At 35.6% G+C, this 144,179-nt stretch overlaps 3 long non-coding RNA genes and 1 pseudogene across 4 annotated transcripts; 3 read left to right on the forward strand and 1 right to left on the reverse strand.

Moving 5' to 3' along the window:
- Window positions 1–58,316: 58,316 nt before the first annotated feature.
- Window positions 58,317–61,395, forward strand: LOC103657378. The gene is made up of 3 exons (XR_566814.1): window positions 58,317–58,407; window positions 59,017–59,147; window positions 61,263–61,395. It is a non-coding gene; the product is annotated as an uncharacterized LOC103657378 (long non-coding RNA).
- Window positions 60,939–79,722, reverse strand: LOC103657376. Its single transcript, XR_566813.2, has 4 exons — window positions 78,352–79,722; window positions 77,796–77,873; window positions 67,213–67,405; window positions 60,939–61,154 (listed from the first exon to the last, which is right to left on the reverse strand). It is a non-coding gene; the product is annotated as an uncharacterized LOC103657376 (long non-coding RNA).
- Window positions 75,258–97,501, forward strand: LOC103657375. Of its 2 annotated transcripts, XR_566811.1 has the most exons (6): window positions 75,258–75,297; window positions 79,729–79,824; window positions 92,555–92,667; window positions 93,298–93,519; window positions 95,019–95,102; window positions 96,801–97,501. It is a non-coding gene; the product is annotated as an uncharacterized LOC103657375 (long non-coding RNA). The 2 variants fall into 2 exon arrangements; XR_566812.1 differs by lacking the exon at window positions 95,019–95,102.
- Window positions 97,502–101,901: 4,400 nt separating this feature from the next.
- Window positions 101,902–111,737, forward strand: LOC103657461 (annotated as a pseudogene).
- Window positions 111,738–144,179: the final 32,442 nt, after the last annotated feature.

The raw sequence follows: 144,179 nt of genomic DNA on the forward strand, positions 1-144,179 counted from the left end.
ATGTGATGTAATGAGCACTGGGTGTTATATAAGACTGATGAATCACTGAATTCTACCTCTGAAACTAATAATACACTATATGTTAATTGAATTTAAATTTTAAAAAAATTTTTAAAAAAAGATGTGGGGTGTGTTTGTGTGTGCATGTAGTATCATTCAGCCATATAAAAGAATGAAATCTTTTTATTTGCAACAACATGGACGTAGCTAGAGAATATAATACTAAGTGAAATTAGAGAAAGACAAATAACATATGATTTCACTCATATGTGGAATTTACGAAACAAAATAAACAAAGAAAAAGAAAAGAGACAAACCAAGAAACGGACTCTTAACTATAGAGAACAAACTGATGGTTACCAGAGAAGCAGTGGCGGGGGGGGCGGGGGGGGATGATGGGTAAAATAAGTGATGAGGTTTAAAGAGTACACTTATCACGATGGGCACTGAATATACAATGTATAGAATTGTTGAAAGACTATATTGTACACCTGAAACTAATATAACACTGTATGTTATATATACTGGAATTAAAATAAAATTTTAAAAAATAGGTTTTGTTTCATTAAAATATTATAAAAGCTTCAGAAATATTAAGGAAATATGTCTTTTGTCAAGTATTTGTTTTTGGAAATATTTTCTCTTATTCTGTGGCTTTCTGCCTTTTTAAAGGATTCCTTCTTCAGGTCTTTTGAGAGCAGTTTTTAACTCTGACAAAGTTCAGGTTATCATGTTCTTTCCTTTTGTGGTTATTGATTTTGCATTTGATCTAGGAAACCCTTGCCCAGCCAAATATTACAAAGATATTTTCTTGTTTTATCCTAGGAGCTTCATATTTTTAGCTATTACATTTAGGCCTGTAACCGATCTCAAGCTATCATCTTTATATGGTTTGCTGTGTCAAGTTTCCTTACTTTTCTAAATGGTCATCTAGTTTTCAATACCATTTGTTGAAAATACATTCCTTTCCTTTATTGAATTGAATTGCCACACTTCAAATAATCATTTGTTTGGGAAGAAGGTCTATTTCTGGATTCTCCTGTGTTCCACTGAATTTTATTTTCAAAAGTGTATTTTCTAAATTATTTGAGGTCTGTAGTAATTCTTAAAATCATATAATGAAAGACCTCCAAGTTTGATTTTTTAAAATTATTTTGGCTATTCTAGGTACTTTATGTTTCTATATAAATTTTAGCATCAGCCAATTTCTAAAAAAAAAAAAGAAAAAGAAAAAAAGAAAATCTTCTGGGATTTCATTGAAATTACACTGAATCTATAGAACAATGTAAGGAAATTGACATTTTACTAAGTTGAGTCTTCCTCCATGAGCATATGACATATTATATCATTTACTTGTAAGAGACATCACCATATCTTTTATTTGAATTTTCTCAGCAATATTTTATTGTTTTCAGTGCAGAGGTCTGTATACCTTTTGCTAAACTGCCCCTTTTGAATTATATGCTATTGTAAATGACGTTAGTATTTTCATTTTATTTTCCAATGTTTTATTGTAATAAGTACATCTGCTTCATGTGCCTTGATCCTTACTACTGAACACTCACTGAATTTTTGTATTATATCAAATAGTTTTATTGCATATTACTTAGGATTTTCTAAGTATATAATTGTTTCATTTACAAATGGTGACACCTTTTTTTTTCCTTAGTATTTGTATTTTTAATTCCCCTTTTGGTATTTTTTATTTTCTAGTATATCCAGTGATCGTGAACATTCATGTATTTTCCTCTAATATTGAGGGGAAAGCATTATGTCTTCCACCATTACGTATGATACTAGCTACAGGTTATTGTAGATGACTTCTGACTAAGGAAGTTTTTCTCCAGCTTTATTTGCTGACAGGTTTTGTTTTGTTTTGTTTACCATGAACAGGTATTGAATTTTGTTAAATGCTTTTTCTACCTCCATTAAGATTTATGATTTTCTCAGATTATCTTCTGTAAGTGTAGTACATAAATTATGTGTTTCAATTTTGAACTAAACTGATATTCATTGTGTGAATCCTCATTTGGCTTGAGGTGCTATCCTTTTAATGTACTCTTTACTTTGATTTGCTAATTTATCTTGGTAAGAATTTTTATATGTCTATACTTTTCTTGAAACACCTTTGTCAGGTTAATAGGACTAGGATTATGAAGACAATATAAAACAAAATAAAAAATATATCCTCTTCTATTGCTCTGAAAGATCCTATGCAGTGTTTTGTTTGTCTGTGTGTTTGTTTTCTTAGACATTTGATACTTAAATGCAACGTTTCTTTCCTCAACAGCGTTGATAGCTTAGGTGACCTCTTCTTAACCCAGGAAAATACCTGAATTTTGGCAAGTCCTTTTGCTTCATTCGTCCATTTCCAGACCCATCATTTTCCTAGAGAAGCTCCACATCTTTTAAGGATTCTTCTGTTACGAATCAGTTTATGGAATTTTCTTGCGTTTATCCCATTGGATAGACCCATAAATACGTATAATTTGAAAGTAAAAAGATAAGATATCTGTATTCATGAACCTCTTTCAGGTTTTAAGGGAGAAACTCCTCCACGTGATTTGAAAAATATAGGTATCTCATAAAGATGAAGCAATAGTTCCAATCATCTGAAAAAGCAGCACATCACTGCCACTACTTTAATATCCAGCTTTTCTATGTTTTTTCAAATTTTTTTCTATGTTTTGATACTCCAAATTCCATAAGAATAAAGAGTTTCATTTTTTATTAAAATATTTAAAAACACCATTTGTGCTTATTTAATTTACCAAATTCAAAATAAAAATATTTAAATGATAATAATGTTTGCTAGCATTTAGTAAATGGTCATTACTTTCAGCATCTACATCTCTTCTTATTTAAAAGCTATTAAATAGCATAGTTACAATTTAAAGTTGGGTGAAATAAAGTTCTGAATGAAGATACATCGTAAGACTCATTAAGTACAATACAGAGGCTGATTTAGCTGAATGAAACTCTGCCAACGCTCTCATGAAAGAGATGTGGGGTGAAGGTTTTAGGGAAGATTATGTCAATAAAGTGGCTTTAACAGACATGTTCCCCTTTGCACATAGACTAAATTGGAAAAATAAACATATTTGGATAAATAGTCGATCTGAAGAATGGATGAAAACACATACACTAAAATGAGAAAATCAATGTACAAATCTCTATCTTGAGAATATAGAAAAGTGACAGCAGATATTCTGTATTAAGTTCCATGTGTAGACAGAAATTTTTTCCCATTTAATCTCCAAATAACTTACAAATATTTTTATTTCATTTATACCAATGTGGAAACTAAGATTCAAAGAGATATAATGAACAACTCCAGTCTTCTTGCCTGCTACCTGGTTAACAAAAGAGATTGGAACATGCAAATAAACTTTTCAGATTCCACTTAAAATGGTCATGATTTCTTTTATACCATCAAATAAATTTTCCTGAAAGTAAGCTATTAAGTAATTTGGAAATTAAGTGCTTACCAGAATAACAATTTTCATAAATGTTGTTAATCAATATTCTTTCCTTCAGGTTTACTTACCCCTTCTGTAAATACTAATCTCTAAATTGAACTACAAACATGACTCATTTAAAATTTATTTAATTTGCAAATTATGTAAGACTTTACTGATTTCTAAATTATTCACTACACTGAAATTCAAAGACATATGCATGTGTAAGATTATAGAATCGCGAGCTATAACAAAACTTAAAAATGACATAGTTCAACACCTTTATTTTACTAATGAAGAAAAAAATACTATTTAAAAATTTATTTTTCTTAAATCAAAGATCCAGTGTGCATATCTGAGTATACACACACGCACACACACTTATTTTTATTCTAATCTCAGATGATGATGTGATCACCCTCAATATCTCAAGAGAAAAAAATATATAAATAAGAAAGCTGAACTTATTGTTTAGGGAGAACCAGAACGATCAGGTACAGTCTCTCCAAGTAGAGAAGACTGCTGGTATTATATGGGGATTTTGAGAAGCATAAGAGTAAGCAGACTTTCAGAGATTAATGACTTAAGATCATCTACAAACATACGGTTACTTCTGTAAGACTGCTGCTGACTGACTAACGCTCAGAAGTATGGGAACTGGAATGGGTGTGTTTCTGACTGGTAGAGGTTTAGAAATGAGAGGCTGATATGGATTGTTTGCTTACAAAGCATTTTTACTGAGACAAGTTTTTCGTCATTATTTCTAGGAATTTAAAAGCAGTATGATGATACTTGTTAAAATAGCTACAAAATAACACATTTTTTCTTTGAGTATTAGATTTATTATTTTTGTTATTATTATTAGTTCCTTTCTGTTGCTGTTTTTTACTCAACAAATGCTGCAGGAGATATCAATAAAGCTTCTCCAGATCTTCACCAATGTTGTTGATTCTCCTTAACATGAGATTTTATTTGCAAGGATTCATTTTTTGGTTTGAGAATCTATCAGAATTATTCCATTGTATTTTTGTCTCATAATATTCTCTTACTGTCAGGATGTGACTATGTAGAAGCCATTAAAATTTGTGGGGCACCTGGGTGGCTCAGTTAGTTAGGCATCTGCCTTCAGCTCAGGTCATGATTCCAGGATGCTGGGATCAAGCCCCACATCAGGATGTCTGCTCAGCAATGAGTCTTCTCCTCCCTCTCCCTCTGTGATCTCTCTCACTTTCACTCTCTCTCAAATAAATAATTTCTTTTAATTTGATTCACAGACATTGAACAACTGTGAAACCAACAAGTATTCCTAGAAATAAAATTAAATTAAACAAAAATGAAACCATGACCTGGATTGTGTAGGCCTGAATAAATAAAGAGATCCCAAAGGTACCCTGAGCCCATCTAAATAGACAGGTAACTTATTCTTTGAGCTTGGACATACTTACACATACTTACAGTGTTGATACAGGTATAACATGAAGTATTAACAGTGATGCAAAGCCCCACCTCTTCAGTTGGCCAAAAGAAGATTTGAGGCCAATTATCTATAGCCACTTGAGCAAAGGCATTTATTGTGGATCCAAGTCTCATGTATATAATGTATCATGTCAATGTGAGAGATAGATTTTTGATGCCAACCAAATTTTTCCAACTCCAACTCATATGGTTGGTATCAATATCCCTAGAAACCAACTCCATCAGTTAGTATGTATACCCCTCAGAAGTGTTATACCTTCATAAACTTTGTAAGGAGGAATTAACTACTATATGTATTCTATATGCTTGGGATAGTCTAATATCCTTACAGAACAATTAGCCCTGAGTAGATATAAAAGAATCTGATTCTTGTATAGGAAAACAAAACAAAACCATAGGAAATGTGATCAAGCTAACTTAGAAGAGCTGTGTATTATCTCTGGGAGTTGTAATAACAAATGTACACCAGTACATCCTAAATATATATATTTTTAGTTATAGAAATAGCTCATTTAAAATGTCTAGTCTTTTTTAATTTTTGGAATTAGATTTATATTATTACTAAAAAGAGACTACATGTACAGATGATTAATGGGAAATATGGTTGCAGATGGACTAACGCCTCTGATCACAGCAACTGTTACATGGGTATAGTTGTGCCGATCCTGTCCTAAATGTACAGTAATAAGTACCATTCTGATATCACATAAGGCAATTTACTAATTCATTAGAATATCCACAATCAAAATTCATTTTAGCAGCATTAATTTCAGATATTGCTATTATGTGCATTTACCAAGGATTTGGGAAGATATCAATAGATTTTCAAACTGACTGCACCATTACTAACTGGGAGAACTGATTAAATAGGTAGGAAGATGGCTGTCTCTAGGAAATCTTGAATTAATAAATACTTTATGACTGATAAATAAACATAACAGATTCAGTCAAACATAAGTGAACTAAAACCAGTAAATATAAAATGCCCAATCAAAAAAGTAAGAAGAGTTACATAAAGGAGTTAATAACATATAAAATATCTATATTCTAGGCTTCTTGAGTGGAAGCTATTTCATATGTTTGTCTGCTTGTTTCAAGGATCCAGGTAAGCAGTGAAAATCCATGGGCCACCTGGAGAATATTTGTGGAACCTAAATTAAAGATCTTTAGCTTTCCAATTCTTTCCAAGTCCTATTGGAAAGGTGACGTCATTTTAATTGTGAAAAAGGAACCAAAGTATTAATTTCTAACCTAAGTGTTGTAACGGTAGTTAACAACCTTCTAGCAAGATTTATAAGCAGCTTTTTTTCCTTCTTCTTCCGATGCCTTTTCTAGTATACCAGATCCCTAGGTCATTCAATTTTAGGTCATGGTGTGAGCCAACTTCTTAAAATCAATCTCTGTCTCTGTATCTGTCTCTGTTTCTCCATCTCTCTGCCTCTCTCTCTATAGACAGACAGCCAGACAGATAGATAAATAAATAGGTAGATACATAGAGACAGATATCATCTATATACTTATATCTCCTATTGGTTCTATGGAGACCCCTAACTAATATAGATTTTAGTGCAAGAGTGATTCTGGAGGAGCAGAATCTTAAGGATGAGTTTTCTGAATTGATTCTGGACTTTTTGAAATTGGTTCTATCTAGTCTTATCAGATTCAAAGCAATTAGTGACCATATTTCTAGCAGTTCAAGAAGCACTCATAGTTTGTGACATTATATAGCAAGAGATATGCCAAATACCACTGCTGGATACTCCTAATCGAATACTTATGAGTCAAGGTTCTCCAAGAGACTGCATATGCTCTGAGTCAGCATGCAATATATGGCGCTATAATTTCCACTGGCAGGATTCATAGGTCCAGGAATCAAGAGGTGGAAATGGGAGTGGCATCACTCATTATTATCCCTGGTGATCCACCAGTAATTTTTTTCCCAGTCTATCCTCATGACTTTATTCTCTGTTAGCCTAGAGGTATAAATTCAAAAGTGCGAAATATTTCCATAAGAGACACAACGATTCCATTAAATTACAAAATTAATTAAATAACAAAATAAATTTAAGATTGCTGCCCAGACACCTTGTGCTCCTTATTCCCCCTGAATCAACAGAGAAAAAAGGAAGTTAGTGTGCTGGCTCGGGTGACTAATACTGATTGGCAAAGGGAAATTGTACCTCTACTACCCAGTGGAAGTGAGGAAGAGTTGTTTAGAATAGAAGAGAACCTTTAGGGTATCTCTTAGTACTACCATGCCTTATGAAGAAAATCAGTGGAGACCTACAACAGTCCAATTCAGGCAAGACTACTAATGGACTAGACCCTTCAGGTATGAAGGACTAGGTCATCCCAACAGGGGTGAGAACCAAGAACCATGACCAGCTGAGGGGACTGCTGAACAGGGGTGAGAACCAAGAACCATGACCAGCTGAGGGGACTGCTGAAGGAAAGGGAATTTGGAATGGTTATAAATGCTAGCTATGACCACATACAGAAAGGAGTACTGTTACTGCTATAAGTATTTGTTATGAATATGTTTATCAAAAATCTATTTTCTTCTCTCTCTTATCTCCTTATATAACATAAAATGAACTGACTTCACATCATAGTATTTACGTATTGTTAACTCTGTATCATAATATTTACATTACAAGATATCATGGAGAAGAATAAACATCATACAAAGACTTGCATCCTCTTCTAGGAAGAGGGTCAGTTTGTTTTCAGTTTAACGCAGACACTTTTACCATGTTGGGACAAATTATGACCTTGTTATTGTCTTTATTTGAAATATGGTTTAAGGAGATGTGTATAGGTGCTAAATTGACAAGGAGTGGATATGTAGGGGTTAATTTTACGTGTCAGCTTGACTAAGGTATGGTGCCTAGATTTCATCAAACACCAGTCAAGATATTGCTGTGAAAGTATATTGTTAGATATGATTGGAATTTAAATCAGCAGACTTTGAATAAAGATATTATCCTTCATAACATAGGAGTGCTTCATCCAATCAAGGTTGAATGCCTTATAAGAAAAAGACTGATAATCCCCTCGGAAAAAGGAATCCTGTCTCCAGATAACCTTTGGACTACATCAACTCCATCCCTGGGTCTCCAGTCTACCCGCTTGCCCTGTAAATTTCAGATTTGCCAACCCTCAAAATCACATAATCATGTGAGTCAATCTTCAAAATTAATCTCTCTCTGTCTCTATACACACACACACACACACACAGCTTACCAGTTCTCTCCAAACATCTATGAAATAAAATATGTAGATTCTTTTTTTTTCTCATAAATTGATTAGAAGTGGGTGACATTACTTTTATTTATATATGTATGTATGTATTTATTTTAGAAATCTAATGTAGTAATTGAGTTATGGGATCCCAGCTATTGTATTTATTTTCACTTAAGCTATATATAATTTATTGTTAATTAATGATACATTTTGCACAATTTACAACTAAATAAAATGTTTAAAGTAAAATTTGCCATAAAGGATCTTTGCCTATACAATGTGATTTTACTTTAGATTATACAATTTACTCAATTTTGTTTTTTTCCTAAAAATTTAAATTATAAGACAGAAATGACAGTAGTGAATTAGATAAAAGAAAAAAGAAGAGTGAATGTTGAGAAGATACAAGCTACAAACGAAAAGAAGATGAGAAACTAAGAAGAAGATAGGAGATGAGTAAGGTCAAATAATTATAGTTAAAAAACTTAACATAGTAAAAGAGACAATATGCAATGAAGGAAACATACTCCACAACATTTGTACCTGTTCTCAGGTTCCACATTTCCTCATCCCCTACCTTTGGATTTAGGCTACCCTGGTTTGATGGCCCAGACTTGTTTCCCAACTCTCTATTAATCAGTGTTCCTTCTCACAATACCTGACTTTGAGATAGACTGGAAACAGGCAACATTCACTTCAAGGCTGCCATGATATTTTATCCAATGGTAAATTTACAATATTTAGAAATCTACAATATTTAAAATAATACTGCCTGGATAACTTTCCCATTCCCCCCCCCCCACACACACACATACACACCACTTATGTAAACCTCAGCCCTCTTAAATTCAACAGCTAAGAATACCCTAAACCTTTTAAGACCAGAGTATATAGTCAGTTGATCTGGTTGTGTCCTCTGCCACGTGCATCACTGTTCCTAAGAATGTTTTCTATTGTGTTATGATGAATGAAAGACACTAGCACCTCAGTCCCCTTCTTTCTTCCTTATATTCCCAGATATATTCTTCCCAAATGGAAAGTGTCAAGGATGTTGTAGAAAATAGTGCTGAAAAGGTAAATAAAGACAATGATAATGAAATGCATGTGACAGACAGATGCTATTCTTTGTATCATAGTTTTAAACGTAACTTTTTTTTTTTTTTTTTGCTTATAATAATCGCAACGGTTTGAAAAGGGGAAAAGATGGGGCACCTGGATGGTTCAGTTGGTTAAGCATCCCACTCTTGATTTAAGCTTAGGTCATGATCTCAGGTTTGTGAGGTGAGCCCTGTGTCAAGCTCTGCACTCGGCATGGAGCCTGATTAAGATTCTCTCTTTTCCTCTCCCCACTTCCACTTCCTCTCTCTCTCTCAATCTCTCTCAAAAAAAAAAAAAAGGGGGGGGGGGGAGGAGGAGAAATAGGAGATTAAAAAATGTAATGTTTAATGAGTGCTTACTATAGCTTAAACAGGATGCTAACTGCTTTATATATCATCTCATTTAATACTTGCATAAGGAAAATAAACTATTATCTGTAATTTACAATGAAGAAGCTAAAAATTTGAGTAATAACTTAAATACTACATAAAATCTGTGATCTAAATCACCTATTATTCATTAATCCAAATATTACACTTTCACATATCTATGTGAATGTGGAAGCTAAACTGTCAGAAAATTACCCCTATAATCTACTTCATTCCATGTTTCTGCATCTTTGAAGAGATTGATTGAAGCTCCTCTGACTGTGATGTAAAAGGGAAAGTTTGCTCAAACAGTGTTTAAGGGTGTAGTGAATACGAACAAAACTGAGCTGGGAGAATTTAATTTTACACTAGTAAAATAATCAATGATATGAAACATACTTCAGAAAGAGAGCCAAACAAAAATCACTGACAAAGTACAGGGCTTTTTTTTTTTTAGTGAAAGACAGTATTTGAGGTACTTAGGAGCTCAAATGATGTTTACAATACTAGGTCTTGGTAGATACCAGATAGGCTTGCCTTGTCTATTACTGGCAATATGGTCACAACAAAACCCAAACTCAAATTCTATGTTTCACAACCTCAGTATAAAAAGACCATCTTTCTTGGAAGTTCAACAGCAAAGTTATATGGAAAATACTGATGGCTTGACCATCTCTGAGTCAATTACTTTAGCCAGAAAGATAAAGTAAACGGATTGGCCTGTCTTTGTCTGTTTATTCACTACTCTGATAAGACACCATGTTTATAATGGCACAATTTCAAGCCTCTCCTTATTCAATTAGAAAAAGTAGTTCTATTATGAGAAGAAGAGAAAAGGACAGCTATTGCATAGACAAAAATCAACAGATATCCATAATGCTAGGTTTGCAAAGTCTGGTTCTCCTCTAGGCTCTACATGAAACAGCGTAGGATTTTGTACTTCAGGACTTCTTTTACTTTGAGTTTACTCCTCTACTCCCATCATCTTTTTCCTGGCCTGACCGGGTGTCGCTTGGCCATGTCATGGTGCATACAGCTAGAAGTTAATGATGCCATTCATTGACACAGAAACAGATTTTGGTTTGTGAGTGGTGGGCAGAGGGTGAGGGTGGTGGTGGCAGGCTACCTATGAGCTTAATTTACTATCTGTATGGTGTATTACAATTTACAAGGCAAGACTAGTCACTAAATCTAGTGGGAAGTTATGTTAGCATTCATATTTGTCTGGAAATGAGATATAGTGAGTTATTTTGTTTTTAATTAAAATTAAATTTTTTTTAATATAGTGCTTCACTTAGACACTAAATGTCATAGTATGCCAGTTCCTATTACCTGTTCAAATTTTTCTTCCCCCTTCCTCTATGCAGGATATGTGGAAAGGTCAAAGATACCAGATGATCAGCATTACTCAGAGCCAATTTAATTCCTCTCTCAGTCAAATGAAGTTAGAAGGAGATGGTATTTAAATTCTATCTCCATGTATAATTCTTCTACTATCTAAGAGGCTAACAGATGTATATCCACTAAACAATACATTCAGCCACAGCTTTTAAAATGCACTATTTGTTAATAATAGTTGCATTGGCAAAAACATCAAATAAGAATATAGGCATCCCTCTCTATATTAAAACTCATTTTTAGTGCATACTGGAAATAGAGGAGATAAATAATTTGTTAGTGAATCACAGAATGCTAATTTTAAATAATCAAAAAATACTATTTATCTACTTTTACCAATGTCTTCAGAAAGAAATCCTTTACAACTAAATCATCTCAACTTGAAACTTTTATCCTATAAGGCAAGTATTTCTAGAATATTTTACAACCTATTTTTCTTTTCAAAGAGCATACCGATTATGTTTAATTTAAATATAAGACAAATAATATATAATATATTCTCTTAGCCAAACATATTGTGTTAGCATGCACATTCCATAAGGGAATAGAAGTGGATTTGTTGCTTATGCAGGACTGACCAGATCAGATTACTGTCCACACATCAATTGACAAAGAGCAAAGTTACTCTGGAGAAAAACAGTAACCTCCACTACTATCTCTTGCATACTTTTTTCCCTAGTTCCAAAAGTAGGAAAAGACTGACCTCTTGTTGTTGTCCCAAGGCATAGTTTTAGAAAGAGTTCAATCCAATGTAGCTCAGGACTTTTCCCAAATGGGGTTTTAGGACATGACAGAAAGCTCCAATTAACCCAAGACCCTACAGGCTACTGGTTCAAGGGAAACAATTTGTTTCCCAACTAGGGCATAAATCTAGACCAAGAATAGGACATGATGAGTATCCCAAGGCATTCACATGCATTCATTATGCTCATGCTTTCCCTAAGAGATTCAGACCAAAGAGGATACTCCCTTGAAAAAAGACTGAAAAGTAAAGCCCTGCTCTAATAAAAAGTCAGAAATTGACAAGAAATCACTTCTGATAATAGGAAAAGACACATTACCTGCTACAATATCTTTTAATCTAGATTTTGAACACTGATACAATATGGTATGGCACTGATGAGAACTTTAAATTATTTGGATTATCAATAAGTAATAAACACTTTTAGGTAATCACTAGATTTTCTGAAATAATTTTATATGAAAACACTTCAGTAGCTTGTTGCATGGAAATATGTCACCAAAGTTCTGTCTTTATTAGGAATATATTTTAAAATAAATGTCATCATTTAATGTTCATACATATTCTATATTAAAAGTCTAAAACTTTATCTTATAGTAATGAGGTTGGTCGCTTAGTTACTGTCACCTTACTCTGTCTAAGCCCCTTCTTGACTTTAGCAGATTCCGTAGTAGATAACAGCACTCTTGAAAGGACCACCTTCCAGTTTATTCAATTCCAGTTTTCATCCTCATTATTCTGCTCAAATGTTTCATTTTTTCTCAAGGAATCCAAGTTCAATAGTACTGTCAATCTTCAATATCCCTATAAAGCTCCCAGAACTACTCTGTAATGATCTTAAAACCTTTAGATAATTCAAACAGGGGCCAGGAGTAGAGAGTTCCTCTATAAAAGGGACTGAGACCTTGCTTGACAGAATCATAATGACTTTAAAATTGAAGCAGAAGATTTGTGGCTTGGGCTACAGAAGTTTTAGAGTATTTTTAATTTGGGTCCTCAAACTGCATACCTTATATTACTGGTATACACTAAAGTTTGTAAACTGGTATAGAAGTTAGGCTGGTATTTATTTAGGACACCTATCAATACTTCAAATCTAGAATGGCACAACCAAATCTAAGTCAATCCCAGTTATGTTCCCAAGGAATGGATGAAGAGATTAGATAGACGAATACATAGATGACAGATAAAGAAACAAGTTCAATGAAACAAGCTGCTTTATGAACCCAGATTCCAGAACTTCCATGCAGAAGTTCTGGGCTACATGGATTACATGGCATATGTCTTAACTAAATTAGGGACAATCTTACTCCCAGAGCTGAACCAAGCAAGTATCTGCTATTTTTCGTAAACCTATTCCCAAATCTGAAAGCACATTTACTTCAATTATATGAAAAGTCAAGTCCACTAGCCCCAATGAAATGGAGACATAATTAATGGCAGTGTTCCCTGTAATTTTTATGATTGAGCTGACCCTGACCTATCTTACAAGCTCTATTTCAGTTAGGACACCTTCTTTATGATACCTTACAAAGAGTGTCATATTCTAGACAGTCATATTATTTCTTACAGGAACTCTTAAAAAAATTCAATTGCAGAGTTGGGGCAATGGTTTAATTATATCATCAGAGACCAAAGGTCTTCCCTCTTCTTTAATGTTTTGGTCATATCTACACTAATGGTACCTACAGTGTGAAGAAGCACATCTTCATAGAATAGCTTCCTAAGCAGCAAGAAAGGTGATGGATGAAAAAAGAAAAAAAGAAAAAAAAAAAAAAAAACCTTCTCTGTCTTTCTGTACTACTTCTTATTAGGACAGAAATAATCTCCACACCTGCCTCCCTTAGCAGAATTTTACATTTCATTGGTTGACCCTGGCCCACGTCTATTATAGACCAGTATAAAGGAACAGGATTTACCTAGTAGGGTTAAAATAATCATGATTCATCTTCCAGGCTCGGCATCTTTATGTCCCACCCCTGCCTCTTTGTCAGTCACAGATTTGCTATTAGGGGAAAAAAACTTAGGCAGGCAGTCCATCACAGTATTGTCATGAAGTAGCAGGTATAAAAAGGAAACTGAGTAACTGAAGAATGATGAAGCTTATGGCCTTCTGAATTTCCCATCCACACAGAAAAGCAAAGGGAGCAGGAAAAGTAAATGTGTAAGAACTGGGGTAATTAAACTTTAAAATGGGTATACATAGAAAGAATGGTCACAGTACTTTTTTTAACTTTGATAAGGGTTTTATTTGCTCAAAATTCCAATTCATTCTTAGTTCTACACCAGGAAAAAAGAAAAAAATATCTTGGAATCCTCTTAGAATTTGACAAATGGCACAATACAAAGGTGCAGCAAAAATATATTTTAAAGCACCTGTGCTTCAGTTTATAATGAGACACAGAAAGAAACTATGGAATAAAAGACTTTTAAGAAATGCAAACTAGTTTGTCCTTCAAAGCCCCATCTTTTGCAATGCTGCAATATAGAAAAGTAAACAGACTTGCAGTTATTAATAAGCAGCTGTAGCATATATATCCACAGAATTAGTAAACTGTTTAGCTTTATTAAACAATTTGTTATAAAAAGAAAAAACCGAACTAAAACAATATTCTCTCAAAACATATGATCTTCCCCAAAATGATGAGTCATATCTATCTCAGCTACAATTATTCTACAGAATAATAGAGAAAAAAAATCTTTGGAATTGAAAAGATGTAAAATGATCAAACAGGCTCAAGATGCATTTGAATAGAAGGTACACACACACATACACACACACACACACGGAACACCATTCTGGCTTTCCTCTTTCCTGCTCCTTGCCGGTCATGACTTCTCGGATATCTTAGATGTCCAAAATGTATGTTTCTCTTTATCATAACATTTTATTCTACTTCAGTTAGAATAGATGATGCCCTGGATCTGAATTGTAAACTCAGAATTCACCTGTTTGACTGGTCCCTAATATTCAGCCACTGAATGTAACGAAGTCAGGGAAGCTAGAGAATCTCTTCTGTTTCCAGAGATAGGAGCATAGCATTAAAGAGAATCTGCCCCTGACATGTATGGACAATACTGTAGACTTATATCTAATGTTACCAAATATATCTCTTCTTTTGGGAGCATTTGTGTAATTCAAATTTTAGAGAAAATGTAATAATAAAATGATTATGGATTAGGCTTTATTTCAATGAATTTGGAAAATGAACCATGAGGTTATAACATCTGAGTCTTGTTGGGAGAAGATACCCTTGCAGGTCAGGGAGGGATGTGGGGTGGTACTGCTGTTAGGTAAATGGCTGTTTCCCTATTTCCATTATTTTAGGTCATAAAACGAGATTGCCCTTGAATTAGGGTAGGGATCAAACCCCAACCTTCACTCTCTGTGGAGCAGGGATTCAATAGGGCAAGAAATCTAAAGTATAAATAAATCAGCAATATTTCCAGTGATTGTGATCCACTAATCAACTTTGAGAACAACATGACTACTAGGAAATGAAGGAACAATCCATATTTTGAGGCAACAGTATAAATAAATCAGCAATATTTCCAGTGATTGTGATCCACTAATCAACTTTGAGAACAACATGACTACTAGGAAATGAAGGAACAATCCATATTTTGAGGCAACAGCAGATTTCCATTGGCAGCTTTGATCAATACACCATAGGAATAAAACAAGTATCTCTGGTCTAAGAGATTCTCTTTAGGACAACCACTGAGTCTTTAGGAAAACTGAAATAAACCAAACCAAACAAAAATAATAACATGGAGTACCTTTAAAAAGCCTTTTTAAAGTACCTTTAAAAAGATTCAAGGTGATGTAGTGATAACTTAATTACTAAATACAATAAACAAAACTCTTCAGAGGAAGATACAAAATGCAAATAAACAATAAAATGTGACCCACAGTTAAGAGAAAAATAAGTGGACAAATAAAGATCCATGGTTAAACTAGATATTAGAGGGGCACCTGGGTGGCACAGCAGTTAAGCGTCTGCCTTCGGCTCAGGGCGTGATCCCGGCGTTATGGGATCGAGCCCCACGTCAGGCTCCTCCACTATGAGCCTGCTTCTTCCTCTCCCACTCCCCCTGCTTGTGTTCCCTCTCTCGCTGGCTGTCTCTATCTCTGTCAAATAAATAAATAAAATCTTTAAAAAAAAAAAAAAACTAGATATTAGAATTAGCAGACAGGAATTTCAAAATAACTAGAGAAAATTTGTTAAAGTTCATACTGATAAGATAAAATGGGAGAAGAAATTGAGAAATTTTAGGGAGATTTTAAAGCTATATAAAAGAATCCATGCAATATATGAAATAAAAAATATATGGTATTAATGGCAAATTTTACCAAAAGAATAAAGGATTAGTGACATTGAAGAGTAGTACATAAAAAGACCTAACATGAATCCCAGAGAAGAAAGAATGACCTGCAGCATTGTTTCAAGCAGTATAACATGCATTCACTAGATCTACTCCAAAAGAAAAGAGTTCTCTATTTGGACAGGAAAAATATTTAAAGAAAATCTGTACTAAGATTTTCAAATTTGATCAAAATCAGGTTCAGTAAACTCCAAAAAAAATAAATAAATAAATAAATAAAAACACAACATCTAGACGCATCCTTGCCAAGTTGTTGAAAACAGATGATTTTTTTAAAAAACTTTGAGAACAAAGATAAAATTAAGAATGGCATCTCATCAGAACCAAAACGAATTCAAAAGACAATGAATAACATTGCTAGCGTGTTAAAAGAAAAAAAGTCAATCTGGATTTTATAGCTGACAAAAAATATGTCTCAAAAATGAAAGATAAAGACATTTTTAAATAAGTGAAAGCCAAGAGAATTTGGCGCTAACAGAACCTCAAAGGAAGAATGCTTAGAGTTCTTCGAGCTGAAGGGAAATGAAAGAAGCTGAAATTTCAGATTGATAGGAAGAAAGAACTGGAAATGGTAAATATAGGAGTTAATATAAACTACTGTATCTTTTCTTTTCTTAAATCCATTAAAAGTCAACTTCTGGTCAAAGTAAAAGTAATACATACACACTTAGGGTTTATAAGAAACAAAATATATGACAACAATAGCACAACAGATGAGAGATGTATAAATGGAATTATACCATTTAAATATTTTTATATTGTGTATAAAATAGTGTAATGTTAATTCAAAACACCAATAAAACAAAATGATATCGCTAATAATCCAATAAAAACCAACAATGGAACATTTTAATATTTATAATTAATTATAATTATAAATACTAATTAATCACTAATAATGGATATTTATAATATACATTAACCCATAACAAGACTGGCCATGAAGAAATTTAGGAAAAAAAAACAAAGGAGAGGGGCACCTGGGTGGCTCAGTGGGTTGAACATCTGACGTTGGCTCAGGTCATGATCCCAGGGTCCTGGGATCTAGCCCAGCATGGGGCTCCCTGCTCAAGGGGGAGCCTGCTTCTTCCTCTCCCTCTGCTCCTCTCTGCCCTGCTCATGTGCACGCGCTCTCTCTCTCTCTCTCAAATAAATACATAAAAATCTTTAAAAAAAAAACAACAAAGGAGACAAGCGGAAAACAAACAGCATGTCAAACCTTATGTGAAATTAAAATGGACTACACACTTCAATTAAAAAGCAAAGGTTGTCAGATGAATACAAAAATAAGATCCAATCTGACACATTTTAGGAGAAATAGATTTTAAATATAAAGACATGGACAAGTTGAAAGTAAAAAGATGGAAAAAAAAATCACAGACTACACAAAACCTACACATAAAAAAGCTGAAATATCCATGTCAATATCACAGTAGACTTAAAAAATAAAAAGTATTACCAGGATAAAGAGTATAATTTCTTAATGACAAAAGTGTTGATTCAACATGAATTAAGTATGTGTGTACTTCATAACTGACTCAAAATACAGGAAGCAAATATTGGCATAACTAGCAGACAAAATAGGCAGATCCACAATCATATTTGGAAATTTTAGCACCCTTGTCTTCGTGATCGAAACACCAGTCAAATATTAGTAAGGCTATCATATAAATGAACGACAATATCAACCAACTTGATCTATTTTTGTTTTGTTTTGTTTTATGGAACACTATACCCAATAACTACAAAATGCACACTCATTTCAAGGGCACATGAACATTCACCAAGACAGACCATATACTATGTTATAAATAGGTCTCGAAAATTCCAAAACATTAAAATCACACAAAGCATTTTATCTGACCCCAACAGTATTAAACTGGAAATTAATTTTTAAAATACCTAGGAAATCCCCAAACATTTGAAAATTAAGCAACACTCCTCTAAATAACCCATGAACAAAGAAGAAATCACAAGGGAAATTAGAAAATATTTCAAACTGAATGATAATGAAAACACAGCATATTAACATTTGTGGAATGCTGCCAAAGTAGTCTTACAGGGAAATTTATGGCTTAAAATGGTTATATTAGAAAAGAAGAAAATTGTAAAATAAATGACTTGGACTTAGATCTTAAGAAACCAGTATTATAGTAAATTCAGCTGACAGACCCTCTTCTCGACCAAATTTTGGCCTGGCTTCCTTAAGGCCTCTTTTGAACTAGGCTTTAACTTGGGCTTCAGTGTCCATTCTCATTGGGCCTGCATCACCCAGTTTTAGCAAGAATCTTAGCAAGATTCTTAGTAAGAAGAAATCATATCTCTAGAAAGAAGATTTAGCAAGAAGAAATCATTCCAGGGGCACCTGGTTAGTTCAGTCCCTTAAGCATCTACCTTCAGCTCAGGTCATGATCCCATGGTCCTGGGATGGAGCATAGTGCTCCCTGCTCAGTGGGGTGTCTCCTCCCTCCCCCTATTCCTGTGTGCACTCTCTCTCTCTCTCTGTCCCTCATAAATAAATAAATAAATAAATAAAATCTTTAGCAAAAAAGAAAGAGGAGGAGGAGGAGGAGGAGGAGGAGGAGGAGAAGGAGAAGGAGAAGAAAGAAGGAGGAGAAGGAGAAGGAGAAGGAGAAGGAGAAGGAGAAGAAGAAGAAGAAGAAGAAGAAATCATTCTGGGGAGAATCTTCCACCCTCACCTTAATACCTGATCAGTTCATCTTCCTCCACCATCTTCCAGGTGATGTCTGATCACTCCGGCCCGCCTTCAGCAAGAATCCTGACAGGATGATTTAGCCACAATCCCCCCTTATCCCCAATATTACTTCTTAGTTACTTTCCATTTACTGACCAACATCCAACTCCTTAACTATAAGTCTCTACTTGTCCATGTTATATTTGGAATTGAGCCCAGTCCATTACTGAGGTCTCTTTTCCTCTATGGAAGTAGTTCCTGAACAAAATCAGTTTTTACCATTTTAACTACTATTCAGCTCTGGTTTTTCCTTAACACAATCCAAAATAAATAGAAGAAGATAAGAAATGAATGATAAAGAGAGGAAATCAGTGCAAGAGGACATGAACAAAGAGTAAGGGAAAAAAATCATTAAGCCAATAGTTAAATGCTTTTTGATAGAAACTTTGAGAGAAAGAGAGTAATGGAAAGGAATATACTACTGATATACTAAATGACATGGATGGATCTTTAAAAAATTAAGCAAAAGAAGCCAAATACAATAGTACACGGGGTATATTTGTGTTGGGTTTTGTTTTTGTTTTTTTTTTTTTATTGTATTTATTTATTTACTTGTCAGAGAGAGAGAGAAGAGAAGCAGGCAGAGGGAGATGCAGAATCCCCAATGAGCAACGACCCCAATAAGGGACTCAATCCCAGTACCCTGGGATCATGACCTGAGCAGAAGGCAAACGCTTAACCAACTGAGTCACCCAGACGTCCCTACACAGGTGTATGTGTATTCTATTTGTATGAAATTCTAGAACAAGCTAAAACGATCTATGGTAATAGAACCCAGAATAGAAGCTGCCTGACAGGAGAGGGGTTTATGTGGCTAAGTCATAAAGTTACTTACTGCAATACTAGAAATACACTAATTTGTGTGTGGGTTTACATAGATGATATTTTTCCAAAAACTCATCAAACTGTACCTTATAGATGCGTGCCTTTTATATTATTAAGTGATACCTGTTAAAAATAAAACAGATGTGACCAGCAAAATCACTGAACTTACTCAGTTCTAGTCCCTTAAGGGTATGACTTCTACAGTCTGCTACCCATGCCTCCAGATATAAAGGCACTTGACTCTAAATGGGCCCTGTCCATGGAAATGAGCATCCCTGAACTGACTTCTGTAGATCTGCTAGACTCTGCTTGTGAAAGCTGACCCCTCTGATACTGGTCACTGCCCAAACCAAGCCTGAGTTTACCACACTCCTTTGGACACAGAGACTGGACTTTCCGGAAATCATGTAGAGTATGGTCTGGTCAGTTCTGGCAACATTCATCTTCGTTGGTTTCAATTTCATTTCCTTCTCCAAATTTAAATTGTTTACACAATTTAAATTCCACTGAGGGAAAGGGGACGGGCTGGGTCTTGGGCCCGTGGAAAATTGGAAGGTACATAGCTACATAAATGAACAGTCACTACTCAGCTCAATCAATTACTACTATATAAAACAGTGAGCATCACCAGAATAGTTTATTAGAGAGGTATGAAATCGAGATTTTTCGGCGGTACTCAAGTTGTCTAAATATCTCTCATCTCTAAGTCTATTCACTTATTTAATAGCACTGCTATGTGATTAAGATATTTTCTAAAAATTCAGTTTAGTTACAAGTCATAATAAAGAGGACCAGTAGGGTATTAGTCGTATCAAAAATACCCTCATTCTCAGGGGACTCGCAGCCCTTTAGAGTTCTAGAGCCTAAATAACACTTGCTAAATGAACACATCAACCTACTTCCTATTGAGTCTGGCCAAGTGATAAATTGTGCTATCCTGGTGATATTTCACACACTTTAAAGTGATAATAGCTTCTTATGAAGATAGTAAAACAAACAATTCTCCAGGATGAAAACTGAATTGACAACACAGGAACAATATATTATTTGTTGATCAGTAATAGATCTTTGTCATGATTCATAAATCATTCTTGTAAATAATAAAAGTATTTCTCAATAACATTTTGAACCTTTCAGATTTCATTCAACATTATCTCATTTGGCCTGCGTAACAGCCCTAAGATAGAAGATGTCAGATATCACCTCCATTGTTCTGTTGAGTAAATGGAAGCAAAAAGCCTTGAAGTTATTGCAAAATACTACACAGCAAGCCAGAGGCAGCCGGGGAAAGTTCTGAGCTTTCCAATTCCCAATCCCGTAAAAGCTCTTTCCGTCAGACCAGAGAGCACAAACCAGGCGCCTTTAGGCTGTATCTGGCCTGCAGGCATTTTTCTGGCTGACTCGGCTTTAGTATACACTTTTAAATTACGTGACACAATTACAAATGCATAGATTTCACCTAAAAGTCGAAATATCATACCTTCTGTCGGTTTACAAATTCCGGAGTTCCTGGTGTGAAAACTGAAATTGGCTCCCAAACGTGGACATGGTGGAGAGACCGAAGAAAGAGGCCGATCATTCCGAACTGAAAGGTGACGGGTTTAATAAGCAATAGGCTTGTCTTCAGCAGCTGGGAGACAAGTAGGGCTCCACATTCGTCCGGTCCGATGGCGTCAAAAAACGCGCCGCTCCCTCAAGGCTGCGTCTCTGAAAATCGCGGGCCCCCAAAGACCGCCGAAAGGAAGGACGGGCAAGGGGGAGGAGCCTACGATTGCGCAGATCAACCGCCAGTCACGTCCTCTTCACGACCTCTTCCAACACTCTTGAATAATTAAACATCTGACAGTACTCACGCCTTGTTTCTTCTTTTTTCTTTTTTCTTTTCTTTTTTTTTTTTTTTAACAGAGCAAGAATTAGTTGAACTGAGTAGTGATTGTTTACTTAGGCAGTTTACCTGCTTTTTGATTTGCCAAGGGCCCCATTAACTAGCACATTCCCCTTCCCTCAGATACAATTGCACCTACCTAGACGCTCTGGCCGCGTGCAGTCTTGGATCCTGCATTCTACTATATAACCGTGTAGACACCTGACCTCATAGCTCAGCTTTGTCTCTTCCCTTGTACACTAGAAATAGGCACGGAGAATCACCCTCAAAAGCTACAGGTCATTTGGCTCTACGTCTTCTATTCATTATGATTACTCAGAATCATGTTTCCCATGCAGCCTATATGACCACACTTCTTCTGAAGCTGAAGACATTCACTTCACAATTTGCCTATGTTTAAATCATTTCTAATTTATACGATTTGGGCTGCTTTGATATATAAACGTCACTGCTGTGAAAGCTTTATGACAGCAAAAGAACTGTATCTTATTTACCTTCTGATCCCAGTTCCTCAAGCAGCCCCTACACACCATAGACACTCAACAGAAAATGTTGATGGAACAAAAACTTTTTTCATTACTAGGGCCTTGTTATTCTCCATACTTTGTTTTTTATCAACTTGGATTCAGAAATTTTCTCAGGAGGATGGCATATTTCCGTAGAAGAATGCATAGGGTATAGAACAGCAATCTGGTCTCCACAATTTAGCACCTTTGTGACTTGACAATTTAGCACCTCTGTGTCTTTTAAGGTGTCATATAAACAAACAATTTTCTGTGCTTTAAAATGAGAATGACACTACTTACCTCACAGGATTTAGTTAGGATTTACAGATAACTTAGAAAGCACTTTTTGAGTAAAGCACTGTGGAAATATGTGTTATGATAGTTTGTGTATTGTAATCCCCCACTGAACTTTTCCTAGTGTTTTGAGCAGAGTTTGATTCATATATACGAAAATGCGCTTTGCAGAGCCACCTGCGTGGCTCAGTTGGTTATACGTCTGACTCTTGATTTCGACTCAGATCTTGATCTCAGGGTCGTGAGATAGAACCCCATGTCCCCATGTCGGGCTTCTAGCTGGGCATGGAGCCTGCCTAAGATTCTCTCTTTCCCTCTCCCTCTGCTCCTCCCCCTGCCTCTCATAAAATAAATAAAGTCTTTAAAGGAAAAAAAGATGCACTTTGCAGTCAGTGTATTTCATAGATGATTTTTTTTAAATAGCTGAAGTGAAAACTCTGAACTATTTACATTCATAATAGCATTTTATTTTGAAACTGTAATTTGTAAAATAACAAATTACCTCAGCCTACAGGAAACTGGCTGGGAAGAAATGCCTCTATCCTGTTTTCTTCTTTTCTTTGGGCAATACTGATGCTCGTGAGAGAAACCTGACAGGTAAATCAGTACTAAAGATGAGAAGATTCTCTTCAGTTATTAAAAATCACACATTTTCACTCCTGAATCACAACCTGATAGGGAATCTGCTAGAAGTTTTCACCGAGAAAATCTCTGTATCATAACCAGAATATGGCTTTGGGCAGCAAATTTAACTTTATTTAAGGCAATGAGTTAATCAGCCAATTGGGAGCAGGCCCACTTTCCTTGCACTGTAAGATAGACCCAGATAGTTAGAATTTCGAATAGAAATGGCAAAGAGGTTGTAAATTAGATTCCCCAGAAAACAAAACATAAGGACTTATTTTTATTCACTCTGGTCCTTTCTCCCTCACTCTTGCTTGCTCTCCCTGACTATTCTATCTCTTATGTTCTATTCTTAGTTAATCTTGATAAAGCAAATTTTCTAGGTAATTTTTTTTCCTATCAAATTCCATATCTCTGTCTGGTGAGTAGTAAGTAGGTCACTTCCACCAATTCCATTTCTGATTCAATTGAAAGCCCCGAGGCTCACTTTCAGCCTCCGAAGATGATAAAGCCCAGCTCTCTAAGAGAGCACACTGCGGTACCTCTAAAATTTTAAAGACCAAATATACTACCCTTTGCCTGCAGCATCCTCTCCCTCCAGAGCTCTTAGAAACATGTTTCTTTGACTTCTCAGGACACCTGTGCTTTGACCCACCTCTTTTCCCCAGTCCATCAGTCCCCTTCTTCTGGGTTCTCTTTCTTTTCTGCTCAGAATGCACCCCCGAGTCAGTAGCCTTGATTCCATCGCCACAAGCAGTGTTAGTCTCTCATCATTCCGACACACTGACCTTCAAACTCCCACCTTGGTCTCAGTCTAGCTGTAGACCTTCTCATCTCCTGGGCTACTGAGCACATTGGGAGGAAAAAAGCCATGTAACTTTTCTGGAGTGAGGCTAATACGAATTTATGGTTTTAGCTCAAGATGGATTGTCTTTGCCACTCTGCAAAAAAATCCCCCCCCCCGTTATTCTCTTCAAATTCCCCTCAGCGATTATTGTAAACATGTATCATTTTCCTCAAACTTATTCTCTATGCTCTGTACTCCCTGTCTCCCTGAACAATATAAACCAATCATCTCTTGGTCCTAGAGCTAAATAGAGGATCTGGCTAATTCCCCTCAACTCCAACGCTCCTTAACACATCTAAATCCACTTGTTTGCTCCCTGTCTTATTTACTTTATAAATGTGTGTGTGTGTGTGTGTGTGTGTGTGTGTCATAATACATTTTTCAGGATTTATCAGAATATTGGAAAATATATACAAAGGATCTGTCGCTCATTATGTTATGCTCACAATCTTTAGAACTAACCCCGGAATCATCTTTATTTTGACACAGGTCTACACAAGCAATGAACAACAACAAAAAATATTTTGTACATTTTGATTCTGTGTGACGTATTAATGCCTCTCACTCTCTTTGAGAGCAAATATTAACTTACTGTGAAACTTCAAAATTTATTTCAGTTTGTTTATTACTGTACTTTCCCAGATTTGGATTCAAAGATATTTAGGAGGTATGTTGAAGAAGTTCATGGCATCTGTGAGGCCAAATGTGCCATTTGAGGTAGATGAGTTTTTAACTTAAAATTTTTCGAGGTTTAATTTGTATACATTAAAGTGAGGTTTGACAAAAAAAAAAACCCAAAAAATAACACCTGTCTAATTACCACCACAACTGATATATAGAACACTTTCATCCCTCCAGAAACTTTCCTTTACTTCTTTGCAGTCATCTCAAGGCTTGGCCCCAGGTAACCGCTGATCTATTTTCTGCCATTATAGCTTAGTGTTGCCTGTTGCATATTTATGGAATCATATATTATGTATTCTTCTATATCTAGTTTCTTTCATTCACCATAATGTTTTTAAGATTTGTTTGTGTTGTATCAATAATCTTCTCCTTTTTATTATAGAGTAGCAATTTTTTTGTATGGATATATGTATTTGTGAAAATTGGAGAGAATGTGTTTTGGCTTTTTCATCAGACCTTTAGAACAGAGGTATAAGAATCACTGCTCTAGATAAAGCTCACAGGTTCCCTTCTTTGTTCCATCCCTAGGGGAAGACCTCTGCTATGGACCGGCCACAAAATGATGTCCTCTGTGAAATGCGGTTAGTCTCCTGTCCTAGGCACTGTCATTTTAATTGGCAAAACAGTTTGTAAAAACAACTGGACAGGGTAGAGTCTATGTCTCATTTTGCTTTTTTTTTTTTTTTTTCCTTGTCTGCTTCTACCTTCTAAAGCTTACTTAGGATGCAAACTCTCATTTAAGAGGCAGTTCCATCCTCCAAACTTGGGAAGGTCAGCTATAATCACGATAAGGCTAAGTTCCAGGTTCATGAAGTAGAGAAAAACTCTTAGGACAGTCTTTATTAAGCTTTCGGAATAAATGCTGATAATCATTCCTAGAAACTCATATTGTCCAGTTTAGCACATTAACAAGGGATATATAAAAGGAATTTAAGATTCACAGCTTAATTTGCAATTAAGAATATATCAGACTAGAGTATCTTCTGAAATAAACATATCCCTTGACGAGTTAAAGTAATGAGAATAAAGATACCTATCAAATGTCAGGAAATTGGCAGTTTAAGAGGATTTAGTGACAACGAATAAGGCCAGGATTTTTTTTTTTTTTAAGTGAGCTCTACAACCAACGTGGGGTTAAACTCATGACCCCAAAATCAAGGGTTGCATGCTCTACTGATTGAGTTAGCCAGGTCCCCTGAGTAAGGCCAGATATCGATACAACTTACAATATAAAGACTGGAAATATTCAGAGGTCATCAAGTCAAATGTCTTCCTTCTAAACCATAAAAGCTGGCATAGTCTTACAAACATAAAAGATATGTAAAAAGAAACGATCAGTTGAGATTAGTCCTTCAGAAATGTCCAAGACACTAAAAATATGTTTTAAACGTTTTTCTTCCTTTTCCTCTCCCAACCTTGGAAATTAAGCAAAAAGGAAACACCCTGGGATTCTATAAGTTAACCTGGAAATTTTTCATTTGCCCTTTGTAAATGATAAATGATTCCATCAAAATTAGTTAATCTCATCTATGGCTGCAAAAAATAAAATTAAAAAAAAATAGTCATGAACTGTTTCAGCCTTGCCTATTATCCTTAATATTGAAAATGCTTCTCTTTGGGAATACTTATATTTTTGATGATATCCTTCCACGTAACTTTATTTTCTCTTTCAGCTTATATTTGATAACATTTTAAGGAACAAACTTGTATAATATATTTAAATGGAGTTTGGGCTTTTCTCTGTAATCATATTTCTCTTTCCTTCTAAGTCTGCAGTATTATTATTAAGCTGCATTTGATCTGCACTAGTTCAGTTATCCCCATAATTTCTTCTCATTTCACTTCTGAAATTGACATATTTGTTGATTAAAATTTCTATTTTCTACTCTAAATTAGGTAATCTTGATTTAGGTGAAATGTAGCTCTCATTACCTATGCCAGTAGCTACCAAAGATGCAGCTGTACAAAGCATAAAACATGAAGTGTTTAGATCTTTCCTAAATAGTTTTTGCAGGATGATGAACCGATGTTGTGCAACTTCTAAAACATCAAGCTGTGAATGTTATTGAATAGCAGAAATACAGTATCTTTTTTTAAAAACATTTTATTTATTCATTTGACAGAGATAAAGATGGCCAGAGAGAGAGAGAACACAAGCAGGGGGAGTGGGAGAGGAAGAAGCAGGCTCCCAGCAGAGGAGCCTGATATGGGGCTCAATGCCAGAACTCCAGGATCACACCCTGAGCTGAAGGCAGACGCTCAACAACTGAGCCACCCAGGTGCCCCAGAAATACAGTATCTTATACAGTTTTCCTGGTTGTAAAATGCCAAAGTTCTCCTGTCTTTGAAAGAGCACATTACTTTCCAACATTCAAAAAATATTCTAATTGTAATCACCGTTTCACAGAGTTTTAAGGATATTATATTTCTTAAACACCACTAGGAAGGATAATTAAAATATATGAATGATGTTTATACCCATTTCTTTTAATGACAGTATTTGGTAAGGAGCTATATTAATATTAAATATTAAGCACAAATATTGAAAGTAAAGTAGCCGTTGAAATTCACAAATCTTTTCCCTATATGTTTTTTTTAAATTTAGTTCATAAAGCATTTTTCTCCAAACTAAAATCAAATATGCCCTGAATATTCGGGTGATTCATCAATAATTAAATCAGTTAATTTTACCTTGAAAAATATGCTTTCCATCTGATTCGCCTCTATGCCACTCTTGTTTTTTTAAATAACAAGCATCTATATATTATGCTTTTTTTAATAACTCATACTTTACCACCATTACCATTTCCTCATTTACATGTTTAAGAAATGATTCTTAGATATTTAAAGGGATATTAAATAAACTTTTCCTAGAGTCTCAGTTTGGATGAGAATCTGAACCTGGGAATAATAGAAGACTAGGTTCCCCAAAATTTCAAATAGAGTCTTGCTAAAAGAATGGAAATGTAGCTGATTCCCATCCCAGGTTACATATAGGGGAAAAAAGAGACCAATTTGAGGAAAGGATTGTTAGAGAATTATTTGAAGGGAGTTGTCTATCTTCTGTGCTTCCTCTACCCATCTTGCCCACTACCATTTCAAGTCAACTGATTTCAAGAGACCTGGTACGTCCTTATATGTGTCCTTTGATCTTCCAACAGCATAGGGACTGGTGTGAGCAGATATTGATCTGCCTCTGATGTTAGAGCTCTGACCATCTTGCACTTCTAAATACTGGCTGTGTTATATGTGTACATGATAAGGAGCTGAGTTGGAGAGTCATCTTGAATGGAATCTGCCCTAAAGTTTTGCAACCATGAATGAAATGACTCTGAATGAAAACAGTCTTCGCAGGATGTCCCGTTACATGCAGGATCTGAAGAGGGAGCCTAAACCATGAGCCTCACCCATTTGAAGAACAGTGCAATGCTGGAAGTCACTCATCTACTAAGTGCCAACCAAAGTACCTTGTGTGTTTTGAGGCAGTATATAAAGCTCTGCCAGAAAGAGTTTCCAGAAGCTACAGTAAGATATTATCAGCTAAAATGTTGCTATTTTTCTTTAATCTCCACCCCACTCCCCAGGCTGTCATCTGCCAAGTATGAGTCAGGCCTGAGTTTGTGTGGGAAGGAAAAAGGTATTAAATTGAATGAGAGGTCTAATAGTTTAAATTATATAAAAATGAAATTGTTTCTTAATACCTAAAAGTGAACCAGAAAAGCTCTGAGATTTGCATGAAATAATGCTCAAGTGTAGACAGAGTGATCTGATTGAGTACCTTTGAAAGCCACTGATAAAAAGAAATGAAACTGTTTTCTGCATTACATCCTGTTGAGTCCAATCCATTCAATATTTGATAATGAATGGAAGACAAGTCAAAAAGTTCTGCTGAGGCTACTTTAAATAATAAACCACCCAAACCCCAAGGATGCCCCACCCATTATAAAACATGCTATAGTTCAAATTACTCAAGTTTTATGACTTGGAAAAGAAATTTAAACAAAGCAGGTTTAAAGTACACATATCCAGATGTGTATGGAAGCATACATTGAAAAGCTGATGGGCCCCACAGAGGCTAAGTGTAAAAATACAAATCTGTTAATACTGTGGAGTCAAATTTTAAAGTGGGTGGTGACGGCTTCAGAAGTGAGGGTAGGAATATTTGCTCACCCTCACTGCCTTTCACTCCTTCCCGCACTGAGCAGAGTGGTATAAAGAGGCATTACTTCTAAGGGTGCGACTAGAGAGCCGCATGAAAAAGAGTAGAAAATCCCATCTGCTCATAATCACACAGAGTTTATGCTAGTTTTTGTTCTAAAACCCGAGGTCAATAAAACTGGACCAGAATTTCAGTAGCTAAGAGTTGTACAGTTGATTTTGAAAGATCTGATTCTAAATCTGATTCATAAGGCTCAGATACAGAATCATCTTTCGCTGTACTTTTAGTTATTTCTACTGTCCAAAAAGTACATTAGCAGTGCTTTTTAAAAATGTTTTTCCATGTATTGTCTTTTTCTGCATGTTCTTGTTTTAGCAGAAAGTAAAAAGTATCCCAGTGTACCCTCCTTCGGTTCCCTCCACTGTCCCTTCATCTCATCATTTCTCACAGCTGCTCTCTTCACACTACCAGCTCCATTTCCTTAGTACTGGCTCCTGGCTTCTCAGCAGCATCACATGTCTCAGGATTGTTGCACCAACTTTCGAGTAGTTACTGATGGCTTCTCCATATTCCTTCCAAATTCCATGTGTCATTGTCAACCAAAGCACAGATGCCATTTTTCTCTGGCATATCTTTTGTGTTTTTTATATGTATATAATCCTTTGTAAAAGTACTCCTCTGCCCTTTCTCAAAGGCACACAAAAGCAGCATATCTACACGGTGTCCCTAACACACTGCCCAGGAGTCATTTATTTATTATCTTGTCAGGAGAGATTAGAAGAGAAAGAAATCTACAGTAATATGCCTATGAAACATGTATAAAAACACATACATGCACACATGCATACCCACACATGGAATAAGCATGTATATTTAAATTTCTAAATATATCAGCGTAGATGTATTTTATGAACATGCAAATATATCGGTGCTATTTTTCAATGTTGTTTTAATTTTACTTTATTATAAGTATGCTCGTAGAGGTATAAGAATGGTGGATGATAATAAAATGAGAATGTTTGAATTGTGGGTTTTCCACTTTCTTTGGCTACTATAATTTATTTTCCTGTTTTCCGTAAACACTCCGGCCACATCTTCTCTGTTTCCTTTTCAACATCACGATTATAAAAAGGTGAAATTCTTCCAGCTCAGTCCTAGCCCCTGTCTTTTCACTTTATGTTCTCTCCATTTATAATCTCATTCACAAACAGGCCTTCAGTAACCAACCATGCTCAGATAATTAGCATTTATATCTTAGCACAGATGTCTCCTCTGAACTCCAGACCCATATGTCTAACCACTTGTCTCAAAGGAATTTCAAACTCAATTTAATATTTTCTGCTACAACATGTGGTTCTTTAGTGAGAATTGACTCATACAAAAATGTCATATAGGGAGGTGATGTAAGTTTAATGTGAAAGTCACGTTGGTTCATATGTGATGTTTCCCAGCATGATATGCATTATAGTAATCGGTAATATGCTACTCCACAATTGAAAAGGAAGCTTTAATAACACATGAAGATCTTTTTCAAAAAGCTGAAAATTCTACAAAAGTGCAATTAATGCCTTGCTTGATGGTTTTAAGAATCTCTAAGCTTTGCATAGCATTATGCTAACAGAGCTGTGTGTTCAGATTAAGGTTCAAAAGCATTTCCCCTGTATTAAAAAAATGTGGGCAAAAAAATGTCCAGACTTTTAATTTTAAAAATTGTCTTCAATAATCCCTTGAAGTAAGAAATACAAACCTCCATATTAAAGATTACTAGAGACCTAGTGACGGAGAGCTGAGTAAAATGTCGGTGGATCAGTGGAACTTTAACCATCTAGGTAATTGTTTTAGAATTGTTTCTGAGGTTTTGGTTTTTTGTGTTTTGCTTACATAGTTCATAGATGATGAGTGGTCTCATGTAATCATGATTTTATTTGTGGAATCAAATTTTGTTTTTGCATGAGTTTGCAAAATACAAGATATTTTAGTAATACATTTGTGCATTATCATAGAAGCATCTCTTATGTCAAAATAAAAAAAATATATGATCTGAGCTACCCCTTCCTAATCTGGTTCTCTCTCAGTGTTCTCTATTTCAGTGAATAGCACCTAAATAACTTCTGTACAGCCTTTAGAATGGCCACTAATATCTATTTAAGAAGTAATCTTTAGCTTCCTCTCTCTGCCAACTCCCAGATGTGTATATTCCTAGATACATAATTGATTCACTGTACACATCTCTCAACACTTGACCTGGATAAATATTGTCTGTGCTCCTGTATGTGTGTGTGTGTGTGTGTGTGTGTGTGTGTGTGTCAGGGGAGGGGTTTGAGTGTATTTACTTGACTAAAGTCCATTTTGAAAGACGGCAAATTTTATTAGGGTGAAAGCAGTGGTTTCTTTGATTGCTTGGCTTGTTTTTCTACCGTTTATCTCCAGAGTGCTTCAGGCAGTATAGGTGCTCAATGGATATTTGTTGACAATACGTTGAGTGAACAGATACCGTGGAGAGGAGGCGGTGAGGGGAGATGATTACATAGTTTTACAATTTTGACTTACTGCATTCTGGGTCAAAAATAATAAGACCACATAAATGATATCATGAGTTTGAAAGGAAAGGTGTTTGGAGGTCAATTAATTGATTAACCTTAACATATTAATTTGTTCAATAGTATTTGCTCTGCACTTTTCTAGTCACTGGGAATGAGGTGAAAAATTAAATAGTTATGAAATATTCAGTTATAAGAGACAACACTAAAAACACATGTAATAGAAAAATTATTCTATTTTGGAGGTTTAGGGAACTTTTTTTTTTAATGTAGATTGTGATCTAACAAGAAAAAATTATCAGAATTAGAAGACCCAGATGTTAGAACCAGTGTTAGCACAAGCTAACCAATAACTAATCACTCTCAAGTTCAGTTCCATCTACTGTAAAATTAGTAGCTCAGATACATGATTGTTGAGTCTTTGTAACTTTGAAATCAGTAAGTGTCAAACAGCTCCTGGGAAATGGTAAAGGAAACAGCGGACCTTTTTCCTAAGTACTTTAGAACAAACCAAAAAGCAGTATTGGACAAGACAAGACAAGACAGTAAATAATTTTGCTAAATCAGCGAATACAAAATTAATTGCTGAAATACTTCAAAACAGAATGGCATCAAAATGTCTTGGGCTGTAGTTAGGAGATGAGTTGGAATATTAAAGATACTTACTGTTTAGAGAGAAGGAGGCCCAGAAGAAAAGCAAAAGGAAGATTCTATAGAAAACACTGTGTGGTAGTTAATAAAAAACAAATTGCATAGGTAAAAATACAAGCTGATTTTAAAGGTGTCTTGAGCTAGTCACAGACATTTGTAATTGGTATTACAAGCAAGGTGAAGAAATTGCAACACTGAAATTTAAGTGAAACTGCAGCATTTATCATACGATGCTCTTAGACCAGAGGCTTGCTTTGACAAACTTATTTAGTTTTGTCCAATTTTCCTTAGGCTTCAGACAACCAATTTCAATTTGAATAAACAATTTTAGCTAAAAATATGTATATTACTAAGGAGCCCTTAATACTCTGCCAGGTGCTTTATCAAAGAAATTGATGGATCTTTTCCCTCTAGTGTCCTTGAGTCTGTCACACAAGTGAATTTATCAAGGTGATTGGTATTTGGGAGATAAGTAGAAAGTGTTTTTGATAGATGAATGAGTGAATGCTTTAGAAAACCACAGAAATAGTGAGTAAAAGACAATTAACTCCTAATTCAGGAATATATATTTTGTCCATTTGTTTCTAGTAAAAAAAGTTCAGCTTCGGTATGGATGTTTTACAACTCTGAGGAACACAGAAAACATGGTGCTAGCAAGACCTTTAACTTTTTCTAAAGAACTAATTTAGGAATACTGCGTATTTATTGGCACAGGTAGGTTTGTAACATTGTGGTGCGATGCATAAAAAGAAAAATGGAGATCTCAGGCCTTGGCTCTTAAATACTTTTGTTTCCACCACACTGTCGATGTGTTATTTATTTTCCTCCTCATCTCTTGACACAGCATCCAGGATCTGTCAGGATAAATCTATCCCTTTGCCTGTTACACCCCTTTGGTCATTAGATTGCATTTTATAACAGTAGTCATCATTATAATGTCAGGATATAATTCCATTTCTGTGGTAGAGACATTTCTATGGTGGAATAGAATTGAGACTTCCGGCCTAAATGTTAAAGGCAGTGGATTAAGGATAGTCTGTTCTGGCACTAAAGATACCAGAAGCACTCAAAGCTCTTAAATTTATTGGTGAAAGAGTAAAAACTTTAGAGAAAAAGCATATATCACAGCATAGAAGTTATTGGGTGGCACAATTAACTTCTTTCTTCTTATGTGAATAATCTAATTCTCTAATTCTCTTAATATATTCATGACAAGTGCTCATTTTTACCACTCTAAAACATATATAAGAAAGTTAACTGTTTTTGTCTGAAGCAAGAAGTAAAGTAACACTTAATATATTTTATTTTTACATCTCAACATGCATTATGTTTGTTATCTCTTAAAAATGATTACAATAAAAGTTGCCTAGGAATAATTTTGAAGGGAAATGTGGGTGCACTATATTTAGAAAACTTCAAATCATCACTGAGTGTTCTAAAAGGAAGACTCAAAAAATGTACAAAAATATTATACAATGTAGGAAAAGTGAAATTTGAATCCATTCTGAATATTATAAAAATATGATACAAATTAATATATACTTTCCTTACAGGCATCTAAAAATGATGCTGAAGTATATCAGAAAAAAATTACTGGACAAGAAATGGTAAATATAAATTTTTGAGAAAACAATGAGAAAGAGTTTGTATAAATTGTGTATTTCCATCACTGAAGCATATGGCCGAGAATGAATGGATGAATGAATGAATGGATGGATGGATAGATAGATGGATGAGTAAATGAATGAGTGATTAAAAGCATAAATATGTTACCTAATTATAGAATGGCTTTTCTGAAAGCAAGCTTTGCTTATCACTTATAAGAAAATCATCTGGGTTGCTTGCCAATATTGCTAAATGCAGGGGTCCCCTTCAGAGTGACTAAACAAAAGTACTGGAAGACCAAATAGAGAACCTAGAAGGGTATGAGTCATAACAGAAATCTTTCCAACCCCTCCTTTAGTGGCATAGGCTTTTCTGTTTCTACTATCTCTGTGGCTATATATTTTTTTACCAAGCAGTAGAATATAAATCAAATTAGATAGTAGTGTATAAAGATAATAATAATTAATCATAATAATAATGAAAAATTAGAGTTACTGAATTTATGGAAAGAGTAAAAATGCTTAAGCAATATGAGAAGATTTCAAAATAAGGGAATAAATCATAAATAAATGAGGTAAAATAATAGTATAGGAGCTGACAAAATGCTAACCAAAAAAAAAGGTAAAAAGATTAAAACTGTATTGGCCTAAGTTAGGTGCCTTTTCCAACCCTCTCAGTTACACCTGTGCTTCAGATTCTCACAGCTGTCTCTGTGGTGAACTGACACCTTGCACACCAGCATGGTTCCAACACCTCAGGCCCCAAAACTGTGCTCCTCGTGTTTGTGGTTCCTCATCTCAATCCAAAGATGAAAATCTGCAAGAAAATATAAATGCTTAATAAAATCTGAAGAGATCTGGAATCCTTAAAATTGAGGTCCCAAATTTAGGTGCTTTTGTGATGAGGAATGGTAGCTGCAAAATATAAAATATAAGGCCTATAATGATAGCCAATATTTAGAGTACTACTAAGTCAATTTTCTAAGCATTTTACTTGTATTAATCCATCTAAAGCTTATAACAGCCTTAAAACCGCTATTATTGTTAACCTCATTTTAAAGATGAGGAAAGCAAGGCTCAGAGAAGTCAGGCTCTTTGTCCAAGTTTGATCAGAAACAGATAAGAAAATAAAAGCATTAATCCTGCACTAGCTATCCCTAACCTAACCACACTGGTTTAATTTTTGGTGTTACTAAACTGCCTGGTAAGATGCATACAGTGATTGAGTCAATACTTATCAGGCATCCAATTTTAAAAGTTATATACACAAGTAATCCAATGTAATAATCTTTCTGACTTACCATCTAGGAAAGATGAACCACATTAAATGAACAGACCCTTGATGTTGATGAGATGGTGATTTAGGGGCAGGAAACCACAAAACTACTGATCCCTAGATAGGGGAGAAAGGCATGGCTCATCTCATTTACCTTGTCTTATGGGTAGGCAATGGAAAATGAGGATATAGTAAATTATAGCGCGGTCCAAGGGGAGTTGCTAACGTGGCATTCAATGACAACCTGTCCCAGACTAAGAGAAGTGATGTGGTCTTTTGGAGAGACCTGCCCAGAAACAAGAGTTAGAGTGCTGTCAAAGATTGAGTGTTGCTACTACTTCACTCTCTGCCCTTTGAATCAAAGTAAGCAAGTCTCTTTCCACCTTTCTTCCCTCCTTCCCTTTTACCTGCTGGCAAACGCACTTAGATAAACCAACATACATGTGCAGATTAATGAAGACTGGCATAAACTATTTAGCTTACTCATGAACAATTGGCTAAATTATCCAGAAATATAAAATGTTTACATGGAATTGACCCAAATTAACAAATATAATTTTAATTCTTGATTTTCAAGACTGACATTGGGGGACACAAGCATATTTATCACTGGTTATTGAGACTAGAAAACAGAAGCAAATACTAGGGTATTCTCTGTCTCACTCTTTAAAAATCTGTTTGTTGCATTGTTTTCTCTATTACGTGGCACAAAGTCCTTTTATGGAAAATGTTAATATATTTGCTGTCCTGGGTTCTTAGAGAAAATTGTCACTTAGAGATGTCTCTTACTAAATGCTTGAACATTTTCATTGATTTCTTCTGGAAAGCCCTAGCTTCTTTTTATGCATGTTTCCAAGCCTTATATTAAGACCTTCAATTTGCCATAGTAATTTGCCATCCAGGGTCACCAGCTAGGGAGCTGCACAAATTTTAAAATTCGGATTATGTTTTTTTACTTTCAAGTTTGCCTTCATCATATTGCCTAACACCCAAATATGTTCTTAATGTAGCTATATTCGTTTTATATTTGCCAGTCTCTTTTTTCTAGACCATCAAATATAACTTCAACCACATTCTTTTATTCCATATTGCTTTCAACTTTGCATTTGTTTTCTTGAAATCCATGAATAAAACATCAAATAATTCTCCATTTTTTGGTACTTTAACTGATAAAATGCTGGTGGGTGATGAGAAATAAATGAACAACATATAAAATGTAGTCTTAGAGTTGATAAACCTTTTATCAACCTTGGCAAGATTTTTCTTAAGATAGAAACCAGGCATAGTATCCTCTATAGTGACAGGTATATTTCTTAACACAGCACAGAAACTTAACAAATAAATCTGATTCTTAAGAAGCTTTTCTTCTTCAATTTTTATTTGATTATTTTCATGGTTATTTTTCTCCCTTCAAGTTATGTTAAAAATTAATAAAAGAATGAAACAATATGTTGAGGAATTAAAAGGACGAAACTATAAAAAATAAAGAAGGACTAAAAGGGGAAGGAGAAAAGTGTTTAATCAAAATCACTCAGACAAGATGGATAACAAATCCACCATTGACCTAGTTTCCCCACTTCTATTTTTTTCCTCAGTTGAAGCTATCATCATCTTGCCTCCCAAAGAACAAGCTTAGTGTCTTAATTAGCTTGTTCTTAGTTATCATCTTAAAAATCTCAACAGCTTTTCCTATGTGTTCTTCTAGCCATATTTTTATTTCTCATTGCTATTTAAACTGTTTCTATATATTACATTGACAAATATGGTAGCCTACATTTAACTGTAGCTCTTGAATAATATTAAGCACCTCATAAACAAAATGCTGAACAGGTACTAAACAAACAATTGAGATGCTTGCCTTCCAGGGATATGTGTTTTTCTGACCCAAACAAACAAACCAAGACAAATTCTGTATTAAGTTCTGTCCTTCCTAACCTTCATGGCAAAGTACTGGATTGCTTCCAAATCATGTGAATAATTTATTCACAGGAATCTTGTAATCAACACATAAAGTTAAATGTAATGAAAATGATATATCTGTATTCTCCTTACTATTGCTTTTAAGACTAAATCACTTTAGCAAATTTCCAGTACACAATACAGTATTATTAATTATAGTCTCCCTACAGAGTAGATTTCAGGTGCTCTCACCACCCCCTACCAAAGGCAACTATGTGAGGAGATAGATCTGTTACTTTGTTTGACTATCATAGTTATTTCATTATGTATATGGATATTAAAACATCATGCTATGTGCCTTAGATTTATACAATTTTAATTTAAAAATTACATTGTCTTTTCATTATGTAATTATGAAAAATATTAACATATTAAGAAAAATAAAATACCAAGCATTATGGAAGAAATTGAATGTTGAATTTAAGGAATTTTTTTAAAAAACCAAATAATTTTGGGGCGCCTGGGTGGCACAGCGGTTAAGCGTCTGCCTTCGGCTCAGGGCTTGATCCCGGCGTTGTGGGATCGAGCCCCACGTCAGGCTCCTCTGCTATGAGCCTGCTTCTTCCTCTCCCACTCCCCCTGCTTGTGTTCCCTCTCTCACTGGCTGTCTCTATCTCTGTCGAATAAATAAATAAATAAATAAAATCTAAAAAAAAAAAAAAACAAATAATTTTGACTTGTTATTTTGTTCATAATTTTTGTAGCATAATGTTTTAAATATATTCTAGAATCTGTAGGATAGTTCTATACCTTTGTATTTTAAATATTACTGTTTATGAACATTAATGTTTCTAATTGTTTATGTACACACATATGTTATATCTTGATTACCTTTAATTTGGCTACTTCTTTTTTGTTTAATTAAGATATTTTAAGGTGACTGTTAAAATGGCAAATGAAATTAAACAAAGATGAAAAGAACAAATAAGGAAAAATTTCAAAGAGGATGTTTCTGTGAAAATATGATGATCTGGAAATCTTAGTAAATCAATTGCTCAATATACACTATGTAATATTGCTAAATATTAAATTATGAAAATAAAGATAAAATGATTTTTTAATTCATCTATAAAATAAGCACTTTGTTTAGTAATCAGTAATAGCCTTTTCAAATTCTTTTTTTGTATCGGTTATCTAATACTGGGTAATAAGCCATCCCCCAAATTAAAACAATAACAAAGTATTTAGCTCATGATTCTGAATGTTGGCAACTTGACCACAGCTTTACCTGGATACTAGTTCTAGTCTCAACTGAGCTCATTCATGAATCTGCAGTCAGTTGCCAGGTTGTTTAAGGAATGATGTTTTGTCAACTAAAGGTTCTCATCTAGGCCACAGAACACAGAACTATTTGTGTGACTTTTAAATTATCCCCAAAATGGTATGCAACTAATACCATTTTAGATTATTATGAAAAAAGTAACTCATTACATACACTGGATGCCCTAGAGCATCAGTACATAGTTCTTTGCGGGGAAAGCTTGAAAAGGCTATAGAGCCCTGAGCTGGGGTAGTCCGTCTCTGCTCCATCTGATATCTCATCCTCTATCAGGCTACTTGGTCAAATTGCTGGAGGGGCCTTAAACAGAAAAGAACACGGCAAACTCAATGAACAAATACTATCTCAAGCCTCTGCTTGTACCATATTAGCTACTGTCCCATAGACAAACCCTGGATAGTACAGGAGGGTACTATTAAAGAGCATAGGTACAGAGAAGGGTGTCAGATTGGCCATTGAAAGAAAGAAAGAAAGAAAGAAAGAAAGAAAGAAAGAAAGAAAGAAAGAAAGAAAGAAAGAAAAGGGGAAGGAAGGAAGGATGGAAGAAAGGAAACCATACATTGTTCATGTAAACTCTTAATAGAATAATCAAGTAAAATTAGACTGTTGCTTGATTTATTCAGACATATTTTTCAGTTCTTTATTTAACTTCAAAACAACTTTCCCAGGGAAATACAACTACTTAAAATAACAACAACAAAACAGCAATTTTTCATGAGGTAAGAGGTTGGGGGTAATAGAAAGGAAAGGGTGCTTCCAGTTAGTTGAAAACTGAAGACCTGAAACACCACATTAGTACTTATGTGCTTTATATCCATTACATGTAGTAGATATTATATGAAATATTTATTTTGGATTGAATATAACTCTTTAATTAAAGCTCTACTTAAAACAAGTTCAAGATTCTGATCCCTGAGGGGAAGATATCAGAAAACTGTACTTTTAGTGGTGAAGAGGTGAGTGCTGGTTAATGACGGTCTAGCCCTAGCCTATTGGGCGGGTGGAGAACTGCTTCTATGGGCACACAGCCAAGAGGCTAGAGCAAGGTGAGGACCTGCGTCCTCAGAGTAAATCCTGCAAAGATGGCTGAATAAAGACCTGGCAGGGGTCAGATGGGCAGAAATTGAGATGACTGATACTCGGTGTATCAACCATACTTATTCCTAGGACACAATAAAGATGCAACAGTTGGCAAAATGGAACATATACTTGGATAGGTTATGGATCACAGAAGATAAAGTGCATGTCAGGATTACCTGAAACTTTAAGTGCCCCAGAGAAAAGCCTGCCAAGGATTTTATTCAGCTCTATACTGTTGGAACACTCTATGTGTGGTCAAGCAACAATGTACCAGTAATAAGATGGGAGGAAGGAGGGAAAGAGAGGGAAGGAGAAAGGCAGAGATGGAATAACAGAACACAGAGAGCAGAAGGAGTAAGCAGAAGAGAAAAATAAGAAAAAAAAGAGGGTAAAAATAACAAAGAAGCTAATCTTAAGTAATTTACTTTTTAATGTTTGTAAGGAATTAGCCCACAACATAATTCATCTGAAACCTAATTTTATATTAACCCAGAAAAGATCTAAATTTTGTCTTAAATAATTAGTGGATATTCATGATAAACTCAGAGTAAAAAGATTCACAGAAATTCCAGCTGAATTATTTAAGGACCAAAGCAAGATGACGTAAGGCTCACTGGAAGAAATATCTTTCACTGAGAGCCACTCCACAATCTGTATCTCTGTTTTCCTGGGGGCAAGAAATGCCCACAAATTTCTCAAAAGCATTTACCAGCTTCTTTTCTCTATCCCTTAGACATGCATTTGAATACATATTTTTTCTTTACCCTTTCCCTTGGAGTAAGCTAATTTTTAACTCTCAGTTTATGGAATTTGGCAAGTTAGATCCAAAAAGATGTGAAATTACAAAGTATCAAAAATTAACTCTTCATGTTTCCTACTGCTAATACTTAGTATCGTACATTATCAATTGAATGATGTTTTGCTTTTTTCCTCTCTCTTTCTTAAAGATGATATTACAAAAGAAAACTCACAGGTATATTTATTTAGATTCTCCACAGTGAGTGCTTTCCAATATCAATTTCTTTTTAACACCAGGAGGTATGCAGCCTCCAAAAGCAGCATTTACATTCAGCTAAAACAACTGAAGTTATTTCCAAATAGTTTTCAGCACAGGAAACATTTTTAAAACACCTGCCTGATACTCTAGTAACGTGAAGGGCTAATATGACATGCATTGTTCAGTCTTAAAACTTTTATTGCTTGTCTGCTCATGCCAGTGTTTAGAGTTTCTTTCCTATAAAACATAGAAGATAATAACAAATTGTAAAACCTAAGAATGAAATTCAAGGTGAAACTGGCTTGGAAATTCACATTCAATTGTCAGTGGCACCATTTTTTTTTAATTAACAAAATTTTAAGAAAATATCATCTACACACTACTAAAATTAGCAGAATTTAAGTTACCATAATCCTCTACTTTATGTCATACTATTTCTCTTTTTTATTTAGGCCTGTCGTTTATTTAGGCCTTTGATTTAAGCCTAAATACAAATTGAACATTTCTGATTATCATTCACTATTATCCACATTCTGTGGCTTCCAAACCATTTTCTTCTATTCATTCTTTATGGCTGGGCTGCTAATGGGTTAGATTCCAATCTTACCACTTAACTAACACACTTCTCTGATCATGTGGGCTCAGGTTCACTTTTCTATTATAGGTTCACCTATTCTTTAAATAAAGAGAGATGGATTATTCATTTTTGCAGAGGTGAGTCCTAGCTTAAGGTGGCTAATGGGTCTGGCATCTAAATACTGAAGTATAGGGGCATCTGGGTGGCTCAGCCAGTTGAGCATGTGGCTCTCAATATCAGCTCAGTTCCTGATCTCGGGGTTGTGAGTTCAAGCCCCACTTTGGACTCCACAGTGGGCATGGAGATAACTAACTAACTAACTAACTAACTAAATGCTTAAGTATAACTAAGGAAAGGAATTAAGAAATATCCTGACTATAGAAACTGCAAAGATTTTTTTGGTAAATCAGATGTACTATTTTGATTTTTATTGTTGTTGCTACTTGTTTTCTTTCACTCTTTTTCTTTGCATTCTGAAGTTGGTCATTCAAGTCATTATCCTTTCTGCTCAGTGTTCATTGACCACTTAAAATTTGTGATGCAAACTTCTCCAATTGCTAGAAAACAACGAAGGGTCTATGATTTATGCTTTTGCTGGGAATCTGGAATTGTGTTTTGCCAATCATGACATTAGTTCATTTCACTGGTGAATATAGGAGTAAAGATTTATAATACCAAAGAAAAGAAGGTGTTTTAGGAGTGCAATGGGTGATACATTCTCTGTTCTTTACCATTTGGCAAGATGTTTCTTCGATAGGCCATTAGACTGAGGACTAGAGCCATTTTCCTGACAAGAAAGACTCAGGGCATACAACCTAGGCATTCAAACTGTTACAGAGTTTTGTATATACAGCCATGCTTGGCATTAGAAACAGAACTCTTGTGCTGCTATAATTTACTTTATCTATGTTTTATGTCCTTGCACTTAGTGTTCCATCTGCTTGAAATCCTCTTCCTGCTAAAAACTGAAACTATCCACATTTAATAACATTATGACTAAAATTTAGACCATTGGCTGTAAACATCTCAACTCCCGTTCTAGAAAAAATTTCCCCAGAAAAATAAGACAATGCTTTATTCTTTACAGTTTGATTTAGGAAATTTCTGAAACCCAATTTATTTGTACAATACGTTAACCATCTGAGTAAACCCCCTATTTCTTAAGGCCATTGGTTGCTGCCATATTGTGATTTACAGGAAATATATATATTTGATTAATCAAATGACCAAAATATATTTCTCATATGTACTTGAAATTCATCCACAGTTCCTGGCTCACAGCTCTCAAAATCCTTGGAATTTGCCAAGTGTTGGGAGAGACATAGGTGTCTTTTGTTATGTTAATGAGATGGGTTTTGGAAAACACCTAAGGATGGGGGGACTGGTTGTGGTTGGAGCCAAACATGTGATTAGAGGCACCCCTGACATCTGGGAAGGAGATTTAAGTTGGAAGTTGAATAAATCACCAATGGCCAATAATTTAATCAATCATGCCTATGTAATAAAGTCTCTATTAAACCCCCAAAGTTTTGTTTTTGTTTTTTTTTTTTAGATTTTATTTATTTATTCGACAGAGATAGAGACAGCCAGAGAGAGAGGGAACACAAGCAGGGGGAGTGGGAGAGGAAGAAGCAGGCTCATAGCAGTAGAGCCTGATGTGGGGCTCGATCCCATAACCCCGGGATCACGCCCTGAGCCGAAGGCAGATACTTAACCGCTGTGCCACCCAGGCGCCCCAAACCCCCAAAGTTTTGAGAGCTTCTGTGATGCGGAACCTGTGGAAGTGCTGGGAGACTGGCAAGCCTGGAGAAAGCATGGAAGCTTCCAGGTCTTCACTCTACATATCTATTCCATCTGGCTGACCAGCAGCTAAATTAATAACTGATATATAGTTGGTTTCTAATATATATTTGTTGAATAATTTTGAGCTGATTAATTAATTTTTGTGCATACTACTCCAATTACCATTTTATCCAATGGCTTTTTCTTTTGGTAATATTTGTAATATCTGACAAATTGTACTTTGAAAAATTCAGATAGATGTGATCATTCAGCTTCAAATTATTATCTAATGAAAAACATAATTCCAGAAATTATCAAATTTTTTGTATGCTATAAATTGTATCATAAATTGAATTTTTTACTCAGTTGACATCCATGGTAAAAATTCATTTATTTTTCAAATTATTTAGCACCCAGAATGTGTAAAATATAATGTTAGACATTGTGGTTCAAAAAAGAATAAGAAAAAAATACTGTTAACTTTAAAATTGACCATAAAAATGCTGGAGGAGGGCTATGAAACTGGTTCTTATTCAGAAAAATGTAGATAGGAATTCTGGAAAACTGTAATCATTCAAAATGAATTTTTGTTTACAGTAGCAGAAGATTATAACTAAATTTTCAATATTATTAACTTTATTCAGAGTTTTGCTTTTTCTCTCTAGATAATTTAGAAATACAATGTAAAATATTTGATCTCATTTCATATAATGGGATTTTATATAAAATCTATCTTTAGCAACATCAGTGGGCACTGTGCTGCAGAATGTGTAAGCACAACACACAAACATGTTTTTCTGTATCATATATATAAATAAGGCTATGATGATTAGTATATATAGATTTACCTGAGTAAATAAGCAAAATTTAATATGTATTTTGGAAAATGTCTCAAGAAACTTAAGACAAATTTCTAGAAGAAACTACATGAGTTTATTGTTATTTTTCTCATATGAACTTCCTGTCTACATATATAAAAATTGCCTAATAATCTTTCTTCGGTTGAAAATGTCTAAAGCTGTGTGTACCTACATAGTTTATCATTTTTTTAATAAAGAAAAACTGATGTATGAGTATGTGTGTGTGTGTGTATATATATATATGTATATATATGTGTATATATATATATATATAAAATAAAGACATACATTTTATAGGTATAATTCAATGTGTTATATTTTCCCTATCCATATTTCTTTAAATGCACAATGTAAAGTAGATTTGGGAAAATAGGGTATGAATTCCATCAGATAAAGAAAGTGAGTCTAAAATTTTTTTTTTGAAAACTTAAAACAAGTAGTCAGGTATGATTAACAAATTACCTAAGAACAGAAGTACAAAGTATATTTATGACAGAATGATAAAAATCTACTAAATTATTCTTACCTGTCCATAGGTCTTTTGAATGATCTTTCCCTGGTCATAGTGCTTGTAATAAATAGTCCTATAGTACTTAAAAACCCCAAACTCATCAGATTCTCCTTTAAAATTTTTAATTAAAAGCTATGGAGAATATGGGATTTTGATAAAGAATCTTGTTTTTAAAGCTAAGAGCTATGATTGCATATAAAATTATTAGTCATCAGTAGAGTGAAGGCTGTAGAGAGAAGAAGGAACACAAGAAGTTTTTAACTAAGAGAAGAGGACATATGGACAGAGAATAAAAGAAAAGACTCCCTAGAACCTTCTTATAGCCAACTTTGATAGTCCCATGAAACCCAGATGTTCTTGATGTTGAATTTATGGCATCTCTAATGGAACTCAATCCATTGTAGTAGGTTGAATGGCTTTTGCTCTTTGAAGCCAAAAGAGCAATAAAAATCAGATGTTTATGAAAGTTCTTCTGAACTACTTCTCTTCGCATGATTCGGAACCCTAGAAACCACTTTTATAGCACCAGCAGTGAAACAATTGAGTGTTGACAAAATATCAGTTCATGGTAGATAAAGATTTTATGAAAATAGCTTAGGAAAGCTAATGGAAATAGTAAATATGCCAAATATTGCCATTACCACAATCCTATCTCAATTGTATTTTCATTTCCCTCCTCAGTTTCTGCCATCCGAATTTTTTTTTTTTATTTTTAAATTTCTTTTAAAAGATTAATTTAATTATTTGGGAGAGTGAGAGCATGCATGCACAAGTCTGTTGGGGGGGGTCTGTGGGGGGAGGGGCAGACAGAATCTATAGCAGACTCCTTGCTGAGCATGGAGCCTGACACTGGGCTGATCTCACCACCCTGAGATCAAGACCTGAGCCAGAATCAAGAGTTGGACACTTAACCGACTGAGCCACCCAGGCGCCCCTCTGCTATCTGAATTTAATCTCAGACATTAATTTGAAGTAAAAACCATCATTTTAATGTTTCTAAGAGTGTTAGCTGGGTTGTAACATGGCCAATTACATTCCAGTATCTATTCTCACATCTCTCCTTGGAACTGGCTTATAGATACATCTAGTTAGAAAACGTTTTCCTCTCAGCTAGTGATGAACATGGATTTAAGTTCCAACCAGGGCAACATGATCTGAAGGAATGGATGCAAATTCAGGGCCATATGCTCTAACAGGAAATTGCTTGTTCTTCACTCAAAATGGGAATGTGGTACCAGTAAGACTACTTCAAGTGTGTGGATGAGGACAACAGATAGACGACTGTGGGAATGACATGATGGAAGAAACCAGAATGCTTGGATGAGTTCATGGATGACCTACACCAAACCTCTCACCTGTGAACCACTAGATGAAAGAGCAACAAGCTTAATCTTCCTTGAGCCACTATATTTTGAGCTATCTCTGTTAAAAATTAAGCCATTTAGTTAATTGCTCCTTTGCTTCAATTATTTTCACAATAAAAACTAAATTTTTGCTGGAATAACTTATATCACCAAGTATTTTCTGCTTTCAGACAGACCTAATCTCCTACCTAGTAATATGTTATGAAAGCCACATGGTGTCTGGAGTTTAAGGATACATTTAACTTCATAATTCAATCAAATTAGGTAAGTACACGGGATATAAATAAGAGTTCATAGCTTGATATAAAAGAAAACATGGATGAGTAATAGCATAATTTAGTCAGGCTCTATAATAATAGTACTAATTGAAAACACTTGATAACAGCACTTGTATAATACTCACAACAAAACTGTGAAAATTTACTACTAATAATAATGTTGTACAGATGAAAGATGGAAAAATAAAAGTGGTAAGTGGTTGAGCTAGGATTCAAACCCAGCTGTCTGACTCCAGAGGCCATGACCTTCCACACCCTGTGCTCGCTCTCCCTTGGCTAGACGGCTTCTCACCGTGCTAGTCTCTCTCTCTCCCTATCAGCATCCGGCGAACTAGGCTCAGGAAATCTTACAGCATGGCTATCGTCACACAACATATAGATCACACTGTCAGGATTCCCAAATTGTTGCTGCTTTTCCTATGTTCCAGTCTTTCAGGGGATCTGAGTTACTAAATGAAAAACAAAACAAGTGTAATTAGATTCAGAAAAGGAAAATACCCAGGTCAGTGGTCATACAAGGTTTGAAGATAAAGAAAAATATTTACAGGAATGCCTAGAACAGCCATCAAAGATTCTTACTTTTTCTTTTTTTTCTTTTTTCAAACAATAAATCTGCATGTACGATTAATTTATTGCTGAATATGTGAAGACTCACAAAAATTGATGAGGTATGGTCAGGCTGAGTCAGACTTCTTCCTGAATTGATTCACTCTCTTATTCTTTCTGCTTCATACTTCCTTATTTTCATCTTTAAAGTGGGACAATGATATGGCCTCGGCATAGATGTCCACTTCAGATTTTGAAATATTCCAAATATAAAATATGGTATAAATATTAACACATGCAAGAGAAAAATGTCTCATATATATAATGTATTAATATATACTGATATATACATTACATATATAACTCTTGTTCATCCATTTTTGCATTTAACACAGGAATCTCATATTTTATTAGTAAAGACACTACTTCTTCCTCCCAAATATGGCTAAGAAAAATTACATATGTACATACAAATATAAATATAATTAAGCTCTGCGTAGATGAGTCCAAGCATTTCATATTATCACGGAGTTTCAGGGCTTTCATAGAATTAAAATAACAGAATTATTATTTATGAACTGAAACTAATAAGAAATTACGTTGGCCAGTATATAAAATATTCCAAAGATATCTGGGAAGGGAACACAAAGATATTAAGAGGGTCTGTTTCATTCTATGAATTATAATCTTACTATATCAGGTTAATTATTAACACAGGAGCTTAAATTATGGAAATACTTTAAAAAATTATTTAAATAAAATAGTAGTCGATTTATTTTTCCCAAATATGTTCATGTCAAATTATAATTAAAATTCACTAAGATTTTCTTTGATTTATTATAGACTTAACTTATACTACAATTAGAATACTAATATTACTTGAAATGGCATCTACTTATTTTTGTGTTTATAATTGACTTGTATGAATATTATTATCCCCAAACAAACAAAATCTTAAATGAATGTATTCTTATATATAGTGTTGCCCCCAGAGTGATCTAGAAAATCCAAGTAATTTATCTTAACTTTAAACAAAACATTTGATTAATGGGTATAGTAAATGATAGCATGGCAAAATAAAAATCGCATGATTAAAATATGGTCTTAAAGATGTATCTGCTGAGTCTTATCTTTCAGGAGAGGCAGTTTCACCCATTATAGCTATTGTCACATAATTGAATCATCAATTCTATGTTTGACTTATGTGCATTCTGACGGGTTATTTTATTTTATTTTTTTTTAAAGATTTTATTTATTTATTTGACAGAGATAGAGACAGCCAGCGAGAGAGGGAACACAAGCAGGGGGAGTGGGAGAGGAAGAAGCAGGCTCATAGCGGAGGAGACTGATGTGGGGCTCGATCCCATAACGCCGGTATCACACCCTGACCCGAAGGCAGATGCTTAACCGCTGTGCCACCCAGGCGCCCCCTGACGGGTTATTTTAAATGGTTAAAATAATTTCATCTCACACAATAATCAGTAAAATGTTGATATTAAAGTTTTTGCCTTACAATATAAACTTTAAAAATTAAATTAAGGCAACTACCCTGAATTTAGCAATGTCAAGCATTGACTAAAAAGCAAAAGTGGTATGGATTCAAAGCTAGCAGATTGTACACAAATAATCAGAGCTGGCGGGATAGTTCGTAAACTCACATTTGCATGCGACCATCCATGAAATGCATTTAACTCATCAACTAAATATACGTGCATTATATGATGTGAGTAAACCTAGGGGCTCTTGTCACGAATTTATATTACAGGTTGCTCTCATGATCTGAAAGTAAAACATTCCTATGCAACCTTTCTTAAGTGGAAATGGTGCAAAGCAAAGAAGCAATTACCATTAATTTATATGAAAAAAAATTGAGTGTTCCCAGAGTCAAAATAATAACCTCTCAAGCTTTTCTGATACCTGCTAATAGATGCACAAAATAAATCAAAATAAAACACAGGGGCTCACAGGCATAGGTCAAAGCTCTGGCGGACTATGCTGAGATGCCGAGTGTAGTTCCCAGGGGAGGAGCTTGGTGGTGCTACTCTCAGTGCTCCAAGGATGTGTGGGGCCTCTACAAAGTTTCCCTGCAAAAACAAAAGTTGAATGATATTTGCACTTTCACTTTTTTTTTTTTTTTTTTTTTTTTGGTAAAAGTAAAAATCCTCTTTGAATTTCTTTTGGTTGGTGAAAACAGATGCTGATATAAGTCTTTTATAAAAGCGATGTGGCATAATGTTAACTTTTGAAAGACGGGGGATACCTATATAGGATGCTTAAAATAATATATGGAACAAACCAAGATATAAATAAGTAAATACATAAACATTTATTTACACAGATGTTTGCTATTAATTTTATTCCGAGCTTAAAATAAGAAACTGTGTTATATTATTCAGGCATGTTATTTAAAATTCAAGTAGAATAATCATTAGAAAAACATGTATTTACATGAGGAAAAGAAAATCACAGAATGTAGTTAGAAGAGAAAACGAAAAATATGTGCAAATCATGATTAAATTTTCCTAAGGACAGAAAAATCATTTAACAAAACATAATCAAAATGTAATATTGAACTACAATTATTAAAACAGCTAAAAGGAAAAAATAACTCTATTAGATTCCTTGCAATGTCATTTTCTGTAATTTTGTGTCTCAATTTAAAAATGAAAACTCCTTTATGAAGTGAATATGCCTGTAATTCACTTCATGATGCTTCTTGAAATAGGAATAAAATAGAAACATTCTATAAAGATGATTCCACCATGTTGCAATTTTAGAAGGCTAAACTTTTAGGAAGGCTACAACTAAAAGAAAAAAATGTAGAATATCTGGAAAAGTGAAAGTGCTTTGAACAGATTTTATTTGCGATCTCAACTTATTCTGCATTTGCAGAAACTATAATTCAAAAAATACTTGTGAACTCTTATTAGAATTGATCTAAAGCTGTTTCTCAGTTTTTCCTTTTCTCTCTGTGTGTATATATATGCACATGTACATTTATATACATATACACATGCACACATACAAAGCAAGTCCTAGTGAGTGCCTGGTGGCTCAGTCAGTTAGGCGTCTGCCTTCAGCTGAGGTCATGATCCTGGGGTCCTGGGATTGAGCCCCTCATTGGGCTCCGTGCTCGGCAGGGAGTCTGCTTCTCCCTCTCCTGCTCCCCCTGCTTGTGATCTCTCTCTCTCTCCCTCTGTCAAATAAATCAATAAAATCTTAAAAACAAAAACAAAAACAAAAAAACAAGTCATAGGTATTCCTTCTTTCTTCATAATATGTGTATTCTCCACTATATGCTAGAAATTCTGTTACCTCATTTAATCTTTAAACAACCATTTAATCTACATAAAATTATTATCCTCCTTACACAAATGAGAATAGAGGACCCTAGAATAGATATATAACTTTCCTAAAGTCACACAATAAAACTCTCACTAGGACTAGTGTGGTATAATAGAAAATAAATGAGTTTGGGAGGAAAAAGAGCCCTCATTTTGGTTCCTGGCTTTTCACATCAGTGTCCTCTTGGTTAGTAAGTTAACATCTTTGGACCATATTTTTCTTAACTGCAAAAAGGAAGTAAAAATTCTTAATCTGAATGATTATTATGAGGATTAGAATCAGCACATACCAATTGTTTATCATGTGACATTATCCCAATGAACAGCTGATGTCATTATCACTGGTATTATTATGTAATTACTACCAATAATTACCATGTGCATATTATCTACTAGCTGTGTTATATAAAATAAGACACACTCACCCACACAGAAACACGTATCTTTTCTTTAGAACATGAAATTATTCACTTTAAATTATGCATTAATTTGATTGAACTATTTGAATATTAATTTTCATGCAAAGTCTAGTAAATTCTTTCAAATTAATCTATTGGACACACATCTTTCTAAAGGATTCATCTTTAATGAGAAGTTGTATAATTTGTTTGGCCTTGACTTTCATAATAAAATTATAACAAAACAATAACTTGAAAAAAACAGCTGACAGAAGTAAATTGATTTTAAAATTTCCTCCTCTGTATGATTAAACTCATTTTCCATGCTATATTGTAATAAGGAATAGGATTGTGCAGAGATAAAAGAAACATGTTTAAGGTTAAGTAATTCATTGAATGTTGATGGCAATGTCAAGATTTCCAAGAATATCAGGCTAAACTCAATCTAATAAAATAAATATGACCAGAACATTCATTATAGATGCCTGCATAAATAAATATATACTTTTCATAGCTGTAACATTAATTTTGGTATGAATTTGTAATATTCCTTAAGGTGTTCATTTCTAATGTGAAAGAGACACAGCATTTCTGATCAAAGGGTTTAAAGTAATTCTCCTGTGTCATCTAATACACTTTTAAAGAGATGGCAAAGTTTAATTTAGAAAACTTGTTATTATATAAGAAGAGTTACAAATATGCTGTGTCCAGTTATCTCTGCAGATTGCAGTTAGAAATATAATTATGCAAATTGAATGCAAATGAGAAGATAAAAGACTAAGAGTCTCTATTCAATACGAAGACATAGAAGCCAAAATTCAGTTGCCAATCTTTATGTTTTCACGAACCTGCAGAATATCTAATTGATTTCATTTTTCACATAAATAAATGCAGTCCCAACTCATGTAGGAGTTTTACGTGTACTTTCTAAAATCAGACACAATATACAATTATAGGAGCAGTGTATGTATGTAGCCAATATGTGGGCTAACTATGGTCATTGTCAAACAGATTGAGAGGGATGGTGTACTAAAAGATTCGTGTTTGTGGTCTCACTCTGCTTAGAATTCATGCTTTCAGGTTCTGGGTCTGCACGCCAAACGGATGTGTCAATTTTGCATTTAATTAGTTTAGCCCATGTAACGATTAGATGTAAATATTTATTCTAAGCATCAAAACTTACAAACAATTTTTATAGATCTAATACAGCTTCCTTTCATAAAAGTCACTTTTCGTTCTTTGACAGAAGAATAGATGAAGGAAATGACTCTCCTGTGGACACTTTCTAGATTCTCCTGTGAGACACGGAATCTAATTATGCTGTAGTTTGCCTACTGACAGAGCCGGTCTGTGCGCCATCATCATGATCCTGTGTCTGTAAACCACCAGGTTCATAACGTGATTTGCCTCACTAATGTTCGTCTATTTCTGTTAATTTGTGATAAACTTGAGGGTGATGGTGTGTTTCAGGCTGAATTCATTATGACAATGTCTGGAGTAACCTGTAAAAATTTAATACATGTGTTGAGATGAGTCTTTTTTTAATGAATTCATGACTTGTAAGCATCTGTTGTGACTATTTTATTTTGCATACACATCTACATACACAAAGTCATCAAACACTGACGGCTATGGAATCAATTCTTCTATTTTTGTATTTTAATTTTCTTATTACTATATTCCTTTGTTTATCCTAAGGATTGCGTAAGGTTGTCTGAGCTCTAGAAGCTTTAACTTTATAAGAATGGAATAAAATGGAAAGGAAAGGAAGTGGAAAAACAAGTACTTTAATTTCCTGTTTACTACACTACTTAAATGATCCACAGAAAAAAAGAGCAAAAATATCTAAGGGAGAAGAAGACAGAGATTTATTTTTTCAAAAATAATTTACATTTTCCTTCATTTATGTAATTCTATACGTATTTCAAGCTGATTTTTTTTTAAAGATTTTTTATTTATTTATTCGACAGAGATAGAGACAGCCAGCGAGAGAGGGAACACAAGCAGGGGGAGTGGGAGAGGAAGAAGCAGGCTAATTCTATACGTATTTCAAGCTGATTTTTTTTTTTAAAGATTTTTTATTTATTTATTCGACAGAGATAGAGACAGCCAGCGAGAGAGGGAACACAAGCAGGGGGAGTGGGAGAGGAAGAAGCAGGCTCATAGCGGAGGAGCCTGACGTGGGGCTCGAACCCGGAACGCCGGGATCAGCCCTGAGCCGAAGGCAGACGCTTTAACCGCTGTGCCACCCAGGCGCCCCTCAAGCTGATTTTTTTTAAAGGATTGAATCGCTTTCTTTCTGGAAGGGAACTTAATAGTATTGTTTATGAATTTAAACAGAAGAGGTTTTCAAATTAAAGAAAATTGTTTGGTAGCATTCCATATATAAAACAACAATAAAATTTTGCACTAAATGAAGCCCTCATGAGGGCAGGGATTTTTCTTTGCTCCTATCACTGCAGAATCCTCCACGCTATTAGAGCAGTGTTGGGATGTATCGGTAATAATAAATATATCTGTACCAAATGAATTGTGAGTGGATCCATAAGGCAGCTATGTAAATAGCAGTTTGTGTTCAGATTCCGTGATGCCAAATTTCCACTCTACCCCTTACTAGTCACACTGTATTTTTTACATGGGATAACGTGTTAAAAGACATTCTCAAGCTTAAGGCATCCAGATAAAGTGGTAATTAGCAGTATTGAGACTATTCAATTGAAGAATAAATAACTGAAAATATGTAGGGAAGCTGAGAATTTAAATTCAAAATATGATTTTTAAAAAGCAAACTTAGGGAAAATAAATAAATAAATAAATAAAAAGCAAGCTTAGGGATGTTTGGGTGATGCAGTCAGTTGAGCGTCCTACTCTTGGTTTTGGCTCAGGTCATGATCTCAGGGTCATGGGTTGGAACCAAGTTGGGCTCTGTGCTCAGTGTGGAGTCTGCTTAAGACTCTCCCTCTCCTTCTCCCCGCCTCCTTCTCTCTCTCTCAAATAAATAAATAAATCTTTAAAAAAATAATAAAATTTTAAAATATAGAATAATGTCCCCAAACTCCCTCTTTAGATTACAAAAATGAATATTTTAATCAATTAAAATAAATACCACAGGGCTAATTCTTGACTACCAGAATGCCCTTTAGGCTTGCTTCACAAGATGTCATATGAATGACCAATCATGCATTTTTAAAGGTCAACAGTGAAATAAAGATTCTACTGCTTTAAAAAATGTTTCTAGGGTCTATTTAAAATGGGGTGCATAATTCGTCAGGATTTTATTATTCTCAGTAAGGAATGAAATCTCCATTGATTTTAAAGGGAGAACAATGTTCTAGTAGCAAGAATATTAGAGTAGACATGAGCTTTCATTTTATTCACAATTTTATCAACTGTTCATTCTATCCTTTAGGAAGTTTTAAAAAAATCTGTCATATTCAATACTACATTTGCAAATTTTAATAATACGTTTTTCCACACAATAAAAACATATTTTCAATGTAAAAAAAAGCTTTGTTTAATATATTTATAAAAATATTAAGTTATTTCATTTTTTCTTTTGTTTTCCCCTTATTTTCATTTAGAATGTTCTTGAAATATTTCATACATATTAAAATAGACACAGGTATAACCTTTTTAAATTAGATTTTATACACCAGGGTTGCTAGATACTCCTGCGGTAGGAACAATGTTTACCATTTTTTCTCTTTCTTTGTTACTTTTACCTTATCTTGCTTTAATTTAACTCTCCATCAGAAGCAGCGTACCATAGTGGTTAAGGATACAAACTCTGGAATCAGACTGTTATATGAAGTCTCTTAACTTCACAGATGAGGAGTGATGTGACCCTGGCAAAGTTATGTGCTGTATCTGTCTTCTAGATCTGTATCTACTCTATTCTTTGTGCCTGAATTGCCTAATCAGTAAAATAGGAATAATAGTGGAATAAAACAATAATAATAATAATAATAATAATAATAATAATAATAATATCTCATATGGTTATCCTTAAGAATTAAATACTTAAATTTTTGGAAATCACTTTAAAATGTGCCTGGTACATAGAGAATACTCGATTAGTGATACCTAGGATAATTCTTTAAAAAGCTCATTAATCCATTTTTTTCCTCTTCCACAAAGTGTACGTAACATTCTATATACTCTCACATTAAAAATATCTCTAAATTACAGTACTGCTACAAAGTATACAAGTCTTTATTTTTTCCCTGACCTTTAGCTCAGGCTCCAAATAGTGGTTCCAGATCATCTTTCTTACTGTCTTCACTGGAACGGCATCTATTGAAAAGGGGGAAAAAAAATCCAAGTCATCCGCTAAAGTTAACTAGGATTCAGAGTACACCAGACACAGAACCCACGTCCAATCTGTCTGTGGATGGCCTGACAAAGAGGCGACAGAAACAACACACCCCTGAAGTTTTGTCTAGAACTGCTTTAAAAGCTTCAGTTTTGTAAGAGGTATGATTATTTATCTTTTATCATGGGCAGCTTTAGAGTTGGATTTAAATTACTTAAATGCCTTTGGATAAATACAGACATTTTCGCTTGGTTTCCTGGCCTACTCTGATTCATCTATCAAATCTTTCTGTTACACTGGGACAAAGTGATTGGCTTGATGCAGACAAATATAATAAATTGGGAGCTTGCTAAGAATCCTCAGGCTCCATTCACAAAACAGTTTTAAATACAAGTTTCCTTTCGGGGATTTTTTTTGTGATTATAAAAGTCTAGATATTTTTAGAGTGGACATATTTTACATCTAGAATATTGAAACCTTGTAGAAATATTATTTTCTAGGTATCAAATTTTTCAACGTGCAAATCTAAATTTAAAATTCTTAGCCCTTTGCCATATGGTTATTAGATGTTCAGATACTGTTCTTCCTTTTAAAAACAAATAATTATTCATTTATTTACTGAAGCATCACAGGAGGTATATTGGCTGCCAAGACTCAGGTCTCAGTTGTTACACAGAATGATTGAGGTAACCAGCCTCCAGAAGCTCCAAGAATCCAATTCATTCTCTCCCTCTGTCTCTCTCTCCTGTATTTGTGTGTGTGCGTGTATATATCTATCTCTGTGTGTCTGCCTTTCTGTATCGTCTCTTCACCTCCTGTCTCTCTCTATATTACATATATAATCTATATAGACCTATACAGATATAGATACAGATACCTTTTTCCTCTCTCAATAAGGTGGGATTCTTTTTTCCTCCATCTTATTTCTAAATTTTTCTCTAAGTTTTGGTAGTTGTTTTTGCAGTTTGAATATGACATTCCATGTATAGATCTTTTTTTTTTTTTTTTTGGGCATTTATACCCCATCATGGCCTCTGATCTTCCAGGAGCAGTATTTTGCTATCTACAGTTAATTTTGGAATGCCATCAGCCATTATTACTTCAAATATTTCTTCTACTTCGTTCTGTCTTCCCCTTCCAGTGTTCCAATTACACATGTATTACACATTTTGCAATTGCCCCAGAATTTTTTAATATTCTGGTCTTTCCCCCCCCCCTTCTTTTCCCTCTTTTCATTTCAGTTTGGGAAGTTTCTCTTGACTTATCTTTAAGCTTACTCATGCTTTACTCAACTGTGTCCAGTCTTCTAATGGATCCGGCACAAAACTTCTTCACCTGTTACAGTGTTTTTGATTTATAGCATTTTGTTTTAATTCTTTTTTTCAGAGTTTCTGTCTCTCTGCTTACATTATCCTTCTGTTCTTACATGTTATCTACTTTTTCCGTTTGAACCTTTAGCATATGAATTATTGTTACCTTAAATTCTCTCTTATATTCCCAATGTCACAGTTCTTTCTGAGTCTGGTTCTGATACTAGCTTTTCTTCTCCAGAATTTTTTTTTCCCTTTTACTTTGCCCTTTAGCATGACTTGCAATTTTTTTTCCCAAGCCAGACATATTGCACTGAGTAATAGGGACTGAAGTAAGAAGGCCTTTAGTGAAAGGGTTTATGATGATATAGCTATAGGGATTTGGTCTGTGTTCATCGTAGTTGTAGGTGAAGGGGCTTGGGCTATGCCACCCCAAAACATGCTGCTTTAGCATATTGATTATTTTAAGCCGAGGACACTTGAGAAACAGCCAGTGCAGGAAGGGCTCTGTGTCCTCCCCCTGTGGCCTCTGTGCCCTCCCCTACCTAAAAGCAGATCAAAATAGTCCCCATTAGAAACAATGCCTTCCCTGTACAAAGAGCAGAGGAACATTCTGATCACCAGAGACCCTGAGGCCATGCTGAAATGAACCTATACAAACAAGTCTTCTCTTCCATTAGTTTCCCTGCATATTTCTCAATCACTGTCCCACGGTTTACTGCCCACAGCCCAAGCGCCTTTGTTTTGGCACATCCCCGCAAACTACTGCTTTTTGTATAAAGTGGTATATTATCTTCCGGGCCTAACGGCTTCTTTGTGTCTCCATTTCTCCTATGAGGACTGCTATATATACATAAAAATGTTAAATAAATTTGCATTTTTACTCCTGTTACTCTGTTTTATGCCAGTTTACTTCTTAAGGCAGTCACACAACCTAAGAGAGTAGAAGGAAGGTTTTCCTCCCCTTACACAAGTTTCATGGAATTCAAATCCCTTCTAGGTTCTTATTTTGCCTCTTTTCCGTAAGCACTCGTCTGTGGGAGAGTCTGTGTATTTCAGTTCTCGAAGCTATAACCTAGTATCATTCTGATGGAGCCCAGTTTGTTTGATAGTCAAGTGTGAGGGAAGCGACACGTTCTATAATTTTATTATTAAAACCTACCCTTCAGTGGGCCCATGTCTGTGGATCTCCACATGTGTTTCTCTGATGGTTTAGCTGTCTCCCTTCCTAGGTGAAGACAGGCTAAAGGAAACTTCATCTGGAATAAGCTCCAATAAGGGCTTTTTCCATAGACTCTAGGCGTTTCTTATAGAAAATGCTCCATATGTTTTTCAGGATGATCATTCTTCTCTTCCTGCCAGAGACAAGAAGTGATCTTTTCTGAATCTTCATCACCAGGACCCTGGAGATTTGGGACATTAAACCTACAGAAGTTTTGAGCTCTCCCAAGACCGTGGCCTCCTATTGCTTTCCACTCTCCTGTTTATCTACTCTCACCCTCCAGCAATTTCTCAAAATTACCAGTCAAATATCCCACCACTTAATGCACCCAGCAGCTTTGCTCGGAGTGGGCAGATCTCCCCTTCATCTCTGAAATCACCCATCTCCAGGGCTGGCAGTTTGCTCTGCAGTCTCAATTCTCTGAAAGTCATTGATTTTTAGTGTGTTCATTTTCTTTATTTTTATTTTTATTTTTAAATTCAGGGGTGATGAGTTCTAAGCTCTTCAGAAGTCAGAGCTGAAATTGGAAATTAATTTTTTATATAGTTGATAGAAACAAAAACAATCACATTGCTCAAATCCAATGAGAAATATGTTGTGCAACTAAAAATATTTGAAAAACCAATCCTTATTCACTAGTTTAATTTTTTTAGTATACAGTATGTTCAAAATGTCATGCTATGTATTATAGAGTTAAGAATGCAAATTTTTCCATATATTTTATAGAGTTTTATCAGATATTTTGGAAATGAGATTCAATGACAAATAACTAGAATAGAATAAATTATATTCTGTGGTCTATCTATCTATCTATCTATCCCCCTCAGTCTCCTGAGAATTTGGTAATAAAATATTACAGAGATTCCCTGAAGTGATGGTGATTCCCCACTATTGTGATACAATCTAACATTTACAAGAAAACGAATTAATAGCACGAAAGGAATATTCATAATTATCTCTATTCTACTGAAACTCAAGTAGTTTAAGTTATAATTAGTCAAGCTAATTAGCAAATTAAAAATAAGCAGAGTGGTCAAATAAGCAGTGTACAAGTAATTTAAAATGATTGTTTTTACGGTAGTTGGAAAAGAACCTAGGTCATTGAATAATCGTGCATTCATTAATCCATTGATTCTGTGTTGTTTTGCAAAATGACATAAATTATATACTTTATCCTTCTTTTTTTTTTTTACACATTTTCAGATCCAAACTTGGTAAAATTTCACACTCAATATTTCTGAAGTTTTAATTGGTACCTTGTATCAGCATGAATGACCCCCTATTGCTTCTTGCACTTTGCCAAATCGCATAATAATCCTGGGCCTCTTAAATGAAAGAAAGTTCCAAGATTTATAAGCTCATGACCTGCTATTGTTCTTTTCAAGCCACTGTGACCTTCTTGGTTCATCATTCATTTAATAAAATGAATTCACTTTTATGGTGGTGCTAAGTCTCTGTGTTTAGAAAACCAGTGACCTTTTCTCTCATAATAACAGTGTTTTTACAAGTCTAGCCCTCTTAAAACTAAAATTGGTCGAGAGTTTTTTGCATCTTTTCCTAACTGCAGGAAAGCGAACAACATCCACAACTAGTGTCATCTCCAGCTTGAAATTTTGCCAAGTTGTATAAAAGCTCAAGTTATGCTTGCATTTCGTTTTGTGGGTTACGTTCAGTAAAATGTCATTCACTGTCTATCAAAGGGCACCATCCATAAATGCAGGAATATTTACAGTGAGTCTCTCGAAGACTACGGATACCTTCCAGCTATGGTATGCAGAGTTGTGATATGGATGTTTGCTGTATATCATTGTTTCTGAATGTGTGTGTTTGTTTGTTTATCTTGTCCTTCCTAGCTGATAACAATGTTCCTAGTGTTTCTATAATGTTTTTATCTTCTAGGCCAGAATTTTTATCAGCATTATGTGTGCTTTAGATATAAAAAGTGAAGTAATCTGCAATGTTGTTTGCATCCTCCTCAGACGATATTTCTTTGATACAGGTCCTACCTGTATAAAAAAAGGAAGCTGTCCTGAAAAATGTTTCTGGCAATTTATAGACTTTATGGTTTACTGCCCCCTTGCCCATTTTGACTGATGTGTACAATAGGGCTGCTGCGGTAGTTACGCAATGAACAGGTAGTAGTCTTGCAAAATGTTTATGAATATAAATAAAGTAAATTTCATATATCATACTTTCACATAATAATATGTTGGGGTTTGCTTGATTACAACGAGGGTTTACTTTATTAGTAGTAATTTTAGTGAAATCTAAAAGGAGAAACAATGTTGGAGACATTCCAAAAGGTGTTGAAATTGACCTTTGGAATACATTGTATCATTTTGGTCTTAGTAAAAGTGATTTCCTAACATGTTTTTCAGACTCCCGAAGGCAACACATACTTCTGGGAAAATAAATATGTGCAAGTTGTAATTATTTCTCAATGGGGACTAAACTGGGATTAAAACTTCACTTAGGCAACATAGCAAGTAGAAAATGCGTCTAAGGAAAGGTGAGCAGTTAACCATAACTTTGCCTTCTCCCAAACCAAAAGGCGATTTTACAGTAGTGATAACAGCATGTGTTGATTGAGAGCCTACACTGAATCAGGCGCTGTTCTACCTACACACGTCTCAAAACCCACTCTACGAAATTAATACTGTCATTAGTCCCATTTTATAGATGAAGAAAATGAGGTCCAGGGTTTTCAGCAACCTTCCCATATTCTAGAATGTAGTAAGTACAATACAGATTTTAAGCTCATTTATTCTGAGAAGCTGAAAGTCATACTGCTTGTCTAATTGCTAATGAGTGTTATGTGTGAAATGTTTGCATTAGTTCACATAACTTCTTAAATAAAGCCAATGGGGAACAATATTTCTTCAGTTATAAGAAAAGAAAACCAAAGTTCAGGAAGGATAAATACATTTTACCAGGTACATCCCACTAGGGGATGGCACAGTGAGGATTTGAATCTGGTTTTACTTTACTCTATAGTCTGTGTTCTTAACCCCTTTAGTGATCGCCTTTATAAAAGTTGTTCTCTTGTCCTCAAAGATACTTCTAGGGCAGTATTTACTTTCTTGGAGTATAATGGCTAATTGTACCTTATTTTCTTTCATTCCTCAGCTATCTGTTGAAGGTAATAGTGTTTTAAAATTTGTATCTAATTTGGTGTATCTTTTTATGAGTTACTGTGCAGTGTTGCCATTTTATTCTTCTAAATAAGATAATTGGTGGTTCTGGTAATACATTCATTAATAATACTATTATTATTTGAATTATTATTTGTAGTAGCAGTGAGAGTGTTACTTTGATAATTATCAAATGATATAAAGTAGAAAAAGTGGTATGAATAAGTTTGAACAAGTCCAGATGTTGAGAAAAGTTATTTTAAACATTAATACAATTTTGAAAACTAAGCGATCTTTTTTTGTCCTCTATTACAGTTTCTAGAATAAGTGTTAATGATTAAAATAATGATTGATTTCATGTATTTAAGCACGATGGTGTGGCATAAGCTAAGAATAGGCTTGTCAGCTAAGAATACAATATTTTGGAATATTATTGATTATAGTTTCCAGGGCAAGAACACTTTATACATCATTTATTATTCCTAGCAGCGATTTTTATTACCTATATGTCAAATAAATGGAAAATTCCATCTAACCGAGTACTTGTTGACATAAGTGTATACTACAATCACACTAGATTCTATCACAATTTATAGTAAAGAGAGCCTCTGGGTGTGAGAATTAGGGTAAGTCTTAAAGCAGAAGAATGTGCTGGCAATAGTACAAGATAGAATTTATATTTCATATCTACTTCATGTAGCTATCGATTATTTGAGAGATATTCTTTCCTACACAGTCCCAGAATCCAGCTTGTCTTCCTCCCATTGCTTTTCAACTAGCTCCATCTCAGGAGGCAAAATATCTTTTAGGAAAATCAATGAGAGTAACACTGAATACTGAAATTTTTACCACCATACTGGCTTCCCAGGTGTCTGGACACTGATATACTTCAGCAGGCTCGAGTATTAAGAATTCCAGTTTTACAGGCTGGAATTGTTTCCTGTAATGTCCCAGTGAGGTGGAAATTAGGCAGCCTTTCAAGTCAAATTGGGAGTGTTACAGAAATGTAGGATTGCAGACTTTTACCCACATACCTCCAAAAAATCCGTTAGAATTGTGTCAGTCTGGATGAAAGTGTGGTCCTTATTACATTCTTTCTGGTGTGGGTAGTGAAAATGTGGATCTTAGGCCAAATCGCTTATCTATAGAATCAGAAAACTGAGTTTGAGATTTCAGAATATTTATTTTGAGTAGCACCTTAGATGATGCCTATGTTGACTTAGGGCTGGCAACCAGGTTCATTAGTGACATTCAAATCAGCCAAACGTGGATTAGAGAGGAGATCTTGCCGCATAGTACTGGGAGTCTTTGAGCAAGTTAAGTGATCTAAGTCCTGGTCTCCATTATAAAATTTTGAACATAGTGATACTTTTTCCAATTATTCCCTGGAAGATAAAATGAGTTATTGGGTAAGAAGCATACATACTGCAAAGTATAGCATGTGAACAATCAGAAAAAATATATTATTATTATTATTATTATTATTATTTTAGATCTTGGGAAAGCTGAAGAATATTGCTTCTTGATCCAACTGAAAGGCTTGGAATGTGTTTCTTGGTGCAGTTCGTCTTGACGTCCACAAGAACCTCCACCATACGTGTTTTTTGATAAACAATTTCAAATGTTTTTTTCTCTCTCTCTTTCACATTCTGCCAATTTGACCTCAGAGATAAATCTCCACTTCCATCCATTGATACTGTCCTACCACACCAGTCCAAACCAACTCGCCTCTTCTTAGAATAAAGCAATAACCTTCTAAAGAAAGACATGAATAGTCTTTAAAATACAACACTGACTGAGTCTCCTACTAAGACTATTAAAAACAACAACAGCAACAACTCCAAAGTGATCTAGAAAGGAAGAAAGGAAGGAAGGAAGGAAGGAAGGAAGGAAGGGAGAAAGGAAGGAAGGAAGGAACTTCGATAATGTATTCTTGAGAAAAGTGGAAAAAGTCTCGGAAGTTCTGGTCCTTGCCCATCCTTCTAGCCCCATCTTAGAAAGCACACCACTGCAGATCTACTTCCCAGTCTTGCTACACTTTATTCTTCAAATATGCTTGATTAGCTCCTCCCTCAGGAATATGTGCATGTTATTTCTTTTGGTGATGGGTTCATACTCATAGCTCTCTCATGTTCCTGGCTACCTCCAACTAGATTTGTAGGCCTTTACCCAAATTTCACTTCCTCAAAGAAATAATCCCTAATTACAATTTATATTAAATTCTTCTGCAGTACTTCCATTGTTCTCTCCTTGGAACCCAGATGTAGTTATTTCTTTCTAAATACACTGCTTTTAAATATGTATTTATTTTTTAAAAACTATTTTGGCTAGTTTATTTAATGTCAGTATCCCTTGTAACACTCTAGTCTTCATGAAGACATGAGATTGATCTGCTTTGCTCTTCCATATAGTCCTCAGGGTGAGGATAGCCTTAAAAACATTAGGCACTCATTACGTGATTCTTACCTGAATAACGATAAGACCGTTCAGATACCCCTTTAAGACATATATTCCCATGCTGGCCCACTTTTATTCAAAATCAAGATTTTTTTTTTTAAGTTCTTGGGAAGGAATGTAGCACAGTCCCATTGTTATTATCTTAATAAAAAGCAAGAAAAGTTACAGAATTTTCAGACCCTCAGCCTTTATGCTCTCCTTTGGGCAACACTTTTTTAGATGTTGACAGCATAAAATTGGTTCAACACTCAAGTCTTCTTTCCGCAGATTATTTCTACGGATAAATCAACAGGCCTGAATAATTCTTTCCTTTAGCAATGACTATGGGACAGGTAATCTAATTACTCCAGAGGCTTTTTTGACATTAAGTGAGGCAATTCAAGAAATCACTAACAATATCCACCTTCAGGATCTCAAAGTATCTTGTATTTAAATCTTGAATGCTTTGTTTATTACTTTCTTTTTTTTTTAATTTCTTTTATCTCTTGGAATTTAAGTACAGATGTTTTTAAGATAAGGCAAATTATTAGTGTTTTTATCTGATTGTGTCCCTGATGGTATAACAAAATTCAGAGTCCTTATAGGTACACAGAAAAAAGTTGGCTTTGGATTCCTATTATCTAGGATAGTTGAAGTATATGCTAGGTATTCTTCACACATTTCATTCAACCATGAAATGTCTCCAGACAGGTAATACTATTATTCACATTTTACAGATGAGAAAATTAAGGCTTAAAGTTTAATTATCGTGCTTAATAGTCAGCATACTCAATTCATTCCTCTTTCCATTTATTAACTCATTCAAAACTGCTAAAGCCATGTAAGTAAATAAAACAGAGACTTCATAACAATCTACAGAGAAATACTGGAAACATAAAAACTAAATAATTATATATAAAATATGAAAAGTATTGAGTTATAAAAATAAAGACATAGAAATAATATAGATAAATGGATGAGCGAGGGTAGTGGAAAAACAGGGCTATTTCAGAGATTGTGTTCAGGAAATTCACTTCTAATTTTTTCCCATTCCAATAGAGATTTCAATGAAAAAAGAAAGTGAGCTATGAAATTATCCAGGGCCGTGGCTTTCCGGGAAGTGGAACAGAAAGGGTGAAGTCACTAAGGCGAGAATAAATTTGGCAATTAAAGAATGTCAAAATGAGCTGTAAGTGAGCAGTTAGTGAAGCGTGGAATGGCAGCAGCTGGGGCCAAGAGAGATAGTCCTTCAAAATCTAGGTCCTCAAAGGCTATAGAAATGTCTTTAAATATTCTCCAAAGCTTGACAAATGTAAACAGAGGGTGAGTTTTGAGCCATGAAGAGGCATGATCTTTTTTTTTGTAATAACAGCCTTTTTGAGATGTAATCGACATAAATTTTACCCTTTTAAAGTATGTAATTCAATGGTTTTAGTGTATGCACGGAGTTGTGCGATCATCACCACGATATCATAATTAGCACTGTATGTTATAATATTCCCATCATCCCCAAAGAAATGCAGTACCCTTTAACAGTTATTCTCCACCTTCCCTCTTCCCCCAGCCCTTGCTAACTACTAGTCTTTCAGTGAAGTTTATATATGTGATATATATGTGTGATTGTTGAATGTCTATCTTTCCTACTAGACTGTGAGAGTCATAAAAACAAAGAAAATACGTTGCGTATAATAGTCATTCAATAAATATTTGTGGTATAAGTAAACAGATCGTGCTAAAAAATACTTCTTAAAATATTCCAGTTAAATTTTACTTGAATAACATCCTATTAGTCACATTCATCTGGCACTCATTTATGGAGTATTTGTGTAGTCTATTGGAGTTTTCTAATGCTACTCCGTTAAGGAGAGTTACATATTCCTTGTGCATTATACTCACAACCCAAGTAAAGTAAAATATCAATTTCCATTTCTCTTTCTCTCGATGAACCGTTTTGCTTTAGTTGTAGCATTCATAAGAAGAATAATAAAAATAGTTTTTTCGGTTTTTCGAAAAATGACCGTGGTGGTTTCATTATAGTGTGGATCTAGCCCACTAATGAATAAAACACACATTATAAAACACATTGTTTTCTTAATATATTTATTATTTCTTGTTTTCTGTGAGAATTGAATGTGAATTTTTCCTCGGGGTCATTTTTCAAAGCAAAAATATTGTTTTAATATTTACTTTTTATTTGTTTTTACTTATTAAGTTATTGGCCATGCAATGATGGGTTCAGAAGGACAAAGGTGGGATGAGATGAACAAAATGGAAATGGGTTATGCCCACTTTCTGACTCAATGACATGCTCTTGCGTGCCATCCTGCAGCAGACAGAAAGTTAATTTGGGTTTGTAGTAAAATGAAATATTAATTTATATTCTAGACCTTGAGTTTTGCTTGCAAATAGCAAAAACCATGAATATCACATGCATGAATGCTATAGTTGACTGAAGAAGTGGAAAACTCACAAGCCTACAGAACCCATTGAAGGTGTTTGGGTTAATAATAAAGATAGCGGTAATGTGGTGAACTGGAGATACTATAGACAACCCAGATGTAGAAGTTACTACTTCTATGCAGAAATACTGCACCAACATTACTAGGTCTTTTGATTTTTTAAGACAAAACTAGGAATTCAGATTACTTAAATGTAGTACCCTCTATCTTAAATGTCATCAATTAATTTAAAAAATATCAGTATATATATATATATATATATATATATATATATGATTTTATTTATTTGAGAGAGAGAGCACAAGCAGGGAGGAGAGGGAGAAGCAAGTTGCCTGCAAGCAACTTGACACAGGAGCTTGACACAGGGCTCGATCCCAGGAGCTGAGATCATGACCTGAGCCAAAGGCAGATGCTTAGCCCACTGAGCCACCCAGGTGCCCCCCAGCATATATTTCTTAACACTCCATGACACAACATAGCTCTGGGCCAGTTTTGTGCTATGGGTGAGGTCTGTATTTTCTTCTACTTTTCACTTTTTTTTTTTTTTTTTTTTTTTTTTTTTATGGTTTGGGAAATTGAATTTTTTTTTTAATTTTCAGTGGTATGGCAAATGAACCACTGTGGTTGAGAATGGAAAAGGTTGTTTAAGGTAAAATAGCGCCACTTTGGGAGAAGGCTCAAAGACCTTTGAATAAAAAGCAAAGGGATAATTAAAAGGAAAAAAGCATTTTATATTGCATACATAATTCCTCTTCATATAATGGAGGCAATTCTATCTGTATCTACAGCATTGCTTCCTAAAGCCCCAAGGAAGACTCCTCTGAGCTCACGTGGGTATTGAACCTTATCATTGGTATGCAAAAGCATTAGCCTTTGGCAAAAAGGGAGGAGTGAGAATTAAATCTTCAAAATAGCTTCAATTATAGCAGTAGGATTAGTATGTAGTATTTCTCTCTGAGTTCTCACATGGATTTAAGATCTATTGCTTTTTTTTTTTCCATAAAGTTTTAAAGTGTGTCTCTCTTTCCTGAAGAGAACAGCATTATTCTTAATTAAAACTCCTGAGAGAGCTTTAAAGGTCTGTAGTTCAGACTGTAGTGTTTGAGTCTTTTCATTTAAGAATTTAAGCTCATCCTGCCAAGTTTCTGATTTTGTTTCAAGATTGGTGATTTGAGGGGCATAGGAATCAATTTAGTTCTGAGTGTTTGGATAGCTTTTAATATAGTTTATAACGATACCTCCTTAACCAGCTACATAGAGATTAAGATTTTGCTATGCCAGTAACAACGGCAAGACAGGTTCACTGAAAACTTATGTAATTATTTAAAAATATATGTAACCATTACATAAACACTTCGTAAAACTGTATTACTTGGTCTGTAGATACTGAGTATCTTGAAAGTTGCCTACATTAGAATAACGATGCTCAATGGATGAAGGAATATTTTGTTATGCAAGCAAATATAAGTAGTTTATATAGTCAGATGAGTTTATAGGGTTCAGGAGACATGGGTTCTTAGTTCTGCATCAGCCACCCACCTTGAACACCGAACTCTAATTTCTTGTTAAAAAAAAAAAAAAGCAAGTTGAATCTGACCTCTCCAAAGTCCTCTGTAGTCCTATAATTCTGCCTTTCTAGGTCCCTTGTTCTTCAGTAAAATGCTACAGTGGTGAAAGTCTTGGGCAAAGGGATGAAAAGAGATGTGCATCAAAATTTCCGACTAACCCATTGCTGCTACTGTGACCTTGGAAAAAGTACCTCCTGTTTCCAAACTTCATCCTCTTATCTACAACATTTAGAATTACAGTAATTCCTATTTCATAGGCTATTATGAGGATAAAATAATTTTTTAAAAAGGTGTATAAAGAATTTGAACCAAAGTTGACACATCAAGGATGGTGGGGAAAAAAAGTAAATATAACCTTCACGGAGCCCAGTGCTCCAAAGGCTCCTCGACCTTGGGGTGTCTAATACAAGAAGTGGAGCTCAAAGCTCAAATGTCCTCTTCATATACTTTGAGTTATTTATTGTTTGTCTTAAACTCTGAAAGTAACCAGTTTTGAGTGTGCGTGCGTAAGGTTTTAATCTCCCCAACCAGGCTTGCAAGTATGAGCAGGAAGTCAGCAGCACCTTAGTGGTGCTCACACACGGCTATCAGTCTCAGCACTCCGTTAAGACAAGCAGAACCAGAGCTCGGTGGCTCAGTCGGTTAAGTGGCCCACTCTTGATTTCGGCTCAGGTCATGGTCTCAGGGTGCTGGGATGGAGCCCCTCAGTGGGGCTCCCTGCTTAGCCGAGTCTGCTGGAGATTCTCTCTCCTTCTGCCCCTCCCTCCACTTGTGCCCCCCCCCCCCCGACAAATAGCTAAATAAACCTTAAAAAAAAAAAAAGAAAGAAAGAAAAGTAAAACCATGCCACATGGAGTCATTACTCTATGGAGCTTTAAATCCTTGAACAGTCCGAGTGCAGGGCTTCCTAAACTTTTTTATGCCTTGCTTAAACATGTCTCTAGTGTTCAGCTTTTATCATCCGAATGATTTAAACTTACCACAGCTCAAAGTCCTTTTATCATATCCATGGCATAATATTTCCCACGTTTTCTGTTCTATTCATTCTGAATCCTGTCCAAGAACAGTTACATGATTCACCAGATTGTCAGGCCTTGATGGCAGAAAAGTGCTGGAGCCTTGAACAGGTCCCTTCGCGGACCTTTCCTCCCTTTTCAGAACTGCCTCCATTTCCTTTCAAACCAGGTGTACATAAGAACAGATTAAAGAAAAGACAAAGTTTAACCAGTCATTTCACTAGGACATTTTTTCCCACTTCTACTTAGTTAACTCACATTTTGCTACATACTTTTGTTTTTCCCTCTGAAACATGCAGTCTCAAACTCAATACTCTCTAGGGGGAAAAGTAATTTAAAAAAAAGTAAATTTCTCTATCTTTCCGGTAGTGTTTCAAGAAATATATCAGTTTGTACAATTCCTGTTTTAGTCTATCATAGCACAAGTGCAAGATTCAGGAAGCTATCGTGAAAATGCTCCCACATGTGGCAAAGTACCGGGTCCAAATTCTGCCACCACAACCCTGTTTTAGTGTGGCTAAAACTATAATTTTCTGCCTCATGTTATTTGTTCTATTCCAGGCTCAAGCCTTTACTTGTATTTTTAGAAAACTGTAAAGGGAACCTTGTTTAAATACAATCCATTCTTCATCTCTCATCACATGCTTTACTAATGTTCTAATACGTTCATTTCCAATATTTTACGGGGGAGAAAACCACACTCTTTTCGCCAGTGCTACCCATCATAAGGATGAAAATGGCCTTGAAAATTTAATTTTGACATGCTGGCCACCCTCAACCCCCTAGATCAATGAAGGACTGGAAGCAATGTGCCCTACAGTGCAAAAACCTAGGAAAGGTGTTTTTTCTCACATCGCACCAATTTATTCTAGAGAATCAATATGGGTGTTGAACTTTCCCTAGTCTATTCATTCTTCTTTAATGGATGGAAGGGACCACAGGAGACGGCTTTGGACGTGTAAATTAATAATAATTTCCTACTCTTCCGTATACTTTTGAATTATTTTGATAACATAGTTATTATCACAACTCAGGAAATAAATATTAGAAGATAGCAATGTATAAGAAACAACTTGCTTTTGGAAAAAAAATTTAAAACACACACATGACAAAGGAATGAAGTATATTAAAATAAATCTTCCATTTTATTCTTCATTAATTCAGTCTCATTTTGTGAGAACACTAGATTCAAAAATCAATGATGAAATTATGACTAGAAAGAGATAATTCATTGTTGCCATTAAGGATGGTCTTCACTGTCTTCAAATATGCTATTTACTTGCCCACTTAAACTATTTGAGGGTCTATGAACTCTAAGGGCTACAGAAATATTGACAAGAAAAAAAATGACTAGAATACATATGAGGCATAGAACTTATCCTCAAAGACTGTATTATGGTGTGGAGAGGATAGAAAAAACACATACAAATGAGAATTAATTTTAGCTGAGGAGGAAATGATGAATGGGTCTAAGTTTATTTAAGAGTCTAAATTTTGGCTTCCTAGCAAGGTCCTTTGTTGAATTGGAACAAGGGTTGTCAAATTTTCTCTGCAAAAGAACAAGTTACAAATATTTTATGCCTTGTGAACAATAAGGTCTCTGTGGCAAATACTCAGTTCTGTTGCTGTAATGCAAAAGCAACCACAGAAAATTAGCATAAACACATTAGCATGCCAATATTGCAATAAAACTTTATTGATGAAAACTGATATTTGAATTTCATACCTTTTTCACATATTATGAATTATTAGTATCCTTTTTATTTTTCCCAACCATTTAAAAATACAAAAACCAATGGCAGACTAGATTTATGCCATGGACCGCATAATTTGACTACCTCCGGATTAGAACATTAATTTATACGGAAGAGGGGAGTTGGCAGTTTCTTCATTCTAAAAAAGCTCTTGTGTTGGGTAGGATAATGGGTGGAGGACCTTGTTTCTGTTGATGGTATGACAAAGAGTGGAGCTGTATTATCACATGTAGAAGCTAAAAACATGTCCTTATACAACTTGAACTTTATCCAATGGACTTTCTTTCTCTCCCTCTTATTCTTTGTGCAGTCTACCGTTTCTTTATTCTCTCTAACCTCTCCTTTAGTCATGGTTTAAATATCTGAACTCGTTTAGCTCTTTATCCTCTGGCCCTGCACTGTCTTTGTGTCTCCATATGTTCTGGCCAAAGTTCAAATATTAGAAAGGTAACCTAACATTAGCTAGAAAATCTCCAATTTCATAAGAAACTAGCTAATACTATTTAACAAAGTTTTTAGGGAGATGTCAGTTTAAAATATTGAATAGTCTCTCTTCAAACACTTTTCCCATGCAATTTTCTATTCAAATTTCATTAATTTTAACTCATGTATCTCTGAGTAGGCTAAGTGTGCTATTATTGATTTTACCCAGAAAGTAGACTCAAAATAATATACTGTTTTGCTCTTACTAAAGCCCTCTTCCTCTTCACCCTTTTTTTTCTGGCTTCTTCCTACTTCATGTTTGATTTATTTGCCCACATGGTAGATTAAGCATTTTATAAAGAAGGAAGTCTTTTCTAGTTAATTGAAATCACTTCAAGTACATCTGTTCTCAAGGATATTTTCCCACACAGGCCCCATGCCACACAGGAACACTGGAGCAAAAAATAACAGCCATAGCCTCGGAAGAAGCAAGACAATTGCAAGGTCAGCTAAAACAATCAAGAGAGAGGAATAATTGAAGATAATCCAAACATGTACATCATAGATCCTCAATATGACAGATTCCTTCTGAATAAACATTTTGAAATACAGTGTTTGAGATTTCATCAATCCTTTCTTAAAAGTAGAGCACTAAGATCAATAGTATTTCTATTTTGCAATACTGTGTGCCATACAAGAATTAATGCTACCAAAGAAAAAATATCTTTCCTGATATTACTACCATTTCTGGGAAGAAAATATTAATGTGGTCAGATTTATGAATATAGAAATTCAATCTTTCCAATGTGCTGATTAGAATAACCCACTATTTAGAAAATCTTAGGCAGTAAAGTAAATTTGTCAAAACCCAATCAATACAATGACTTTAACAAAACAGAGATGATATCAACCTAGTCAAGCACTTACATGTTTTATTTATTAAATAGAAGGGCACTTTTAATAGAGGAATATTTTTCTCTATATAGGTGTGAATTTATGAATATATTTGTGTGTTAAGCAGAAAAAACGTGTGAGAGAATTTCTTTTATTTTTCAGTTATCTTTATTTTGTATTATGCATTTGTATTATATATAAAAGTTTGTATTATGTTAGAAAATTTAACTTAGAAATTGTTTTAAAATACATTTTGGAGCAGTTTTGGGTTCACCACAACATTGAGCAAAAGATACGTTTTCCCTATACCTCCCTTCCCCCACACATGCAAAGCCTTCCTCGCTATTAGCAACCCCTACCGGAGTAATACGTGTGTTACAACCGATGAACCTACATTGACACATCCTCATCACCCGAAGTCCATAGTTTACAGACGGGTCACTTTTGCTGTTGTAAATTCTATGGTTTGGGACCAATTTATAATGACATGTATCTACTATTATAGTATAATACAGAGTAGTTTCACCACCTAAAAATAATCTGTGCTCCAACTTCTCATCCCTTCTTCCGCACTAATCTTTGGCAATCACTGATCTTTTTACTGGCCCACATTATTGTGGGCTTTACTTCCAGGTACCCCATCATTTTCAAGAAAAATTGCCACAAGACTGACAGGGAAAGCAGAGGTAGGAAATATACTTTGAAATATAGGAGTTTATTCTCCATAACAAAAGCCTCCCCTCCAGTGAAAAGGACTTTAACAGAACCTTAATTCACAGAGGCGGAAAGGCAACTTCCCAATTCCAGATCCCTCTAGTATCACCTAAGCAAGGGAGGGGGGAGAAAAGGTAAGAAACCCTAGTGAAGGCCACGGACCCACTAAAAGACTGAAATTTAATCATAAGATTATAGGCCTTTAAATTATTTAAACAATAGCTCAGAATTTTCATTGTACAAATCATGCACATATCATGGTAAATATATTTCTTCACCTTACATACTTTGGGATGTTATTATAAATAACATCTTAAATTTTCATTTTCTAATAGTTGGTTGATAGAGCATACAAATGTAATGGATTTTTGTATTACTTTGTATCCTTATATTAGTTTAAATTTATTTATTAATTATAGTCACTATTCTTGCAGATTCCTTGGGGTTTTTCATGTGAAGGACCAGACCATATGTGAATAGTCAGTTTAACTTTGTATTTTCCAAAATGTTTTAAGTACGCACTTTCCTTGACATATTTTACTGTTTAGAATCATTAGTAAGATGTTGAATAGAAGTGGTGAGAACAAATATCCTTTCCCTTTTCTTCAATTTTAGAGAAAATTATTTAGTCTTTTACACTAAGTATAGTAATAGCATAGAAGTTATAGCTATGCCTTTTATCAGGTTGAGGATGTTTCTATAACTTTAGGTTGCCAAGAGTTTATATTATAAATGGATGTAGAATTTTATTAAATGATTTTTCTGTATCTAAGATATAATCAAGACTGTTCTCTATTTTGTCAATATTGTGAATTACATTGATTTTTGAATGATAAACCAACATCGTACTTGGTTATGATGTTATCATTTAAGATACTGTTGTATTTCATTTCCTAATATTTTAAGGATTTTTAAATTTCTCTTTGTGAAAAACATTGGACTCTAAGATATCTTTTCTTATTTTAATGTGTTTTTATTGTTTTGTTATCAAGATAATACTGGCCTCAAAACATGAGTCTGGATCTCACTCTTTTATCTGGTACTATTTTCTCAAAGTCCAGCTCATGGCTCTCAACATTTCATTTATTTTCTAGCCTTGTGGAGTTTTACCCCACACCTTTGCAGAATATTATCCATCCCAAGATTCCAGGAACACTCTGCAGATTTCTGGAGCTCTCTCTTCAAAGCTCCCTCTGCTCTGGTGATGGATTCCACCAATTCCCAGTATTTCAGTCTCCCTGAACTCTGGTCTCTGTCACTTCAACTCAGCGAGACTGCCGCCCTCCGCTTGGGAATTTCCTTTTTACTTTGCAGTCTGGAAGCTGCCTCTGTGTAGAAAGTTGGATGATTTATAAGGTTCAGTGCATTGTTTCCTTTCTCTCAGGGATCAAAGTACAATACTTTGTTTCTTTGTTTGTTTTTTCCAGTACCAGATAACCATTGCTTCTTATTTCTCCAGTTTTCTTTTTCTTTTCTTTGTTTCTTTTTCTTTCTTTCTTTCTTTCTTTCTTTCTTTCTTTCTTTCTTTCTTTCTTTCTTTCTCTCTTTCTGGCAAGTCAAGTACCAGTTACTTTATCATGGCCTGAATCAGAAATGAAAAAAATAATGCTACAATGGGAAGAGGAGGAACATGGTAATAGCCAGAGGGGTTTATGATCAGGACATCTGAGTTGTTTCATGGATCATGGTTTGTTGAGTTCAGTATGTTTGTTAAGTTGCTCTATTGGGTTCAAAGTAGAGGGAAAGGTTTAGAAGAAAGGAATGTTGTGAGGAGCAAACTTTTTGATTAAAAAGGAGTATATAGGACACACTGAAGAAATAGAAAGTCTAGTTTAGAAAAAAGGAGGGGGAGTTTAATTAACATTGGAATTAACAGAAAGGGAGACTGAGCATTAGGCAGCAAATACTTTCAGTTTAGTATATTTAGTGGAGGAATATTGAGATTTTTCTGACCTGATACTTTCCATTCTTTCAGCAAAATAAATGCAGATTTTCAATTTACCAATTATGTGTGTTGGACTTGGATATATATACTCACAAATAATCACTTTTATCATTTAGCTAAGATATGACAGCATTAAAGGTATAATACCAAGATTTCTTTCTAAGTTATAAAACTTTATAAAACTTTTCTTGGAGAAAAAATCCAAATATTACAGGAAGAGGCAGAAGAGTATTATGAAACTTCAAGTACTCATTGCTTAAATTCAACATTATAAACTCATCAACCATCCTTTATTTTTTTAAGATTTATTTATTTGAGAGAGAGAGAGTGAGAGAGCACATGTGCACATGTGGGGGGAGGTGCAGAGGGAGAGAAGCCCAAGCAGACTCCCAGCTAAGTACAGAGCTGGATGTGGGGCTCAATCTCATAACCCATGAGATCACGACCTGATCTCAAACCAAGAGTCAGGCGCTTAACCAACTGAGCTACCCAAGTGCCCCAACTCATCAACCATCTTGATTTATTTGTGCTTTTTACAATTTTCTTCTCCCCAGGGTAAATTTAAAGCATAGTCCAGACTTTCTTTGGTTTGATTCATTAATAATTGGCATATATGTTTAAGCTGGGATTTAGTCTCCCTCAAAAAATAATAATAGTTGGGGTGCCTGGGTGGCTTAGTTGTTAAGCATCTGCCTTCGGCTCAGGGCGTGATCCCGGCGTTATGGGATCGAGCCCCGCATCAGGCTCTTCCACTGTGAGCCTGCTTCTTCCTCTCCCACTCCCCCTGCTTGTGTTCCCTCTCTCTCTGGCTGTCTCTCTGTCAAATAAATAAATAAAATCTTTAAAAATAATAATAATAGTAATTCATTAATACCATAAAATACTCAGTGTTCAAATTTGTCCAATGGCCATGTCAATTATTATTATTTTTTTAATGTTTTATTTAGATCTGGATCTTAGTAATGCCCAAACTTTGCAATTGGTGGCTATTTCTCTTAAGTCTCTTCTATAGCTCCCTCTTTTTCGTATTTTATTTTTTAAAAATATAGGATCACTACACTGAGAGTTAACATGATATCTGAATTTGGCTTCTTTGATCATTTGGTATTCTGCTCTATCACCTGAATTTCTTATAAATTGGTGATTAGAGACAGGGTCTTGATCAGATGTAGACTATATTTACTAAGTAGATGGTATTGTGAACCTCTATAAAAATGAACATAACGCAAAATGTCTCTCCTTTTATGGTGATAATGGTCATTAGTGATCATTGCCAAAATTTTTTTCTTTCATCAAGGTTTGCAACATGGCAATGTTCAAATTTTATATTCTACCATTTGTTAGCTGAAATATTTTTAAAAATAGCTACTTTTCTTCATTAAATATTTGTTTTCCTTCACTGTTTATAGAGGAGGTAAATTCTTGATATTTTTCCCTTTATTAACCAATTCTTTAAATAATCAGTTGGTTCCTCAGTAGCTTTTAAAGGTGATTAATTAGTTGTGACTTTTAATTTTTTATTATCATTAATTGATCAGCTTAATGTGCTTCACTCCATGGAAGTTATTTTAATGGTGGTCAATTGTCCCTGGTTAGGTCAGGCCTATTTAAGTTGGCCTCGGAGTCCTTTTGATGTGGCCTCAGTTGTTTTTGATAGCATCTTTGATTTCTGGTGTGGCAAAATGTCCCACATTCATCTTTGTATTTCTCACCACTATTCTAAAATAAATCACCTCTCTCAAGAGCCATTATTTCTTTAGTAAGAATTGGTGTTTGGAAACCACAATCGATTAGCTAGATGTCATCATTGCTGTCTTGGTCTTTGTTTTAGCTTTTTAGGTTTGCACAGCTAGAACACATCTTGACCACAAGACAATAAAACAAAACAAAACAAAACAACAGTGCAGCTCTACAAGCTTAAAAAGTCAGGGAAACATATTCTCCAACCTTGATGTCACTGTGAAGATTTTTTTTTCTTTTTAGAGGAGATTACATTTTAGAAAGTAGACTTCGAATTAATTAGATTTCCATCCATAATGTGAGTGGGACCCATTCAATCAGTTAAAGGCCTTAAGAGAAAAAAGACTAAGGGCCTCTGAGGAAGAAGGAATTCTGGCTCCGTGCTGTATTTGGACTCATGTTGTAATATCCAGGCTGCTGGCCTGCCCTGCAGATTTTGGACTGGCCAGCTCCCACATGTGCAGGAGCCAATTCCTTAAAATCTCTCTTTCTCTATTTTTCTTTCTTTCTTTATTTCACACACACACCCACACACACACAGACTTGATGCAGTTTCTCTGGAGAAATGAGACTACTATAGTAAGTGACTCTTTTCTTCCTTGACTTTTCCCCTTTCATAAGTGGAAATTTCTATAATTGTTATTCTATGCCTAACCTATCATTTTATTTTGGGAACAGATAACTGTTACTAAGTTTCAGAGGCTCCTAGATGGAAAGGAATAGTCCCCAGGATGGATCATACTCAAAGTTTCACCTATACCTGATTTATTATCTAGATGAGATTTGGGACTTTTGAAATGATCATATTTATGTTGATTTTGATGCTATAATCGGTTTATACTTTTGCGGATGATAAGATAGTGAAGGTATTTTCCACATGGTTGGTATGTGAATCTTTGGGGCAGAAGGCAGACAGTTGTAGGCTAGATAATGGCCCCAAAGATACCTAGGTCTTAACACATAGAACCTGTGTGTATTATACATAGTAACAGGGACCTAGCTAACCTGCTTATATTAAGGACCTTGAAAACAATGTGACCACTGAAGCAAAATGATACACTGTTGGCTTTGAAGATGGAGAAAGGGATCACAAGCCAAGGAATGTATCTCTAGAAGAAGTGAAAGGCAAGGAAACAAATTCTTCCAAGAGATTCGAGCCCAGTGAAGCTTTAGACTTCTGTCTTAACAGAACTCTTAGGGAATAGCTGTTATTTTAAGCTACCAAAAAAAAAAAAAAAAAAAAGTGATAGGTTGTTACAACAGCCATAGGAAACTAGTAAACATAGTATTCCATTTTCTCCTATATCAGAAATCTCAGTTCCTGACGATACCTAATAAGTACCCTTTTGCTTTATCCTATGACTTTTACACATGTCCCAGAATAACAATACCAACACTACTGCAACAATTTGATCCTGAAAATAATTTAATTTTTTTTTCATTTTTCTTTTTTTAGGGTATTTCCCATTATGAAAATACAAATAGTGTTTTTTTTTAATAGCATGTTTCAAAGTAACTTCTAATTATGCAAGAAGTCTCCATGCATATTAAGCATATCATTGTCAGACTCTTCTCTTTTTGTTCCATGGGCTCTGGAATTACTCCAAACTTCCAAAGTCTCCAAAACTCTGTGAATACATCATTGCTTGGGAAACTGGAGACGAGTGCTCCAGTTCTAGGTCACTGTTTTGAGGACTTTTTCTTCCTACCCATAGGGACTTGTCTTAAGTTTCTTAATTTTCTCTCTAAAAATGCCAACAGTGCCGATGGCCAATCGTACCCATTACAATATGCAGAGTATGCATGGTGTTTAGGGACCTGGAATGTGGCCTAGAGTGCCTGTGTGTAAATCCTCCTTCTGCAATTTACCATGTATGGTAACATCAGGACAGTTGCTTACCCTATCTGTGCCTCAGTACCTTTACTGTAAAATACAAGCATAATGATAACAGTCCTTATTAAATAGGGCTAGTGTACTCCTTCAGCTAATATGTATCAAGGGCTTAGAAAAGTGCCACATATGTACTAAGCAGTGCTACTATTATTACCATGGCTGAGATAAACTGTTCTTGAATATGAGGAAATTGGGACAACCAGATGAATTTACAAATAAGCACATTTTATAACTGAAAAAAATTTAATAATTATTTTTTCTATGGTTATACATCCAATATAATACACGTGCAAACACATACAATACACACACACACACCATATATATATATATACATACATCACATGCATTTACATATTTGTTTGTATTTAAACTCATAGAAGTTCACAGAACTTCACATAATAAAATTGTCATTAAAGGAAAAGAGGAGAAAAGGCTGGTAAGGTCAAAGATAGAAAATACACCTCTCTAACTAATATAATTTTGTTGATTTGACTTTAAACTTGCATACATAATTTACATAATTTTATACCAGTAGAAACTTTTTAAAAATGCAATTACTGCATATCAAAGACAAAATGAAACTTGAACATAACTATATATTAAGTTTTGTCTTAGATAAGTGGAAACTTTATCTGACACTTTTCTCTCTCTAATTTTATACTAGAAAAATACAACCTGAAATTCTTCCATAGAAGTATTTAGAGCCATTCTGCATTCCTTTTCTTTTTTCAGCTGCATAATAGAACATTGAATGGTTTTTTTCATGGCATATTCAATTAATTCCCTCTTAGTTTTTCTTTCTATTCTTTTGTTTTTATAAGTTGTACATTGTCTTTTTGTTTGTTTGTTTGTTTTCCTAGTGTGTCTTAGCAGTGAGATCATTGAATTAAAAGATAAATGCATATAAAATCTTACTACATAGTGTTCAATTCATCTCTGGATGAATTATTTTGTATTCCTTGAAGTAATGTGTGAAACAGCATATTTGCCCACATTATCAACTGCAAAATATGTGGTCAAACTTTGGGATTTTACTTATATATAAAATAGAAAATACTCTCCTGAGTTTAGTTTTAATTTGCATTTCTATTACTATAAATGAGGTTGGTTTTTTTTTTTTTAATGTATTATTAAGGCAATTTACATTCTTTTTTCTGTGACTACTGTTCTTATTTCTTACCTGTTTCCATCAAGTTTTCAGGCTTTTTCTCTCAATTTTTAGAAGCTCTTCACATATTAAGGATTTTGCCCTCGGTCTCTAATAAAACAAACAAATAAAATTTCCTTATGGTTTTTTAGCTATCCAAAAGTTTGCTTGTAAGTCAAATTTATCAATCTTTCTATTGTTGCATCTGGATTTTGAATCATCAGTAGGAAAAATTTACCCCACTCCCAACTTAAATTTATCCATGTTTTCTTATATTACTTGAATATTTTAGTTTTTTAGATTTAAATATCTGATTGATTTGGAATTAATTTTCTGTAGATTATGAAACTGTGTTCAAATATGTATTTCTCTGGGGCACCTGGGTGGCACAGCAGTTAAGCGTCTGCCTTCGGCTCAGGGCGTGATCCCGGCGTTCTGGGATCGAGCCCCACATCAGGCTCCTGTGCTGGGAGCCTGCTTCTTCCTCTCCCACTCCCCTGTTTGTGTTCTCTCTATCGCTGGCTGTCTCTGTCAAATAAATAAAAAAAAACCCAAAATCTTAAAAAAAAAAAAAAAGAGCATGATATACCTTTTCATTTTCTGAAGTTATTTTTGTGTCTTTCAGGAGTGTTTTCACAATACTCCGCATAAGATTTTGGACATGTTTTTGATGTTATGATTAGGCCATCAGATATTCCTTCCTAATACTTTCCCGATGTTATTGCTCAGTGACTTAGACTCCTCTGCATGTATTTTGGAACTTGTGGAGTTACCCTGTCACTTGGTTTTATTGCATAAGTTGGCTGTAATAATTTTTGTTATTTTGTTTATTTTGTCATGTTGTATTTGGTGAGATGATTTAGGGATATTCATAAACTACACCGCTGCCACTGTCACTCTGCCTGGCATGCTTCAATATTTTTGAGTCTACATATTTGCTAATATAAAAACCCTTTTACCAAATATGCAAAAACTGTTTCAAAAATTAAGTGATAATTATCCCAAGGACACATCTAACCACAGAAGCAATACAATGTATAGAATTGTGCCCTCAGGTGCTTACTAATTAAGATAGACAATACAAACAAAATCTGCAAGAAACAAAATAATTACGTTGGAACCAAAGCTTTCAGTTTCCTTTGTCCAGCTGTCCCCGATATGTGATCTTTGGCCTAGTGGCTCTTCTCCACTTTAAAGAAAGCAGATATTTTGTTTCTCGGCCAAAATTTCCAATTAAACCATAATTTTCATGTACACAAGAGATGTGAATTATCTTAAAACATTGGACTTAGTGAAATGTAATCACAGGTAAGAAATTAACTGGTTGTTAATATCTAACTATCTATGGGGAGAAAGCAGGGAGTGATTGCTGCCCAGAGCCAGGCCTTGGAGGCCATTCTTCTGCCTGGCACCGTGATCTTTGTAATCGTGGAGGGTCTGGACAATTTTCTGAGAAAATCTAATGCCAACAGAGGAATGCCACAATTTCTCATGAGTAGATAAAAGAAGAAATGCATCCCATTGCCGGAATCTGGAGTCATAGCACGTGGAAATAAATGTCTGCTAGTAGATGACTGTTAGTAGCAGTGGCTTACATAGGTTACTATGTATTTCTCTCTCATAAAGAAATCCAGAGGAGTCAGCCTATGCCAGCTCCTACTGTCTTTCTGCTCAGCTATTCTTAGTACATGACTTTCCTACTTGAGTTCACCTCACTTTCACAAGATCCTTATGAAGATCTAGTGTTATTTCTAGGGTTAATGAAGCAGGAGGAAAAAGGAGAAATATAAGGGAAATAAAGGACTTGCTAGCTAAACTGGACCCCTTTCAAATGTGGTCTCATGCACTTTAACCAATGCCTTCCATTTCCATTTCATTCATTCCTCGTGGCAATGAAAGCTACAAAATATAGGGTTTTTTTGTTTTTTTGTTTTTTTGTTTTGCCTTTTGTTGTTGTTGTTTTAAGCTGGCACATTGCTAAATGAAGTAAAATTGGTGCTGTGTTACGAAGGAAGACGAAGAGAATGAGTTTTAAGAAGGTAGCCATCTTTCTCTGCCACAGGTAAGACCGCATTTACCATCTATCCTGTTGCCTCCTTTATGGTCTGAAGAGGAGGAATTGTATACTTGTAGGTTAAATTTTGAAGACAGTATTTTAATAACTTTTATTACACTTTTACCCCTAACTATAGGTATCACTAATATTTAAGTGTCTTTAAAAACCAGGTAAAACAAAACATACTCCTCTGGAAATTAAAGAAAGAGCTATGACATTCAATCCTTATAGATGTAAAAAGCTTTTGTTTGTTTGTATTTCAACATGTTTTAGCATTCTACTGCTTTTTGTTTAGGAAATCAGTTCAGCAACCATGCAAAGTTTAACACCCAAGGCAGATCAAGATGAATGTAACCATTCCTGTTAAATAGGGCACTGTTTGCTCTATGGAAAGAAGATATATTACCAGGGTGGAATGATATATATATTTCTGCAACATCTCGTAACCACACTCCATTAGAAATGATTACCACCACAATGCTGCATGGTCTGAATTAGGTTCATATTTCTTTAGAGCACAAGGGCAAGAAAGAAGCCAGCTGCCAGGACAGCATGACCCAGTCTACTGCTCTGCCTGACCTGTGTCAGGAGTAATCTCAATCAAAGCTGTAACGGCCACCATGTTAGCCAGGGCACTTCTAACACTGGTGACTTGTTGTTACAGCACTTGGTCTAAAAATAACCACCGTCCATCAGTGTCCGTGCATGAAAAATTGAGTTTCATCAGAATTTAAAAGAAAGTCAAGTCTCGTGGCTGTAATTTGTTCTCTGTATGGCAACAAGTTGGCAACCTTCTGACTAACATTTTGCCAGTTTCTCTAGTCAGAGGAGAAATGGCAGAGGAAAAATTTTCAAAAATATTTACTCACTTTTATCACACACACCTGAATATGCATGCAAGAGTATTTTAAGAATATCTTGGTTTGAAATAATTTACCACCTGACAATTGCTCTCTTGACCTCATTTTGAATTCAACTAACAGTGAGTGTATTGTTAAATACATTCCTCTTTCATGAAGTTTAATCAATATCTAAATCTAAAGTCATTCTGACAAGTGTGAGGCGATATCTCGTTGTAGTTTTGATTTGCATTTCCCTGATCGTAAGTGATGTTGAGCATGTTTCCATGTGCTTGTGGCCATCTATATGCCTTCAGCAGAAAAATGTTTATTCATGTCTTCTGCCCATTTTTTAACGGATTATTTATTTGGGGGGTATTCAGTTTTATAGGTTCTTTGTGTATTTTGGATCCTAACCCTTTATCGGATATGTCATTTGCAAATATCTTCTCCCATTCCGTACGTTGCCTTTTAGCCTTGTTGATGATTTCCTTCACTATGGGAAGCTTTTTATTTTGATGTCTCACCTCACACCTGTCAGAGTGGCTAAAATCAAAAACGTAAGAAACAATAAGTGTTGGGAAGGGTGTGGAAAAAGGGGAACCCTCTTGCATTGTTGGTAGGAATGCAAACTGGTATGTTCACTGTGGAAAACAATATGGAGTTTCCTCAAAAATTTAAAAATAGAACTACCCTATGGTCCAGCAATTGCACCACTAGGTATTTACCCAAAGAATACAAAAATACTAATTCAAAGGGATACATGCACCCTGATGTTTATAGCAGCATTATCTACGATAGCCAAATTATGGAAACAGGCCAAGTGTCTGTCAGCTGATCAATGAATAAAGAAATTGTTTTATATATATATACATATATATATACACACACATATATATGTATATATATATAATGAAATATTACCCAGCCATACAAAAGAATGAAATCTTGCCATTTTCAATGACACAGGTGGAGCTAGAGAGTATTATGCTAAGTGAAATAAGTCAGTCAGAGAAAGACAAATAACCACGTAATTTCAATCATATGTGGAATTTAAGAAACAATAAACGAGGAAAGGGGAGAAAATGAGAGGGAGAGGCAAACCAAGAAAACAGACTTTTAACTGTAGAGAACAAACTGATGATTACCAGAGGGGAGGTGGGCAGGGGGATTGTAGATAGGTGATGGAGATTAAGGTGTATACATGTCTTGAGCACCCGGTGTCGTATGGAGGTGTTGAATCATTGAATTGTACACCTGAAGCTATTATTACATTGTATGTTAACTAACTGGAATTTAAATAAAAATTTAAAAAAATCTAAAGTCTACATCAAAAGGCATATTGAAGTTATGTATTAATTTGGGGATGAATACTCATTACTAATGAACCTAGATTTTAATCTTAAAATAGCATAGAAGATTTCACAAATGAGTCCTCAGCATCATCCAGCCTGATGTGTAGCAGGGATGGGGGAGAATATGGGTGTCCAAAGGTCTACATGGAAATTGCTTTCTAATAGCTTCTGAGAATTCACAAAACTGAGATTTTATTAACTGGCTCTTTGGAGTAAATCTTCATTAACAGAATTAGAAACCAATCAACCCCATTATTTAAATGATTAATACAAATTATCAAGCAAAAGAAATTAAGTAGTTTAAAAATAGTTACGTGAAATTTTCTACTTATTGAAGTTAAACATGAATTCTTATTTACAACTGTTAATAAAGGATAAGAGTTGATTCTTAAGAACAAAAAGGGCTTTGAAACAAAGCAATCTCTTTTTGCTTTTGGGAATATGTTTCTAAAAATTACTTTATTTGCAAAAAGAGACAGACTGAAACAGAGAGAGAATCATATGAGTAGAAGCTATTAATTTTTCATGAGACATTGTTTCACTTATATTTATCAGTTTTGCAAATTTATGTGCCTGTATATAGAGAGATAATGTAAAATATACTTTAGTCTGTTGAATGCATTAAAATATGTTGGAAAGCCCTGGGCTTGGACAACTAGTACATGTATCCTAGCTATGTCCTTGCGATAAGGCAATCAAAGGGAAGAGATGACTTGGGCAAGGCATGCAAAGAACAAAATAAAAACTGAATACAAGCCAGCTTATCACAAAAGATCACAATTTATAAGAAATTTTAAAAATAGGTCTCTGAAACACTATAAGTACAATAAGAATAAGAGCATAGGTCTACAAAATAAAATAGATAAAATAAAAGCTTGCTGTTCTTCGTAATCATGAAGGCATACCTCACTCAGTTATGTACTACACACTTAGGTAGATACAGGGTAGACAAAAAACAAAACTGTAGGGGCACTTGGGTGGCGCAGTCGTTAAGCGTCTGCCTTCGGCTCAGGGTGTGATCCCAGCGTTCTGGGATCGAGCCCCACATCAGGCTCCTCCGCTGGGAGCCTGCTTCTTCCTCTCCCACTCCCCCTGCTTGTGTTCCCTCTCTCGCTGGCTGTCTCTATGTCAAATAAATAAATAAAATCTTAAAAAAAAAAAAACTGTAACAGGAGGCAGATTAATACAATAGTGGTTATGACACCTGCCTCTTCTAATTAGAAACTTGGGTGGGATAACATCATAAAGGCTTGATAAGTACTAAAGTATTGCAGTTTTCTCCTAGGAATATTTCAATTCAGGGAAAAGGCCAATCCAATGAAGATTAGAGAAAATAACAAAACGTGGTCACTATCTATGACTGAGGCTTCTATTTTCCCCATCCCAAACTGTTTTATATTCTTGCTATTTCCACACTTGTATTAGGTGATATTATAAGTAGTTATAATCATGCCCAGAATACTTGGTATTATATCTGTATTGTTCACTTATATTATTCTTGTTCTTTCAATTGCTTCCTTTGTTTATAATATTTGAGTCACAAAATCTCATTCTGGTTTGCCATATTAAAAACAATTAAACTTAACCATTCTGGAGCAGCTTAAATATCAGGATAAAATCTGACAAGATTGTTCAAGTTTGTTTTGATTTTATTTTGTTTTGTTGCTTTCCTCGCAGCCTAGTTGCACCAAAGAAATATTTGTTGACTATTTAGAAGTACAAGATGGTAAGATAAATTCAGTATCGTGTAGGTTAGAAATCAGAGAAACCTAGGAACAAATTCATGTTCTTACATGTGCTAGCTGAGCCCAGAAACCTTTTATTCATTCATTCAACAAGTATTCGTCAAGAAATGTCAGGCACTATTCTAAGACCTGAGAGTACTACAATGAATAAAGTACATTAAGTCCCTATTCTCATTGACCTGATGGAGGAATAAGATAATATAACAACAAAAACAGTGCATTTTAAATGGTAATAAAATATGAAGAAGAATACACAGGTTGAGAAAGCTAGATAGTAGAGATTGTGGAGGCATTTTTATAGAGACAGTCAAGAAGCGAGAGAGGACTTACAGATATTTGGGAAAAGACTCTTCTAGGCAGAAATGACAATCTCTGTAAATGCTTTGAAGGAGGAGAGTGAATTACAGTTAAGAAAAATGGAGAGAAGGCATGAGAAGGGCAAAAGTACAGGTGTAGGAGATGAGAAAGTCAGAAGAGCAACCAAGATTTATCATTCGATTCTTGGGCCAATGTGCTTATCACGGTTTTAAAACTCTAGACACTTGTCTTAATTCCAGCTGCTATAACCATAGACTGCGTGGCTTAAACAATAAACAATTATTTCTCACAGTCTGGAGGCTGGAAGCCTGAGATGAGACTGCCAGCCTAATCAGGTTCTTGGTGAAAGCCCTCTCGGTTTATAAAAGATTTCTTCTCACTGTATCTTCTGGATAGAGAGAGAGAGAGAGAGAGGGAGAGAATCAGTATGAGAGAGAGAAAGAGAGAGAGAGAGATACCTTGGGTCTCTTTCTCTTTTTATAAGGACATTAATCCTATCATGAGTGTCACACCTTCAGGACCTCCTCTAGACCTAATTATTTCCCAAAGGTCCCACCTCTGAATATCATCACATTGGGGATTATGTCCCAACATATGAATTTTGGAGGGACACAAACATTTGGTCCATAGCACAGTCTATTGACTGTGTGAGGGTGGGACAAGGAGGCAAAGTTCTTTGGCAAGGAAACTAATTAAGAACTGTTCTAATAGTCTAAACTCTAGTCTAATAGTCTAGACTCCAGTTAATAAAAGAGAGTGGTTCAGACCACAGTTTTAGTGGTAGAAATAGTGAGAAGTTACAGTTTCTAAACCTATTTGGAAGACCTTGGTGACAATCTTTGCTAATTCACTGGGGGATGTGGGGTCTGCAAAAAAAACCTCACATCAATAAAGACTTAATTAGCTCCTCAAAGTTTCAATTTCTTTAAACATGCAACAGAGAATTTCTTAACTATGATACAGGATTGTTATGAAAATCAAATGGTAGTGTATGAAAACAATTAAGACAATTATTATATATTATATCAATATATATCATGTAAAATCATTATTATTTATTCTATTATAGATAATAAGCAGCAGCTTATTATGAGCCCTGGCACAAAATTTTAAATTCCTCCGTAGTCGGCAAGCTCAAGTCATAGAACTTGATCTTTCTTCATCCATATGGAAATTTTCTACCCCAAACATTTTGTTCCTGTGTCTATACAGGCAGTTCTTCTGTAGCTACCTTCTTTATTGGCAGGGGAAGTTTTAGCTCATACTGCGTCAACTTAGCTTAGAATTTGCCTGTTTCCTTTTTTTTTAAGATTTTATTTATTCATTTGACAGAGAGACAGCCAGTGAGAGAGGGAACACAAGCAGGAGGAGTGGGAGAGAAAGAAGCAGGCTCCCAGCAGAAGAGCCTGACGTGGGGCTCGATCCCAGAACTCCAGGATCACACCCTGAGCCGAAGGCAGACACCCAACGACTGAGCCACTCAGGCTCCCCAGAATTTGCCTATTTCCTCGTCCCTGTTTTCCCATGATTCTGGGTGTTTGCAAGCCTTTAACTTAAAGCCCCTGTGGAGGTGCTCATTTATAGAATTTCTTGTTCTTATGGGGGGAGATGTCCTCAAAGACTGTCTCAAATAGAATAGGTTGGTGGCATGCAGGACCGGCGTCAGGTCTTGGGGCTGTCTTAAAGGCAGGCCGTCAACTACCTTTGAAACTAGAGGACAGGGTGTGGCTGCTGAAAGGATTGCCTCCCAATCTCTGTTTATTGGAGGCACACTCTGAAAGTGATAGCGTTGTATGGCATACTGATACATTGTATTTTTTTCTAAATTATGTAATCATTTAAAACATAAATAGTAGGAAAAATGCAAAATATTGAATTTGAATATTTTCAAATTTCTATAAAATATTTTCAAATTTCTAAAGATATAGCTGAGCTTGCTACCATGAATATATCTATATTGGTATCTGTATCCATATTTTTGTCTATATCTATTTTTTATTGTTTTATTCTTGAAAGGTCTAAATACAATTCCTAATATACTTAATTTTCCATTTTTTATTCTTGATAGAAACTGTCAATGAGAAAATTTTAAGAGTAAAGAAACTGGGGTGCCTGGTTGGCTCAGTCGGTTGAACTTCAGATTCTTGGCTTCAGCTCAGGTCATGATCTCATGGGTGTGAAATTGAACCCTGCTTCAGGCTCCACTCTCAGCCTCAGCCAATGAAGCTTCTCTCCTTCTGCCCCTCCTGCAGCCTTCGTGCGCGCTCTCTCTCTAGAATAAATCTTTTTAAAAAAAGTGAAGAAATCGTTTCCCTAGTCTAAAAAAGGTCTACTTGGCATTGTCTTATACATAAGATTTTTCATCAAAATTATATATTTGACTTTTTGTAAACATGTAAACTTACAGTTATAAACAGGATGATAAATTATTTCAAAATATGATAAAAATAAAATAATGGATTTCATGTATGCAATTTTCCTTCCTAGGAAAGGGTTAATAATTGCTCAAATGTTGCTGTTTTTTCAAACTTTCATTCACTTATTTGAACAACTACCACTTAAAAATATCTTTTGAACTTACTCTTATTAAAAGTAAATGCTGGTTACATAAAATGGAATTGGTTTTCATCAACAACTGGAAAATAACAGGCCAGGACCACCATTTATATTTAGCTTTAACAAACAGTGACATAATGACATAATAGCATTTTGTGCTTGTAAGCACCTTTCATCTTTCAAATTTCAAAAGCCATAGAGTGTGATACACTCGTATAGTGTATCCACTAGAGCTAAATCTGAAGAAACCAGTTGTTCTTATGATTAAATATTTTAACAAAAATTCGACAAAAACATATTTTCCTTTTTTGGTTCAAAACCCTCAAAACTTAGTAGTTTTAATATAATGCTGTTTATTCATGGGAGGCTAATGAATCATTATTATGTTTTTCCTTATGAATATTTCTCAAACTGGCATTCTTATTCTTCCATAAACTAGTTGTGATTAAAAAGAAAAAAAAGACAAATCTTGGGTTCCCACTACAATATAAAATTATTTTTCATTATACTAAGCGTTAGTGATACTTTCTAAGGTAATTCCATGTATGTAGATGCCTGCTATTATAATACTTTGAAACTCAGATTTCTAAGAGCTACAAAAGGCAAATAGAACAGAGAAAAATAATGGAAATCTTTAAATATATTGATAAAGCCTGTAAGCCTATCATATGTATTACATTTGTAAATTTTTATAAATCATTGAAAAATAATTTTCTTCCTATTTCTAAGTATTTATTTAGATTTTTTAAAAATAATAATATTTTTATTATATTACGTTAGTCACCGTACAGCACATCCCCGGTTTTGATGTAAAGTTTCATCTTTCTTTTTTCTTTAGCTGAGTTAGTGACCACTGAAACATTTTTGTGTTTCTATTTCAACTGCAGTACTTATCACATCACATTATAATCTACTGATCTGTCTCTCAGTTAAAGTGGCATTCTTTGTTTGCCTAATACAATACAGAATGCCAATCACACAATGGGCATATGATTAATATTTATGAATGAATAAATAAATGAAGGACTCAATCAGTTATTGGGCTTTTTAAAATAACAGACTTTAACGTTTTAGAGTAGTTTTAGGTTCACAGCAAAATTGAGTGGAAAGGACTAAGAATTCCTGTATATGTACTCCCTATCTTCCCCTCCCCCACTATCAACATCCTACAACACAGTCCATACATCAGCTGCAATCAATGAACCTACATTAATACAGCATTATCACCCAGTGTTCATAATTTGCATTAGGTTTATTGTTGGTGTTCTTAACTTCTGGCAATCAATTGATCTTTTTATAGTTACTATAGTTTTGTCTTTTCCAAAATGTTATATAATGAAATCATACAGCATGTAGCCTTGTCAAATTGTTTTTTTTTTCACCTACCAGTATACATTTACATTTTAAAATTCTTCTGTGTCATTTTTGTGACTTGATAGATCATTTCCTTTTATTGCAGAATAATATTCCGTTGTAACAATGTACCACAGTTTATCTATTAACCTAATGAAGACTTCGATTAACACATTGTTTCCAGTTTTTGACAATTATGAATAAAGTTGCCATAAACATTCACCTGTAATTTTAGTGTAGACATAAATATTTTAAACTTAACTAGATCATGTAGAACATGATTGTTGGATCATTTGGTAATAGTTAGAATTGCCATACTGTCTTTGGTAATATAGATCAGTAGGGATGTCCCCTATTTCATGTCTGATATTGATAAGCTGTGTCTTTTCTCTACCCCCACCCTTTGGTTAGTCTGGACAGAGGTTCACCCATTCTACCAATTTGTTAAAATTTTTAAATCTTTTTTAAAAAATTGCTTTTGGTCTCTTGATCTCTTCAGATATCTGCATGAGGTTTTATCCTAGGAACTGAGTTTTCAGATAGTCTAATAAAAATTGTTGATGTTTAGTTCATTCAGCTTTTTTCTTATGGTTATGTTTGGATAATTCCAAGACTTTTTACACACTAAAACTGAAACTGGAAGTTTACCTCTTAAATATTTTTTCTTGGATTTTTACTGTGACTTTTCTGTAACATTCCTTCTCATTTATGATTTTAATACCTCCTTGTATACTCTCTGAGTAGCAGTATATCTAAAAACTCTATTCTGCTCCTGGAATTGTTTCTATTTTTTTCAGTTAAAGATTTTATTGCTTAAATCATTTTACTTGTTTTTTAATTTTGTGCATTTTCTTTAACTTCCTTGGATCCAGAACAATCCATTCATATTTAAGAATGATGCCTGGAATTTGGGGGAAAGAACTCTCTATATGTGAGCAGGAACTGTCTATCATTTCTCACTTTCTGTGTCTAGTCTCAGAGTTGGTTCCTTTTCCAGACAGATGGTAGAAGTCTTTGCTGTGGGTTCATTCAATTTCTTTACAAAAGAGTGTTGATTCACAGCTCTTTGGCACTCTTGTTATGAAGTAAGGGGAGTAGAATTAATAGTATAACTACTTTGTGTAACTTCAATTAACTTCCCTGGTTTTCAGCCTCATGACTAACCTCTGATATTCCATCATAAACACAGAAGAAAGATTTAAACTCCGAAAGATCAAGAAAGATAGTCTGACAGCCTACACATGATCTTTATTCTGGGCTTATATAATTCACAGCCCGGTGCTGGGAACCAGTTGCTTAACACAATTATTGACAGGATCACACAGTCACAGTAGCCTTTAGTAAGCCCTTGATGGTTGTGATGGAATTTAATCAAGCCTTGCTGATTCTCTTCATTGGCTTTTTTAAACAGCCCCAGCAACTATGCTGACAAACATTGAATCACAAAAGCCAGATCACAACTGCTAGAGCATAATTCACTTTTTATATGCTGACTGGCCCACTGGCAACCACAAACAGCACCTGGAGGCAGGGAACCTTGAAATATACATTTAAAAATATGGCCTGCTTTTTATTTTTTTGTTCATTATTGATATGTTTGTTCAGCTAAGGACATCAGAAGGCAAGATTCTTAGACACAAAACACATTTAAAGGCTAGATATTTTTTCCTATACTAGATCTATTATTAAAGTTGTTACAAATAACAAAATATATCGGATACTGGGATAAGATTTGAAGCTTAATGGACAATGTTGATATAGAACAGCTGCAATTTATTCCACAATCAGTTGCAACATCTTATTGCTTTTGCATAGCTTGAAATAATAGATGAACATTGATTTGAAGCAACAAAATTAAAAGCCAAATCGATAAGCATGTCTGAAAATTTTCCAAAAGCTAGCAAAATAACATTTTGAAAAGGATTGATGAAACTTTCTGCTTATTCTAAATTAAGTTTTACACCATTTTAAAAGCCTCAATTTGTTCTTTAAAAATATGTAATTGGTATAAAAATAATGGAGAATTCAGAGCAATTTTTTAATAAAACGTTAATATCTTCTGCAATTATATTTAAATGCAACAGGGACGCTATTTGAAATTAAAATAAAATTTAGTTACCATAATTTTAACTTCAGATCTAATTTCAGAGCCTATAAGTTTGCCTTTTTATAAAAATGATTTAAAATATTTCAGTGAGAAATAAGTTTAATTACTTATTTTAGGAATTATATGCTACAGATTTAACTTGTAATAATAAATAATTTCCTTTAGTCCCAATTGTTTAACTGAAGTTATTAAACTACCTTCTCTAATCATTTCCCCCAAATGCTGATACTGGAGCAGATCACATGGTAATTAAGCCACAGTGGGAGAGGCGGAGGAGAAAACAGATCACCAGACCTTTTGTCCTCAAAACCAGAATTCTTTCTGCTATTGTTTCCATCATGGCATGTTTCCAAGGTGGTGAAAGGATAATGAAGGAAGCAAAATAATCCACAAAGAAAGGATAAGAAGGAAAAAGCTGATGACTGTCATGATGTTGAATCATTACTTCTTCAGGCATAACTAATGTTCATCCTCTCCTTCAAAACAGTCTGTATTGTAGGAATTCCAAACAAATTTACAATAGTCAAAATCACAATAATTCTTATGACAAATTGTCTTGGACTGATCAAAGAAATGAAGTCACAAGGTAAATGACCATCAAGAAAATACATCTCAGTGAAACAGAGTCACAGCCAAGACCTGCTTACCTGGAGCAGAAACTTCTGGAACCATAAATTGTAGGACCATTTATGGTAATTTGGATTAAAGCCTCTAGGGCTTAATGTGGGCTACACGGAGAGTGAGAATCTCCTGGAGAATACAGTCTTTCAGGGGCTACCATAATTTTGTGGCCTTAACCTGCAGGAACCCCACAAGCATTTAACACTGAAGAGACAAGAAAGATTTCCTAATGGCTCTGGTAGAATTGGGGTATGTAAATATTGTGAATAAGCCCAGAATGTCCTACATTAAAAAAGGCCTTCTTTTTAGGAAAAAACACTTTACATGCCTTATCCCACCTGGGGAAAGGACTTTTCCCTGAATCCAGACCCCTCCAGACCTCCTATCTCTCCTAAGAGGGGGATGAATGGAGCTAAAAATACTTATAAAAATCACAACCCAGGGACACAATCCCACTAAATGAGATTTAATCTTAAAATGATAGAAACCCTCTTGCATCTATTCAAGACCAATCTAACAACAGTGGGCACAACTGAAGGAGCTGAAAAATACATATTATGATTATGATTATGATTATTATTTGAGAGAGAGAAAGAACAGGGGAGGAGCAGAAGGAGAGAGAGAGAGAATCTTAAGCAGCTCCATGCCCACCCTGGAGACTGGCTCAGGAATCACTCTCATGACCCTGAGATCATGACCTGAGCCAAAATCAAGAGTCAGTTGCTTAACTGACTGAACCACCCAGGCGCCCCCCAAAATACACAATCTAATTAAGGAGGCGTCATCAGAGAAGCCTAAAGGCATCAAAGGACCCACAAAACAAGGGCACTAGAGAAACGAAGTCTTTAGCACATGCAGCTAGAGGAAACTAAAGAAAGTCCAACTCCTAGCCACGGTAACATAAAACTTCCCTCTAAAGGCTTATTTACCTCAGTTTTTATCACTTTATATGGCATGTCCAGATTTCAGTAAAAAATTACAAAGCATGCTAAAAGGCAAGAAAAGGGCAATCTAAGGGGGGAAAAGAAAGTATCAGAACCAGACTCAAATATGAAATAGATTTTGGAATTATCAGACAGAATTTAAAATAACTATGATTACAAGGGCTCAAGGGGAATATTTTAGGGCAATGAAATTATTCTCTATTATGCTATCATTGTGTTTTTACGACATTATACATTTGTAAATAACCCTTGAAATTTACAACACAAAGAATGAACATTAATGCATGCAATTTAAAAAAACCTGGAGTTCAGTGAATCCCAGATGGAATGCAGGATGTGGCAAAATAATCTCATTGTATTAACAGATCTGTGAAACAGTTTCAACTGAAATAGAGGGAAAATAAGATGCTGACATAAGTAACTTTGAAAATGTGTGGACTTGGTAAAACGCAAGGCAAGGGAGCTATACATAAACACTTCAGTGAATAAAGTTCTTTTCAACAAGGTACGAGTGAACAGTCCTGATGCTGATACACCCGGGTATAAGGATTGAATCATTGTGCAAATGGGAGAGACCACGTTTCTCACTGATAAAGTGAGAGTTCACAATAAGCAAGAGTAAAAAGAATGATGAATTAGACGATGAATTAGAATTGAATATCAGTATAAACTCATGTTGAGCTTAATATGGATAGAGATATTAAGAAATACAAAGTGTGTCATAAAAAGTAACTTTACAGTGGAGTAACTTCACAAATACTGACTCAGCTAGGTGCTCAAAATCTCCATCAACAGTGATAAGTCAAGTGTGATAAGATGGGTTGATAGTATGTCCCCTTGATATGATGTGATGAAAATGGCATTTGACCTCTGTGCTCTTCAATACATTCATTCTAAGGTATGATATACGGCTTATGGAAAATGAGGAATCATTAGAACTGGATGGTATTGAAATCATGAGAATGGATGAGATCTTCCTGGAAAGTAAAAAGGAGAAAAAGAGAAGAAATTGTAAGTTTAACTATTAGAAAATGCCAACAATAAAAATTCCTTTTCAATAAGAAAGTTAAACACTATAACTGGTTAACTTAACCAGTATAACTAGAATAATTGTCTCTGAGATTGTTCTTTGCTTCATTCTGTGTGATGGTTGATTTTTGTTTGAATTCTTTAAGGGATCATTAATATATCTTTATACCTCTGTTTGGTGCATCCTCTTTAAATATATTATTATGGAGTATTTAGTCATAGATCCCAGGGAAAGCTTGGCCATGGCACAGCTTTGTCTCTCTTATTCAAACACATTTCTGCTATGGTCTCTTTGCAAAGATTTTAGGATTATATTATCTTTACAAGATGTAAACTATGGAGAGGGCTTTCAAGACTCAGGCTTCGCAGGAATTCTAAATAGAAAATAGATTCTACTGTTTGAAAAATTCTGAAAAAAAACCATTAATATTAAATAACTTTATACCCAATAGTATACGAATAAGGTATGCCATAAATATTTATGAGGAAAAAAGTATGTGTGTTAGTATAATGCATATTCTCAAGACTGACTGAACATAGTAAGATATTGAACTAATTCTTATCTAGGACACAAAAGTTACTTTTCGATTTATGTGTTTTTCTTTTTTACAGTTGAATGTCACACAGAAGATTGTCGCGAATGGATCTTTTTTTAAAATTCTGCTTTTCCGCCAGTTCTGGAAACTACTGCTAGAAAGGCACATTTTGTGTAGTGTAGAGCCCTGTAGCCATCTAAGCAGCTTCTCTCCCTTGAGATGTTTTACTCTGCAGGACAGCTGCTGTGGCCCCTGGCTGTGCAACACCAGCATATTGAAAACAACTAGCTGTTCCTAAGTATGCAAGCCCTTCAGCATTTACGTATAAAATGTCTATAACTACTGGGCAGGAAAGAGATTTAAAGAAAATAGAACAGGTCCCAGTATAGATACTCCCTTTAGATGAGTCAACCTCACTGGAGCCGTAGTGAGATGCGAGTTTGGGATGTTTAGCCCGTGGTCACTCTATTCATTTTCCCTGCGAACTCTGGTGAAGCAAACACCTTAACAGGAGTTTACGCAGGAAAATAAATTACAAACTTTAAACCCACTAGAAAATCTATCATTAAAGACAGCATTCCATAATTCCTTGTCCAAAACAAATTCTGGTAGTTATGATAGCTATAAGCAAAAGCAAGCCTGTGGCACAGAAATTAGCCCTAACTTGTTTTTCCAAGGTTTCTTCAAAGGCTCTAATCAAATTATTTCAAATTATTCATTCTTTGATTGATTTTTCACAATAAACTGAGTATAAATTATTTATTATATAAATATAACTATAAATTAGGCAATATATCATGATATTAATTCCCTAAGTTATAATTCCCACTTTTATTAAAATTCATGTTTTGATACCCTTCAGGCAATAAGTTCCTTTCCTTCTCTTTTATTTTTTCCTTTACTCCTGATGTTTTTGCTTATTTTTGTGAGGCTAGAGAACTATATTATACTGCAGGTATCTAAATATGTATTTATTGAATATCTATTTCAATAGATATTCTATTTTCTCAATAGAGATAGTGATAGAAGAGAGATGATAGATAGATAGAAATATGTAGATAGAAATCGCATCTCTATGTATATATTGTCTCTCTATATATACTTTTATAGATACATTATATATTTCTCTATATAGTTCTGCAACATATTTTTTCTTCCCACAATTCAAAATACAACAATCATGTAATATAAACAATCATGAAAAGGAAAATAATAAATGAACCTAATTTTCCTAACTATTAATTTTTTTCTTGAGAAACTGCCCATTTCAATTTTTTTCTCAATTTTTTAAATCTTGCCTACTTAGTAGGTAATGATAAAATCTAAAGTAGATTAACAAATGCCAAAAGACAAAAACTTTGTTCTTTGAAAGATAACTGTGATACAGATAGATACGTACTTACAGGCATACATACAAGTATTCATGTAGTTGACTTAGGCATATCAGAATATAAAATCTCAAAAACCTAAGAACTTCCTAAATAGCTGCATTCTAATTTTTTATGTATTAAGAACCTTTGAGGGGCGCCTGGGTGGCTCAGTTGGTTAAGCATCTGCCTTTGGCTCAGGTCATGATCCCAGGGTCCTGGGATAGAGTCCCGCATTGGGCTCCCTGCTCAGCGGGGAGCCTACTTCTTCCTCTCCCTCTCCTGTGATCTCTCTCGCTTTTGCTCTCTCTCAAATAAATAAATAAAATCTTAAAAGAAAAAAAAAAGAAACTTCGAGGAGAAAATAAACAATAGTAAGTAATAAAAGTTTGTTTCTTCCCTGTTTTCTAATTTGCTTTTCTCTTTTTAGGTTTGAATATTTCTCCATATATACCATTAAAGAGAAGTTAGTAAGAGTGTAGGATAAGGCATAAAGCTCTTCTATCATTTAAATGTAAGTTTTATGTGACCCCTTTCAGTTTCAAGGACATTTGAGGAACTAGTTCAAATAGAAATTGCTTTAAATTTCAAAAGATAACTGATTTTTCTAATCATTTTATCATATACCAGTTAGTAATGCTACAAAATTCAGACACAGAAATGAAAGAAATCAGTCTACTCATGAAGTCATTCTGACTTCCTGACAATGATTTCATAACCAAAAAAAGCTACAGGAGGGAGTCAGTCAATATACTTAGGTTTAGAATCTAAGACTGGATTTCTAAAGGTTATTCATTAATTCTAAATATTACTCAACCACAAATAGCACAAAACTAAACCCATGAGTACTTTTATTTTATCGCATGTTAGAGCCAATCTTTAATTTTCAATTTTGTTTCTTTTCCTTTGCTGTGTCATTAACAACCTCTACCAAACTTGATGAATATTGGTTTTGAACTCTTGCCTCTTGCTCAGTTAGTTCTTGGGCAGAATACTGGAGGGAATGAATTCTGAAAAAACACTAGGAAAGCACACACATTAAGTCAAAATGTTCTTTGGTTTATTTGTACGATTGTTTCTTTGCTTTTGCTTATGGCATGAACATTTGAAAATAATAACTTTGGTTATTATAATTAAGAAATTAGCATCAACACAGTGCAAGAGGGTGTATGGCAAAATACTTAAAGAATCATGAGTTCAGGAAACCAACCCTTCCAATTATTAAACAGTGGTAGGGCAATGGGAAATTTATTTAACCTCTGCATGTCTAAGTTTTCACAAATAAAAAAGTTGAAAATAGGATAGAACAGTTTTAAGTTAAAGGAGAGAGAGAGAAATATAAAATATTTTTGAAAGAGGATTGTTACATAGTAAGTTCGGACTAAACATTGCTTAATAATATTAATAGCCACATCTTTTCATTGAGATTTGCTGAGATCTGTTCTAGCATTAAGAAATAAATAAGATAGACTAATGGCAAAATGGATTTGATGGAGGGGTATACTATAAAAATTAAACAGAGAAAATCAGTAACTTAAAATAATAAAAACTGCTGTAAAGAATATACCTATATGTAATACAAACGAAACTAAAAACAATATTATTTATGTGGGGCGGTCAAGGAAGTTTTCTTAAAAACATGTCATAACAATAAAAATAGTAATGCAATAATTTTAAGAACATTTATGTTAATAATTTTCAAAATAATAAATTAACAAATATTAAATGCTCTAAGTACTTTTCTTAGAAATATGTATGTTATTCTATTTATTCTTAATGAAAGCCTTATGAAGTCATTCATCATTATTCACGTTTTATTGGGACATTAAGTAAATTGCCTGAGATCATATAACTGTTAAATGCCAGATGTGGACATTTAAACATAGACTTGACGCTAAAAAATTATAAAAATAAATCACAGAATATACAAAATAGCTTTGGAAAAAACACTGTGATGTCAGCCTTCTAAGAAATTCAATTCCACAAAATTTTGCATAAACCAAAGATCCAGTTCTGTGATAGATACTTATGAGTAATACGATTGAATTTTATGATACATTCCTACCCTTATTCGACTTGCTTGTACTGATTTACTTTTATTCTCTCACCTCCTGCTTTTTCTCTCCCATTTTCATAACCTCCTATATTTATTCAAAACACACTAGTGGGGAACATTTTTAGGGTTACATTTCTTTTTTTTTTTTTTCCCCAGGAGAGGAGCATCTGACCTCTCTCTGCGACCAGGGGACACAAGAAACCAACTGACCACCAGAGAACTTATCTCCAATTTAAAGGCTCATTAGCAATGTGCTCTAAGCAGAGAAAGGGAATGGCAGCTCCTTAGTTATGTGCCTATTTTACGCTAAGTGCTAATGAGTTGTTTGAAAGTCCTTGATAATTTTCATCCTGTGCACTGAAAAAAATTTCTATTGTAAATCAAAAGTAGATGAGTGGAATGATTGTTACCTGTAATGAATTCCTTCTGGAGCCCGTATCAGTACAGTGGGAACAGTACAGAACTTAGAAAATCTAAGTGTTGCTCCTTACTTTGCTATTTTTGAGATATATGGGACTGGGAAAGCCACTAAATATTCATTAAAAAAGTTTTAAGAATGTATTAGGTAACAATTACTTGACAGGTACCGTGCTCAGTGCTGGAGATACAAAGATGAGCAAGAGACTCTAGCCCCTCACCCAGATCCCCTCGACACCTCCAGGGAGAGGCACGGGTAAACAACATAACATAACACGGCGCACAAAGGGTGCAATATGAGTATGAAAAACTCATAGTGCAGAGTCCATGCCTATTTTGTTAACCATTCTATCACCAACACTGTTGCTGGCATTTATAAAGCATTTGATAAGTAATTTTAAATAAATGAATTAGAAAATAAATCTCATTTTCAAGTCTCATCAGAATGAATGAGTGAGTGATTAATTCTGCTTGAAAGAAACCTGACGATAAATCAGATTAACGATGAGTAAGATTTTCCCAGGAAAATAAGGCATTCTAGGAAAACAGACAATGTGGGCAAATTTATGGAAGCCTGAGGCATAAGCATGTTTCGAGTATTAGGGAAAGATTTTCTGTTCTTTATACTACAGACTGTATAATCTTTAGCAAAAAATTATGAAATAAAGTTGGAAAAAAAGAAAGTTGGAACTGATGGTGAAGAATCTCAGACTTCAGGCTAAGTAAATTTTATTTCATTAAAGTTTAAAATACATGTTATTTAAATTTATTCCTGTTTCAAACCTCAAAATGAGAATAACTTGAAATGCACCTTCTACTTTAGAAGGTGTTTAATAGGAATGTCAGTCTAAAAAAGAAGCCCGTTCAAGAGGCAAAGCATTTATTTGCAACCAATTAAATTTAAGCTACACAGATTTAGGTAGAAACCCAAATAGAGTTTTGACTTCGAAAGGTGTACTCAACGTTTTTAAGGGCAAAAAAGAAGATTAGGGAAGTTGTTTTTAAGAAGAGTTTATTGGTGTTGACAAACAGGGCTAGATTTGTATGTCACTGATTGGTCAGAAAAAATGGTCACTAGGCTAAGTAAAGTTCACTTTTATGAGCCTTTTCTAAAAGGATTTTCTCATTCTTGCTGACTTCTTGGAATGTTGGAGTTTTGGCTTAGTTCAAAGGTTTAGGAAATGGAATGTGCAAGGTAGTTCCTCTGAAATGGCTGATTTGTCTCTATTTTAAAAATGGCTCTACTTATGTCATTTTTCACATTTTCCCATTTTGATCAAGATCTTTTCCTGAAAGCATCCCTGATCAACCATTTGAATTGGGTTTTCTCATTTTTGGTTTTCAATCCCTGGTTGCCAGGGAGATTCCTTAATCCCTCTTTGTCAGGAAGGCACATTCCTGGTGTGTCTCATCCTATTCTGGAGGGAAAGTGGTGCATTTGGGAGACTTTATGCCACATCTGAGCAACAAGAGCACCCAACCGGAGGAGGTTGCCACATTCTATGAAATAAACAAAGGTTGCTAAAGTTCCTTTAATTGACCAGATAGGTATTACAAATCAGTTCAAAACATTGGGTTACCATTATTGCATGGAATTTTTACAGTACTGTGAAAACAATAGAAACAGAGTCTTATAATAGTAACAATCTCTAGGATCACAAGCAAGACACTAATTCCAAATTGTAGAATAGTTCTAAACTATGAATACCTGAAGGTATTCAACTCAGAAGTCAAAAGACCAAGAGCTTCCCATAGATACTTATTGTAACCAGTGCATTTGTTCTGTAATTTTGTATCATTGTGTTTCAACTAATCCTAAAGAATTTATCCAAGTTCANTTTTAGCAATGGTGCAGATGCTATCTTGCTCCAGTCAAGAGCAATTGTGTCATCCACAACAACTGGAGTGAGTGAGTTTAAAGATTGTTTTGGGACAACTATTGCCTTAGCAGTAGACTCAGCAGTATCGCCTAAACCTTTAGACCCATTTTGGATCATGTATTCATTCACACCAGCAAGCCACCATGGAAAAAAGATTCTCAAAAATCTTATTCCTTCATTGTCAGAGACACCACCTGACAATTCTCATTTCAATCTCTGATGTAGACTTAAGGGTGATGTCCAAAGCTGAATCTCTGATTGGTTAGGTAATGAAATAGACATAACTAATTATTCAACTGTGCATAACCTCCAAGTTCATAAGAATTTAAGCAATGTGTACCTCATAAATTTTTCTGCCATGTATAAGTAAAAATAAGTTCTAATGGGCCACAGATCATGGAATTATCATAACAAGATTGATTGAACCAAGGAGCTGAAAGATGCAAGCAACTAGGATAGTTATATGCAGGTGGAGTAAAATTATATTGGCATAAAGAAGTAAAGGTTGCAGAGGGAAAGCTTGAAATCTGGGATACGTAGCAAGCTTGTTCCATTTGTACAAATGTCACCTCTTAAATCTCTAGAAGTTTGAATGGATAGGCAAGACGTTCAGTATGAGTCCAGGTAAATTTTACACGATGTTTTACATAATTAGCGCAAGAAATTAGGAGAACGACAGAAAGATTGGTAATAAAATGTACGAGAGGATCTCTAGGTTCACATATAGAGCAAGGCTTCTGATGACAAACCCAACAACCTGTCAGATTTCCGTCATACGCAAGGAAATTGGAAATGCAGACAAGGGAGTTATCCTTCTAGGCAGAAACTAAGAAGAAAAAGGAAAGAACCACTAGAGCAGGTATTTGATGTCTTGTATTAAGATAAAAATCTTCTTCATTGACAAGATAGAGAGGGACTGGTCAGAAATACATGCAAAGAATATAAGTTCAATAGCTAACGCTGGAGTACAATGTTTTTTGTAAAGGTGGGATCCTTACAGTACGTTCCAAATCCAAAGATTAATAAGGTGAACCTGTTTTAGGAGGCAATTAACAGAAGAAGGGCAATAAGGAGGAATAATATCCCAGAGATTGTAGGAACTTTCATTGAAATAATCTGACTCAAAGTCCCAGAGCCACTGACTAATTTTGTTGGAGGCTAGGTACAGGGAGGCTAGTATAAAACTTCTAAGTAAGACAACACTGATGGTATGAGCAAGAACCTTAGGTATACAGTCCTGGCCCAGAATCTCCAGAAAGCTGTCAACATCAGATGTCATCTGCTTCAAATACTGGTGAGCTTTAATTTTAATTCTCCCTTTGATTCAGCAGTTCAGCAGGGAGTAGAGACTTTCTTTAAATGAGAAACATGAATCCAGGAATCAATACCTTTTAGTTTTGTAGCACAAGAGTTAGTTAAGAGTACCTGATATGGTCCTTTCCATCTAAATTGTAAGGAATCCTTTTGAAGATGTCACTTTCAATAAACAAAAGGAACTGGTCTGGTCGTAGGTTGTGTTTTATTTCTTTGTCTCCCAGGAGTGTGCTATGAAAAGATTGTTCTCCAGGGCATGATTTTTGTCTGTGACCTTAATTAGTCCCTTGCAAAAGTGGAGAATATCTCCTTTAATTAATTGAACATCAAATTCAGCGAGGGCCAGATTCATAGGTCTCCCAGTCACAAGCTCCAAGGGAAGGGAGCAGCTCTTAAATTCGATAGGACCATAGGAACTGCTTTAGGCCAAGTCAATTTTAATGTTTCCATAAATTTAGCCAATTGTGTTTTAATGATGCCATTTGTTCTTTCTACCAGTCCATAGGACTGAGGGTGGGAGGTACAATGGAAATGTTGTAATATAAGCCAAAGAGAGTATATTTGCTTCATGACGTGGCCAGTAAAGTGTGTTCCTTTGTTACCATGTAATTCCAAGGGTGTGTCCCAAGCAGGCATTATCTTTTCTACCAATACCTTTGCAACAGCTGAGACGTAGCACACCGGCAAGGAAATGTCTCAATACGATGAGAAAACATACAGCTCATGACAAGGACTTAGCTGTAACCATGAGAAGGTGGCAGCTGGATGAAATCTATTTGCTGGATCTCAACAGGCCCACTGGGTAAACCATATTGTCTGGAAGCTGTCTGAACCATTCTCCCTGGGTGAAATTTTGGACAACTAGTGCAGGTTAACAGTGCTTCCCTAGCAGCCTTAGAACCCTTCCCACCAGTATTGCTTCATAAAGCTTATAGTCTGACAGTTGCCCAGTGAGTCATTTGATGAGCTATTTCAAGTAGTTGTTTTGATTTTTTTCCCCCCAGAGATTCTGGTAGTACTGGTTTGTTACTTGGGCCATAGTATGAATTTGGTAAGGAACTGAAAATACACTTGTTAGTCCAATAAAGTGCTTCTCTGTGTGGTGCCCTGGATCAGGTACCCTCTACAGTAAGATTCAGATCTTCTTTTGGAAAATAATATTTGCTATGAAGTTATTAGCTTCCATGGAATTTATGGCAGGCTGCTTTTGCTGCTTTATCACCTCAATTATTTCCTATAGCCTCATCTGATTCTAATTTTGAATACCCAAGGAACTTGATATGGGGGGGAGTTCGATTGAATCTACCAATTCAACGATAAGAGCTATATTTTTAAGTTAATATCCTCCAGATGTTAAAAATCCTGTTTCCAAGACAAACCCAAATCATGAACAACTACAAAGGCATAGTGACAAAGCTTTTTCCTCTTGCTGAAATGTAAAAGCTCTATCCAGTTGGAGCGTAAAATGCTGCGGGTTGTGCCAAAGGAGCCATTGGTAAAGGAAGGTTGTTATTTAGAAGGTTGGAAGGGAGTGGTAATAGTGCACCCACCCAGCACAGTATTTCCTTCCATTATTCCTTAAATAGGAACCATCAGCAAACCACGAGTTCACATTAATAATAGAGTTTTTTGCAAGTCAGCTCTCGATGTCAGCAGTTGGTCAGTCAAGGTTAGACCGTAGTGGTATGTCTGGTCAACAGGTAAAGGGAGAAGAGTTTAAGGGAGGCTTCTTGGTGGGAGCGGGCCCTGGTACTGTGGGCCGGGCCGCAGAGGAGTCCCAGCGACCTTGCTGCGGCTCCACCCCTCTCCCGGTTTGCGTGCCGGGCGGGGCCGAGCGAGGCCATGAAGCGCGATTCCCTCCCCTCTCTCAGTGGTCACCTGGGACCCACCCGGCAGGTGTACCGCCGCTACCGCCCCAGGGGCGTGGTCAGCCCCAGCGCCTGAGATGCGAAGTGAGAGTAGGGCAGAATGCAAACAGTGAGCCGCGCCTCGGTGGCCCCTGGGGGTGGCCCCAGAGCCCGTCCCCTGCATTCCGAAGAAAACGTGTCCTGCAGAGGAAGTTACAGCTGTAATCTCTTAAAATAAATAAATAAATAAATAAAAATAAATAATGCATCAAGATCTAATGTAGGGAGAAGTTAAAATTAGAAGAGGTGAGTCGGCTTGCAGAAAGATGAGTGTGATGGGAATTTAATAAAGCTTCTGCGCAAGAAGCAAATGGTTAGGAGAGAGCCCATCACTATCCCTTGTGTTGATTTGGTAAAAGCTGCTGTGGCTGAATAGCTCTCAAGCAAAGAGTAAGTCCTTAGGCTACCGGGTCTAATAATGCTGGCCGTGACAGTCGAAAGGTCTACGTTGACCTCCGTATTTTTGAGTATGGACACCCAAGACATTTCCTTCTTTCTCACGTATAAAAAGGAAAAGGCAAGGCTGATAATAAGGCACCCCAATGCAGGAGGGCGGAGGAGTCCTTTTAATTGGCCAAAAGCCATGTGACTATTTTCTTCCCTTTATATAGTAACCAATATGTCAGATCTTAGTAAGATATAAAAGAGTTGCACTATTAGGGACAATTTTGATATCCAGTTCTTACAATATCCTACAAGGCTTAAAAATTCTTTAAAGTGTCTCTTGGTTTGTGGCTGTGGGAAGCTTAAAATGCCCTGGAGTCAGTTGGAGTTTAAGGAGAGACCTTAGTCAGTGATTAAATGAGCCAAATATTTAGCTTGAGTCTGGATGAACGGAAGTTTTTCTTTGAGACTCTGTTGCCTTTATTTGCTAACAGTTTAAGGAGGTGGATACTATTCTGCTTACATGCTTCATTGCAAGAGGAGAAAAGGAGATCAACATACTGCATAAGGGCTGATTTTGTGTGTGTGTGTGGGGGGGGGAATTATCATCTGCCAAATCTGCATGAAGACTTGTGAAAAAATAAGGACTCTCCGTATAGTCTAGTGGCATCATACTCCAAGCGCATTGTTGTCCTCAAATGAAGGCAAATAAAAATTGGCTTTCGGGGATCCACAGAGATACAATAGAAGGCCCTACAGAAATCAATTACAGCAAAAAACTTACTCTTTGTGGGAATGGAGGTTGGGGAGTGTGACGGTTAGGGAGAACTGGGTGTCAGGAAGTGGCAGTGTTATTGATGCCTTTGGGGTCCTGGGTAAACCTCCACCCTTGTCCACGAAGTTTCTTTACAGAAAGGGTGAGTGTACTACAAGGACTGATACCAGAGACTATAAGGTTTTGAGCTTTGCATTCCTCTATAATTGGTTTTATTCCTGCAATAACTTCAAGGTTTAAAGGGTATTGTCTGATATTAGGAAGGGGTTGCTTGGATCAACTTGAATCTTTACTGGGGAAGCTGAATGGATCTGCCTGGTATCTACTGTGGATTTTACCCTAAGTCCTTTCGGGACATTTTCTAAGAGAGTTAAGCTCTCAGTGTCCTTATTAGCTGATTTAAGGGGAAAGACTGTTAAAGGTATTGAATGGTTTCCAATGCTGCCAGTTGAAGGAGAGGTTGAATTGATTTGAAGAATAATTTCCCTTTTTTGGGAAAAAGAGATGGCAGTGTGGTATTTTTCTTAGAAGTCTCTTCTAAGTAGATGGACAGGAGCTGAGTGGACTAGTAAAAAGGAATGCCTCTCCTGAGGAGGGTCTAACTGAAAAGGTAAGGAAAGAGACATAAACTGTTACGGGTTTTATTAGAAATTCCCACCAATGGAATTTTTTCAGTTCTCCTAGTAAGGGATTGTTTGGGGATGAACGCAGAGGAGTTGTGCCAGTGTCAATTAAAATTGTAAGAACCTCACTTCCAATCATTATGGAAGTTTCACCCAGATGATAAAGGGGCAAAATCAGAAAGATGTCTTGTGTTTTCTGGGAGCAGCCTCTGTCATTAGAGGGGTTGAGGGCTTAGTGTTAGAAGACTGCCTTTGGTGTTTCTGATTAAGGCAGTCCTTTTTCTAGTGTCTGGGTTTTTTACAAACATGGCAAATATTTTTAGGAGAAGCTGTTGGTCTAGTTTTTGATTGTCATGGCCTAAGAGAAGAGGCAGACATCTGTTGGAATTGTAAATTTAGATTTTATTTGACTTTCTTTAGGTAGTATCCTCAAGGGTTCCAGCTAATTGATTGGCTAGACTGACTAGATCAGGGTAAACATAGTTTCTCATTTTGTCCCAGTTCTTTTTACCAGCAGAGAGAATTCACAACAGAGGCCATTTGCAAACATGGGATTAAAAGCCATCTGGGTGGAATCAACATCTAAAGGAAGCCCTGAGTTTTCCTTAAGAACAATTTGAAACTTATTAAAGCAGTCATAAACTCTGAATACATGTCTAGATTTTATTCCAATCAATGGCTTTAGGGAAGACATGGGGAATGACTTCATGTAAAGCTTTAGCAATCCACCCAAAAGGTACCCTGTCCTTCGGTAAGACCATTGGAGATCATCTAATGACATTCAGCCTTCAGCATCCAATGTTGAACTTGACCCTTTCCAAGTAGATGGACCAACTGATAAAGATTGGAAAAACCGGGGTGTTAAGTTTGGATGACAATATTAAATTTATCAGTGAACTGATAAGGGTCTTCAGAAACTCATGAAAACTCCTTAGCAATAGCTCTCAATTCAGCCTTTGTCTAGGGAGCATATAAAATGTTCATGACTGTAACTTCTAGGTCTAACCTTGAAAAGGTGCATTGGAACAGGATAGTGTGAAGAGGATGAAACAGAAGGATCTAGAGAGGCCTTGGGATCTTGGGGGTAAAGAGGGAGTTTGGCCATAGAGGGAAAAAGAGAAGTAGAGGAGGGAGAGGGAGAGCAACCCAAGGCAGCAGAAGGAGGCTGAAGAGAAGAATTTTTAAGACCTTATGATTCTTTTCTAATTGAGATTTTTTTCTCTATTAATTTGGAAAGAGTATTCTGAAAAGAGGCAATCAGTCTTGAGTTCATTTTAAAGTTTCCAAATACCAATTAAGCATCCCATTTGATTTGTCTGGTTTTATATCCGTGGTTCTCAAGTCAAGTTCTGTGAGTTCGAAAGAGCCCCAAAGTGACCACTATAATTGCAAATTATCTTTGGAATTTTGGGTCAACTGGGATAAATATTTATGAGAAGAAGGATCATAGTTCTTAAATATAAAACCAGCTGGAGTCGCTGAGGGAGGAACATATTGAAAAAACTTAGAATAAGAAACCAGTTCAAGAGGTTGACATTTATTTGAGATCAAAGAATTGCAATTTAGGGTACACAGATTTAGATAGAAGCCCAAACAGTGTACTCCTTTCAGGAGGTGGACTCAGGGTTTTTATGGACATAAAAGAAGATTGGGTAAGTTGTTTTTGAGAAAAGTTCATTGTTCAATGCTAAGTGAAATAAGTCAAGCAGAGAAAGACAACTATCATATGATTTCTCTCATCTATGGAACATAAGAACTAGGAAGATCGGTAGGGGAAGAAAGCGATAAAGAAAGGGGGGGTAATCAGAAGGGGGAATGAAGCATGAGAGACTATGGACTCTGAGAAACAAACTGAGGGCTTCAGAGGAGAGGGTGGTGGGGGAATGGGATAGACCGGTGATGGGTAGTAAGGAGGGCACGTATTGCATGGTGCACTGGGTGTTATGCTCAACTAATGAATCATCGAACTTTACATCGGAAACCGGGGATGTACTGTATGGTGACTAACATAATATAATAAAAAAATAAATAAAAAATAAAAAAAAAAGAAGAGTTCGTTGTTCTGACAAGCAGGGCTAGATTCATACATCATGAGCATCACTAACTGGTCAGGCAAGGTGGTCACTAGGCTAACGTTCATTTTTATCAGTCTTTTCAAATGGGATTTTCTCATTCTTACTGACTTCTTGGAATGTTGGCACGTGGCCCAGTTCAAAGGTTTAGGAAACAGGACATGCAAGGCAGTTCCTCTGAAATAGCGGCTGCAGCTCTATTTTTAAAATGGCTGAAATATGGAAATATCCCAAATGTCCATCAACTGGATGAATGGGTAAAGAAGATGTGGGATATATATGTAAATATATAATGGAATATTACTCAACCAGCAAAAAGAATGAAATCTTGCCATTCACAACAACGTGGCTGGAGCTAGAGTGTAGTATGCTAAGTGAAATAAGACAGTCAGAGAAGACAAATACCATGTGATTTCACTTATATGTTGAACAAAACAGATGAACATATGGGAAGGGGGAAAAGGGAGAGAGAGGGAAATCAGAAAACAGACTTAACTACAGAGAACAAACTGAGCATTACTAGAGAGGAGGTAAGTGAGGGGATGGGTTAAATGGGTGATTGGGGTTAAGGAGGGCACTTGTGATGAACATTGGGTGTTGCATGTAAGTGATGAATCACTAAATTTTACAACTGAAATTAAAAAAAAAGGCTCTCTTTATGTCATTTTTCACAGGTAAAGTGGTAGAATTAATTTAAATACATTTAAGAAATGCTATTTAAATATAAGGACTTATTAGTAAGCTATATTTGAGTATTAGAATAAAATTACTGGGCACTTAAACATACAAAGGAGGGGCAAATATTGGATGGGGCATAGCATGAGAGATTTATTGCATTTTTCTATTATTATTTGATAAAATGTTTTATATTTGTATCTTTAAGATCATACTCTACCCCGTCTTTGCTGTTTTTAAGTTTTTCCTCCATCATTTTTGCTATCAGGTATTACATGTTAATATAATTAGAAGAAAGGACAAGTATAATGTGTTTCTCCCAATAGGGTACTTTGTCAAAATCTAATTTATTTAATATTTTTGATTATTCTAATTTCTAAGTAATGGTGTGTTAGTGTTTTCGGGTGAATCCCTTACGTTCTTGGTGTCATGGGTTCCTATTCGTGTTATGTGAGGCAATGGACAGAGGGATACTCTTGTTAGGTAAGAAAAATAAAAGGTGAAGGCTAAATATTTTCAAATGAAACTCAGAATATAAAAAGTTAATCTAATTGACTTTGAATACCAATCATTTTTGTGGTCCTCAGTTATGGAAATTAGATTAAACTTTGAAAGAAGAAAATGCCCATTGATATCATCTTGTTCCCTGTGGAGCAGATGTCCTTGCCATAAAAAAACACTAATACTAAATAGCAAGACTGTGAAATGTGTCTACATAACATGGTTTTAGGATATTTCTCATGTTATGTAATTTTTTTTACTATGCCAGGCCTTATAGTATAGTGTTTATGAGAACGTGTTTCATTCAGACACAACCAGATTTGACATCAGGCCACGTTGTTACTGTCAGAGTGAATTGGGGTCTTGTCAGTTTACCATAATAAATATAAAATCAACCTTTCATTGGGATATGTACAGGGAATATATAACACTATCTAAAGTTCTAAAAGACTTCAATAAAAATTATGTTTTACAGATGGTTATTATTAAATACATTTTGAAAAATGGAAATCTAAGGAAATCCTCAAGATTATAGCATATTTTAGACACCAGAGTGTTTTAACAGCCAAGATTTACTATGTGTCATAAACTTTAAATCTTATACATATATTATTTAATATGTAATATTCCTTGTGTAGGGATTGTTACCTGAACATTGCAGAAAGGGAATACGTGACTAGGATATGGTAAACAAATCTATCTTTTTATAACTCCCATCCAACAAGAAAGATGAAACTTAGAAAAGGGAGGGAAATTATATCTTGACTTATTCCTAAAATAATAAAGGAGTAGAAAAACAAAAGTTGTAAAGAGTACTAAAGACACTGTACAACCCAAATGCTTTTTTTGTTTTAAGTGTTCAAAGACTCTTTTTGGTACCAATTAGTGGAAATTAAATTAGAATTATTTGTGTTTGTATCACTTCTCTTACTGACAGTAGCTATTTTGGTAACACATACAATTACTCAGCTCGAAACTGCCTTTATTCCCATGCCAGGTAACTCAGGATTATTAGGAAAAGCAGGGTTACAAAACATAGCATACTCTAAATTCTTTTTGAAATCAATCAGATAATTAAGGTTTTTTTTTTCCTCTCCCACATCCTATACAGTTGAACTGTCTGCTTGTTAAGTGTAAGTTTCAAATGCTAAAACTTTGCACATCTGATGAGTCTAGGAATTTAAACAGTTATTATAGAAAACAGTCATGTTCTTATAAAAACCAGAATTCAGTCTCTTACCTTCTATGTACTCAAAGGATAAGTTACAACTGCATTATCACCACCAACCGAAGTTGATTTAAGAGACACAATGTCGTCGTCGTCTTCTTTTTTTTCAAAGGCATGATTTCCATAATAATTGATGCAAGGGAGACCCCTAGCAGCATCTGCACGTGCTGAACTCTTAAATCAATGATGCTGGCTTCATTCCCAACTAACAGGTGTACCTACATTGATTCATCCTTTTGTGCCACCAAAAAAAGGAAACACGACATCAGGGGCATTCACCCTGACTTTCCCAAATATTCATGATATGATGTAATGTTTGCAAAAATATAGGTAGCGCTGCACTTTTTTGCCCTGCACTGCTTAGCCAACCCAAATGGATGAAGTCATAGGTGCAATAAAGCTCAACATGGATGCTAGTCAGGAGGAAATAATACTTGGCTGAAAACCACAATACTGAAAACCAAAGTCCCGGACCATTTGCCTACTCCAGCCACAGATTTGCAAAAGATATATGCAGAAAAGGTGTACAAGACAAAAATCTTCCTATTTTAAAAAATGAGACATGATGCCTCAAACTTGTCAGCAACTCTGGGTAGCCACTGGGTGCAGTTGGAAGGAATGGGTTCAGTGGTCTCTGGGTGCCCAGAATCTGGACTCTCTAGACTGATGCATGAAAGAGAAGAAAAGTAATCCCAAAGTGAGACGTCAAGGAGGAGAAAAGACAAAGATACACACAGCAAAACCAGTCAAATCTATGCCTCAAACCTCCTCTGGGATAAGGTTTCTTACTAAACAATCAAGGGCAGCCTGAGAGCTTGTCATACTGTAAAATTGGGTGGTACAGGCTATTACAAAGAGAGACAAGAGAACGACAGATTTCCACGTTATCAGTGGCCCAGTATTTGCCATTCGCTTGAGCTGATATGTATTTCCAACAAAGGATGGAAGGGAGAAGAAAGCTTACTCTCTTTAGAAGCCAAAATTTCCCCACTTTTTATTCCTTATTTTTAACTCACTGGGCTTAGAAGTCAGACTGTTTTCAGCCAGAAATGTTACATCTGCGAAGGAAGAAGCTCAACAGGGGAGAGTATCGGAACGATCCTATGCAAACCTTCCTGTTTTCCTTTTTTCTCACTGATCTAATACGCATGCATATTCACTCAGAACAATGGACCATAAGAGGACAATTAAGTTTACTTTAAGAACACGTAAGTTATAGAATGAAATTTTAATCTTCGAGTCCCATCTTGACTTATACCAGCACATTTGTCTATCCAAGCTCACTCTGTAAGGGTTACACGGTGGACACTATATAATAGCATGATGGCAGCGATAAGGAGTGCCTCAAATTTGTCCCTACCCCATAAAATTGACAGTGGGAACCTCTCACATTTTCAAGTGAATCTATTGATTCCACAGTGAAATTAATGTTCCGCAATATATATAAAAGCATCTGACCCACTCACTTTTCTTATTCTGCTCAGTGCAAGCCAGAAAGGTTTCCCTCGGTGACTATTTGGGGTTTACTTCTCTCAATTAGCAGCCCTATCACCTCCTCTAGAGCTTGTTCTCTTTCACTCCTCTACCACTGAATTACCCCAACTCCAATTTTCTGTTAAGGGCAAGAGAGACATAAGAATATAACACCAGCACTCTGAAAAAAAAAAATAGAACAATGAAAAATTTCAAAATCATATGCAACAATTTCTTAGAATCCTCGCACCAATTTCTTCTTAATATATTATTTTTCAGCAAATTAATGTTTCAAGAATCCAAAACAATCCAATCTAGAACCATATAAGAGAATTTACACTGTATCAAGACTTACTAATAATTTTAAAGATCAAGTAATCAGGAGGCCAGACAAAGCAGGGAGAGATCATCCCATGTTGCCCCTATGGGACCTTCCTTTCCACATTATACACATACTTTCTGCTCTAGAATAATAGGAGAGGTTTTTCTATAAGAGGTTCACAGTTTACCCCATATAGCAAGATGCTATGAAATATCTATGTCCTATTCCCCAGAGACTTGTATAGTTTATGTGACATTCTCTATAAATTATGTTTGTTTTTCTTAAGCAATCCTAATCTAGGGACATTAAGAGTACTGCACAGATAATGACTAGTATCATTAATCTATTTCCCCAGACATTCAATTATCATATTTACAAGGAAATTACACTAGGTCACCTGCCTTCTTTTTTTTCTTTCCTCTAGAGTGTCCCCTCATCCACTAATCATAGAAGAAACTGATCACACTGAAGAAGGTTGGGCCTAGGCTCTGGGGGCTGGCAGGCCACCGTGTCTAGCCAGAGCCTGGGCCTTGACTCACTCCCCTCTCCGCTGCCCCCAGGCCCATAGGCAGCAGCTATAGTGCCCAGCCAGGATGGCATGATCCTGAAACCCCACTTCCACAAAAACTGGCAGCTGCGTGTGGCCACATGATTCAGCCAGCCCACGAGGAAGATCTGCAGACAGAAGGCCTGGTAAGCCAAGGCAAGCCCCATTCCCCTTTGCCTCCCCGCCAGGACCTGTCTGGCCCATTGTGAGGCGCCCCAATATGAGGTATCACACCAAAGTGTGAGCTGGCAGGGACTCTAGCTAGGAAGAGTTATGGGTGGCTAGCATCCACAAGAAGGTGGCATGGACCATTGGGATCTCAGTGGATCCAAGAAGGTAGAACAAGTTCACAGAGTCCATGCAGGCCAGTGTGCCATGGCAGAAGGGGTACTACTCCAAGTTCACCCTCTTCCCCAGGAAGCTCTCAGCCCCCAAGAAAGAAAACAGCTCTGCTGAAGAGCTCAAATTGGCTACAGAGCTGACAGGACCAGCCATGCACCTGCCAAATGTCTATAAGAAGGAGAAAACCAGAGTCTTTACAGAGGAAGAGAAGAACTTCAAGGCATTGGCCAATCTTTGCATGGCCAGTGCCAATGCTTGGCTCTCTGCATCCAAGCAAAAAAGGCCAAGGAAGCCGCAGAACAGGATGTTAAAAAGAAAAAATAAAGTGCCATTGGCACCTTGCGATTAAAAGAAAAAAAGAAGAAAGAAAGAAAGAAAGAAAAAAACTGATCACAGGCCGGCTTGTTATAACTTTTACCTGCCTGATCTGCCATCTAACCCTGGTCAATATCTCCTTATCAGATTTTAATATTCAACAACACTTTAGGCAGTAAATTATCCTAAACAATATGTCTACTAAATTCAAGATGACCATCAGGATCTGAACCATCCAGAGGGAATAGGAACTCTCTATGAAGTATGATATTTAATTGTGCTCCTAGGTATTTACCCAAAGGATGCATAAATACTGATTTGAAGGGATACATGTACCCTGATGTTTATAGCAGCATTATCAGCAATAGCCAAATGAAAAGATCCCAAATGTCCGCTGACTGATGAATGGATAAAGATGTGGTATATATATAGATATAAAATGGATATTACTCAGTCATAAAAAAAGAATGAATTCTTGCCATTTGGAACAACATGGATGGACCTAGACTACATTATGCTAAGTGAAATAAGCCAGTCAAAGAAAGACAAATACCATATGATTTCACTCATATGTGGAATTTAAGAAACAAAACAGATGAACATATGGGAAGGGGGAGAAAAGAGAACCAAACCAGAAAACAGACTCTTAGCTATAGAGAACAAACTGAGGGTTCCTGGAGGGGAGGTGAGCAAGGGGATGGGTTAAATGGGTGATTGGGATTAAGGAGGGCACTTGTGTTATGCACTGGGCGCTGTCTGTAAGTGATGAATCACTAAATCTTACACCTGAAACTAATATTACACTGTTTATTAACTAACTGGAATTTACATAAAAACTTGGAAGAAAAATTTTAAAAATACATAAGCCTGGTATTTATGACCATATCAATCATAGGCCTTTTGATATTCTTCGACCAGCTCTTCTACTTTTTTTCCTCCAGCATTCACAGTTATTTGAACCTATTTATAGGTGTTGATGCAGACACTTATTTTCATCTATAATTTTCTACAGCCAAGTTCATGCTTCCCAGCTGATCCATTTCCTTAAGTATTTTTATATAGGTATAAAATCAGAACTTCATATAAACTGCTACTAAGTTTCCAAACATATTTTCTTATCCCATGGATCATCATTGAGATAATAAGAACCAAGTACTACTTGCATTGGTGGCTCACATTGTATTTCTCTTGGACAGTGCTGATCTTCATACCAGAGCTACTGATAATAGCAAATGAATATAATTTTCACTACCTTTCTTTAGCCTTATATTTGCTATTAACCACTTAAACTGTTTCCCTTAGTTGATTTCTATTTGCTCCAAATTTTATTGGTAAGACTTACCCCGAATAATTTGCCTAAAATCTTTCACTAGTTTATACTGAGTAATAACCATCAGGTGTTTTATTCTCATTCTATTTTTCCACCCTGTCATTTTTCCTACTAAAATATTTCCCTTCATTGGACTGAAAGGCAATCCTGATCATAGCACCAAACTGAGTAGACATAAATATATCATATTGTCCAATCAGATTATCACACATCAGAAATCTTACCCAGCATCAAGCTTTATTCCAAAGACACAGTCAAAGCAGACAGATGGCTAAGATTTTGTGTGTGTTACCCTGAGTCCTTCTTTCCCACCTTGGACATGTGTCCTATGGCCTAGAGTAATGGATGGGGTCTATAATGTATTTTATTGGTCATCTCATACAGCAGGGAGTATTTAATTTATGAAATATTGTCACTTTATAGCTCAAAGGCTATATGGCTTATGCAAAATTCTCCAAAGAGCTTTGCTTCAAAGGTTTACATATTCTGTTTACCAATTGCAGTCCTAAACCAGAGGCAAACTGTTAAGAACCTTTCATTAGGAAGAACTCTACTATCCAAAAATATTATCAGTCCTCTTACTTACCCAGAGGTTTAGTTACCACAGTTAAAAAGATTAAGCTGCGTCTCCACCTTCTGTTCTTTTTCTGAGGAAAAGTCTTTGGGAACCAAGAAAGGAAAGATCAGAGGCCAGTCATTGTAACTGTTTCTCTTCCACGTAATTAGTTCTAAACAATTAATGCAATGTTATTTATGAATTATGATAGAAATTAGAAAAAGATGACTTGTTTAGGGTTTGCCAGCCATTGTTGTCCATTGTCCAGCATATTTGAACTCATACCTTAGACTTAGTTTCTGTTAAGGTGCTTATAAGCTCACAAAATCCAAGGATAAGGAGACCGACTACCTATGTAAGCCACCTACCCTCTATGAGTTTGCAATCTGAAATACAATGGCACACTGGCAGAGTTTTGAATATATTTACTAAATCTAGTTTTGTTACATTTCTCTTTCCTGATTCCCATGTACACATATGTATATCTGCATATATGTGTGTGTAAAGTATACATATGGTAGAAGTAGTAAAATATGTACATAAGATTTATATACATATCACATCATACATATGTGTTTTTCTAAATTTTCTTTTTAAATTTCTACCTCAGCCCTCATATTTGCAACCCCAGAGTAAACTGAACATAAGTTTTACCTTAGGGCTCTCCAATTTTGCAAGTTGCTCACGTCTGTAACAGTAAGCTCTCCGTGAAAACTTTGTCTTTACATTTCCCCTACTCTTAATTACCTGCCATTTCTCAGCATTTCTCTGTCTCCAGCAGTGTCCCAAGCTGCCTTTTCTGTCCCTGTGCTGAAATTTATTTTCCAGGATCTTGTGTTCTTTAGGCCTTTAGATCCTACCTCAGTGGAGACTTGTCTTGTGGACCCACATTTGGCTCCGCCTGTAATCTGCCCTAAAAGATTTGAAAATAGTTGCTAGTCTTGCTGATGTTTCTAAGCCTATGCTCTCAGATTCCCGACACCTCTCCAGTCAAGTGATGCTCCGCTGAATTATGTCTCCTTCATGAGTGGTAATTACTGTTCCAGACTCTGGAGACTTCTTTCTCCATGTCCTCATTCAGCAACCTTCACGATGACAATATAAACTCCACTTATTATTATTTCTTCACCTCAGTAGTAAACTTCCATTCCCTTCTCCTTCTCCCTTCGTCATACTTACAAGTGTTTTCCCTTTTCTCTTAGTCTTTTTTAAATTATGTAAAACATTATCATGATTCCAAAGACTCAAAGGAACCAAGTCAAAGAGGGGATGGGAGGGGCCCCTGGGTGCCTCAGTGGGTTAAGCGTCAGTGGGCGAGCCCCAGGGAGCCTGCTTCTTCCTCTGCCTGCCGCTCCCCTGCTTGTGCGCACTCTCTCTTTCTCTCTCAAATATATAAATGAAAATTTTTTTTAAAAAAGCATTAAATATAAACAACAACAACAAACAAAGAGAAGATGGGACTGAGAGCGTGGAGTGGGGTAGTGAAGAGTAAGAGTGAGATGGGAGTCCTAAGTCAGAGGAGAGGTATCACCCATGTTTTACCCATGAAGGAAGCCTCCAAAGTCTCAAAGAAAACACCAGCACAACACAAGGGAAGAACAGTGGATCATCTGCCTAACCAAATGGCTGCAATAGGGATGCACCATTCAGTGCCATGTGTGGAACTGGAAGGTGAAGATGATGGCAAATCGTGTTCAGAGTTCTAATTATTGCACAGGACTGAACATTTTAATCTTTGAATTAAGAATGTTCCTGCAACCTACCAGTTGCAAAATAATTAGAGCATCCATGAGACCTTCCAAAGTTTTATCTGAGGGCAAGGAAGATGGTCCTCATTAGATGGAGTTTTTAAATGGGAAACAAAAGACAAAATTTTATCTCATTCAGATCACATCAAGAGGAGCTTGTTCAAGAAGCTCGTTCCAGGGTATATGTATGTTGAGGAGAATATATACATTATATTTTCCTGAAAGAGACCTTATTAATATGTAAAAACAATAAAAGAAAATCTACTGTGTATCAATCATCTATATACTGGTTTAAATGTTGCCCTAGTAATAGCAAAAATCTTTTAGAAAGCATTATAGGTATATGTAACAAGAAGATCATTTCCTACTTCCTGCCCATTGAGAACACATTACATATAATTGGGTGTAAGTTGACATATTTATCAAGCATATTTTTTAGTTTAGTGTTAATTAATGCATTTCATAGAAGGAGAAAGTGAAGCATAATATGAATGAACTGTTTATCTATAATACTTCAAGAGTAATAGGCATAAAGTCAAGAAAAGCGAATTTTAGGCCATAATCTTAATGAGTAGATAAAGATGTATCAGCATGATACAGGAACCTCTGGGCATCCAGCAAATTGGCCGTATGCTAATTTCACTCTCAGAGCTATTTCCAGAAGCTAAAATGTAGCTGGAATGGGAAATACTTGAGCTGTGCTCCCGTAAGCCTGGTACATCCGTGTTTTCTAGACATTTGGAGACAGAGTGAATCAGACCCAGGAGGAATTTCTACAACTCCCAGTAAATAGTAAATCCCATTTTATAAATTACAGATTATCAAGGCTGGTTGCTAATCTCTAGGGCCCCCTTTTTCTGACTTCATGCAGCTTATTTTACAAAACCCACAGAAGTGTCGTAGAATATACTGTGTGTGATCCCCAAACACATTACTATTTAACAATTGATATTTATATAGAGCCTCAAACTATGTGCTTTCTAAAACACACTTGCGTTTGATTATCCCAATAACAATTCTCCCTAGAGCATAATTTGTTATTCACATTTTGTATTGGAGGAAACAGACATAAAGGTATTTTGTGACTTGGGCCAAGATACTTTCATTCATATAATAAACACTATGCAATTCTTAAATACAAAAGAAAGGAGATGTAAGAGAATAAATAAAAAATAGACTTTCCTTGTCATTAAGTAGCCACAATAAATATGCAACACCTACTATAAAAAACTAATATAAGTGTCAATAGGAGAGGCCAACAAAATGGTGCAGAATTCAGAGGATGATGTGAGAACCTAGGAAAGCCTTCTTAGGAAAGAAGACTTTAGAGTTAGATTTCAAAAGAATGCAGAATTTTACGGAGAAATTGAATGAGAAAAGGAAGGACGCTCCAGGCAGAGGCAGTGTCACTATCCACTGTCAAAAGCATGAAGCTCATCTTACGTGCCTAGGAGAATCAGATATGTTGGCTACACTGGGAGCCTAGATCTCCTAGCTTGGCTCCTGTTCATTCTTTCTACAAGTTCAAGCTGTTTCTGGGCATAAAGAGTTTTCTCTAGGCTGCGAGTGATTGAGGACTGAAAATGAATTAAGTTCAGTCCCCTGGAGTTCAATTAGGGTCCCCCAGGGTGTCCTTGGAAGAGTCTTGGAAAAGTCTCAACATTGAGATTCAGTCTGGAGGCACACCACTGGGCCTGGAGGATTACACCCCAGAGTCATCTGTCAATCATTTTCTATCTCCCAGTAGCTGACTAGAGAGGAAGAAAGTAATTGGATACCCATGGGGGGCCACCTTCTGAAACTTCATTGTTGATAAGCATCTAATTCTTTGATGGTAATAAAGAGAAAAGACAATCCAACCGTAGGGAAAACCAGAACTGAGAGTCTCTGGGTAGGACTATCAACTCGAATGTGTATTGTATGAGATGGTTGATATTCACTTCACTAATTTCAGGGTTTTTAAAATATTCTTCTCCCTCTCCTTAGCCTTGCTACACATATATCTTACAGAATCACCACTGTATTTACTTTCTTTTATAAGAAAATAGATTTAGAAATTTTGCTCTCTAGAATACATATTTCAATTAGATTTTTCTTTTGTATTTGTGAAAGTCATTTCATACTGTTTTTAAAGTTTTATTTTTTTTAAATTTTTTATGAAATTCATGTAAAAAGAACAAATGTAAAACTGCGTGTCCCCTTTTCAGAGTTAACTTCAGTGTACAAAAGCTCACCTTACCTCTATTTTGTGTAAGAAATAGAATATTTTTTAGCAAAATAGTATAAGTTGAAAAAGGGCAGTCTCATTTTATTTCTACAAATATCATAAAATATACTGATAGAACTAAAACTGAGTATTTCATGGTGCTGGTTTTATCTTTGCCATTGAAAGAAATAAATTTTATTTTTTGTAGAGTGAATTGTGTATTCTTTCTTTTTTGTTTTTCTTCTTCACTTTCTTGAACATTTTCATAAATAATATTAATTTTTACCATGTTTGTATTTGATCATTTGGATATGATTTGTGGGTTTGCTTGATTTGTTTTTAAGATTTTATCTACTTATTTTGGCGGCTGGGCACAAGAGGGGAGGGCGCAGAGAGGGAGGGAGAAGGAATGGGAGAAAGAATTTGAAATAGGCTCCACACTGAGCATGGAGCCCCATGCCAGCTCCATCCCAGGACCTCAAGATCATGACCTTAGCCTAAACCAAGAGTCGGATGGTCAACTGAGCCACCCATGCACCCTGGAGTTGCTTGATATTTTATTTAAAACAATACATCCTTTATTTTAGAGCCATGAAATACAAAAATTATGTTAGAATGAGTTCAAATGACTATATAATTGAAACGGTGAGATTAGCACAGTTTGATTTTCAAAATACTCTCTTTGTAAAGTCAATTTTTTCATTATTTTAATTTGAAATCAAATGAGTCTTTAGGCATATACAATATAAGTACAATACTCACTTACGATGTAAGTAACATCTGTTGCCACACACTCAATTTCCTTCTGAGGGCCAAAGAATTAAAATAAATAAGATGAATCAAATTTACATAAAACAAAATTTTTCTGTGGGGCTAATTTTTATACTATACAGGTAAGAATTTCATTTAGTTGTTGTTAATAGACGCTCGAAACAGTGGTTTCAACTGTGTTAAAATAGAAGTTGATTATTTCTCATAAACAAAGAAACTCCAAAATAGTCAAGTTCTTTAAGCTTTGCCATATTTGTGGGCTGAACTTCATTCTCGGTATCTCAAAAAGGCTGCCAGATATCTGAAAATCATATCTTTGTTTCAAGCTAGATGAAGGTGAAGAGTAAAGGATAAAAAGGTGTGTGTAAGATGAGATATTCCCCTTTAAAAAGCCACTCCAGAATTCTATCCAAGTATTTCTGCTTACATCCCATAATTTAGAATTGCTTCATTTAACCACAGATAATCATAAGGAAAACTGGGAAACGTATTCCCTTTACGTAGGCACATTGCCATCCTTAATGAAATCATGTTATATCAATAAGTAAGAAAAGGTGAATATGTGTGGGATAGATAACTAATATTCTGTCTCTCACGTATACTATACTTGCCCCTAAATTGTCAGTTTAGAGTTGTTTTACAGTGTGGGGTTGTTTTACAATGTGGGAAGAATGTTGGCTTGAATTGCTACTTCAAAAAGGCACTCAATCAGAATACAATTAAGTACTTGTAAGATATCTTATGAGCCGCATTGTAAGAGTAAAATGATTAAGAACTTGGAATTTGAGTCAGCCAGACCTGGATTTTATTCCTGATAATGTCACTTATAAACTGTATAAACTTGACAGGTTATTTAATTTCCCATCTCAGTTTCTTCATCTGTAATAGATGATAATAATTTGGCTAGGTTTTATAAGCATTATATAAGTTAAACCATGAAAATGTGCCAGCATAGTGCCTGGCATAGAAGAAGCACTAAATACAGCTTAGCTATTACAGCAATATGATTAAGAAATTTGCAAATTATGACAGAGTTATGTAAAAATACAGGAACGGTACCCTTCTTGAAAACATAAACTCCTGCTTCAGGAAGATTACAGGAATGTTCCTATAGCTTTTTCTCCTATGGTTTCACAAGTTTTGTGGATTTGCATACGGCATCCTATGAAAATGGCAGTCAAAGGGAACTTTATTTAATAATTGAAAATGGCACGTGTGTGAACCATTTTTTTTTAACTTGGCATTTTAGCTACTTTGAATATTAGTGATGATGTTTGAAAGTGAAGTCTTGAGTGCTGTAATACTTTCTGATCTGCTTTAAATTAGAGCAAAATAAAAATCTATTTCACATTTCCCCTCTCTGCATAGCAGAAGCAGGTTGGAACATGTGTATGTGATACAACCAATTCTTGTCAATACTTGAATAAAGGATAAGCCCTGAGTGATGCCTACATATGCCTTCATGAAGTTTGCCAGGTGTAAAGAATGTGTTGAGAATACAGAAGTGAGTTCTTACGGAATCCCTCTGCAGTCTATTCTTATGAATTCCCCTTGATCCTGGAACACCTTTCTGTTACAACTGTTGAAAAACCACAAGAAAGTTCCCATTCTGGTATATTCATAGGTTCATCGTATCTGGGGATATTCCATTTTACCAAAGTTAAAGATGGACTGTAGAAATAAAGGGTTTTTTTTTTTTCCCTCTTGGTTTCATATATTGACTTAGTATTACAAAAATTGAGACATTCAGAAATAAAAATTCAAAATCTGTATCTGTCACTCAGTTCGAATAAATAACTAAAAATTATCTGTACCCTAAGTCCCAATGTATGGAATAATAGTGTGTCAACTTTCTGACTCAAAAGTTGCTGTGATTATAAACAAGAAAATTAAGATATTCGTCACTTGGACATCCTGTAGCTTTCCAGCGTCACCATGGGTGTCATTAGTCTTTGAAAGTCATTCACAAGACCAGAAGTATAGCTGTAAAAACCAGTTCAGTATATTGACAAAACAAAGTAAAAAAGTGGGGGGGGGGGCATGGCATAGGGTGGGGATAAGAAGAATAACCAGTCTCTCTTCACATAAAAATACATAATCATTCCATGTGACATAAAAAAATAAGAAAATGAGAAGCTTTTACTCCTATAATATGCATTTCAAATTCTAATTTTCATATCATATTAATACATATGTTTACTTCTTTCACTTTAGGCACTTTTGCTGGTGAAGAAAACTCATTTCAGAAGTTAAGAACTTGAGCTTTCCTTTTCATAAATCAAAGTTGCATATAGTTATGCTATCATAAAAAAGGTATTAAACTGGTAAACGGGTGTTACTGGAGTTTATACACCTCGCTGAAGAGTAACAAGACCGATATTTCAGGGCATTTATTGGAAAAAGTACACTTGCAGAGACTTTCTGTAGAATGTGATAAATTTCAGATGCACAAACTTTAAAATGGAAGCTCCGGTACTTCTGCCTGTTTGTGATACAAGCATTTTTATAAATGTCACAGTTATTCATACTGTAAATACCTTTTTTTAAAACTTTCTTTACTGACAAAATAATTCCTATCCCAAAGCAGAGAGACTCTCCAAGTTACTTTAGAGTCTACCATGTCCTGGTTATAACCTATAGTTGAATAGGCTGTGTTTTTAAAATCATGTCTTTGTAAATGTGTTGGCATTTTGTTAAACTAGTAACTGATTTCCCCCTCTTAAACAATGTCACCGCTTTCCTTTTCAGGCTACAGCCTTTCTACTCTTTTCTGCCCTAAGTTTTATCACAACTTTAACCTCTAAATTACCACCTTCTTTGATTTTATATTCTATTTCCAGTTTAAAACCCTTATTTCAGCTCTCACACTCCTGAGCGGTCCTGCTTCCTCCCTGGGGAGACCTGCCTCTCTCTCTGGGTCAGACTGCTTTGTCTAGCTCCTCACAGGCTCTCCTTTCCTCGCAGTGCTGTGGGGCTCCACTCTTGTGGACCTTGGAATCTGCTTCTAGCTCAACCGGAGTTGCCTTTCCCGGGAAAACTTGACTCCAGACGCTTCTGTATAAGAGACTTTTAGCCCTCTTGCTGAACCTAACTTTTCTTGAGGGTTATCAGGTGCTTGTATATGTAGGCTTGAGTATCCTTTTGTATCCTTATCTTCTTTTTTATGTAATTTGCAAAACAGCAATATCCTATGAATGGGGTTAATTCGCCTGTGTTGAAGGATTTGGATAGTTAATTTGGAAATAATTTCAAATCAATTGAAAGAAAAACTTAAATTGATGACTTAAACCCTCACATTAAAAGTTTGTTAGTGTGGGTGCATCATATATTATAAGGCAAGGATTCTTGAAGAAATGGACTGCTTCTTCTCATGGAAGAGATGTGTAAATACGTAGTTACAGATACTTGATTAATGACATATTTACAGATGCCATTACTAATGACATATTCACAGGTACTCGATTAATCTTAAGAAGTTAGGTATTGATCATAATAAGGAAATACTCACTGTAAAACATGGCGACTATAGTTGATAATGCTGTATTGTATAACTGAAGTTTGCTAAGAGTAGAACTTAAGTGTTTTCACCAAAAAAAAAAAAAGAGAGAGAGAGAGAGGAGAGAGGGAGAGATAAATATGTGACATGAGCAATGTGTTAATTAACTACATGGGTGGAATACTTTCACAATGTATATGTATATCAAATCACCATAACGTGCACTTTAAATATTTTACAATTTTGTCAATTACACCTCGATAAAGCTGAAAAAATTCAATAGTGAAATATTTAAAATTTCAACTGATTTGCCTTTTCAAATTAAGCTATCTGTACTTGCTTCAAATAATTTACTACTTTTCCCAGAGACTCTTTTAATAGTATATTTTATTTCTGTACCTTTTACTTAGAAGTCAGAACAGGCTGGTGGCATGATTATGCATAAGCATTATGTAAAAACAACCCAAAGATAAAAATATTAATGTATCAAGGAGAAAAACACATGTCAGAGCTAACCAAGGTCATGAAATGTAAAATACGATAAATTCAAGAATTGTTTATTACATGTCAAAATAGTAAATCTCTATGAGAAAAGCTTCAGTAGGATTGTAAAGAATGTCCAAAGATTCCAAGGAATCATTAAAAAAAAAAAAACTGTCAGAAAGCCAGAGTCTAGAGTAAAACAAGGCTAACAATCACTGCCTCTAAACTGTAGCGATATTTAAAGAAGGGTTATAAATATTTGAGCCCAGTCCTTTTTTCTATTGTAGTGTGATGCTAAAAGGCATTGCATAATGATTTGATTTCAATCATTTATATTTTTCCCAATAATTACAGAAAAAGAGATTTCTATTATTCTAGAATGACCTTACTAAAATTCCATATTTATAGGGAGAATATAAAAGTTCATTTTAGAAAAGTCTTGAATTATTTAAAACAGGCCCCAGAAGGGACAAGACACAAGGTATCTTTTATAATCTCACAGCTGGCTTTGAAGGTTATCTTAATAGTAACATCAACTTCTCCTTCCAAAGGTTCAGTCTTACAGCAAATTTACATGAACATGGATCACGCACTTAGTTCATTTTAAGAGACTCTTTGACCTCAAAAATTAATGTGACCTAATTATGGGAAAAGGAGCTGACACAGCAGGTGCCGTGAGTACAGATATATCTTGCCTAAAGCTTTAGAGGGTCCACATATCTCAGATTTTCTGCTCAATTTAAATGTGGAAAGCTTGGGGAGATAGGAAGCATGCATAATAAAAAGTGATCCTTTGTACCGACTGTTGGTTGTATGCTTGCCTACCATAGCAGAGGCAGCAGCGAAATGCTCAGCTACTCAACATCTGGTCTGCAGAGCAGCAGAAACATCACCTGGGAGCTCATTAAAAATGCGCAGTCTCTGCCTCCAACCCTGACCCATTCAATTAGTATTTACATTTCAGCAAGTTCCAGAGTGATGCATTGTGGAGGATTGGGATCCTGACTAAGAGCTTGTACTGTGGAGTCAGATGAGCTGAGTTCAAGTGGCCTTTCCACCTACTAGACGGGTAACGTAGGCAAGTTACTTCATTTTTGTGCTGTTTTCCTTATGTGAAAATGGAGAAAATAATAGTACCAGCCCCTTAGGGTGTGAAGACTAAAGGCATTTTTCATGTAATACTCTTAGAGTGGACCTGAAATACAATAAATGTGGGAAAGTGTTTGCTGGTACTGTTGTTATTCCTGCTTAAATTATGAGTATATGTTCTTTTATCTTAGGAAGAATAAAAGAGGACGTGGACTAGGGAGAGTTTAGTTTGGAGGTTGGAGGAAGGTGGAAAGGTGAAGAAGGAGTCTAGCTCACTTCCTGCTTCACGGCTGGAGAGCCGATCTGAATTGCACCTCAACTTCCTCCCCTCATTACCAAACATCCCAATTATCCCTTATTATTATCATATTAGATACAATTTGGAAGAATAAAGGGAAACATCCATAATTGTACTGTCATAACAATTGCTTTGTTTTTATTGTTGTATGAAGAGTCAGAACAAGTTTCAAAGTAATTTTCTTGATGCAGTAAGCGTTGGGAGCACTCATTTAGCGATGACACCTATGCTCGTCCACATCAGACTATATATGTGCCAACATTATGGGTATTCCTCCTGAGTGATCCAAAGTTCAGTAGGTGCACTGAATTATTTTCATAACTTTGTGTTCACAGTATGTTGATTTGCAGATGAAATAGCAATAGATCCTAATGTAAAGTTTAATCTCATGGTAGGGTATTTACATTCTCATAGCTCTGCTTGTGCTGTTTGGTTATTTTGGATATTATTCTCTGAATTCTAACATATCTAGTTATTTGCCTAACAATTAGCTTGAAAAACAATCCTAAACATTTCCAGAAGTACCGTGTATATTTTCGGTTCTGAGTATGTGGAGCAAAGTTTACAAAGGGAGTATTAAAGAACATAAAAAGTTTTGACTTTTGTCTACATGAGTTCTTATTAATGAGGTTTAATCAATCAGAAGAATGGAGTAACATGTTTGAATATAAATTCAGCATTGTATATTCCATCTTTTTTGCTTTTTTGTTTTGTTTTGTTTTGATTTTTGTTTTGTTTGTTCAGGCTTTTTTGGTACCAACAAAAATGATTTTGCTTCAAAATGTATTTCACTATAGGTTTCAATTACATACCCAAATATTTACATCATATCCATTTACAATTATAATTCATTTATATTTTACCTAAAAATATATGTATTGCCATAATGAATAAAAAACTTCTATTTTTCATTAATAATGAATAAAAATAAGAAGAGTTATTCCCATGTGGATTTTCTTATGTACAACTTGTTCAGGGAAAAAGTAAGTGGGATTATAGTGAACCAAAACTCTTTGAAAAATTGCGCAAGTCATTTGACAAATGAAAGAAATGGCTGGGTTCATCCATCCTTTCCAAAAAGTTAAATTGAGTTGAATTCTATAATAAAATAAATTCAAATATTGTTTGCACCCATGAATGTAAAAATGCTGGAAATGCAGGGGGAAAAAAAAAACTGTGATAAGGGTATGCCTGAACAATTTGACCTATTCAATTTTAATAGGCTATTTAGAAAAATGTGCATTAAAACAATAAAACAGTAAGTGCAAGAAGTGTGAAGATTCAAATTCAGAAGTTTAAAAAATGGTTGAAATATAAAAGGTTCTTTTTTTCTGGAATAAACAAAAGAAACATTTACTATAACCTCTGAATGTGTCAAGAAATATGACTAGAAATATGAATGCACTTGCATATCATGTGGTGTGAATCCAGCCTTCAGAGAAAATCACCAAGGGCTTTGACTTTGGAGCATAGTGAAGGGTTTTGGATTATTTGTGGATTTACACGGAGAGCCATTTTTTTTTTCCCTCCTTCTTTCATTGAACACAGAGATAAGTTAAAATGAGATCAGAGGACTACTCAGAAATATGTAACAAACAGTGTCATTCTGAAGATTCTTTATTGATGGCCGGCTTATTGTAAGATGACTATGTCTCCATGTCAGTAGGACAATTTTTAGGGACAGCCATTGACTATAACATTTGTTAAGACATGTTTGTTATGTTGCTTATAGATATAATATCTCAACAAAGAACATCTTTAAGGTAGAAAACTGAACTGTGAAGACAAAGAATTTGTGAACACTGAACACGAGTATTTGGAGATATTAGTGACTACCGCAAGTTTTTATATGACGTGCTTTCTCCTCTCCTTTAATTGAGGGAACTACACTTGGAAACAAGACACCTAAAATGCACAATAAAAACCTTTAAGACAAAAGTAGTTTGAATTAAATTTGACGTGCCTACAGTTCTCATTAATGGCTGTATTGAACTGTAAAGCTTGTTTTTTCTTAATTTATTTTTCTATGAGCTTGAAGCCTTAGAAAATTTGACATATTCGAATCAATTAATGTCAAGATAAAAACTTGTTCAGTAACTAAAATTTCTACATGCATGATTGTCTTATATTGATTTCAGATCATAAGTACTTACATTTTTAAAACATAATGGCTATTGGGGCGCCTGGGTGGCTCAGTCAGTTAAAGGTTTGCCTTAGGCTCAGGTCATGATCCCAGGACCCTGGGATCCAACCTGGCATGAGGCTCCCTGCTCGATGGGGAGACTGTTTCTCTACCTCTCCTTCTGCTCCCCTGCTTGTGCTTTCTCTCTCTCAAATAAATAAATAAATAAAATCTTAAAACCCATAATGGCTATTTGTTTTTAAATTACATAATTATAACTAATTAATGACATCATTTAGTTATACAAGATTTTTTTGAAACTTTTTTTCTCTGTATTTGTATGGTCACATTCTAAAGTTCACTTATGTATAGATTTTGTATGTAGGAGGTGCTTAAGGTTATTAAGATTACTTTTGCTATTTCAGTCATTTTAAAATCTGGATTAAGTTGATTATAAGAAGATATGGTCAGATTTGCTAACATTGGTTGTTACTGCAGTTTAACAAAAATATAAAAATAGTAAATATTAAATAAAAATATAAAACTGCAGTAACTGCTAGTAGCAAGTATTTTAGTAAAGTTATGAAGGAGGTGGAGAAGCATACAAGCAAGTATCTAGGAATAGCATATGTCAGGTAAAGGAAACATGTTTCAAAGGTCCTGAGGAAGGAGATTGCCTTTCCTAATGCAGGAGCAATATGGCTGGACTGGAGGCGGCAAAAATATAGGCGGGAAGGGATGAGGCCAAAAATGTGACAAGGGACTAGGTCACTGAGGACTTTGGCTTCTACTCTGTGTAAAACGGGAGGCCATGTGTTACACCTGGGCTTAATATTGACGGCCATTTTGTCCCTGAGGAGAGAATATGCTGTAAGGACAAAAGAGTGAGGCAGAGAGACCAGTTTAGAAGACATCGCGATAATCCAGGATACGAGGACCACTGGCCCTCAGTGGCAGTGGCAGTGGCAGTGGCAGACGTGGTAAGACAGGGTCAGATCGTAGATGTAGCTTAAAAGTAGTGCCAAGAAAATTTACTGAAGGACTGAATGCGTTGAGTTCATCATGTCGACAAAGCAGTGTTTTAAATGCTGCGAATCTACGCATTTCACTTATTTATTTATTTGCGTATCTACTCATTTTAGATTCATTTTTCTTGACACGGACTTTCATACAAACTCTCTTTTACAGCTCTTCTGTTAAAATGACATGATCATTATGATTCAATAACTGAGAAAAACAGCTTCAGTTCCACGTGACTCCCAAATAAGAAATGTGACGATTATCCACAGCAGGGTTATAACAATAAGCAGAAGAAAATTAGACAAAATAAATTGAAATCTGGTACATATGGAGAATAACTTTAAAACTAATTATTGTTATTAAGGCACCTAATTTTCTATACTTTCTCTAGCCATTCTAGTTAATTTTACTGTGCATTCTATTTTAGCCTTTCACTAGGGTCCCTCCATATTCCTTCTGGGAAAGATATAAAGATATTTATTTCTTGAATTTCCTTACTTAATGAGTTTTCTCTTTTTTATGGGTTATACCTGTTTTACCTATCAGACAAATCTGTTTTAAAATATCTCTTGCATAATTTCCTTTCATAAAATGGTCCATAGAGCACCATTTATTTATTCAACTATTTGAAAACACTCTAGTATTGAGATTGTTGTCTTTTGATATTTAAGAAATTTACGCAATGTTATATGTTAAACTTTATGCAATATTTCCTAATAATTCTAATTGGACTAGAATATCTCTAAGATTCTTCCCATATCAATTTAATGATTTTATGACATCGAGTACCAGAAATTTAATTTTCTGTTGCCACTTGATTAGGATCAAAGGCAGGGCAAAATTGGACAAATAATAGTATCTGTGAAAGAAATACATCTGGCAAGATGACTGAATACCAGGCCATGCTGATGTCATACTGTTCCGCCATTCTTCACAGAGAACATTTCTGAGGTTTCTAAAGCTAAATGTTGATCCACTCAGAGAACTCAGTGTCTCAATCTCCTCAGTAGATACCCCCAGGCCCTTCATCATCTCCATAGTGCTTATTCCCATCAAAACTCTTCTGTGTGAGCTTCCTTATCTGCTTCATATAAATAGTTTCTGCATTCCCTTTGTGTTCTATGGATCTTCTTATAACAGTTTTCACTGAATGTTTTTTAAATGGTCAGAGGGAGATTACTGAGAGAGGGATGTGAGGGCCGCGCGGTACCTTATATCACATACAAGAAGGATCTTATCACATACTGCCAATTTGGGGCATTCCTAGCTGTCAGCTGCCTCTTGTGATTTTCCCTTCATGAATGCTTAATTCTAAACAATAGGAAATACTTTGTGGGGGTCACATGATCTTGCACAGCCTCCCAGAGAATCCAGGAAAGAAAGCAAGTAGGGGCCCCACGTGTAAACGATGTATATTCAGTAATTTTTTAAAAGAATGTATGAGAGAGGAATTTTACTATTTATCGCCAAAAGCTTATTATAATACATAAGTAGTCTGAACCCCTGAACAGAAATGTTGACACTTTGAAAAGCGTAATTAACCATGTAAATCCTAAAAATCATACAACAATGTTATACCAGGAAAGAGGTGAGAGAGGCTGACAAATCTCCTTTGGGGCCAGAGCATCTTTTGAAAACAAGCATTCAGTCAATCTCTACACGTGGATTTATTTCTACCACATGATTTCAAACAATTAAAATTCCACAGAAAATGTACCTACAAGCAAAACCCATTTTTTTCTTATAGTCACTAGTGTCACAATAACTAAGGCTGCATTTCAAGAGTCTGTGCGTGTGTGTGTGTGTGTGTGTGTGTGAAATCATTGCAGACCTTGTCAAAAAACGTTTTAAGAGCTACATTTCAAATTATGCTGTTTTCATCAAACCTGATGGGGTAAAAGTACAGAGTTTATGTATCTGTCCTGTAATGCTCCCATTTGTTTGTATCTCCCTAATTGGACATCCTCTCTGCTTCTGCACTTCTTAGTCAATACACCATCAGTAGGAGCCCGGTGACTAAATCATGCCCTGGGATGTCTCGATGCATAAAAGAACCATAAGCTGCTTCACGGTAATGCGGCTCATTTGATTTCCTCAAAGATCAATATATGTGGAAAAGGGGAGCAAGACAACGGAGAAAGGAAATGAGAAAAGATGCAGAAAACTGGAGGAGAAGGGAAAGGAAATAAAATGATGAGTTCCTGGGGGGGGAGAACAACCGATTTAAAGCTAAAAGGAAATGCGTATGCTTGTTTCTGTGTACCTGCACCACTTTTCAGTAAACCCTATGGACTGTACAGACTAAGTACATGACCAAGGAGAAATGTAGGGAGGCATCCAAGATAAAAATAATTAGTTTACAAGGCTACTGAATCTGGAGCTGGAATTTTGGGCTGGTAGTCAACATTATGTCTAGATTGATATCGTTCATCTTGAAAAATTTGTATTTTTGGAATCACAAAAATAATCACTCCCTTTAAAGAGGTACTACATTTTAAAATCACCTAGATCGATAAAAGACATTTAGAAATATGCAATTCCTTGATTTTGATTCTACTTGGCTTCCAAGGGCTCTGAAATCAGCATTCTGTTATGACCACAAGGCTTCTTTTTACGAGGGAACAAAAGCATATGATTGTCTATGAATGTGCTCACTTTACCCTCACTATCTTATCTATATTATCAGCTAAGACAAAAGAGGTATTTATGGCATTTCCACACTTTGATTTTACTAAACTTATTTTGGGGAAACCTACCCTAACAGCAGATGGAAAGGCATTGTGCAGAATTACTGTGAGGAAAAAAAGATCTCGTTTTCTGTTCTTTCTGGACTGTACCAAAAGCATTTGAAAATTTGCAAGACTTCAGAATTACTATAGGAAGCTCAAATTGCTTTGATTTAAAATGTCATCATCAAGGAAAAAAGTCAGAATTCATAATCCATGGGGCCTATGCACATACAAGCTAATCACATTCAGTACTTTTGAGGTCAGGATTCATATCTGAGTCTGAATCAATATTAATATTCCTTCTCGGCACTTGGTAGATGAAAAATGTTTTCTGCAAAAGGAAGAGCTTCTATTACTTTTATTAAATAGTAGTTAGTTGGCTGCACTTTCCTTGGATTTAAAAAAGATAGTGTAGAAATGGCTGTGCTTATAGTTTCATAGTTTGCAAGAAGTGCTTTTGAGAAATGATATTTTAACTTTATGGGATTCTATGACTTAACAATAATAGTATTTTCACTCACTTCAATATGCTTCTTCCTTAGAAATCTAACAGTGTTAAACTATACTGTCTCACTGGTCTTCATAACAATCCCATTAGGTCTGAATAGATTTCTATTTGATAAATCTTTGAAAAACCTGCTTCAGATGAAACATCCTTATTGTTCTCCCAAGCATAGATTAATTCAATCCTCGACCAATGTCCTCTATGGGAATGGGAGCACATGAATCACTTTTTCTAAATCTAAGTTCAGAGATAGAGCTTCCTTCTTAACTTATATGGATTTTCCCTCCCAAGGAATAATCATCACCGGGTCCCGAAGCAGCCAGGGTAAATTGTACAGAGAATAGTCCTGCCAGTTTCACCATACTCTTCCCCAATTCACTCAACAGTTTTCTTAACCTCTTTAAAGAGTGCACTGTTTTGCCAATAAAAGGAGAGAAGGGCACAAATGTCAGCGAATTCTTTTTCTTCCATCTTCTGGAGCGTAAGATAATTTTCAGCTGAGATAATTTAGGAACATTTAAACCATTTCAGTGCATGGAAAAAAAAAAATCCAAGAAGCACGTTAGAATAATCACACACTTCTTATCATGCATCAGGCAATGTACTATATTAGTTTCATTGTTTATGAAAAGCCTCTCTAGTTGAGTCTTATGGGAGAGCAAGTAGTTATTTACATAGTATTTATGTTGCCTGAATGTTCACAGCTGTCACCCCCGTCACCCTGTGGCATTTAAAATATCTGGTCCTTGGAAGACACACTTGGCTTACCAGCCACTGTCTCTAAAAGTGTCTTGAGGTAAGAATACATCACCAAGAAGTGAAGCCTGGGGAGCTGAGTCTGTATTTCACAAACCAGCACAGTTCAAATGTCATGTGTGAAAGACTGACTTTTTAAAAACACAAGGTGAAATTTTATTTTTTACCCTATCTTAAAAAATAATCTTAAGTATAACAAAACAATAGATTTTTAGAATTATTAGGAACTTGTAGCACTAAACATTGGGTTCTTTTAGATTTTTTTAAAGATATTATTTTAAATTCCAGGGAAAACAAAACAAAAACAAAAAAAACATCATTTTTAGTCTCTTGGTAAAAATTTGATTATTCATCAGCCGAATGGCCTTACCTGCCAAGGAATCTTGTGTCCTCATTTGTTTTTCCTGCTACTTTACCCCTCAGAAAGGTTTACAGCAAAAGGAAAAAGGAGGCCTTCGAGAGTTATTCTACTCTATTGCTTGTGGCTGAATTTTAGCCATATTTAGTTTTGTTCCCATGGTTTGAAGTTCGACCTCTTGCCCTAGTTTCCCAATTTTTGTTCAGTTCCATAATAACAGATCCCTATTGCTCAAACTAAGACAGTGTCTTTTTGATTGATTCATTAAAGCAACCCTTTTATTTCTCACATCGGCAACCTGTATGTCCCCCACACCATAGAAAGGATCCTCACTATCCTGAAGGAAATCATTCGGAACAACATACTTCGGAATTATAGCAGATATGCTTTTCAACACTTATATTTTCTTTTGGGGATGTTTATGTAATGCAAGAGCAGAAACAAATCGAGTAAGTCTATTTAATAGAGATTCAGAGCTCTGTCTTGCTCTCAGGGAGGACAAGAGCTGTCAGGAAGCGAACAGTGCAAAGACGCATGCTGCTCTCTGCTCAGTGATGTAAGTAGAACAATCTTGGACAGAGGGGCCGATATCAGACGGTAGCACAGCTAACACAGAGTGACGAAGCAACTAATTGCTCAGATGTTAATTCAATGTCACCAAGAAGAAAAGAAGGGAAACAATGGAAGTACAGCAATCTTGTAAACATTATGTAGACAATGGATTAATAAAGAGTAAGATAAATGAAAAGGAGAAATACACTTTCAATTCGCCTCATGCTAATTTTGATTGGAAATAGCATACCATTTCAACACTACTTTCATTTGTACTATTGTATTTATTCTTTTTTTTTTTTTGTAATGGAACAAAAAGTTGATATTTCTACCCTGCCATCCCAGATCAATCATTCATCGTTCCCAGCCAACATGCTGAGATAAAAGGTGTATTGCAGGGATAGATATTGTTTGAGATTTGTATTTCCTTACAAGATAAATCACTAGCTATTTAAATGCTTCTAATTCAACAATACAAGAAAAGGAAATTAAATAACAAAGTCAGTCCCCTGCAACGTGCCTCTGAGGGCAGTGACTTTGGAAGAGAGAATCATTCCTCCAATTACACCACCTTGCGGTAGAGACAAACACCACATGCTGGTTTGAAATGAGTCGCACCTTTCCTTCCAAGGTCCTGTGACTATCCACATTTTGGGGAGTTATCCAGGTAACTTCCCCATTTTGGTTTCCTTTTAAAGTCTGAAGCAACTTAAATGTTCCATTTTCATATTCAAATTGTCTTAAGAGCACAGCAGTTAAGTCTGAAAAGAAGAGGTAATCAAGTCCTTTGGAATCAAATCACCAGCTCTGAGGGTTGCTGTGTTTAAAGTCAGCTGCTGAGCCACCTTCTATTACCTCCACAACCACTAAGAGAGAAGTTAAAAGTTACGTTTGGGAGCATAATTAGAATTATTACCTCCAGAATTAATGAACCAGACCTCGTTGTCCCTTACGTCAGTAAAACAAGAGGATGAAGACAGATAAAGGACCGCTTGAAAGGGGGCAAAAAATATGCAGTCCAAGCAAATGCAATAGTTACTGGCTGCAAGGAAAGGCTCCTCAACTCACACAAACTGAATTTGTACCCTCATCTTGATCAAAGTCTTCTCTCCTCTCTATGTTGAATTCTTACCAATATTCCCTTTAAAAACAGTTGTGGCATCTGAGGTCCAAGCAATTCCACACATACAACTCATGAGCATAATAACAAATAAAAGACTAGAAGAGGCAGGAATTCATATTGACTCTCTATGGCCATTACCAACTTACAAGTTATCATGTTATTAGCCTGAGACCTGTACGCAATGACAATAGTCATTTCAAAACCTAGTTAAGCCCAACTGGAAGCTAACCAGCTCATTCAGAGTACTGCAAAATAGCTTGAGATTTTGAACTTACCTTACCCAACTCTTTTTATAGCTATTTTATACAGATACTGTGCGCATCCTATTGGAACATAGGAGCTGATCAGTAAGTTTTATGCAGCTACCATTACTAATGCCTCTTTAGCTAATGAAGTAAAAATTCTTCATTGTTTGTGCACTTTAGGCTATAAGTATGAGTAGGTAGGACACTATTAAATCATTCATTTTACATCTAAAAAGCAATTTTCTGCATAATTTTACCTAAATGCATGTAGTCTGTTAGTGTTTAGGTTGTCTGGAGGCCACGCTCTTCCCTTATACACTTGTATTGTCAAATTGGGATTAGCTTCAAAGGTCTAAAGATGTTTTTAAAGCATGCAAATAAAAACCTATCAAGAATCTGAAGTGAAGGACTTGATAAGAGCTCCAATTGATTGATTGTCATGTGGAAGGAAAGTTCAAAATGCTAAAGTAAAATTACTTTCATATTTTTTAATTTTTAACAATATATTGTGAAAGAAACACAAAGTGAAAAATACAAAATCTACTTTGATACAGATGTATAATGTTTAAATATTTCATTTGTCTTAAGAGGACAGATCACATAGTGATGACAGTTAATTTTAACAATATCTGGAGAAACATAACATTATTACTTGATTTTATTTGAGTGTCCTATTAATACCCACCTCAGGCAACTAAAACACTTCAGCCCTAGCTTCATGCATCATCACACAGCAAAGGTGTTTATTAATAGACCATTAAGATACCCATGTCATGTTTATCTTAAAAATTTATTTGCAATATATGTGTGTTTGTCTCTGACAAGTAGTCACTTCGGGAAGAGCCATTAATTAAATTCATCATAAATGATCCAAATGCTACTAGAAGAAATATAACAGGTGAAAGCACTTTTCTTCAAATGCTATATCTTCTCTTGATCTGTTTATTCCTTCCAGTACTTCTGGGCTCATTATTTTGACTCTATGTCTTCATAATCAACTTGAACTTAATGTACATCCTAGACACTTCTTCCTATCAATAGTTGGCATTTAATTAATGTCTTTTTGAATAACTTAGTTATAAATGTTAGTAATTTTGCTTCTTATTCATTAGTAACTGTATAATATAAAATCTTATTCTAATACAAATTACTATTATTAGAATGACATCATAGACTAAATAATATTAACTAACACAATTTAAATATCCTGAAATTTTTAAAGTATATGATTAGCCTTTTCTATTGTTAAAAATATTGACTGATAACCATTTATAAAAGGATTATCTTAATTTTCTTTCATGTATGGGTGTATTTATCATTCTTTTTCTATTTTCAAATAACTGCATTTGTATAAAGTAGTGAAATTTATACCATCATTAGTGGTATTAATGGAGAATAGTTGTATATGTATTATAAATTGATGTTAGCATGTGCAAAATATCAGGTAAATAGCAATTTTTTTGGTAAGATGGTATACGACGGAATAAGTCCTCCCCAGGAATAATTCAATTCAAAAATAAAGTGAACTAATATCACTCCTTAATTATCTAAATGTCTCTGTTTTCCAGACTATCTGTTCATTTCCTCTATTCCCGATGTACTGAGAATGTTGTAAGAAAATGCATCTATGTAAATCTATTATTTAAAAAAACTCTCACCACTAAACGTAAGATATGAAACCAAGAGAATACACGCACAATATAGTTACTTTCTTAATTGTTAATTTATAATAGCTTATGTGTAATTTGATCATTTATATATTTAAATTTTTATTAACAAGCATATTTGGGAATGTTCTAGAACAGTGCTTAGAGCACTGAAGGAAAAAATAAAGCCTTTTTTACATGATTAGTTTAAATAATTTGAGAGGACTCTGGACACAGAAATAAATCATAGTGATATGGTAAAAGAAGTGAAGAACAGGGATATGTAAAAAACACAAAGTATGAGAACTCTAACAAACACGTAAGTCCCTACCAAATGTTAGTCTGGTCCTCTGAGAAGCAAACGTTGAGACAGTATTGGCTGTGCAAGAGATTTAACAGGGGAAAGGCTAGGGAAGGAAAGTTTTGAAAGGCTAAGAGAAAACACTGAGACATCTTCAGAATGTCCTTCCTGCTGCTCACAGGAGGAGATGTGAATGGTGTATTTTCATTGCAACTACAGTACACAACTTGTCTCACAGGAGTTCAGGATCCCCCCTCCCATGATACCTGAGAGGAAACTAGATGTTGGTGGGATGAGCCACAACCCAGTCTCAGACCAGCAACTCATTTTCCCCTTCCATAGTCCTTTCCAAATCTCCTTCACCCTCAGATATCACCAACTAGAGATTCTTTTATATTTTATTTTATATTTCAGAGAGAAAGATAAAGAGAGAGTGAGAGAGAGCATGAGTGAGGGGAGGGGCAGAGGTAGAGGGAGAAGCAGACTCCCCACTGAGCAGGGAGCCTGACAGGACATGGGGCTTGATCCTAAGACCCCAGGATCATGACCTGAGCCAAAGGCAGACACTTAACCTACTGAGCTGCCCAGGCGCCCCAAGAACTAGAAATTCTTGATAACTAACCTGGTGATGCAATCATAATTTTCATTTCTGAGGGGTCTAATTCTTGCTTATCACATCCTTCTCAAGTCAGTGTTGCTGTATGTATCTGGTCACAGATACACTGGGGAGAACAAGTAGCAGATAATATCCAAGCAGATCACCTAAGTTCCAAGTACACTTATTCCTGTCCTCTTGTGAAATCCAGGATCAATTACACCTTTCAGATGACGACTCCTCTCCTTGTTTCCTGGTGCCTAGGAACAAGGTATCCAAAGTGCCCCGGCAGCTGCATAACGTATGTAAGTCAGTGGGAACTTGACTGTGTCCTCTGGCAAGAGGGTAACTCTAGGGCCCAGGAATTCAGGAACAGGAGCACTAAATCTCCCAGTGGGTCGCTGGAGGTGATGACAGTGCTATCGTTTCTACTTCCCTCTTGATTACCAGATCCATACATTCTTTCTACAGGGGACACAGATCTGTATAGAGACCTCTCATTTCATGAATATACTGCAACCTGAAGGGTGGTAGCCATTTTTTCAGGGTCTTGCCTCTGAAATGGCACTTAAGCTCTGTTGTTAAAAGGTTTTTCTACAATTGTATGAGCCTGGCTGCTTCTGCGTGGTCGGGTGTATAATACAACCAGTGGATCCTATGATTATTGTCTCTCTCCTGAACCTCCTTCATTGCAGAGTTAATCAGCTGATCAAATGCTGTGATGTGCGGAAACTATGCCTGTGGACCATGCCTTCTGGTTAGCAGTGGTGGCTAAAACTCAACAGGAAAGGCAATTCTATACCTAGAATACATATCTCTCCTTTAGGAGGACAAACCGCTGACCCTTCCTGTATAGTTGAGTTGCCACAACGTAGCTGATTGGTCTTCTTCAGCAGATCTTAGCGTTGGACTCTGTTGCTGTAAAGTTGTATTAACCTTTGTAAGTTAAGGTCCATGCTATTAGGATAAGACTAGGTTCCATCTCTGTCACTGTGGCCACTTTGGTCATACACCCATCATGCCAGTGTTGGGGCAGTCAATGATGAAGATTGACTAATGTCAACTGACCTAGTCATTCTGTCAATTTTGTTGTTAAATGTATCCTTCATGGCAAATACTTTTTTGTGAGTGCTAACACGCAAAACAAAAGTCTTCAAACCCACACTCCCCCATATTTTTCCTTTCCCCACTGTCATTTCAAGGCCACCCCTGAATATTGCTGTAATGCAACCACCATCCATTTTTGACTTGCACCCAAACTATGTCAAAACTCAGACTTTTTCTCCTCCTTTAGCTGTTCATGTGGTCTGGGGATCTCCTCTATGGCCAAGGTGTGGGGATCTCCTCTATGGGGATCTCCTCTATGGTGTTCGTGCAACTGTTGTGGAGCTTGCCATAAGCTGCATGTTAGATGGTCTTTCACCACTGATGCCTCTGTGCCATAGGGTCTGCCAGATCATATGGCCAAAGCAGCAGAGCTTCTTATACTTCAACCTAGAACTGCTGCAGAGCCCTTTCCTCTTTCAGATGTCTTCTGAAAGACATATTTCCATGATATCCAGTATATGGGCTGGGGCAATATTCCTAGATGTGAAATGTGTTGGATCCAAATCCAAAGTGTCTATCAGATTCTGTGGTTCCTTCTATGTGAAAAGAGCCAGAAAATATAGCAATTTTTCTTTTACTTCCTGGGATATCCTGGCATGTCCCTGACCCCTAGACACTCCACTAAAGTACTGGCCCCTGAATCTTCATAGAGTTAATCTCCTACCTGCTGAATCTCCTGTATCTTAACAAGATTTCTAGTGTCCTAAAATTTTTTTGCTCATCCGATCTAATTAGCATAATGTTATGTTATCAATGCGATAGATCGATATGCTGTCTGTCTTGTGGGATATCCACACATGCCAGATTTCTTTAGATTATATTATGATAGGGGCATGGAGAGTTTGCTTAGACTTGCATGAAACTGTGAGTGAATATTTCTTTATATCCCATTTAAACATAAACTGCTCCTGATCCTTTTTTCTGATCAGAATGGGAATACTTAAAAAATAAATACATAATTACAAAATCGATGGCTGTATCCCATGTACCTGAGACCTTATTAATCTGCTCTCAAATGATACTGTGTTCATCACAGCAACTGGAACCAGTGATACTACTTAGTTAACCCAGCATAAGTGTACAAGCTTCTACAAGTTCTCCAAGCTTCTGCAAGAAGCTTGTACAAGACTGGAATGTTGAATAACTATACAATACGATAAGAATCGCAAATCCTGCATCCTTTAGGAATTTGACTTTGTTATTCAAATTTATCTTTCCCATTTCAGATTCAATATTATTTTTGATTTACTATCTTGGTCACAGCAGCAGTTTCAGAGGTCTTCATTTAGGCCTCCTTCTGTGATCTCTTACCTATAGGCCAGGGGTCTAGTGTGGAGGCTAGTCCAATTGCCAATTATGTCATTGTAATCATACCCTCAGAGAAAGGTAGAAACAGCACCGTATGCCCAATGCTGATCCAGAGCACATGCAGCCTTCTGGAGAACCTGACTCCAGCCCTGCAAGGTATTGCCACTTTGCTGCCACTGGTCTTCCAAAGCCCATACCACCATTCTATCATGCCAGCTGCTTCATGATGGAGGGTAACATGATAAGACTAGTAAATTCTATGAGCATAGGCCCATTGCCACACTTTTTCTGCTCTGGATAGAATTCCTTGATCAGAAACAATGGTGCATAAAATACCATAATGGTCGATAAGGCATTCTGTAAGCTAATAAATAGTAGTTTTGGCAAAATCATTGTGTGCAGGAAAGGAAAATCTGTATGCATGGTGTCCATTGAAGTAAGGAATGTTGCCCTTTCCATGGTGGAAGGGGTCCAATGTAATCAACCTGCCACCAAGTAGCTAGCTGATGACCCTGGGGAATAATGCCATACTGGGGACTAAGTGTTCGTTTCTGTTGCTGGGAAACTGGGCACTCAAGAACGGTAGTAGTCAGGTCAGCCTTCATGAATAGAAATCCACTTTCTTGGGCCCATTCATAACCTCCATGCCTGCAAAATAGCCACTTTATTCATGAGTCCATTGGGTGATGACAGGGATGGCTGGGGAAGGAGACTGGCTGGTATCTATGGAATGGGTAATCCTATCCTCTTGGTTATTAAAATTCTTTTTTGCTATGGTCACCCTTTGGTGCTCATTCACTTGGGTCATAAGTATCTTAACTTTTTTTTGACCACTCAAGAGAAGTATCCATATACCACTGTCTTAAATTTCCTTGTCATCGATTTTCCAGTCTTGTTCCTTCTAAGTTCCTGACCATCCAACCAAACCATAGACACAGTCCCATGAATTGGTACATAATCACACAGATAACCCTTTCTCCTTCCAAGCAAAATAAACAACTAGGGGAACTGCCCAAAGTTCTATCCACTGGGAAGTTTTCTCTTTACCTAGTTTCAAGGATGTTCCAGAAAGGGGCTGCAATTCTGCTTCTGTCCACTTTCAGGTAATGCCTGTATATCATCTAAAGATTGCACAGTTATCTGCAAACCAGACCTGAATGTTTTCTTCCTCTGTTAACGGCTCACAGGAAACTCCCCTAGAGCCATGGATTGAGGACGGGAGAGAGAAAGCTGTGCAGTAGAGGTAGGGAGTCTGTGCATTTGGACCTCTTCTTTGTGTAACTTACTTCTGCCGTCAGGGCCAGCTCAGGCCCAACCACGTATATAGCACTTCCATTTGATGATGCAGTGCTGTTGTGCATGCTAATTTTTATGGCTTAGTGGGTCAGATACCAGCCAGCTCATGATAGACAACTCAGGTCGCCTGGTGACTTGGTGATCCATAGTTCGAAGGCTCAGTAGTAGGCTAAAAGCTTTCTCTGAAAAGAAAATAGTTACCTGCAGAGATTGGTGGGGTTTTGCTAAAAATTTCTAAGGGCCTACACTGCACTTGACCTATAGGGGTCTGTTAAAGGTTCTAAACAGCATCCCTAGCTGCCACCAACCCTTCAAGCACCATTCGATCTGCTGGATTATATGGCCCAAGCAGCAGAGCAACTTGCACAGCAGCCTGGACCTCCTGCAGAGCCTTCTCCTGTTCTGTGTACCAATAAAAACTATCAGCTATTAGGATCACTCAGTAAATGGACAAGAATAACACACTGAAATGAGGACTATGTTGTCTCCAAAATCCAAAGAGGCCCACCAGGCATTGTGTCTCTGTTTTGGTCATAGGCCGAGTCAGATGCAACAATGTATCCTTTACCTTAAAAATGATATCTCCACATGCCTCACACCACTGGACCCCTAGAAATTCTACCAAGGTAGAAGTCTCCTGAATTTTTGTTGGATTTATTTCTCACCTTCTAGCATGAAAATGTCTTACCAATAACTATAAACTAGTTGCTATGTCTTGCTCACTGGGTCCAATCAGCATAATGTCAACAGTGTAATATCTTATAGAAAGGAAAGAAGACCAAAATTCCTGAGAAGTAAATTATGACATAGGTCTGGAAAGGTGATATACTTATGAGATAGAACAGTGAAGTTATATTGCTAGCCAACTGAAAGAAACTGTTTCTGGTATACCTTACTGACAGGAATGGCAAAAAAAAGAATTCGCCAGATCAATAGCTGCATACCAATTACCAGGGGATATGTTAACTTACTCAAGCAATGAAACCACATCTGGTATAGTACCTGCAAATGGAGTCAGGACCTGGTTAAACCTACTATCAGCCACTGTCATTCTCCATCTGTCTTTTGCACAGGCCGAAAAAGGTAAGTCGAATGGGTATGCAGTGGATATCAACACTCCTGCATCCTTCAAGTCCTTGATGATGGTCCTAATATATGCAATTGTTCTAGGAATGCAATACTGGTTCACTAGTTTCCTCGATGGAGGCAGTTCTAGTGGCTTCCACTTGTCCTTTCCCAGCATAATAGCCCTGAATCCATAGGTAAGGGAACCAATGTGAGGAATCTGCCAGATGCTGAGTAGATCTATTTCAATTACACATTCTGGAACTCTGGGAATGACCACAGAATGGGTTTGGGGACTGACTGCACCCATTGTAAGATGTACCTAAGCTGAAAATGCATTAATCTCCTGAACTCCATAAGACTCGACTCTAACTAGGCCACAGTGATGGCTTAGGTCTCCTAGCATTAGTGTCAGCTCAGAGCCAGTGTCCAGTAGTTCCTGAAAGATCTGATTATTTCCTTTTCCCCAAAGCACAGTTACCCTAGTAAAAGGTCCCATGGGGAAGGCTAGCAGAAAGATTAGCATTATAAATTTTTGGTAGTCTACTGGGATTCTTCCTTCAGGGGATCAAAACTTCATTCAAGGGGCTCTGGATCTGTAAACTAGTCAAGCCTGGTAATTGATCAAGGGACTGTGACTCTTTGTTTTTATGATTCAGGAACTCTTGGTGCCACACTCTTAGGGCTCTCTAGAGAAATAGAATCAATAGAATATGAGATATATTATAAAGAATTAGCTCATGTGATTATGGAAACTGAGAAATCCTTTCATCTGCCATCTGCAAACTGGAGACCCAGGAAAGCTGGAGGTATAGTTGAAAGGCCTGAGAGCCAGAAAGCCAATGGTGTAGACTGCAGTCCAAGTCTGAAGGCCTGAGAACCCCCAGACCTGTGAGGGCAAAAATATCGATGTCCCAGCTCAGCAGCCAGGTAGAGAACTAATTCAACTTTCGGACTGTTTATTCTATTCACGTCTCAACGTATTATATGATGCCCACCACATTGGGGAGGATCACATGCCTTACTCAGTTCACTAATTCAGATGCTAATGTCTTCCAAGCACACTCACAAACACACACTCAGAAATATGTTTAACCAGTATTTGAACATTTCTTGATCCAATCACCTCAGCACACAAAATCAACCATCAGAGTCATCATCTCCCCCAGACTTCCAAGAGCGACCACCATAGCAGCACATTTGCCTCACTCTGGAAACTTTCCTAGAGCATCAAGTCTCATATTCTGAGACATCCATTTGTATATTCTACTACCCACCCCCGATCAAGCTATCTCAACATCTACTCCAATTGATATTTTCTTGTCTCTTATGTGTACATGCTACCAAATTCTAGCAACCCTTTCAGTGTATAATCTCTTTCAGGCTCATAATATCTGCAGTCATGTTATGCTGAGATTTAACTTTTGGTTTTCAGCCTGAAAACAAAGAAAGGAGTTTGGAACAGCTCTTGGGGTGGGATGGCAGGAAATATCAATTCTTCCTAGGCCTCTGCAGTGTCTTTCAACACAACAGATGTAGTAACTCTTACTAGAGAAAGGTGCATCAACCTCTGCCAGCCCAGAAACGTCATGGGGGTCTGCAAGATGCTCAGAGGTCTCCATTTAGGTAACCCATTCCAAGACTTTGGGCCCCAGGATTTCCATACTAGAGCACTGGCCTTAGCATTGGCTGAACATTCAAACATCTCTCATCTTTACCAATTTATTACATTGTTACCCTGCTGCTCATGCCTGTCAGCTCTTCTGCAAGAGGTAAGGCTGCTTTGTAAGTTACCAAGACAACCTCTTACTTTCACAGTTTTCCATTAGCTGCCTATTAATGATCCTTAGTTCTCATTAGCCCTCATCAGGTGGTTAATACAACTTAGTAGTCAGCTAACTCCACTCTCTTTGTAGGCATTTTTTACACCATTATCTTTGAAATTCCCAAATAGTCACACCTGCAAAATCATTTCTTTCCATGTGAACATTTGCCAAGGTAACGGTGGTAAACTTTTTAACAATTGGGGTCCTACTTTAAGCAGGAATTCTCATGCCCGACCTACCAGCCAGGATGGTGTTCTCTTTGCTTGTTACGTGATGAATGAGCCAGTCCCAAATTTACATCTTAATATCTGTTTCCTCAGTTCCACTTGTGTTATTCTGGGTTCTCCCAAAAGCAGATGCTAAGATAGGGTTCGATGTGCAGGGTCTTTACTGGGGGAAGTGCTAGTGAGGGAAAATGGATCTAGAGGAGGCTGTGAGAGCCATTAAATTCTGATAAGTCTGATCACTATCAAGGAGAGATGCAAGGAAGAGTCAGAGCCTGCAGTGCGCTTCTAAGTTTCAACAAGGCCAAGTTTTCAAGCCGGAGTTACCCAGCAGAGGAGGCCCAGGCGTGACAGAATAGGCCTGCCTAAACGTACCTTCTACATTCAGGCACTGGCTGGGAGCAACTCTTGGAAAGCCCAGCCTCAACATGAACCGGTGTGGTGATGGACCAGAACGCAGCAGCTGGAGCCAGCAGTCAATTATGCCCCTCCCTAGGAAGTCTGAGAGGTGTATTGTTTCATGGTAGCCACATATTTACACCATTTATGTTGAGACATTGTTTAACAATGACACAGAAATTTTATTTTTGTAAAATGGAAGAAAGGGTTTGAAACACAGCCATGGTTAATCCTGTTGGTTTAGTAAACGGCGAATAGCATCTCTAGTGGTCAGCACTGATGAGGGAATAATATGAGATGCATGATGAGAGGAGGAAAAAAAAACACTGATTCCTCAGCTTACAAAGATGAAAGGAGCAGATCTGTATGTAAATGAGGCACCGAATAATGCGAATGGACAGTAAATTTTGCTAATAGAGTCACTGACATTTCTAAGTGCGGTTTTTCTCCTTCATTCATCAGGTCATGGTATCCAGGATAAAAGTTTAAAAGGATTCAAAACCATTATGCATACCATATTAACAGTTTAGTTAATCTCTAATCTGAGTTATCTTTAGCCATCTAAGTAACCAAAGTAAGGCACGACTCACTAGAAAGTTTGTATTTTCCAAAATTAATACTACTTAATTTGAAAAAAAAAATATCACCTCACTACTATAATCAAGGAGTTTCTGTATCAATTCATGTTGCATAAAATGTAAAGCTTGCACTAAAATTGTTTCATTTGCAAATAGAAATGCTTTCTCCTGCATGAAATCCTTTTTCAACTATATGTCCTACCAAACTCTGCCAAGATACAAACAGTCTGCTCACACTGTGTTTTTTTGTTTGTTTGTGGGTTTTTTTGTTGTTTTTTTTCCCCCTGTAATGAATGCTGAAGAGCCAATGAGCCCATCTGGCATGTAGAGACAAAAATAAAAATAAATAGACGTCTCTGTAATAGATATAGAATGAACAAGCACATATTTGGCTAAGAACTCAGGTATTTCCAAAAATATGTTAAAATTGACTTTCACAAATTAATGCCACCTTCACATCAATTATCTGAAATTCAATGGAAATTTCTATTCCTGTAACAATACGATATTCAAATAGTGGTATTAAGATGATGTGGTTTTGTTCTACATCTGGGCACAATACATCTGCTATTGCATAAGGACAATAATTTTGTTCACTCATAAGGCATTTAAATAATGAATGAGGTATATATTGTTTGTGCAATATGTTTGTTTATTTCAACAGTATGCCACAGAAGTCTTATGACCATAGAGAAGTACAGGTCATTAGTGTCTCATGGAAAATGAGATCTGGGTGCTGTATACTGAATGCCTGTATGATGTGTTGATGCCATGCATATCAACTTTCAGGGGTCATTTGGGCTCACTATCTTCTATTTCAGGGTCACTACCAAGAAGGTCACTTTTCTTTACTGCAGTTGATAACAGTGAAATGTATTGTATATTTAATAAATGTTTGTATTTACCTTTGCAGAAGGAAATGAAATGGGGTTACATCACAGTAATGTGAAAAGCCTAAAAGTATAAAATTTAAAGCAAGCACTAAAGTTTCCTAGTTCCCATATATACTACTGTGATAATAGCAGGAC

Source organism: Ursus maritimus, unplaced genomic scaffold, assembly GCF_017311325.1.
Source record: "Ursus maritimus isolate PB19 unplaced genomic scaffold, ASM1731132v1 scaffold_29, whole genome shotgun sequence".
In the NCBI taxonomy this organism is placed as follows: Eukaryota; Metazoa; Chordata; class Mammalia; order Carnivora; family Ursidae; genus Ursus; species Ursus maritimus.